The sequence below is a fragment of the Diabrotica undecimpunctata genome, chromosome 6 (genome assembly GCF_040954645.1).
Source record: "Diabrotica undecimpunctata isolate CICGRU chromosome 6, icDiaUnde3, whole genome shotgun sequence".
NCBI classification, from domain to species: domain Eukaryota; kingdom Metazoa; phylum Arthropoda; class Insecta; order Coleoptera; family Chrysomelidae; genus Diabrotica; species Diabrotica undecimpunctata.
In genome coordinates, this window is record NC_092808.1 from 124199281 (window position 1) to 124310074 (window position 110794).

At 33.1% G+C, this 110794-nt stretch overlaps 3 protein-coding genes across 6 annotated transcripts; 1 reads left to right on the forward strand and 2 right to left on the reverse strand.

Moving 5' to 3' along the window:
• Positions 1 to 28161: 28161 nt before the first annotated feature.
• Positions 28162 to 52587, reverse strand: LOC140443819 (retinol dehydrogenase 11-like). 3 transcript variants are annotated; one of them, XM_072535283.1, is made up of 5 exons: positions 52457 to 52587; positions 44911 to 45050; positions 39620 to 39982; positions 36311 to 36436; positions 28162 to 28700 (listed from the first exon to the last, which is right to left on the reverse strand). In XM_072535283.1, the coding sequence occupies exons 2-5, from the start codon at positions 45029 to 45031 to the stop codon at positions 28360 to 28362; spliced, it is 951 nt and encodes a 316-aa protein (XP_072391384.1). In that variant the 5' UTR covers positions 45032 to 45050; positions 52457 to 52587; the 3' UTR covers positions 28162 to 28359. The 3 variants fall into 3 exon arrangements, with proteins under 3 accessions (XP_072391384.1, XP_072391383.1, XP_072391385.1); XM_072535282.1 differs by lacking the exon at positions 52457 to 52587 and adding an exon at positions 51922 to 52050; XM_072535284.1 differs by lacking the exon at positions 52457 to 52587 and adding an exon at positions 45133 to 45198.
• Positions 52588 to 52665: 78 nt separating this feature from the next.
• Positions 52666 to 53894, forward strand: Bub3 (mitotic checkpoint protein Bub3). The gene has a single exon (XM_072535281.1). The coding sequence runs from the start codon at positions 52780 to 52782 to the stop codon at positions 53776 to 53778; it is 999 nt and encodes a 332-aa protein (XP_072391382.1). The 5' UTR covers positions 52666 to 52779; the 3' UTR covers positions 53779 to 53894.
• An 8502-nt stretch (positions 53895 to 62396) lies between these two features.
• Positions 62397 to 109243, reverse strand: LOC140443820 (major facilitator superfamily domain-containing protein 12-like). 2 transcript variants are annotated; one of them, XM_072535285.1, is made up of 10 exons: positions 108856 to 109243; positions 104127 to 104324; positions 96041 to 96124; positions 87722 to 87920; positions 85465 to 85576; positions 78576 to 78766; positions 74502 to 74697; positions 66922 to 67030; positions 66719 to 66869; positions 62397 to 62558 (listed from the first exon to the last, which is right to left on the reverse strand). In XM_072535285.1, exons 2-10 carry the CDS (start codon positions 104299 to 104301, stop codon positions 62432 to 62434), a joined length of 1344 nt encoding a protein of 447 aa, XP_072391386.1. In that variant the 5' UTR covers positions 104302 to 104324; positions 108856 to 109243; the 3' UTR covers positions 62397 to 62431. The 2 variants fall into 2 exon arrangements, with proteins under 2 accessions (XP_072391386.1, XP_072391387.1); XM_072535286.1 differs by lacking the exons at positions 96041 to 96124; positions 104127 to 104324; positions 108856 to 109243 and adding an exon at positions 88037 to 88106.
• Positions 109244 to 110794: the final 1551 nt, after the last annotated feature.

Consider the following 110794-nt stretch of genomic DNA (forward strand, 5'->3'; position numbering starts at 1 on the left):
CTGCAAATTAAGTGGTAAAATATGTATATGCCTTGTTGGGATCTGGATTTGAGTTTTATCCACCCGTGGATGTTTGATGATAGGAATTAACCCTAAAATCTCCTTAAAATGTTGGTGTTTACGAATTTAAATAGAAAGACTACCAAATCTGTGTGCTCCTGAGACATAGACGATCTTATTTACACACACATGTATAAATTATATAAATATATATACATATATATATATATATATATATATATATATATATATATATATATATATATATATATATACAGATATATATATATATATATATATATATATATATACATATATATATATATATATATATATATATATATATATATATATATATATATATATATATATATATATTCTTGTTTACGGGTATATAGCTATCAGTTTATTCGAATGATTATATTTACATTATACTTTTCTGTCTCGTAACAGTCTTTCTGGTTATTCATTGTTTAATAGACGCCTTAATACCAGTTAACCATTTAAATATACAGACCAATCGTCGGTAACGTAAAAGCATTTAGTTAACGTTAACATTGATGTACACGTACAGTAACATTTTCACAGTGGTACACATCAAACAAAAAGAAATAAATATTTGCACTGAAGAGTGAACTAGCTTTGTGTTGTCGGTCGTAATATTGTACTAATTTCAAAATTGTAGTTGAGGCAAAGTCATTCGCAGATCCTTATAGTTCAGTGAACAGTGTAGTGCTGCGGAGTCAAATTACGGTTACCCTGTAATTTGATGTTATTTTAGAAATTATTATTCCTTTTTAACTATTTTCGATTGTAAGTTTACTCATGGATTGCTTGAAACAAATTCCTATTTCCTAAAAATCATTATCAGCATAGTTTTTGTTTCTGTGCTTTTAACGGCAATTATAAATTATTTTTGTAGTGTTGTCACTGTCCTTGAATTGCAATTAACATAAGTTCTGTTGTGGCGGCAATAATTGTGTCGTCGTTATAAGATGTCCACGGTCAGCGTGAAACTGTGAGAAACGTTGGTGTAAGTCTCTCGAGTGTGCAACGAATGTGCCGACGTTAGGTAGAGACCGGTCTGCTTACTCGACGACCTGGTTCAGGTCGAGGCAGAATTAGAACAACTAGAGATGACAGCTTTGTCGTTTATAGTGCTTTGAGAAATCGAACGGTCACGGCAGTTTTCCTTCAAAATCATCTACAAGAAGTGAGAAATGTAAACGTAAGTGATTGGACAGTTAGGAAGCGACTTCATGCTGGTTTATCTTTTCGAACTAGAGTAACTGTACCGTTGCTTTCCCGTGAACACCGAATTCCCAGATTAAATTTTGCACTAGAAGACTTAGCATCGACAATATAAGATTGGAGTCGTGTATTGTTTTCCGATGAATCAAGATTCTGTCTTACAGGCTCAAACAAACGTGTAAGAGTGTGGTAACTTCCAGGCGAGAGATATGCTCAAGCATGTATTGCCGAGCGACTTCCATTTGGTGGTGGGTTAGGTATGGCATGGAGAGGCATGTTGTTTGATGCTTGCAAGGAGTTAGTCTTTATCAAGAATGGGACATTGACTATATAAGTACCCGACAGAGGTTCTAGAAGACCCATGTTTTACCGTTTATAAAGATTCTTGAAGACGATGTAATATTTATGCATGATAATGTACGGCCCCATACTGCTCGGATAGTTACTGAGTATCTTAAAAAGGTTCAAATCAAATGATTTGTTTGGACTACTAGCAGACAAGATATCAAACCCATAGAACATGTCTGAATGAGATGAAGAGACGTATTGGTATAGGAAAGGAACAATCTTTCGCAGAATATGATCCAAAACATGCCTCGTCGTTTGCTCGCCATTATCACTGCCAGAGGAGGGAATATTCGCTACGGAAGTTCTTAAAATTTGTTTTGATTCGACAAAAAGGACATCAAATTAAAAGTGTTCCTTTTCAATATATCAAAGTAGTATATCAAAGGAAAATTGTTCATTTTCATTATTTTCAATAAACCTTAAGCGACAAAAACGTTATGTTACAACCGATAAAATAAATTCAAATTACGGGGTGACCCTAATTTTATGCTCGTCAGTGTATAAATGAATAATAGTATCATGATCATAGATGTAGTTACTAAGTAGTGTAGTAATTTGACTGAAGTGTTAATGAAAAGTGTTCACAGAATAAAAAAGCGTGTGAGAAAAAAATGAAAGCAAATAGATAATGTATCCATTGAAAATAAGAAAAGCTATTTACTTTTAATTTATCAATTTAATTACCTACCTACAGCTATTTGGAGGAAATTCCACGATCTCTTTGTCAGAAATGAAATCAGAATCAGAATAAAATCACAGCCGAAATAGTTTTCGATAAATCGATACCCAAAATATTAGGAAGTATTTTATTGTAAATAAGGCGAATAAATTGACATTCTGTAATAGTAGTACTATCGGTGCATTATTTTTTCAATGACACACCATATATTATTTTATATTTTTGAAAGTTCTTTAAGGCTGTGGCTTAAAAGAACTATAACATTTATAGTGAATATGAATAATAATTGGTGAACTTTTGGAAATATTTATCATTTTATTGAAATAAATAAATGCTGAAAATATGCTCCACTTAATTGTTAAAAATAACTCGCTATTATAGAACTTTTTAATTGAAAAAATCAACCGGTGGAATATCTGGTGATGTAGCTGACCACTAAATAGTACATCTTCCTCCAATCTACCTATTCCGAAATATTTAATTTAAATAATCTCTTACAGTTACAGCATAATAAGGTTGTAACAGTCCCGTTCTATTTATACTCATTAATATAATCATACTCAAACATTTTTCAGTCAAATTTCCTTCAATAAAAATCGGACCAATTATATGGTCACCATGGGTATGGTACCAGCGATAATGTGTTGAGGATATTGAATGTTTCACGCATCCCCGTTCATTATGAAAATTTTTTCGTCCTATAAGAGACTGGTTCCCAAAGTTATCTCATTTCTGTCTAGCTTATTCGTCATTATTTCACAGAACTCCAATCTGTTCGTTAAGACCGAGATCGTCTTCTGTTAGATCCCGAGTAAAAGTTATTATACATATATGCATTAATTTTGTCTTTATGAAGATACCTTAGAACGGTTGTATGATATGACATACGGTATTTTCACGGACAACCTGACGTGAACTTTATGTGGGATCCTCTTGAATTTACATTTCCAAGTTATATGAATTGTGCATTTTAAAAACAGCTTTCAAATATATAAAATTATACAGGGTGTCACATTGAAACGGCTTGCACACCCTCTTCGAAGTTTACTTGATTCATAGTTCGAATTACACTATAAAGAGAAATATCCCAAACTAGCAGTAGAAAATACAAAGGATCTTCGACATTGAATTGGAATTCGCAAGTGAACCAAGTCGGCCTAGAAATGAGTAGCTTGGTGAGCGATACATTTATCCATTCTGGAAGGCGTTTAGGTACTACAAAAGTGGAACATACCTACATAGAATGACTTCTCCAGTTTTTCATTTCATTTTCACTTGCCCCTATCAATACCACTGTAACACTTACCAGCAAGATTCTTTAGTTTATTTTACATATTAATTGAGATTTACGACTCACTCTATCAGTGTTATCGCTACTGCAAATATTTAGCATTATAAACGATGAATAAAAGAAAACAGTATTCATTTTATACTAGTCTGTTAAAAATATACACATATATATGTATATGAGTATATATAAGTTAAATAATTGCAAAATGCGAATGCAGTTTTTAAGATTGTTATATTACACCCAGCTTTTGATAGACGGAAATACAACGGCAGTTTTCTTTAAAATTAAAGTAAATCAAAATAAAGCTGACCATTAATGTGTACTTAGTAGCACAATGCTAGTAAAGTCTTTCTTGTATCTTCAAACATATATAAAGGCCACCAAAAAAGACTAAAGATAGTCCTACATGACAAATCAAAACAATTTTATTTCCTGACCTACTAGTTAAAATAAGTAAAAATTATTGCCGTGGTATACATTAATTAACTTTGGTAGACAGTTTTTTTATTAATAAGAATGTATATTCGAATCAAATAGCAATCAATGACAGATCTTTAATATACTGGGTTCTAGATCCAAGAAATAAACTTACTGTATGTCGATAGATACATTTTCAAATGTTGGATACTAATTTAAGACTTAAACTTAACTTTTTAACTAATTTAAAATGAACTAAATTTTTCTTCAAAATTTAATTACCATTAATTTAATTAAAACTAATTGTGGCCACTTGTTGACTGGCAACCCGTTATCAATGTGTTCTATCAACTCCTATTCTTAAATTATGTAAAAGTGTGAGTTTAATTAACTACTCTATGAACGTAGTGAATTTTCAGTGAGATTTCGTACTAGTAGCCTCTTCTCTTGTCCACGGAGGGAAAACGCAAGAAGAAAGAAATTGTGGAGCTGACTTATAGATGGTGTAAATAAAAACATTTTTCTCTAGTAAACAACGGTACCAAATCTTAGACGTCATTCTAGATCTTCCACTTAATTTGACAATGTTATTTTAAATGGCGAATGGACTGGCTGTGATAAGACAAGGGGGTCGCCAACTAATTTTTTGTCAAAAGGGGTCCCCGATCAAAGAAAGTTTGGGAAACGCTGGTTTAAAATATAATAAAATTACCTTACCCCATTATGTGAACTAAAAATATTATTACGTAACATATTACAATAGTTTTCTATAGCCGTACGCAAGTCATGTGATCTTAAGATAGAGAGAAATAGAGAAATCATATTTTCTTTTTGTTACAGTTCTGCCTACCCGAAGTAGGTAGAAGTGTAAGACGGCTAGGCAAGCAAGCAAGCGATTTAATTAAACCCAGTCTGTGAGACATGTTCACCCTTAAGAATTACGTTCGGGTGTAACAATTCATTGGAGCGAGGTTTATTAGCTCGAGTTAAAACATGAGTCACTCCACCGCGCTCCAATGCTCCAGACCATCTTTTCCTCCCTATAGCACTCTGATGCGCGATAGTGGCGCATCAGAGTGCTATAGGGGGGAAAGGACGGCTAAGAAACAGTGTAAGTCTTTTTTATACTGCTCCCTGGCCTACGTATAATGTGCCTTCATTTTTGAAAATGTGTATTTTTAACGAAATTAATAAAATTGAATACTAAATTGCAAAATATTAAAATTTTAAAGACTATTTAACGTTGTATACAAACAAGTTCTTCCTCCATCTATTTACGGAACCTAATCAACAAATGCCTGCTTTTGCTTTCTCTCGAATGGTATAAAAACGTGGGAAAATCGAAGAAGCACAATAAACGAAACGAAATTAACCAACGAATAAAAGTACATATTAAATGTTCCAGGCTCGTACCAGTTGAACCACTCCGAATTTGTATATATATATATATATATATATATATATATATATATATATATATATATATATATATATATATATATATATATATATGTATGTGTGTGTATTAAAAATGGCCGTCGTTGTTTCCGTCTACAAATATATTCTTTCTTAATTATTTAAAGCAGTGTTAGTTTGTTTTTGTTTATTTGGTGAAATAATAGAACTTGAGAACCTTAAAGCAGTCTGCTACTAAAGATAATTAAACAATGAAAATATTTATTGGATATAATGATAAACAGCAGAATTGAAAAAAATACTTTTAAAATATATATATATATATATATATATATATATATATATATATATATATATATAAATTACACTTAAGCAAGGAGTAACTAACTTTGTAGATAGGTAATAGAATGAACGCTGAGCTTCCAATCATTTTGCCAGTGGAAGTGCGGTGATTCGAGGTGCGAATACTTCGCGCAATCGCGCAAACTGTATATTCATTGCGGGAGATCAAGTAATCAGATAGCTGTTCATGAGATTCATGGAGTGAATATTTGAAAAGTTTTAAGCAATAGTATTCATAATTTATTTAATGAAACCTCTTCATGAAATAATATAAAGATATACATAAGGTATGTATATACAGCGTTAACGGGCCTTTTAGGCCCATTGCTGGATGGATAATTTTCATTTTTTTCTGTTCTTAGCTATCAGCTTCCAATCTCTGATTCCCATCTCTCTGACATCTTCCATCATTACATCTCTCCATTTCTTTCTTGGTCTTCCACTTTTTTTTTGCTCTTGGGTAGATCATCATCATCATTTTGGCTTTACAACCCTGTGTGGGTCCTAGCCTCCCCAAGAATTTTTTCCAGTCGTCCCTATCCATCGCCTTCCTCCGCCAAGCACGTATTTCCATATTTCTCATATCTTGATCTAGGTTATCTAGGAATCTTGTTCTGGGTCTTCCTCTTCTTCTTTGACCAATAGGTCTATCAAGGAGCGTTTTTCTAGCTGGGTCGGTTTGCTCCATCCGCATTACATGGCCTACCCACCTCAGACGTCCTATCTTAATGTGTTTTACGATATCTGGTTCCTGGTATATTCTATAGAGTTCAAAGTTGTATCGTCTTCTCCAGACACCATTTTCATTTACCGCTCCATAGATTCGCCTTAGTATTTTTCTTTCGAAACATCCTAACATGTTTCGAAAGGCCCTCGGGTACTCTCCAAGCAATATTCTTGACTAGTCTATTACCTTGCATTCTTTCTAGATGTCCGAGCCACTCTAGTCTACGTTTTTTCACCACTTTTGTTATTGGAGGGTTAGCATACAAATGGTATACTTCTGCATTAGTTCGTCTTTTCCATTCTCCCTCTACTACTTTTCCACCAAACATTCTGCGAAGTATCTTTCTTTCCCATGCTTTCAATCTGTTCATGTCTCGGCAGCGTATAGCATTGTGGATCTAATTATAGTTTTGTATACTCTTATTTTTCTATTACGAGATATATCTTTGGCCTTAAATATTTTGCTCATGGCTCCAGCACACCTGTTGCTCTTGGTCAGTCTCAGGTTGATTTTAGTTTCTTCCTTACATGTCTGATCAATACATATATTCATCCACCTTCTCGAATTATACAACTGATCCATACTCCACCTCCAATTTTAAGGATCCCCTGGTGTTTATTCATTTTAGGCTCGAGATTTCCATGTACTTCGATTTATTAATATTAACTTTCAGTCCCGTTTTAGAGCTTTCCCGAATCAGTCTTTTTGCTATATTTGCCAGTTCTTTTCCATTTCTTGCAATGAGAACCACAACGTCAGCGTATGCTAAGCATTGGTGCTCCCTGTATAAAGTAGTGCCGGACCTATTTATCCCACTAACTCTTTCTACGGCGTACAGATTTCTGGTAAATCGATGTTGTCCTTATCCCCCTACCAGGGGGGTTTTGGGAGGGAGCCCGGTGGTAGGAGTGGCAAACTTTCTTGCATCTTTTTTAAGGTCTTAAAATTGACATTCTCAGCCAAATTCAGCTTGTTCGTATGATTTTTAGAGGTTTAGCGGTATTTTCGTCTCTGACGACTGGAGTATTCAGAAACATGCTAGAAGGAGTAGAGACTTTACTCGTCCATCGTATGTATATCGAACGAAACAATCTACGTCTAAAATAAAAAAAAAGTTAAAAACGTTGAGTAACACTAAAAATTTAAAAAGATTTGCAAAATGGAAATTAAAATAAAAAACGAAGATGATAAAAGCAGTTGACTAAAGAATATGTCCGAGATAGTATTTATACCCATTTAGACTCTAAATATACATCCTAAATTCCACTGTCTTCGTATATGCATATACAGTACGTTAAGTTTTGGATTAGATATTGCAAACTACATAAAGCGCTAAAATCGGCAACATTGCCTCGTACGAGGTAATTGTAATTGTCCTACACCTTAGATTTTTAGAGTCCTAGACAGAAAACGAAAACCGTTTAGTAACACATAACAACGCAAAGGATATGCATCTCCGTCCGTCGATTTTTGTTGTGCTTACGTATACCCGGTTCATTTCTTATAACGTAAACTTGTTAAAAATACACTGACCATCATAAGACGGTGCATTTGTATTGGTTTTTAATAATGTGAATAATTTTTTGTGGTTGAATTAAAAATAAAAGCGCATTTCTTTAAAAGATAAAACAAAAAATATACTCTTATTGAAAATAAAAAATAATTCCTAATAAAATAAGAAATAATTCTTCATACCCTACAGAAATGATTCAAATATTTGATCTTCTAAGGCTGAACAGTATCCCAATCTGTCATAAAAACTTCTTCGGACAGATGTAAAAGTTTCTGCTGTAACAGAATTGGAGACTTCTGTTATTCGGTTTTTTAATTCATCCAAATTTTGGGTCTAGCCTAGGATGATCGTAGATGATGCGTTTTAAATGTCCTTAAAAAAAGAAGTTCGTGGGTGTAAGATCTGGAGATCGCACAGGGCACTTAATATCGCCTGTTCCACTGATAACTCGATTAGGGAAAGTATTGTTTAAGTACTCCCTAATTATTCGAGCGTTGTGAACTGAATAACCGTCTTAATGGAACCAAACATTCTCCAGATTTGCATCAAGAAGATTGAGAATAGCGGGAAGAACATGATTCTGTAACAAATCGAAGTTTACTCTACTATTCAAGTTGCCCTCAATAAAAAATAGACCTATTATGTGGACTCCTAAACTGCCAGTATAGACGTTAACTTTTTGAGGACGTTGAGTTCGGTAAACAACACTTCTGTACTGGTTTTCTCACGACCAATACACGTAATGGAAGGATTGTGTCTCCCTACTAATGAAACAGAAGATTCAAGAGTAAATAAAATGTTTTTAATAAAATTGGGTTCATCATTAGTCTTTGTTATTAGAGTTTCACAGAACTCCAGTCTTCGAAAGTAGTCGTCTGGATAAAGCTACTGCGTTTTAGAATATTTAAAATTCTTGTAACTGTGCTTTTTCCTTACTTTTCTTTACAGTAAGATTGCTAACATCTAACTCTCTAGCAACGCTTCTACTTGAACATGTTGAATCTACCTCAATTGTTGCACAAATTTATGTATCCCGGTATTCTATTTCCCCAACTGTTTCTGGTGACACTTGTTGAGCGTGATATTTTCTGCAATTTTTGAGGCAATAACAACTCTAAAATTTTTTAACAATATTGACTGTACGCAAGGAATTGATCTTTCATAAAAAAACACAAAAAATAAATCTAGACGCTGTTGTCCAGAATTACCACCATAAAACCATTTTATTATTTGAACCTTTTCTGCAGACATATAAACAGATATGTTGTTTACAAAAGTAAATTAAAAATCTACGCTCTTATTGCTTTAAACAACCACTGTATAATGACAAAGTATTGGCGACGGGTCAACGGAGGTTCGTGAAAAGTCACGGCGCACAGTCTTGCTCTTTATAGTGTGTATATGTAATTTAAAACTTGCCATACTTCAAAATAAAGGAGATACCACTAAGGTAGTATTTACACAAAATATCGTCTGGGAATAACTTAATACAAATTTCTATCTAATATTTATCAAACCAATCAATAATACACATACAAAATTATACGTATTAAATATTAGAAATTAAAAAAGTTAACAAAATTTAAAAATATATAATTGTATACAGTGTGTATTACACCTAGTACATTCGGTAAATAAATAAATGAACTCATCAGTCTATGTATTTCTTTTAAATTAAGTCGCTAAGTTATACTGATATATATATATATATATATATATATATATATATATATATATATATATATATATATATATATATATATATATATATATATATATATATATATTCAGGACGGTAATATTTTACCCTTGCGTCATTAGATAATTTCTGATGAGATTTAAAGAGACCCTTGTAAATTTAAACGACTTCTTCCCTTTTTGGGAATGTACGGTTATATATGTAACAACCTGGACGTGATGACGCACAGTTAAAGTTATATTCCCCCGAGTTTATTGCCAATATATCATTATTCCAATAAAAGGTCATACATTCTATTACACCACATAATTTATAAATAAAACTGCTTATGTATATACTTGTGTAGTCCGTATTGTCTGCTTTAAGTAGAAATACATAATCTGTTGTAAAGAAAAGCACCTCGTGTCGTTGTAGATCACGTTAATCTCTTAAAATGAGTTTTTAACATACATTTTTTCCAACAGATGTGAAGCCCTGTCCCCAAAAAGTGCTTAAGTGTTGCAAAATAACATAAAGTACATATTGTGTTAATCATTGTGTTCTTTGTTTTTATTATAAGGATATCTGTGATAATTTTACTAAAGTTCTAATTGCGGTGTTATCGTTTTCTGTAGAAAAATATTCGAAGTTAACAGTTTAAGTTTATGTCGACCAAATTGTAAATTCTAAATTTCATTATATACATTTGTTGTAGGCGTTGTAGTGATTGCTTACTATACTAGCGATTTAGTTAAATAGAAGACACATGCTTCAATGTTTTGTAACTGATAGAATGGTACTAAGAAAATTAAAGATTTTTTTTTAAATCTTGTAAGAAATTAAGAAACTACTAGAAATTGTAATATATTTATAGGTAAAATAAAGATAAGTGTCACTAAAGAAATTCTCAATGAAAGCCTTCAATTAGTGGATAAATGTATGCATATCTTTCAATTTTGCTGGTGAGTGGTTCCCGAAAAGAACCACCGAGGTCACCAACCTAAGAGAATAATATAATGCTTATATATTTCCATACATTTACTTTTTAATTCCATGATAGGGGAATTATTTTAGAAACAATATTTAACAAGGCAAGAAAAGAAACGTCAAAATATCGCTTTGGTGAAAAGTTGACCAGAGTTCTTTCAATTTTTGATAGGGTATATATAGTTTGAGTGCCTTCTTCTCTATGGACAATGGAAAAATTTATTGGTAGCTCAAATAAGTACACTTTAACAAAATTTTAGACAGAGATGACTAACGTCTTAACTAAGGTATAAATTTTAAAAGACTAGGCTCCAAATTGGGCTCTTGGTAGCAATAGTTTTCCAAGCAAGTCCGGATCTATATTGGTCTGCTTGTTCTGCATAGAGTAAAATGGTTTGGCAATTCCTTTCTCTGGACATCCATGTCCCCCCTGGGCTGTCGATTATTTTAATTGGTCTCCGAGTAAGTTTTCGACGGAGATTACAGGAGCCTTCAGATAACTTCCAATTACTGTTTTCAACCCAAAACTGGACGTGAGCAGTGTTAAATTATGAATCTTAGCAAAGTATCATGGTGATAGTTTTATAAAACTCGTTTGATTTATCATATGTTCAGTTAGAGCACCGTCGCACCTGATGATTAAATGCACCTCTCAAAACGGAATAGAAACAAGTTCGTTGTGCCCAGTTTCAACGAACTGATTTCTCATTTCTTATATTCTATTATCTTTGGTGTTATTAGTTCCATCATATAGCTCATTTAGGATACAAATTCGCTTGGGATTTATATTAATGATTGCTGTGAGTGAGCATGCCAACCATCTCCTGTTGAATTCTATACAACTTTCTTTGTCTTCGGTTGTTACTTCAAAATATTGTAAATTATTGCAATCTGCTGCAAGTAGATTTATTGGGACCGATATCGAGCGAAAAATGACACCTTTTGCTGACAACAGAGCTGTCACTTTTAATAGGTTATATCTTGATTTGTCAGTTATTACGAAATAGCCAATAATTACTGTGTGTAATTATTCGTGTTGTACAATTGTGTCTATTATTGGCTGATTTTTTATTTCCACTCATTTTGGAAGCACCTTGAAGCATTTGTTATTATCAACTCTTGGTTATCCTGGTTTTATAATGTTTAAAGTGTTCATGGTTATAGTGCAAATTTAATATTTTTTCGTATTCGCTCGTATGTATTCTTCTTCTACTGTATCAGATCTGTTCGATACATCGGTTAACACTTTTTATCAATGCAGTTTGTAACCTATTGCCTATTGTTGCTCTGTAGCCTTTATTAAAGCTATCGTTTTAACGTTAACTTTTTTATCTGATCATTTGAATTTATACTTACCCAAATAATGATGCGAGAACTGTTCCTCAGATTCCACTTTCCGGCCGTTTCTTACCTTTTAGTTTTAATGCCTTGATTATCATATTTGCTCGTTCTTATTCCTCTTTAAGTTGGTTTGATAGGGTTTCACAAATTATTATGTTTTACACATCTCTTCCAAACTTGGTATCATTGACCTTTCGGTCACCGTCTAACATTTGTTGTTTTCTAGATGTGTTTTTATTCAAAATATTCTTCGATCTATATTGTTTTAAAAAATTCTAGATATAGTATTCCAAAAATATATTCTTTTAATATATTACGTGTTACTCATTTCGTATCTGGAGTTCCTTCAAGTGGTATTAGCTAATCTATTGGACGCGTAGTTATTTTTCCGATTGCCTTTTGGGAATGTTACGACTTTGGTAACCCTTCGGTTCAATCATAGAAAATGAGTTTCTATTACCTTTGTCGGCGACGTTTCATTTTCCTTTATTCTGACCAGCTCTCCTTTCTCTAGATTTATCAGGATTATGCCACTTATACCTGTGTTGAAGTTGTGACCAGTAGTCATGTCTTATTGTTCTTGGAGTAACAGGTTTGCTATCTCTACAAAGTTTGATCCATGGTATATATTGTGTACTCACTGAGACAAAACTCTGTCAGTCGCCAGTTCGAATCTGGCCAGGCATAAACTTTTTCCCTGACTTTTTGGCAGAAATTCTCGTGTTACCACGGACCGTTACTGGTTCGAGGTGTTCTAACAATCGTTAGAATGCAATAAGCGACTCTGTTTAAAGACAATGACGTCTACTTTGTTGAATCCACTCTGTTCATACAATACAACATCGCTCCCCTAGTAACCTTGCATGATTAATGTGGGTAATTAAAGAAAGATAATTTTTTTTTAATATATTAGATGAAAGAAATGACCTTGCTTATTATTCTATTTACCTAAATTTCTACGCATTTGATGAAAACTCTTCTTATCTCAACGCCTGCAACATATACATTATCAAATAGAATGTGGTTTATCATTTCTTATTCTTATCACTTATTTGATTAATATACTCTTGAAACAACTGAAATACAGAACGGTTACCTATATATTAAAAAAATAAATTGTGTACTGACAATTTTTTATATAATTTTTAAATTTTGATTATTTTATTTAAATTTGCGATATCAGTAATCTTAACCTTGTTTCTTAACACGTTGCTGGACAGTTAAATATTTTGAGAGGTTCGAAACTGATCATTTGAAATTTTTGCAAAAATGTGTTTACAACTTGTAAATAATAATTTGCAGTAGTTTGAAATATTTTATAATCCAGTTTTTTTACGAAAAAGACCGACGATCATAGCCGCTCTTGTCGTCCTGGACCTATCTGTATGCCTAGAAGGACACGACGGTTGACACCGTCCAAACAAATATACAAGTTTATTTCTGAAAAATCTCTTATTTAAACAAAAGTCAAAATTCCATCATTAGACAATTAAAGTGGTTTATGCTGATGTGTGCCACAATACAAAGCAAAGAACTGGTTTCTCAACACAAGTTTTGTATCTGTAGCTGGTTTCCCTTATCCTTTGTAGGTTTGAGCATTATTTTAATCACAAAAACTTTACATTGCCTTTTACAAACATTTTTGCTAATGTACAAAAGCCACTTTTGGCTTTTGTTGCTGCAATCGAATTTCCTTTTCGGTCCTTTCCCTAGTACCTGTTATATGAGTTTGATAAGTCGTAGAAGTCGGTTAGCAAAGGATACACTATTGTAGTAGTTGACCATATAAATATTATATCTTTTCTTTAAATATGATTCAATGAATCGTAGAACAACCGCCTCTTTTTTAGACTTTTATTATTCTTCAACTAGTTTCTCTCTATGTTCTTTATATATTTCTGTTTATCCATCTTGGCTACAAAGTTCGTAAAATTTAATACATATTTGTTTTTTCATTTATCAAAGCTATCATTCTCTTAATAATAGTAAAGATTACTCTTAATTTAATCTCTAAGTCTCTTAATCTAATCTCTAAGTCTCTTAATAATAGTAAAGAATCACACGAAGACAGAATCAGATTCCATAGCAAGAAAATTCCCAAACCAAATATGTCAAACCATCAAACCAAGATGTAAATAGAGCAGTACTACAACGAATTCAAGGAAAGACAAGAACTATTTTTTAGCGAGTGTGACAACATCACTAGAAATCTCGCGTCTGGTAAAATACTACAAAGACTAAAAGGTTCCAAAAAAATCAGAAGTTCATGTTTATGTTCCTCTTCAGAGATTGGATATCATCAGGATTTTCCTAATATTGTTTACTAAAGTTACTTTAAACCGATTTTTTTTTTGTAAAACCAAACCACTTTCTTAAGTCTCTTATCTAGGATATGCTCCTATATTGTATATAAGTATGTATTTTTGTCCCTCATTAGATTGTCTAAATATTTCAATGTTTTTTTTTGTATTGTTCTGCTTGAGAGTCCACGCTTTTACGCCGTGCAGTAAGGGACTAAGCAGGTAGCATCGTAGCATGTAATTCGAAGATGGAGACATATCACGGTTATTAAATAATTTCTATATTTCTTCATTGTTATGAAGAAACCGCTTATTTTATTTGTTATAGCTCCAAGGTAGTTGTAAATATTCACTTTTTCTTCGGGGGTATAATTTATTGTAATGTTTGTATGATAAATTTTAATATTATCGAAGATCGTATACTTAGCTTCCTTGACATTAAACTGTATACCGTAATTATTGCTTACTATTTTCTAGTAAAAGTTCTTGTCAATAGCACAGTACCGTCTGCATATCGAATTTTATTTTCAATTTTTCCATTGACGATTATTCCTTCATTTGTATTTAACAGAACTTCCTGGTACACTGTCAAATTCAAATATGGATTACTATAGACGTCAAACAGCAGTGAATACAATATATATTCCTGTCTCACTTGAGACATGCTCAGAAGGATTAGAAAAGACTCGATAGTGACTGACTTATATCCCTAATCATTTAAGAGAAACACTTCACTTCAGGAAAACAGGAAATCAGTCATAGGCCACACTAAAATCAGATTTAACAATCAACAACACAGAGATCTCTGCTCGACATAGCAACGTGTAGTGCACGGAAAAGAAAATGAACGAAAGACCACATTTGTAAAATAAGTGTTGCAGACCTTCTTCTGTGTCTGGTAAATATGACAGATTCGTTCCTGTCTAAAAACGTTTTGAATTGTAAAAGGAGCTTCTTCTTTAAGTTCCATCTTCTATCGAAGGTTGGAAATCATCATGGCTATGCGGACCCTGTTGACTGCCGCTCTAAATAGTTTTGCAGTACTGAATTCAAACCATTCCCTCAAGTTCTTAAGCCACGACATTCTTCGTCTTCACACATTTTGCTTTCTTCGAATTTTGCCTTGCATAATAAGCTGCAAAAATGAGTATCTTCGTTTTTTCTTCTTTTGATAGTCAATATTATTTCAGCTTCATTTCCTATTCTTCTAGTAAGTTCTGCGTTTGATATTCTGAATCCATGATATTCGTAGGATTCTTCTGTAACACCAAAATTCAAATGCGGCCAACTTATTCAGATGCACTTGTTTTAATGTCTATGCCTCTCTTGTGGCGATACCATTTCTAAAGCCAAATTGTGTGTCACTAATTTCACATTCAAGAGTTTTAACAATTCAGCTGTGTATTATTTTCAAAAATGTTTTAAGTGTGTGACTCATTAAAGCTATTGTTCTGTGATTTGAGCAGGCTACTGCACTTGACTTTTTGGGTATTGCCACAAAGGTCGATTGCAGCCGTTGTCTGGGGATTGTGGCAGCCTGATATATTAGATTAAATAGTTCAACCATTACGTCAATAACATCTTCATCAATGAGTTTTAATAATTCGATGGGCACATCATCTGGTCCGGTAGCTTTGCCCTCTTTTGTTTTTTCCATGGCATAGATGACTTCTTCCCGTAATATTAGTGGTCCGGTATCCTCTGTTGTTTCTACTGATAGTTCTTCTCTTTCATCATTAAATAGCTTTTGGATGTAACTGGTCCAGTGATCTTTCCTTCATATCAGTAGTAATATCTCCTTTATCATTTTTAAGGATATTCCTTCTTGTACTTTTTCTAGAACCTGTCATTTCTTTGTTTTTTTTTGTAAATTAAAGCTATCATACTTTGTATCAAGATCTTCTACTTCCTTGCATCCGTTGGAGAGCCACCTATCTTTTGCCTCTCGAATTTTCTTTCTGATGTTTGTTTTTGTAAAAGGAGCGTACGTGTCAAAAAAATATCGGATACAGAAAGTAATAACACAAGGTAGTACACTTTCACTAATACTATTCAGTCTTACGATATATGCGTCCTACCCAAGGGTGACAACAGAGACATAATCCCGTATTCTTATGACGCCGCTGACATGACATAAAGATGGCAAGAAGATCAAGGTTAACATTCAAAAATATTAAGAGAAAACTGCTGAATTTGCCGACTAGCGGAAACAATTTCTTGTGTTGTGCCATATTATATATCATTCGTAAATAAGAAATTATTTTAATTCTTTAGTACTAAAAGTAATTTAAAAAATTAAGATCCCTAGGGGCCGTGTTTGTTCTGATATAGTAAGCGACTATTTGTAGTAAAGATGAAGAAGCCGACTTTACTTAATAACAAGGCATTAGCTCATATTTATAGTTACAAATAAAATAATTGTTTTTTTAAGCTTGATTATATAGCGTATAAATTATTTTTATAGGAAAATGTAGAAATCACATTTTATTTGATAAATGTCATAATCGCATATCAAAAAATTTTGACTAAAGACATTTGTAGAATGTCAACTGTAATAGATTCGTTATTTGTTTACAAATAACGAATAAATAGGATAATAAAATATCCTTTTTTATTTTGTACATTGGTATAATATTGTATTATTAAATTTTGTTTTTCCCAAATAGTACTGCTTAGAAAGCACAGTAATCATATTTTACTGCCAATATTCAAATAAAGGCGGAATTCATTCTTGCACATGCATACATTAGGAGTAATATTGAATATAATGCAGTCTATAGGTATAAAATTAACCATTTAATTTAAATTATAACTTGTTTTTTTGTGTGCAGTTCGCGTAAATGTGAATCAACTAAAAATTTAACTTAAAGAATATTGTGTTTTTAAAAGCAGTTTCCTATCTATATAATTACCTACTGGAAAATTTATATAAGATATTTTTTAAAATGCTTGGTAAACAAACTAACATGAACATAATAATTTCACTCTAACTAGTGACAATGTTTAGTTCAGATGAATCGAAATATTTTTTTTTAAGTCGATCATTTAGAGTCTATCCGGAAATGATTGTAATCAAAACTGCATTATAAGTTATGTGAGGGAAAAATTTTTATTATAATTTTTATACATGGTGACAAAACAGACATCAGAAACTATGACATTTTTGAAAAACCCCGCGACAGCTAAATTTTTGATTAGAGGAGGACACATTTTTCCGGTATTTTCGATTATCTACTTTCACCTCTTAAGCCAGGGTAAGAATCACCCAAACATTTTTTAGTGGCAATGGGGGTCAGATATCGTTTGAAAGCTCTTGCAATTCCCTACACATTAGTCTTTAAATTTTTAATTCGATTCAGTACTTTATTTGATTTATTAAAAACATACATTTTAAAATTAATATTTTTAGCTTTGGTTACTTATTTCTTAGTTGACCAAATGATGAAATTGATGAGCTCGGCGTACAATGAGAAAAGTTTGTTCGAAACGTTCTTTTACATTCCTAAGCATTTGTGGAGTAATTCGTAGGCATTCGTTGACAATTCGTTGACTTAAATCTTCTAAAGATACGGGTGGTGTCTCAACAAAAAAATCCAGGGGAGACAAATCTGGTGACGTATGAGACCATTCGATGCTGCCTCTCCTCCCAACAACCGAACAAGTAAAGCATAATGCGGAGAAGCATCGTCCTGTTGAAAAATTAAATGATCTTTATCGTATTTAAGATCATTTTCAATTTTATTAGTCAAGGCAGCATTAATTCGCCAAGCAAATTGGCAAGTAAAAAAATGGTTCTACCAGTCGATGGCAAAAAATACTTGCCCATATATTTCATTTTTGAGGTTGCTGTATGCACCTCGTGGAAAATCCTGGGATTTTAATAAGACCTACAATGGCAATTGGGACGATTTACAATTCCTTTTATAAAAAAGTGCATTCATTGGGAAAAAAATATTAAACCGAAACTGTGGATCGGTCACTGCTCGCTCACTGATTATTTTACAAAACAGTCAACGGTGGTCATAATCGTCCTCATTAAGTTCCTACACTAAGTGTATTTTATATGGATAGAATTTGTTCTTCTTTCAAATGGCTTGGACGCTAGTTCGATTGATTCCAGATACAGCTGCTACTTTCCTCGTACTTAACATGGAATATATGTAAATATGTCCTAATACTGCAACTTCAATAGGTTCATTTACCTACACTCCCAGCTTCCTGAAATTTTTTTACCAATTCCCAAAACATACTTCCTACTGTCGTGATGTCGTTCATTATTTTTTTTTTTTTTTTTTTAGTTACACTCTTTAGCAATCAAAACACAAATAATGTTCTATAAGCTAATTTGCTGGCTGCAGAGCAAAGGGCTCCTATTGGCTTGGTAACGTCTTCTCCAGTAACAAGACCACTTTAACCGTTTCTCAGGTCAGCTGGCCAGTTCCTTTTGAGTCTCCTATTGGTATTATGTTCTATTAGAGGTTGAAGTAAGGGGTTAATGTGTCATTCCAGTCCTTCATGGTGCTATATTTAGTGATCACATCCTGTATGTGCTATATTTAGTGATCATTCACTCTTATTCGGAATTCTCTCCCACTTAGATAGTCTAGAAAGGCAGCTGTGCTGTTTCCTTTCCATTGCAGAATTTATGGAGTGTATTATTCTGTGAACTTGCTGGATCGTTGAGTGTTCTTTTCGAAAGCTAAATTGGTGGATGGGTATGCATTGCTTCGTATTGGAGTTAATATTTTGTAACGGTAACCTATTTTTATTATTTATTTCTGCTTTTGGAATTAATATTATTTCAGCGGTTTTAATGAGTTTTAAATTGTTGAGCTATTATATTGGCACATTTATTAGTCATAAAATACAAGGAAACGATATCTAAATTTTTCGAAATGAAATAAACCATGGTAATAAATTTTCAAAGACTAAAAATGAAGGCTTACAAATGATATTCACCAAATAATCATCAATGTCATACTCTTTATGTGTTAATATCATACCATTTACTTAGTGTGACAAATAAAACAAAAGTTGTGCAAAGAAAGAAATTAAAATCCAAACTATTGGCGTACTAAATCAACTAATTAAGCCGGTAAATACAATTTAAACGTTAAAAGTCTTCTTGATTAAATAAAATAAAGTATTGGACCGAATTTAAAAATTAATGTACAGGGAATTGCATTTAATTGCATATGTTATTTAATCCCCATTGCCATTAAAAATGTTATGGTGATTCTTACCATGGTGTTACGTTAGGAATGTCCCACGGTTACTTTTCGCAAGAGATTCCTGGTTCGAAAAATTGCAAAATTAAATTTCTAGTACAAAAAAAATTCTTTTGTATTAAAATACACAAATGTGACTTTAAAATTTTATTTAATACAGTTTGCTTCGGTGGTAAAAAATTTGACTGACTATATCTACGCGTTTATTAACATTAAATCAATATGATATTCGATACTCCCTACATTCCCGACGAAAAAGTCGTAAAATTTAATTGCCTCCCACCAGCACTCAGCTGGAGACACATGTGCTGATTAAGCAATTTTTTAAATAAACATATTAAATAGTTACTCGACACGTGGCATAGTGGTGAAAGTAAAATAATCGAAAATACAGGAAAAATGTGTCGAAGTTCCTGATAATGCCTCTGTTTCGTTTTCGTCCGGCCACGTTGTATCCTATTAATCATATCGGTCTTTAACTATTTTCTTTTGAAGAGGGTCTACGGTAGGAAGCACATTGGAGAAAATAATAAGAGACTCGGCAGTCAATTCGTGGAATGACAATCAACAAAAATCTACAAATACTAACATTTGCAGATAATGTTGCCTTAATCACAAGATCAAGAAGAGGAATTATAGAGATATTTAATCAGACAGGACGATCTACACAAATTACCAAATTAATGGCCGGAAAATCAATTAAGCTAAAACAAAATGCTTGCGTGTAAGTAACACAGCAGGAAATAACTTTATACATTTATGATCTCTAGTTACATCTGATAGGGTTTGACAAAATTGAGGAGACGCATATTCATCACGAATAAAAGCTATCATAGTTTACATAAGCAACTAAGATCAAACATCACAAGAAAAACGAAATACCAAATATACAAAACCTTAATAATAAGACCGATACTCAAATATTACTCTGAAACCTGGACACTTACTAAAAAAGTGAAGAAAGCCAAATCGCTACCTTTGAAGAAGGGCTGAATAGAAAAAGGCAGCAGGCGAAGAAGATATATTGAATTATACACAAAATACTAAACCAAAATAAGCGAATAAATGTCAGTAGGAAATAGAACAAGAGGAAGACCAAAGCTTAAAATAAACAACATTTTAAAAATAAAAAAATTGAAATAAGGGAGCGCGAAATAGATCAGAATTGATAAGAATTCTTGAACCGATCCAGACCCAAAAGGGATTGTCAAGCCCATTATATGATATATTAAATAAAATTATCTGTAAAGTTACAATAAACTAAAACTACTACTAAATATTTAGAATTAATTAATGCAAATAATAACATTAACTTTATTATGGCTATTTTCTTTTGACTGAAATGTTAGTTACTCGTAAACAAAATATAAATTTTCCAGTAAAATCATATTTTATACTCTAGCATATTATGTTTTTTTCATATTAAAAAGTTATTGATATTATTCAAACACAACGATCTATTGTCATATCTTTTTGAAATTCAAATTGCCTTAATATTTAAATCACTATTAAACTCTACAAGATCATCTTATTTAGCAAGATATTTGTAAGAAATTGTTCCAAAAATATACATTATTTTTAAGCAATATATATTAGGTACAATATTCTATTTATGTATATATATATATATATATATATATATATATATATATATATATATATATATATATATATATATATATATATAAATCAGTGGATGCTTTTAATAAGTCAGTAAACTAGTAGCAGTAGTAAAGTAATATATACGTATCATAATTCTCTTTACCTTCTCTTCTTAGATTTTCATTGTTCTTCCTCTCCTACTCCTCTCATGAACTTGCAATAAGCAATTCTTCCTATTGGGGACTAATGTCTCAACGTGGAACATGCCCGAAGCGTATGAACCTATGCTCTCTCATGTTGGCATCAATTGGCGCCGCCTCCAGTCTTCTAATATACTAATTCTTAATTTTATTCTTTTTTGAGACTCCTCCCATTTACCTAGGATTCTCATTTCCGCCACATACAGTGGTTGTTCTTATTTCTTTTTAACTGCTCAATATGCAATTCCTTACATGATAGCTGGTCTTATGGTAATTTTATATAATTTTCCCTTCACTTTCGTAGGAATCTTTCTGTCATACTACACACAACTCGCTTTTTTCCACGTAAGCTTTTTCAATATCTCCTCATTTCACTGAAATACAGATATTTACTTAAAACTATTCTTTTGTAACGTAACTTGGCCTGGAAGGATATTTAGATAAAAAATTGAGAATTGAAATGTAACTGAAATGGAAATAGACAGAATTTGGTACAAAAAGAAAGGGAAAAATAAACTAAAAAAGATACTAAAAAAATGACAAATATGCTAGAACCAAACTGCATACATAGTTAAAAAGAACAAGAAACAAACGCACTTACCTTATATGGTCTCTCTACATTCCTGTCAGAATTATCTGATTATTTGCCAAAAGAAAAGAGAAATTAAACAGTACAAATTTGTTATTACACACTGTAATATACATTTAACTGGAAATAATCGTTTATATCTCACAAACAAATGACCATTTCAAATTAATGTGTGTTTACATCTTTAAAACTAGTAAAAATATTTTATCAAGGAAAAACTCATAAAAAAACTAAAAAAAGTTAAAAATATATTAAAACTTACCTAGGTCAACAGCCATGACCTCACCTTAGAAACAAAAATAAGGCTCCCTAAATGTTTCGTGTACTCAGTGCTTCTGTACGGAGTAGAAACGTGGATATTGAAGGCGAAAACTCTATCAGAACTTCATGCTTTTGAGCTATGGTTATACAGAAGAATCCTGAAGATACCATGGACAGGCAAAATCACGAATGAAGAAGTTCTACATAGGATGAACACAACCGCGGATTTGGTTAACATCGTGAAGAGCCGTAAGCTGCAGTATTTGGGACATATAATGAGAAATTAAGGCAGATATGAACTACTCAATGCATTTTGCAAGGTAAAATTGAAGGAAAAAGGGCCCCAGGAAGAAGAAGAATATCTTGGCTTGCTAACCTGAGAGCATGGTGTAGAAAGACCTCAACACAGCTATTCCGTATAGCAGCCAAAAAGGTCATCATAGCCAGAATGATCGCCCAACGTTCGGAACGGACAGGCACCCTAAGAAGAAGACCTTGGTCATCATCATATCATAATATACAGTGATGAGAATTTACGCTTCTTATAAACTATATACAAGTTTTATGTTGTATATAAAAAATACATATGAAAAAAATTAAAAATAACACCAGGTATATTTCGTTCGTTCACCATTAGAAAATATTCAGCATTGTATTTCAATCTATTTTGACAGGTTACAAATTAATTTAAAAAAACTTACGAAGTATTCTGCTTAGTCTGTTCATTCTATCCAGTCGGCACTAACTTTAAACACTTAATTCCATTTCTGTTTAGCTGCTAAATTGCATCTCTTTAAGTGAAACTACTTAACTGTGTGAAGCTTAAAAGTGAAGCTCAAAAAAGTCCAAGAAAGCCCCAAAACACCAAAATTAAATATCTCAATATCCAACAAAACGTTAATAGAAAATGACTTTAACAATGAGCTAAAGAAACCAATCAATGAAAACAACACAGAAACATGGAACACATTTAAAGATCTTACCTTGAAAGTAATAGAAAAATATTCAACAACGTTACACAGACACAAAAAACAACAATGGATGACTGATGAAATTCTGGAATTAATGGAGCAAAGAAGGAAACTGAAAGGTAACAAGACAGAATATAAGGAAAAACAGAAACTAATTAAACAAAAAATAAAGGTGGCTAAAGAAAAATGGATGGAGGATAATTGCAAGGAAGTAGAAAAGTTGAATGAAAAACATGATACGTTTAATATGTTTAAAACAGTTAGAGAAGTAGCTGGTCTTTATCATAAGAAAACTCCACATACTATAACCGATTCGTCGGGAAAAATGATAATAGACGAACATGAAATTCGAACAACCTGGTGTAATTATATAAATGAACTGTATAATGATGATAGACCCGAAGAACTGGAGACTTTAGTTGAAGGTGAAGGATCAGAAATACTAAAATCAGAAATACTGCATGCTATAAAGTTAGCAAAGAACAAGAAAGCCGTTGGCCCTGATAACATACCGACAGAGATGTTAAAGCTTATAAATGAGGAAAACATTGGAATACTGGTCAAGCTTTTCAATGATGTTTATTCGACTGGTGATATCCCTGAAGATTGGTTAAAGTCCGAATTCATAACACTACCAAAAAAACAACGTCCGAAAAACTGTAGCGATTATAGAATGATAAGCCTTATGAGCCACACTTTGAAAATATTTCTACGCATCATCCACAGTAGAATCAGAGGTAAATGTGAAGAAGACCAGGATGAAACACAATTTGGCTTCAGAAATGGACTGGGAACTCGGGACGCCCTCTTTGCACTAAATGTAGTACTGCAGAAATGTCGAGATCAAAGGAAAGACGTCTTTGCTGTATTTATTGACTATGAAAAGGCCTTTGATCGAGTACAGCATCACAAATTAATTACAATATTAAAAGATAAAGCAGTTGATAGTCAAGACATACGATTCATAGAAAAGTTATACTGGCGTCAAACAGTGACAGCTCGCATAAACGGAAAATCAACAGAAATATGTAAAATACAAAGAGGTGTCAGACAGGGTTGTATACTATCCCCACTGTTATTTAATTTATATTCAGATAGAATATTTAAAGAAGCGCTGCATAATTTGGAATGGGGCGTGAAAGTTAATGGAATTCTGATAAATACAATCAGATATGCAGACGATACAGTTATTTTAAGTGACGACATGAATATATTACAATGCCTTTTAAATGCCATTGATACAGTGGGAAGAGAGTTTGGCCTAAACATAAACTGTTCAAAAACAAAACACATGGTGTTTAGCCGTTTAGCACATCAATTATATGTTGATGGTCATATAATTCAAAGAGTGTCCAGTTTTAATTATCTTGGTTGCCATATTACTGAACAACTAGATCCAGATCAAGAGATAAAACGTAGAATCGAGATAGCCCGCACGACATTTTTAAAAATGAAGTCATTCTTCTGTAATGATAACTTGCAACTTCAACTTCGAAAGCGCATGGTTAAATGCTACATTTGGTCAGTCCTCTTATACGGTGTCGAAGCATGGACATTAAAAATATCCACCATTAATCGTCTGGAGGCCTTTGAAATGTGGCTGCACAGACATATACTAAAAATTCCATGAACGGCTATGCTGACAAATGTGGCAGTCCTTGAGAGAGCAAATGCTGCTCGCGAGCTGCTTGATAACATCAAATGTAGAAAGATGGCCTATTTTGGACACGTAGTAAGGGGAGACCGATATAATATTCTTCAACTTATTATGATGGGTAAAATCGAAGGACGCAGAGGAATTGGTAGAAACAGGCCTCTTGGTTGAAGAATATCAGGGAGTGGACAGGAATGAGGAAAGCTAAGCAACTCTTTAGAATAGCTCAAGACAGAGACAGTTTCGCCATGTTAATCGCCAACGTCAAGGGGACTTGATAGGACACGTTAAGAAGAAGAAGACTTAACTGTGCACTGAAATGATTGTATTTGTCAGGACTCTGATATCTACGAAACCCCTTTTCGACTCCCCTTTCTCCGTGTTGGAGTCCCTACCTTTTCGGTCGCTTAAAAAAAAAAGTCAAGTGATGTAAAAATTCATTCTCCCACGAGAATGAGTCAAAATTTCCTAAGTGGATTTTTATTTATTCTCTGCGTAGATCGCCTGTTTGAAAATTCTTGAGTTACCTGTTTTGAGTTTTTTTTTAACTATAGACGAAACAGAGAAAAGACTAATTAAACAGCAAGGCCGTTAGACTCTTGAAGTTGTTTAGTCTTATATTTGTAAAACGCAAAAAGGAATTAACTATTTTCGATGTTTATGATTTACCAGGGTGAAAAGGAAATGCTACACTTTTTATAATCATTTTACCATCCGAAGTTATCATTTTATTTGCAGTAACTCCATCTTTATATCAACATTCCAAATACTCTGTTTTGTCCTTCCTTCCTACTGGTAAACTTATTCCTCGAATTCTTGTCTTTATTGTTTCAGTTTTTGTTCTAAATCACTTTCAGTATTACCTACTAACACTACAGCATCAGGATACATTAAGAACCAGGAAATATTACTACTGTATACTGAGTGATTTTGACCACTTTTTAGGTAATTTGTCTTTCCCTCTTTGTTTAATAAGCAAATAAAAAGCAATAAGAATGTTTAATAATCGCCATATCTAATGGTGTTGCTAATTCCAGCATATCAGCTTCACTTCTAGTTTAAAAGCCTAGTCCTTCGTGTATTGCTTCATATCTTGTCTTGGTTTGAGTCACACTCTACTTTGGAGGTCTACTCCAAACATCAAGAAGTAACATATTTACTTGATGACAAGCGTGATTTTATCTCACGATATGCAAGGCACGTTGTCTCTCATATAACCTCAACGAGTAGACTCAGTACTCTTTGAGGTTATACGATCAATTTGTTGGTACTAAATTTTAGTTAACAATGTCTATGCTAGTATGTTTAAAGTGGTTGAGTAATTCGGGGACAGAATATTTAACAAAAAAAAACAAAACGTGATATAATAGAGGTAAAGTTTTGTTGATATAATTAAATAGTAATACATTTTTCTTTACACACAATAAATTTTCTCTTACTGACTTATTACATGCTCCCTATATAACGTATTCGTTGTAATGTTGAAATATACACTGAATGTTATCTTTTAGAACTCTAGGATACATCAAAACTTTAAATCTTTAACGAGACTGTATATATTCAAAATGTTTTAAGCATGAACTATTTTTGGCCAATGTTGTTGTATTAAACTATGAAGCAAATCAAATAAATGTATATCAAAAGAATGATTTGATGAATTTGTTACCTAATTCCAACATTCAAAACTCTAAATACATCAGTGGTTTGAAAATGGTCTTCATTTCTTACCTTGTCATTACTTAAACATAGTAAGTGTTAGTATCCTCATTTTTATTTTGAGTTGTGTTCAAGTACTACAATTATGAGAACTAATTATTTTTGCGTTTTCTTTTTTAATGTAGACATCGTTTATACTAATTGTATCTAAACCATTCATTTTGGTTATGAACATTCATTCTGTGTAATTGGTATTATTTGTTGTTCGTAAATGTGTAAGAATATCAAAGTATTAAGATATTTACTATGAATGTTTATATTTTAAAGTTATGTCATTGTTTGATTAAAACTTTAATTATTTTGTTACTGTATTTCAAGCTATTTTGTTGTTCAAATGATGAAATGGTTGCCGATGTGAGTCCATAATACTAGTATATGGGAAATGAGTCAGTACTCATAATCTTAAATAGTTTTTATTTAATAAAGTTGGTGAATTTTGGGCTACCGGTTTCAAGGTTTACAATATTTGCATATATCATCGGGACCCAGTACGTTATTATTATATGTACCTCCATATACTAGTATTTTTTGTTGTTTTTATCAGCGTTATTTTAAAATAAATCAATTAATCAATGAATTTATTTACGAAGTTGAAAAATATTTAAATTAATGTTTTATTCTTTTTTCGTTGCCAGTGATTTTATCCTGTAAAAGATTAAAGATATTTGTTTTCTCGTAGTTTACGTTGTAATATAGCATTCCGTGGAAACCTTTCTATCAAATTGCCGTAAAGAGTGTTTAAAAATGTTTTTTTGAATGTTGTAAAATGTTTATTTTTTAGATCTGGCTATTAGAGATGTGTTGAAGATATCCAGTATACTGAATTTTTCAGTAATGACAACAAAACTACTATTAACTATTTCAACTAGGAGAAATCGAATATATTTAGTCTTTTAGGGGATAAAATCTTTAGTTATCAAAAAAGAGTAAAGCAATAATTTAAATATTTTTTAACTTCGTAAATAAACTCAATGATTTATTGGTTAATTTTGAAATAACCCCGATAAAAACAACAACAAAATAACTTAAAATGCAGTAAAAAATAATTAAAGTTTTAATCAAATAATAGCATAACCTTAAAATGTAAACATTCGTAGTAAATACCTTAATACTTTGATATTCTTACCTCACAAATTCACGAATAACAAATAGTGCCAATCGCACAGAATGAATGTTCAAAACCAAAAATCCTTGTTTATTCTTCAAACAATTAAAGAAAGCAATAGTTCCAACTTCTTATGGGACAAATACACACAAATTAGAAATGTTTGGAAAGGTTTCTAAAATCCTCGTCCATTGTGACGTCAGAGCTTAGGTAGTCCATAGGCGCCAACTATGACTGAATTTGTTATTATTGTTAGAACATCGCTGTCACTTTTTGTGACATACAAGTGTTAGACGCATCTAATAATGTAGACTTTTAAGTATCTGAAGAAAGAATGTGTTATTCATTATTTTTATAATGTGCTTTGAAAACAGTGGTACTCAGACGTACCGTCGGGACACAAAGGGTAAAACGATTTCCAGAGTGGAATTGAAACGTCAAACGTTATTTGAAAATGTAATTTTCCTAACAAAAAATTGTTGCTTAACCCCATATAAACATAATATTTAACAATGTAGGTACCTATCTGTGAATAAAAATAAAAATTTTAGTTTGCAAGAATATATTTAAACTTATAAAAACTTATATGCATAAACTATTAAAAACAATGAAAATGAGTCAAATAGGTAATACAAATGTAAACTATAATACTAAGATAAAGGAATTGCAAGGAAAACTTATGTTTATTTTTCAGAAAAAATTTATAACACCTACTAAACTTAATAAGTATACTTAAATCCCATTCATAATTTTCTAAAAGGATTCAAGTCTTCTTTTAAACCAACTAATTTCCAACTGACCTCCCATAACTCTTTCGCTGCTGCTTCATTTCTGGCAGCTTGCGATGGGGATACTGGTTTACATTCTGCATAATAAAGTCCTGTTTCGTTTGCACATTTTTCATCTAATGAGCAATATATTGATGTTTGTGCACCTTGTTTAGTGCTTTTTCCAAACAATCCAAGTACATTCGACCAAATCCAATAACTTCCTCGAAACCATGAGTCATCTAAATACCTACCCGCTTCTGATCTTACTGTGCCTGGATGTAACGAGTAGACATTTACATTATTTATATTCTTTTCTGAAACAATAACAATGCATATAATTAATTTAGTGACTTACACTAATTTTGAAAAAAAAAACAATTGAGTGATCTCTAAGTGGTTCCGAAACTATTTTCTTGTGGCATTTCTATATTATCTACTTTGTTTAATGGGAATTACAAATTACAAATATTGTATAAATCGGCAAAAATCATTTCTAGATCTCGCCCAAAATTAGGAGAAATAAGATTTCAAGAAAATGAATAAATCATAACTACAGATAACCAACAACCTATTGTTACGAAAGATTTATCCCACATAGGAAAAGTCCATTGACGAAAAAGAAGAAGTAGTTCGAGAACATTCAAGATGACATCGAAAATTCCTAAAATGTCTAGTGAAGTTTGGAACGTCAGAAAATATATAATTATATAGTTGTCAGTTAGTTAAAAAGTATTGTAATATTGCTGGTGTTGAATAAACTTAATTTTCAAGAAGTGTAACATTGGTGACAGCGGTGGGATAAAGAAATATTTAGTTTAGCAGTTGTTAATGCAAGATCCACTCAGTTTGACAAAGAAATGGATACGTCCGGACCCCCTGCATGGTTTTTAAAAATGAAAGAAGATGAAGAGAAGCGTAGACAAGAAGAGAAAGCGGAAAATGAGAAGCGTAGGCAAGAAGAGGAAAAGGAAAAGGAGAGGCGTAAAAAAATAGAGATAGAAATCATAGATGGTTTATCCCAAATTCACGAAAATTTTCAGTTAGAGATAAGTCAAATCACTAGTAAAATAGATAAATTAGAAGAAAAACAAAACAATTTTGAAAATAAAATAGAACAACAACAAAATGATTTGAAATCTAATTTACAAATACAAATAGTTGAGTTAGAAAAAAAATTAATACCCAAGCTTGTTTATCTAATGTTTCAGTAACTAACGTCGAATCTAAACAAACAGCTGCATCACCTTCCATAATTGAACCAGGTACAATTAGAACTAATAAATTTTTAAAACCACCCTCATTCGATCGTCAGATAGCATGGGAAACTTATCGTTTTCAATTTGAAGCTGCAGCTAGAGCAAATGGCTGGAATAAAAAAGAAATGACAGCTTCTTTGGTGGTGTCGCTTCGAGGACAGGCATCAACCGTTTTGCAATTCCTTCCCCAAGATGCACCCAGTTATACCTCTCTCGTTGAAGCTTTAGAGACAAGATATGGCCAGCAGCATCTAAAGCAGGTTTTCCAAAGTCAGCTAAAAATTCGATATCAAAAACATAACGAAAGCCTGCAAGAATTTGAAGCCGACATTAAAAGACAATTGCACTTGGCATACCCTCAGGCACCTAAAGATTTTTTGGAACAAATTGGAATACAGGCATTCATAGATGGACTACAGGATGTTGAAATGCAACAAGCTCTCCGATTACAACATCACAAATCGCTAAATGGAGCACTAGTCTCAGCCCAGGAGTATGAAGCGGCAAAAAGCATTTCCAGATCTCGCCCAAAATTAAGAGAAATAAGATTTCAAGAAAATGAAAAAATCACAACCGCAGATAACCAACAACCTATTTTATCCCAAATTTTAAACATACTTCAAAATCTTCAACAAAAACCTCGAAATGAAAACAGAAGATGTTTTAATTGCGGGAGAATAGGACATTTTCAAAACAATTGCAGAAGCCGATCCCAAACAAGGAGAGAACATCCAAAGAATGAGGCTAGAAGGTCGCCTAGATCGACATCCAGAAGCCCATCACATAGTCCTATTAGAAATACTAGTAGAGATAGGTCTCTAAGAAATCGATCTCCCACAACTGACCACAGATACGCAAACAATAGCCAGGGAAACGAATAAAAGTCGACACTAAGGGGCGGGCGTCGGCTGTATCTAATAAAAGTCCCACTTACACTTTACATAAAAATGAACAGAATTTATTACTTAAGGGCTACGTTGAGAATCAAAAATGCACCTTTATTATTGATACCGGTGCAACCAGATCCTTTATTCGAACCGGATTTCTGAATGAGAAACTACAACCCACTAAAACAAACTTAGTTCTTGAAACAGCTGCAGGCCACACTATTCCAATTCATGGAGAGATAACGGCAACCATACAGATTGGTAACACCTTGATAAAACACATTTTCCTTGTAGCCGATATTAAAGACGAATGCGTTCTTGGGATGGATATTATGCAGAACAAATTTATCATAGATCTTCAAAATAAAATTTTATTAATTGAAAATGAAGAAATTGTCCTAAATTTGGAAGAATCAGTACCTCAAGTAAGAGTTATAGTGAGCAAGGATACCGAAATTCCTCAAAATTCTGAAAGTATCATCCTGGCGAGACTGAGTCAAAAACCTACATTTCGGCGTTGTGGAAAGCGATGAACTAGTTAGTGATGGAATTTTGATAGCCAGATGCCTTATTAATGTAGATGAGATGATTCCAGTAAGGGTTGCTAATTTGTCTAAAAAGCATTTTAAATTGAAGAAAGAACAACAAATAGCATTCTGTGCACCAATAGAAAAAATAAGCAAGTGCGAAAAATATTTAAAAAAAGAATACAGCTTCCAGTAACCCAGTTGACGCTAGCCTAGTGAAACAACTAATCAAAAATGTTGACCACTTAACAACTAAAGAATTAAACAAAATTAACGAATTTATTAATGAAAACTACGACATTTTTGAATCCGAGAAATCTACAGGGCGTACTAGTTCAACATAGAATTTATACTGGAGATGCAAGACCAATTCGTCAAGCGCCACTTTGGTTTGAAATGGTTTTAAGAGGACTTACCTGGAAAACATTGTTTAGTATATCTTGATGATATAATGATTATGTCTAAAACTTTTAATGCATATCTGAAAAACTTAAGCGAGGTATTTGACAGATTGAGAAACGCCAATTTAAAGTTAAATTATAAGAAATGTTTACTATTTCGAAGAGAGGCATATTTAGGACACATCATTTCAGTAGAAGGAACTAAAAGTGATCCAGAGAAGATTTCAATTATTAAAGATTGGCCTAAACCAGGAAATAAAAAAGAAATGTATTAAAGATTTTGACCGCATTGCTAAGCCTCTTTATCGACTAACCGAAAGCAGCATTGAATTTGACTGGACACCAGATTGTCAAAATGCCTTCATAGATAAAAAAACGACTTACAACAGCACCTATCCTAGCCTATACACGAGAAGATGGCAAATTTCCGTTGGATTGTGATGCATCTCAGTATGGTATTGGTGCCGTATTATCACAAGAACAGGAAGGCGAAGAAAAAGTTATTGCATGTTTTAGTAAAACAATGGGAAAGGCTTAAAAGAATTATTGCGTTACCATAAAGGAGCTCATAGCTGTTATAAAAGCCCTAGAACATTTTCATACTTTCCTTTATAACAGAAATTTTATAATTAGAACTGACCATAGCGCTTTGCAGTGGCTAACGAATTTTAAAAAGCCAGAAGGACAAGTGGTTTGGTGGATAGAGAGACTCTAACAATATAACTTTGGCGTACATCGGAAAAGGGCGTCTCCATAACAATGCCGATATTCTTTCTAGGCGACACTGTTTGGAACGAAAATGCTAGTACTGTAAAAGACTTGAAGATAAAGAGAAAATACCAGAAGAAGTAAGTCTCCGTATAACCACAGTTAAACAGGAAGAAGATAATGATCAGACTTCCCTAGAAAATCTTAAAAAAAATCAAAAGAAAGATAATGACTTAAAAGTCATACGAAAATGGCTTAAAAATGGAGTGAGACGTATTTGGTAGAAAATAACCAAATACAGTAGAACTATAAAGGCGTACTGGGCTCAATGGGAATCTCTGTATCTTTCCAATGGTCTATTATATCGGAAATGGGAGAGTCCTGATGGAGTACGTACAGTTCAGCAAGTGGTACTGCCAAAATCACACATTAAGAGTGTATTACAAGAACATCTATCGGGAGGACATTTCGGAGTTAAAAGAACACTTTTCAGAGTTCGAGACAGATTTTACTGGATCAATTTCCGGCGAGATGTAGAAGATTGCTGTAAGAAATCCGATTTATGTAATTGTAGAAAAGGCCCTAGAACAAAAAGTCGTGGTAAATGGCACAATATCTTTCCGGAGATCCTTTTGAACAACTTGCAGTGGATATTCTCGGTCCACTCCTGATGACAGAGAGAGGAAACAAGTACTTAATGGTCGCAATGGATTATTTTTCAAAATGGCTTGAAATTGTACCCGTTACTAATCAAGAAGCGACTTCAGTATTAGAAGCATTCTTAACACATGTCGTATCAAGACATGGAGTTTCTTTAGAGTTGCATTCTGATCAAGGACGAAATTTTGAATCAGAATTATGGCAAGAATTAATGAAAATCTTGGGTATTAAGAAAACTCGCACTATGCCTCTCCATCCACAATCAGACGAAATGATCGAAAGACATGATAGAACTATTTGGCTAACTAACTCAAAAGGCTTTATTCTTTTGAGCCTTCTCACTTTATCCGTGTTGTCCATCAGCCGGATTGCCTCGATTTTCACTTGTTGAAGTAGCGGCTGTTCGTAACCACTTGCAATTTTATAAGTGTTTTGGTTAACAGTGTCCATTTGGAGGTCTCGATGGATATCACTGCTTTGACAATAAAAGGGTGCATCAACGATTTTCCGCAGTACCTTGTTTTGGAATCGCTGTATAACTAAAGTGTTGCTTTTACTGGCACATCCCCAAAGTTGTATGCCATAGATCCAGATAGGCTTTAGTATTTGATTACATATAAGCAGCTTATTGTACGTAGTTAACTTTCGGCCTAGCAACAAATACATATTTTTGTACTTAATTCCAAGCTTTGCTCGTTTCTTTTTTATGAGAGAGGTTTCCAGCGGAGCCTCACGTAGATGGTCATACCCAGGTATTTTGCTGTGTTAGCATTATTTGGAATCTTAGCATTGTTTATTCTAGCAGGTATATGGAATATATGGTATATATGGTATATGGTATATAATTATCTTTCTTGTTTGTAAAGTTAATATGCGCGGAGAACATCAGGGATATCGCTAGTGTACAATAGTACAGCACAAGTACGCTACCGCTTTGATTTGTTTTAGATCGGAGTAAGATTCCTCTTGTTTCATTCTAAAGTACCTGTCTATCAAATAAGACTCCAAAATTTCAAAATATTGATGAGGCAGTAACATTTCCAATTTGTGGAATAGTCACCTATGCCAAACTTTATCGAAGGCCTGTGCCACACCCAGGAAGACATTGGAACAAACTTTTCTTCCTTCTACACATTTTTCAAAGATATCAGTAATTCGATGAACTTGGTCTATTGTCGAATGACTCCATAAAACCAAACTGATGGGAATTAAATTCCTATCTTTCATAATTGGTTTCAACCTCTTAAGCAACAGCTTCTCATAAAGTTTCAAAATGATCTCTCTCTTCAATCCTGATCCCCCGGAGGAAGTGTAGTGGTCATCGTGATGTCGTGTATTGTCATCGAAAGATCTCTGTCTCTGGTCATTTCTTTTAACTCATGCATAGGTCTTTTGCATATGCCTGTAATTTGATCGATCCATTTTGTTGGAGATCTTCCTCTTAATCTTCGGCCTTCTACCTTTCCTTGGATAATAAGTTTTTCCATGTTTTCTGTGACCTGCTCTCATAACATGTCCAAATTATTTTAATTATTGGAGATGGACTTTGCTGGATAGCCGTTTGTTGACTTTTAAAATTGAAATGCTCATTGAAATATTTGTCCTGTGATCGGTCCACGGAATTCGTAATATTCTTCTCCAACAGAACATTTCAGTGGCATTTATCTTTCTTCTTTCGGCTTGTCGTAGGGTCCAAGATTCATATATTGGAAGCACTGGGAATATTATGCAGTCGATTAACCTCATTTTCAGAGTTCATGAAATTTGAGAGTCCTTCCCAGAATGATCCCATATATAAATATGAGCTCACAACCTTAAACCGGTCTATCGTGGTTATGTGTGGATGATTGTTATGTAGTTTACCCACTATCATGATCATTTTTTTTGCTATGTTTAACTGCAGACCAAATATTAGACTTTCGTTTTTAATAAACTTTATAAGATCAATTAATTCTTCTTGACTATTTGCAAGAAGGGCTGTGTCGTCTGCAAAAAGTACATTGTTTATTTTTGGACATTTATTGAGATACCCTTTTCCCATCCTTCAAGCGCTCTTCTCATAGTATGCTCCCTATATATATATGAAATAATTGTGGAGACAGTATACATCCTTGTATGACACCTTGTTCTGGGTGAAATTCGTTTGAGAGTGTGTCAAGCACGTTAGCTGTTCCAGTAGTGTGTTCGTATAGTTCAGTTATAAGCGAAATTAAGTGCTGTGGTACGCTTACATCTTTTAGTATCTGCCATAAGTGTTCCCATTTGACCCTGTCGTACGCTTTGCAATAATCTATAAAACAAATGTATGGTGGGATATTGAATTCCCTAGATTTTTCTATTATTTGTCTATGTTTTGAAGATGTTCTCGAGTACTTCATTCAAAATGATAAGAAGTAATAAATTGGGTCTATAGGATAAAGCTTCGTGTGGTGGTACTTTAATCGAAATGATGCATTGATAAGATTAGTAAGTTTTAGTACCGATACGCGTTTTTGGTAGTTGTTTTAGTTCTTCTCCGTGATAAGGTCAAAGCCAGGTGCTTTCATTGGATTTATGTTTGTTTTAATTTCGTTAGAAACTGATTTTGGTGAAGTGGGTATAATTGTAACATTTTCTGGTTCTGGTTTATTCCAGTCTTCAGAATCTTTTCCTTTATTCGACTGGAAGGTCGCCTGTAAATTTTCTTCAAATCTTTTTGCTTTTTGAATGTTGTTTCGAGTTGAGGTCCTATCTGCATTTCTGATTGGTGCATTTTGAGAATAGGCTTGTTCAGTCGCTTTGTGAATTTACAAAGCGAATAGCCTGTTCTGATATTTTTAATGCGCTAAATTTCACGTTTAAGATGCTATGTTGGGTTATTTAAGGTTGTTTTATCTATTGGGGCTCTACTCTGTTGCCGTTTCTTTCAAGTTTTCATTTATCACAAATAAGGTCTCTAATTTCTTTTGGGTAATTATTATCTTTCCCAACTATTCTAGGAATAGTTTGAGGAGTATTATCTCATACTGAGTGTTGGATACTTTTTACAAAGCGTTTAATTTCTTCATCTAGTTGATCTTCTGTTTGTAAAGGAATTGCTAGATCAAAACTTTTTTTATTTTAATTTTGAAACTTTGCCAGTCAGTAATTTTATTACCTAGTCTTAGAAAATTCTGTTTCTGAATTATAGTATCATTTCTTGTGAATCATATATAATTATCTCTCCTACAATGTATTGCAGCTTTAAAATATGGATTAATAGAAATAGATTTTTCAAAGTAATCTGTACCCGTCGATGTAAGATAGCACAAGAAGTTGTTGCGGTGTGATTTTTAGATCCCTTTTTTCATTAAAGCATTTGATTATAGGGCTAATCGATAAACATCTTAATCAAAGAAATAAAAATATCAGTTAATATCACAATCGAAAATAACATAGTTTCGACGAGTAGTGTAAATTGCAAAGAGGTGTAGTGATTTTCATTTAAAGCATGTTATTATATTTACCTTTAAATTGCTGCGCCAATTCATTCATGAATAAAATATTCGCCAATTTTGATTCAGAGTACGCTTTTATAGCACCGTATGTTCTTCTTTCATAATGTAAGTCACTAAAGTCCAGACTGGATACCGCTAAAAAATTTTGGAATAATTGTCTAAATTAATAAAAAAAAAACTATAATAAAAATTTATATATGCCCCGACTGCAGATAGGAAATATGACGATGAAGTCGAAAAGCTCTATGATCAAATCCTAGACATTTTACAGAAGTTTAATAAACACGAAATTTTATATATTATAGGCCACTTCAATGCAAAAATTGGGAAACAAAAAATTGGGTAGACGAAGTCAAACTATAGGTCCTTATGGTCTTGGACAACCTAACAATCGAGGATAGAAATTGTATGAATTCTGTAAAGATAACGACATGATCATTGCAAAAATGTCGTTAGACATTTTAGATTTAGAAAATTTTATTTTCCATTGAATTATTGTAATGAAAGATGGTATGAAAACTCAAGTATTTTAAAATATCATAACAAAAAATGAGTAGGTTCTCAGTAACGATTAAAATCGACTTAATTAAATGCAGTGGAGAAAAAACCTGTTTTAAAATTAAATTTAAGTGCGGAAAAATGCATCATTATTCTCTTTGCCGTTATCTCTAGGTGGGATTGGCTATACTAAGGTCCAGCGCCCACGGCGCAACTGTTTTAAAACTATTGCACTTCCAACTGTTTTGTGTTCTCGGCAGCATCAAAGCGCGCAGATTCGCCCCATAGACGAATCGCCCATGAGGCGATCCGACTAACTGGTTTCCAATAAATCTAAAACCGATTTTTGTTTGACCTTCCTCCCGTGGTCGCAGTTGCTCAGCATTTATTTGTAGCACGTTATTATAAATATTTGGTAAACATTTTAGATTATAAATTTGAAATTACATATACGGAACTTAAAGACTGTCAAAAAATCTTTAGATTATTTAGTAAAGGATAAATAATTTATATTAACTGAATAATTAAAAACATTAAAATTTATTTTTGTGTGCACATTAAAATTGGCAGTTAAACTTAATAAAAATGAAGAGACTATTACCAAAAATATTAATCTATTTATTTTTCAGAATAACGAATAATTTTTCACATTGGAAATTTAACGAAAAATCTGATTTGTTCAAATGTGTATGATAGATGAGAAATATATTTGTCAACAAAAGCATTGTTTTTTTTTTGGTTCAGAACAACTGAATAACTGTTTTAAAATCTAATTTTTTAAATTAGTCTTTCCTATACCCACCATTTTGCCCCGTTTAACATTGTATTATAAGCTGACAACATTGTATTATAACTCAACTGATCCAAAACTTGCGGCTTCGTGGGCAAACACACGTTTTATTTAGGTTGTAAACTGCAAGCAGATGAAACTAGTTTTCAACCATTGTTTTAAAACAGTTGTGTCGGGGGCACTAGACCTAATTATCTTTATATATAAAGATCTCATGCCATGATGTTCGTTTACGCTAATTTCCGAAATGACTGAACTGGTTTCAATGAAATGTTGTGAAAGTATATTGTTTGGTCCAACTTAAAAGATAGGATATTTTTATCTCGATAAATGATCGTTGTTACTTTTAATTGTAAATTTAAGATTTTTGTAAGACTCCACCTCTAAACTTGTATGTAGTAAAAGTTGTTTAAAAATCATTTTGTAGAATTTTCAAATGTTGGATTTCCACAAAATTTTTTCAGACTAAAAGTGGCCTAAGATTGATCAGTAGACTAGGGGGATTTTGCATATTTACACAGAAAATTGCACAAAATTCATAAATGCCAATTTATATCGAATTTAATGATTGGTGTTCTGTGGAATAAGATCTTACCAAAATCCTATTTAATTTCATACAAGCAATAAAAAAAAACGTTTTTCTTCCTGCAGCTATTCCTAGTCAAAAATTATGGCTTTTTTATTCGATGCTGCATCATATATGGTCAAGGTAAGACAAAATTTAAAAATATTTTATACCAACTCAATACACGTTATTTGTTTAGCACATGGAATGAACAGAGTTTACAGAAGCATAAAAAGTATTCCTCAAATCTTCTATAAGAATTTAACTTTATAAAGAAACGCTTCCAAATATTCCACTTCCATCAGAACCTGTTCTAACACGATGAGGAACATGGTTGGAAGTCGCTTTTTTCTATTCAGACTATTTCGCATACTTAAAAAATATAATTGGCGCTTTAACAGAGATGTAAGTTCCCAATCTCTGCTAGATGCTAAACAAATTTTTAAAAACAACGTTCTTCAGTAGCAACTTTCATTCATTAAATCAAATTTTAGCGTAGAATCGTAGAATAATCGATAATAAGAACTGGTGAATACTCGATGTTACCATCGATAACTATTTGGCGTTATCATTGTTCAAACTAGTCTCTTGTTTTCTGCTATTTGTTTTTTGGATTGCGAAATTAGTTTTCCTTCGGCATATGTTTGAGAGATAAACACTGATCAGTATCAATGAGTGTTTCCACAATCAGTCCATATAAGTAGTTTTCTTTTGAGATAATAGTATCCACTACCAATCATTATTAATAGCTTAATTTTGACAGAATAGTTCGTTTAAGATATGGAGATATAATCTCTACAAACGAAGGCTTCATAAGTGCATACATATACATCCAAAATCGCATAAATCAATCTATTTTCTCCTTCCTGTGTCCAAGTACTGATTCCCTACCGCCTGTGTGTATTAACGCACCGAAATTGCTATTTAGATTTTAAGTCATTAATTGTATTTTATTTTTCGCAGATATTACACTGTAGGTCATATCGCCGTCGATGCCGTCGTCGCCAGGATTAACGTTTTAATTTTTATTCTACATATTACCTAGGATCTAATTTTATTTTGTTATTTATTTATTTCAAATATATTTTTATATAATCAAAACCTGTGTTTTACTAAGTCTGCTGTCTAAAAGAGCTACCCATCACAACACAAATACCAGAACAAAAATTATCGACTAAAAGAACTAGGAAGAAGATAAAATTATAATTATTTTTTCCAAAATTATTCTGGCTTGTTTTGAAGGTCAATTTAAGATGTTACAAAAATAAACATACTTACGTTTACTAATAGAATCCTAGTTCTAAATAAGAAATTTGAGTTCGGCGAATTTAATGATTGTTTCAATTATTTCCAATTAAAAATATATTTCGCCACTCTTCAATATTTTGATCTTTTGTCTTTACCTCTGTCAAGTTCAACAAATTTAACAAATTATAACATTATAATATTTATAAAAATAACTTACATATATGCAATCTTGAAGAAACAGTAACTATTCTGGCAGAACCACTTTTTATTATTATTGGCATCAGTAACAAAGTAAATAAAAAATGCCCCAAATGATTTGTTGCAAAATTCAGTTCATAGTTTTCTTTACTTTTCCCATATGGAATTCCAAATAGTCCAGCATTATTGACCAATATATCTATTTGTTTTTCAGTTTTGAGTAATTCTGCAGCACATGATCTAACAGACGTTAAACTCGAGAGGTCGAGACATACAGCTAGTAGTTCTCCTAAGTTTTGTTGACCTATACACTCTCTCTTGATTTCTTCGATGGCTTCATTTGCTTTTTTTATATTTCTGCATGCCAAAATTACTTTACCACCTATAATTTAAAACAACCAGTAAATGTTTAATAAATATTATTATGACAATTACTATTTTCATTGGGAATAAGCCACAATTTAAATTTAAAATAAATTTATTGGTGTTTCAATTTCCACTTCGGAAATAGTTTTCAAAATACAAAGCATTAATAAATTAAACAAATTTTGTTTTTTGTTACTTGGTGAAAAATTCTCCTAATAATTTAATTTTATTTGACTAATTCATATTGACAATTCAGACATATATTATGCATTTAAAAGTAGACGACTTTAAAATGATATTGCCAATATATTGCTGAGTTGCGTTCCTGGTACGACTGAATTGTAAGATAGTTCATTCAATTACATGAAATCAACTTTAACTTGAGAATATCCGTCAAAAAAATCATAGCATGTGATTCATCTTTAAAAAGACAACCACATACGATGATGACAGTAAAATTCTCCTGTTAGCGATCCCATAGTAAATCATGAGGAAAACACCAGGAAAAAAACCTCATACTACTATCCCGACATGGTAAGTATTTGGTCTTACATTTAGTTTATTCTCAATAAACACCAAACTCTTATTTTATATGTATGTTATTTAAAAACATAAATGATGTATCCTCGATATGTTACTGACTTACTAAGAGTGATATTTTCTTTCTATTGACTTCCCCTTTTAGTATGGGTAATCATACCCTACAGCAATTGCCCAGGGAATTTGCGACGCAATTGGTCTCATTTAGCATAATTAGAGCCGTTTCTTTGATTTTTCTCTTTTTACCATTTGTTTCTTTTAGGACTATACTTTAATCGGAACTCTATGTTCGTTTTCCCATGCGTGTTTACATATTTGAGTTCTATCAAATTCTTTATTTTTAATATGAGATTGATGTTCACTTATTCTAACATTTAATGGCCTTGATGTTTCACCTAAATAAAACTGATCGCATTCATAAGGTATTTTATAAATGCAAATAACCAGTGATCAAGTGAACAAGCGAATCAGTGAACAAGATTTGGAATGATGAAAAGATCCCTAATAATTGGAAAACCGGGATTATATGCCCAATCTATAAAAAATGGGATAAACTGAAATGCGAAAATTATCGCGACATAACCCTCTTGTGCACGGCGTACAAAATTTTTGCTTACATACTAAACAAACGACTCCAACAACTAACTGAAAATATTGTCGAGGAATATCAAAGCGGTTTCCCACAAGGAAGATCTACAACTGACCAACTATTCACAGTGAAACAAATCTTAAACAAATCGTGGGAATACGACATTGACGTCCACAACATATTCATAGATTTCAAACAAGCCTACGACTCAATTAATAGTAACAAGTTATATCAAATATTGCAGAGCTTTAATATCCCCCAAAAATACATCCGACTGGTAAAAACAACAATGGATTCGTCAATAGCAACTGTCAGAGTCCAAAATGAGCTCACTGAAAACTTAACGATAGCCCAAGGATTAAAGCAAGGAGACGGGCTGGCACCGACCCTATTCAACCTGACCTTGGAATATGTGATAAGACAGCTGAATATAGGAAAAGGTAATCTCCTAATAAATAAATCAATACAGATTGCCGCCTATGCCGATGATATCAGCATCATCTCGCAGAACAGAAGAGGCGGCAGAAATATATTCACAATTAAAATCAAAGGCAAAAGAGACCAGACTAGAAATAAATATTCAAAAGACAAAAAAGTTTACACAGGCAAGAGCTAGGGGAAACAGACGCACAGTTGAATTGGCGGACGATATTGAAACGGTAGAAAGTTTCACATATTTAGGAGTTACATTAAACACGGATGGAACAGAAGAACCAGAAATCCAAAGAAGAATAGTAAAGGGAAACAAAGCTTATTTTTCACACGATCATGTGTTTCGCTCCAAAAACACACACACTGGAGATCGAAAATCAGGATCTACAAAACTATTATCAGACCAATAGTATGTTATGGATGCGAGACATGGGTGATGACAGAAGAGACAAAAAGAAAACTGGAAGTCTTCGAAAGAAAAGTCCTAAGAAAGATATTTGGACCTATTAACGAAAACGGAATATGGAGATCCCGGTATAACTGTCATCCTGGTGCAACATACACGCACCCTGATGCGCATCGCCCTTCCTTCTGGAACTTTTTATTAAATTCTATTGGACGAGAGATCCAAAAATCTCATATAAAAGTTAAACACCTTTTAAATATGGGACATTTTCGGATCTCGAGTCAGTAGTTGCCTAGTCGAGGTCAGCCCCTCACGGGCGCTCCTAGAGCACTTTGCTCTAAGGGCTCTGCGATATTTTCTTAAGACTCTGTGGCTGAGTTTTTTTTACCACATATTTGTTGTTTTATTTCTTCGCCCTATAAGAGTAAACAACAGATCTCGTCTTATTCAAGACGAGATCTAAACAAAGAGCGTTCGGACTAACATTGCGCCATATTGCGTAATATTGTGCAATGTTAGATTACAACTAGTAACTATATAAATTCCACGTAGTTACTAGTTCCGATACGACATGGCGCCCAACAAAATTCGAATCCACGACCCGCCTGCACAGAAGACATTCATGAAGACAGCGAGGAGATGCATCGGATGTTAGCACATCAGCTAACATGCCGATATCCGAGCCTTCTGCAGACCTGAGACCGCCGGTGTGCGGATACCTTCGACGAACCAGCCCTCTTCGACGTTAGACGCCCCAGCTGCCAACGTAGATCGCGGAGTAGGACCAGTCAGGCCCCCTACAGTTAGGTGGTCGTTGCCACGTAGGTTTGGGCCCCTGGCCTACGAGACACCGTTTGATATGGTTAGATGGGATCCGGATAGCCTAGAGGAGGACGAACCAGCCGAAGGAGTGAGTACATCGACCGAGGATGGACCTGCAGATGCTGTCACCACCACCGACCTCCTCCTGTGTAGTGTTTCTGTGCAGTGTAGTGTTTCAGTGCAGTGCAGTGCAGTGTAGTTGTTAGAAACTGTAAGTAATGTTAAATTTAAACAATTTTTGCTTTTATGTTTCAATTAGTATATATATGTTTTTGTAAAATTTTTTAATAAAATCAGTTCTTTTTATCAGCCTCCGAGTATCCAAAGCGGGGGGGGGATGTCATCCTGGTGCAACATACACGCACCCTGATGCGCATCGCCCTTCCTTCTGGAACTTTTTATTAAATTCTATTGGACGAGAGATCCAAAAATCTCATATAAAAGTTAAACCCCTTTTAAATATGGGACATTTTCGGATCTCGAGTCAGTAGTTGCCTAGTCGAGGTTAGCCCCTCACGAGCGCTCCTAGAGCACTTTGCTCTAAGGGCTCTGCGATATTTTCTTAAGACTCTGTGGCTGAGTTTTTTTTACTACATATTTGTTGTTTTATTTCTTCGCCCTATAAGAGTAAACAACAGATCTCGTCTTTTTCAAGACGAGATCCAAACAAAGAGCGTTCGGACTAACATTGCGCCATATTGCGTAATATTGTGCAATGTTAGATTACAACTAGTAACTATATAAATTCCACGTAGTTACTAGTTCCGATACGACATAACCATGAACTCTACCAACTGTTCAAAGAGACACCGATCTCAGAATTCGTTAAACTTCGGAGACTTCGCTGGGCTGGACATGTAGTAAGAATGGAGACAGAAATATTGCCGAAAAGAGCCCTAGATAGTAAAATGCAGGGCGCAAGACCAAAAGGAAGGCCACGGAAAAGATAGGAGGATGAAGTGGCAGCGGACGCGCAAAATTTGCTAGACGTGAGAACCTGGAGAAGGCATAGTTTGGAGGAGGCGAAGGCCCGATTTGGGCTGTAGCGCTATTGGAGAGAGAAGAACGAATTTTCGTTAGAACAAGTACCTAATTTTGGCTCTATCGTATAAGGATTTATTCATCACCTTTTTAATATTGATGGTGGGATTTGATTTGTAATTTAGATATTTGTTGGTGTGTGTTGGTTTTCTATACACCTGAGTCTCATATTAGTATTGTTATTAGAGATTAAAACATGCGGGAAAGGTAGTGTGGTATTTTATTCCTTTTTCATGGTAAATGTTATTGTTTCTTCTTTATCGTTTACATCATTCAAGAATGCGTCCAACAACTCTAATCCATAAGGCCATATTGAGAATACATCATCTACATATCTCCATCATACTGTGGGTTTTAAATTTTGTTTGGAAATAAAATTTGTTTTAAAATCTTTAATAAATATATCGCCTAATAATGGAGAAAAACTAAAGCCAAAATTTTTTTATAGGATTTATTATTTAGTTGAAAATAGGTATTATCAGTACATAATGTCAATAACTCAATTATACCTGATATAATTACTCTTTTTCTAGTTGCCAATTCTCTAATTTTGTTTTGATTATATTTTAAAGTCTTATCTAATGGCACATTTCTAAATAAACTATTTATGCCAAAACTTACCAAAATATTATTTGAATTAAATTCAATATTCGATCATTTATTTAAAAATGTTGTGTATTTTTTATAAATGTGTCATTTTTGTTTGCAAATGGTTGTATAATATTTAATAAAAGTTTTGACAGTTCACTACAAGGAGAATTCATGGTACTACAAATAGGTCTAAGTGGTGTATTCGTTTTATGAACTTTCGGTACTCCAAAAAAATTAGGTATCTTACTGTAATGAGATGTAACACATGATAAAATACACTTTACACAAAAATACATTATAATGTAATACATATTAACGCGACGTATGTATTTCAGAAACTAGCTTTTCCAACCTGGGCTCAGTATTCGATACTTACTTTCGTTGTAATAGCAATTATTGATGAGAAACTCAACTCGCGTAAAGATGTTGCAAACGAAATCAAACATTTGAGTTCTTCATATTACCGCATGATCAGTAAGTAGTTAGACAATTAAAGTGAATAACTTTATTTGATAATGCTTACCTCTTATATAAAAATCCTTAGCCGTCTCTCTGCCAATTCCAGTGTTAGCACCAGTGATCACTGCAGTTTTACCATCTAATCTAGCTTCAGAATTACAGGAGGCAGAAAACATAGAACCCATTTTTTATTTCACACGAAAACTAAACAAGCGAAACATATATAATTGGATAAAAAATAAAAAAAAATGTAATGTTTGTTTTGTTATTTAAGAAGTGTAGATACCTTCACTTTTTTAATCAGTGTAGAATCAAACTGACGCGAAGCCACAACTATTTATTATTTGTTCTAAAATACCGGTTTCTGTGTGATGACCTTTATTAAAATTATAATTACGGCGATCAAAAAGATTCAGTGACTAAGAATTTGACTGTTTCGTAATACCTAGGTAATTTAAAATAACCAGAATCATGGTATTCTTTTCAATTGTGATCGTTTAATTTGAGATTATATATAACATATTTATACAGTCGACTCTCGATAACTCGAAAGTTTTTTTTATTTACTTCAGTGCTTCAACCACTTAGGGTTATTAGCATAAGGAAAATACAAAAAGTGATAAAGACATACATAGGCATATACAAAATATCAATTACATAATAATGTATACAATATATATTTTAATTATTGATGTATTGTATTAAATTGTATTAAAAAAGTTTATAGATTTCAAGAATTCTATCAAGTCAGCAGTATTTAGATTTCCCTTCTTCTTCTTCAGGTTCCTTCTCCTATTGGAGGTTGGAAATCGTCATCTCTATTTTAATTTTATTGGCCGCGCTTTAGAATAATTCTAATAAGCTGCAACCGAACCACTCTCTCAAATTTCTTAGCCAGGATATTTTGCGTCGTCCTGGGTTTCTCCTCCCTTGCATCTTCCCTTGCATAATTAACCTAAGTAATACGTACTTATCGCCCCTCATTATATGACCCAGATATTGAATCTTTCTAATTTTAACAGTTTTTATGACTTCACATTCTTTCTTCATTCTTTGTAACACCTCCTAGATTCTCCTAGAAGTTCTTTTAATGTTTTTGGAATGTGGTGATATAGTCTTTCAACTGAGTATATTGAACAGTCAATCAAAATGTTCTTCACTGTCACTTTACATTCACAAACAAAACACACTGGTTTCTCTTCTGTCTTCAACAAGTATTCATGTGTTGTAGAAGTGTGTCCTAATCTGAGACGTGTTATTAGGACTTGATGTTGTCGCTTTGAAGGACAGAAATTCCATGGAAGGAAGGAATATTTTATTTCTATCAATTTAGTGGTGCTTCTATTCCATTGGTTTTGCCAAACATCGTGCAATTTTGCTTTTAAGTAAGGTTTTAAATCTAAATGCACCGTTAGATTTTCCACTGATGTGGCTGTATTGGTTACTGCGGGCGTAGCTAGACTATCTGCCTTTTCGTTACCATCTATTCCAACGTGTGACAGTACCCAGAGGAACTCTACTGTCAAATTATTTTGGTATATACGGTATAAAATTTAACTTAATCTGCTATCTCCAAAGGCACTACAAATCGGCTGATATATTCTTGAATCAACTTATCTGCAACGGTGGCGGCCTTCTGGTCTGGAAGTGCGTAAATCTCCCGACTTAGAACTTAAGCGACCCACTTAGTGAAGTAATCCATTACTACCAACATGTACTTAGTGAAGTAATCCATTACTACCAACATGTACTTGCCTCCATTTTCACTTTCTGGAAATGGCCCAGCGATGTCCAAAGCTATTCTTTCAAACGGGCTTCCAACATTATATTGTCTCATAGGAGCTCTCCTTTTTCGGTAAGGCCTGTTACTTGTAGCACAAATAGTACATTTCTTACAACAGTCTTTTACGTCGTCGGAACTGTTCATCCAATAAAACCGTTTCCGAATTCGCTGAAAGGTTTTCTTTACACCAAAATGCCCTCCTGATGGAGTGTCGTGTAACTGACGAAGTACTTCGGCTATTCTGCTCTTTGGGATCACCAACTGTCTTCTCTTCTCTGAACCGTCATCATTTTCCAGTACTCGTTTGAGCAAGCCATCTTTTATGATAAATGAGTCCCACTGGGCCCAATACGTCTTAACTACTGAGCATAGGTTTGATATTTCTTGGCAAGGTGGTCGACGGTTTTCCTCTTTCCATTTTCGAATTTTCTGTATAACTGGATCTCGTTCTTGTTTTCCCTGATCTTAGTAGGCGTCCAGTCGTCATTGACCATCGTTGTTCTTAGCACTGCTGCTTCCTTGGATTCCGTTTTGTTGCAGTGGGAACACTCTGCTGGGCATGGTCGTCTGGAAAGAGAATCAGCGTTTCTATGGCTAACTCCGGCCCGGTGCTCAATCTTGAAATCGTATTCTTGGAGTCGTTCGATCCATCTGACTATCTGACCCTCTGGATTCTTAAACTGCATCAACCATTTAAGGGCGGCATGGTCGGTTCAGATTAGAAACTTCCTTCCGTAGAGGTATTGATAAAAGTGCTTTACTGATTTCACTACTGCTAGAAGATCTCTTCTCGTGACGCAATAATTCCGCTCAGGTTTTGAGAGAACTTTACTAAAATATCCGAGGACTCGTTCCTCTCCTCCTTGAATCTGAGACAGCACTCCTCCAATTCCCACATTACTTGCACCTGTATCTAAGATGAACTCTCCTTCTGGCAGCGGATTCTCTAAAATTGATGCTGTGATTAACTGCTTTTTTAAGGTCTCAAAAGCATTTTGGCAGTCTGTATCCCAGCGGTAGTCTCTTGCTTCCTCTGTAAGTCGCGTTAATGGCTTAGCGATATCTGCAAACTTCTTAATAAACCTCCGGTAGTAAGTACATAGTCCAAGAAAACTTCTCACTTGATGTTTGTCCGTTGGTACTGGCCATTCCTTAATGGAATCGATTTTTCCCTTATCCACGGCCACTCCTTCTTTACTGACTATATGGCCCAGATAATTGACTTTACCTTGAAATAGCTGGCACTTCTTGAGGTTTAACATCAACTGGCCAGCTTTAAGTCGATTAAAAATGATTCCTAAATTCTTCAGATGGTCTTCAAATGTCTCACCCAAGACGATTATGTCATCCAGGTAAACCAGGCATGTTTTCCAAGATAATCCTATCAACACATTTTCCATAAGCCTCTCAAATGTTGCAGGAGCATTACAGAGTCCAAATGGCATAACGTTGAATTGCCACAATCCAGATCCTGTGGTGAAGGCTGTCTTCTCTTTATCTACTGGGTCCATTTCTACCTGCCAGTATCCAGACTTCAAATCCAAACTAGAAAACAATTTACTTCCAGCCAATGTGTCTAATGTATCGTCGATCCGAGGCAGAGGATAAATATCTTTCTTGGTAAAGTTGTTCAGCAAACGGTAATCCACACAGAACCTTGTCGTTCCGTCTTTCTTCTTAACCAGGACCACCGAAGAGACCCATGGGCTCGTAGAAGGTTCTATTACCCCATCTTTCTTCATTTCCTGAACAATTGTTTCAGCTTCCTCTCTTTTCGTCTGTGGTAATCGTCGAGCTGTTTGACGAATTGGCTTAGCATTACCAGTATCAATTTTATGCTTTACAACGGTAGTTCTTTTGTCTTTCCTCCTTTCGGTACGAAAATATCACGATACTGCCGAAGAAATTCCCTTAATTTCCTTTTCTCAATCTGATTCAGAGACTGTCCTGCAACTGCAACCATTTGGTCGAATTTGTCGTTGGAATTATCAGATGTTGTCGTCTGATGGATGATGGATGTCACAGGTACACAAGTTCCTACTTTTGTCTCTTTCGTGATGGTCACTGGGTAGTCATTGACATTGATAAGTCTCACAGGAATTTCTTTAGCCGAAGTCACCAATTCCTTTCCAATTATGATTCCACGCCCAACCTCGTCGTCATGGTTCCAAGGCTCCATCATAACAGGTGTTCCTTCGTCCACAATTCCCTGTAGCCGCGCTACTGATTGTTTCGCTTCTCGCAGGCACGACTGTATCTTCTTTAATGGCTGCTTGCACAGTGTTTTCATCATGTGGATGAAGAAATACCTCCTCGTTGCCAACTTTGTTTACCTTATTCTTAAAATCCAATTGGAATCCATGCATATTCATTACGTCCATTCCTAATATAACATCCTCTTTACCATTTATTTCTCCATCTACATATACACTATCTTCACGACATTTCAAAAAAGCTATTAGTATGAGAGGGTCTTTGGAAAAGTTCCGGGTCGAAGCTGCCCCCCTAAGGCCGACCCGTTCTAGTTTTCCTGATGCTGAGTTTCTTAATTTGCGTCGTACCTAGGGTGCTTACATGAATTTCGTACGTGTCCTATTTCACCACAATTCCAGCATTTTATGGTCTTCGTTTTCTTGTATGTCATATTTTTCATCATATTAACGAGCTGGTCAAGTTTATCTTCATCTCCTTCCTCTTTTACAGTCCTAACTTTACTGTAACCGCCAGAGGCCTGCGTAGCTGACTCGTATTCGAGGGCGGCGGATAAGACATTAACCAGCGTCTTGTGACGAGCTAATCGCAGTGTTTTCTGCATTTCATGATCACGAAGACCATCAATAAACGTTTGAACGGCCAATTTTTCCATCATGTCTTCGGGAGCTGTTGGATAAGCATATCGTACTAATTTGACAATATCTACCTCATATTCTTGAAGAGCCTCATCTTTCTTCTGTTTTCGATTTTTAAGCTGCGACTGATATACATGCTACAAATGTTCGTGGCCATATCGCATATTTAACCTCTTCTTAAGTTGTTCGAAATCATCCGTCTCCTCTACGGCTATAGTCTGAAGCACATCTAAGGCATCTCCTCGAAGAGTGATAGTCAGGTTTACAGCCTTTTCTTTTTCAGACCATCCATTCGCTCTTGCGGCTCATTTGAACTGTTTTATGTAGTTGTTCTATGATGATTTTCCGTCGAAAGTTGGGACTTTAACATGAACAGAACCTCCACTTCCTAATTGGCTTGTATCCTCTCTCTGATGTCCCTGTTTCCTCCATCTTTCGTTCCAACTCTTCCATCTTTTCTTCGAAGGCCAACATATCGGCAGCAACTTGGTTTTTTAGCGTAGACATTCTATCGTCGAGGGCAGACATCTCAGAAGTGACTTTAGAGATGTTAGCAGAAACTTTGCTTTCCACAGAAGAAATCTCGTTAGAAACTTTGTTTTCTAAAGAAGCGATGTCACCAGAAACTTTGTTCTCTAATGATGCGATGTCACCAGAAACTTTGGCCACATCAGAAGAAACTTTCGAAATATTACCAGAAACTTTGTTCTCTAATGATGCGATGTCTCCAGAAACTTTGTTCTCTAATTTCGAAATCGACGAGATGACAGCATCATGTTTATCTTCAAATATATAAGTTTCTGGATTTAAACCATCTTCCTCTAAAGCGTTCTTTAGTCGTTGGAATAACTCAGCCTTTTTTCCGGTAAATTCTCTATCCTCGAGATGTCTTCTTAAATTCGTAACTGTGAGCTCATAAATCGTAGTCATTTTCACTATTTATTTTACATATTCCACTTTCTGACACCACTTGTAGTATTATTATTAATCTAATTTATTGTTTTTATTTATTATTAAAGGTTCTATTTATAACACTTACAAATTTATTAAAGTCTTTATTACCAATTTATTTTACACCAATAATTATTTAATTTATCTACATTTATTATAATAAGTGCGTTACATTTTAAAACTCGACGCGATGTTCAAAAACTAACTAACTATTTTCAGCAGAGTTCCTTCTTTAAATATAAAATGCCGTTAGTTCTGGAATTCCGCCGATGAATCGATGACCTTCCATTCAAAGCAGTTCCATCAATGTAAACAGGTTTTTTTTATATCGTAGAGGGACCCATGGCTCTAGAGGTTTCTGCCGGCAGGTATATTTACGATCTAGAAAATACTTGAATAGAGAAGATATTAGTAATAAATATGTTTACAGTTTTGAGTCATATGACACGTCATTATCTATCGTAACAATATTTAATGGAAAAGAACTATTTTGACATTCTTTCTGATCCTAGCAGAGTTTACAACGGAGATGAAACTTATTTTACCCTTTGTCTCAAAGAAGATAGGGTTCTTGCACCAAAAGGTGCCAAAAATGTTTATCAGATAGAGCAAGGCCCATCAAAAACAAATATTACCGTCATGTTCACATTTTCTAGTAACAACGCCACCGATGATCGTTTATGCGTATAAAAGATTACCCAAAAGCATCGCAGAAGATGTTCCAGATGGGTGGGGTATTGCTACTAGTGAAAAAGGTTGGACGCAAGCAGATGTTTTTCATGATTATATGTATATCAAAGATATTATATCCTTATTTAGTAAAACAACATATTACATTCCCAACTATAATGTTTGTAGACGGGCACAAAACACATTTAACATACTAAGTCAACTATATACAGAACTAGAAATAATTTTAGTGGTATTATATCCAAATGCCAGTAAAATTCTTCAACCCGCCGATGTCTTTAGTTTCAAGCCACTTAAAAATTCTTGACAAAGAGCTTTGTTGAATTGGAAGAGACAAAATCCATTTGAACAACTAAGTAAGAATAACTTTGCTCCAATTTTAAAAGAAGCTGTAGATACTCTTAAACCATCGGCTATCTTAAGTGGTTTTAGAGTGTGTGGTCTCTGTAGCGGATAATATTGACTACAGCAAATGCCTAGGTAAAAAATATACCGTGCATAAATTTGGCGAAACCACAACAGAATAAATCAATTTGATAGATTTTTGAAAACTATGCGATGAAGATACTTTACAGCTCTTAAAAGAATCGAGAAAAAATGAAAACTCTGATAACACTAGCAAAAGTTTCAAAAAAGTTTTTCAATCAATTCAAAAATCTATTTAACATTTTACATCCAAATTATCCAAATAATGAAGAAGGCGATAATTCACAAATTGTAATAAATGAAATGTTTTTGGAAGATATGTCTGTAGTAGAAGAGAGAGCAGCGATGACTTTAACTTACGATATAGAATCTGTACCTGTTATTCTTTTGGAAGAAGTTCCTGAACAAAATACAAAAGTGGCACAAAGTTTAACACTTTACTCAGAAAACACTCAAAAAACAATCACAGGATCCGCTGCCATGTCAACTTTTAATTCAGTTCCCACCACTAGTCAAAACTCTATAAATAAGAGCAGAAACATGGAAGATTGTTTGCCTTTGCCTTGGGCAAAAACTCCCGAACGTAAGGGAATACGTAATACCCAAAGATCTAGTTTTGTAATTTCTTCTTCAATTTATAAAAGAGAACTAGAGGAAAGGGAACGCGAAAAAAAAAATGAAAAGGAGCGAACAAAGTTAGAAAATAAAGCAAAACGATTTCTGAAAAGTACCTAAAGAAAATTCCTTGCAAGGAAGTCAAACGTAAGTCTTTTCTAGATTCATGAAATAATTAGGAAATGTTTAATATCCCGTTAAACGTATTTATAGTGATTGTTTTTGTTTATTTATTGTACTGAATGTTAAAATGTACGTTAGTAGAAGTAGATATTACAAATATAATATATACATACCTACATTTCAAGTACTAAATTATCTCGAAACAATTAAACCCTATAATCAAATGAGCCATAATCACCTGAATATCACAACGACTAATCATTTATGATTTATTATTTATTATTAGAATCCGTTTCTGTATTCCACAACCGTATTTTTGTGGAATATTTTAATATTTTTAATCGAATGATCAGGATATATCGGAAATCGGATCTGTACCGTTCGTTAGTTCGTTCATATTCATCGTTCATTGCCGTCATTGCCGATCCAGTGCTGTGGATTTTGTATGATTGTATGTTTTAGGTTATGTTTATGATATTTTAAGAAAAAAACAAAGATGAAATCTCAAACTGAATATAAATTAAAGTCAGCCCCAGAAGATGCCATTTCAGCTGTAAAGTTTGGGCCAAATACAAATCAATTTTTACTTGTGAGTTCTTGGGATGGATATGTAAGATTATACGATGTAATCGCTAATAACATGAGACATAAATATGCTCACGACGATGCAGCAGTATTGGATTGTTGCTTCACCGATGCAGTCCACTCATATAGTGGAGGATTAGATGCAGTATTAAAATCTTTTGACTTCAATTCGACTAAGGAAAGTTCTATTGGAAACCATGCAGCCCCTATCAAGTGTGTGGAATATTGTAATGAAATTAATGCTATTATTACTGGAAGTTGGGATCATCATGTTAAATTATGGGATCCACGTCAACTTGCATGCAGTGGCAGTTATAATCAAGGTGAAAGAGTATATACTATGAGTGTTTGTGGTGAAAAATTAGTTGTTGGAACAGCAGGCCGCAAAATTCTGGTGTGGGATATAAGAAATATGTCATACACTTTACAGAAGCGTGAATCAAATTTAAAATATCAAACTAGAGCCATAAGATGTTTTCCTAATAAACAGGGTTATGTTCTAAGTAGCATTGAGGGTAGAGTTGCAGTAGAATATTTGGATACAAACCCAGAAGTACAAAAGAAAAAATATGCTTTTAAATGTCATAGAATTAAAGAGGATGGTTTAGAAAAAATTTATCCTGTTAATGCTATTAGTTTTCATCCTATACATAATACTTTTGCAACTGGTGGATCAGATGGTTATGTCAATATTTGGGATGGCTTCAACAAGAAACGTTTATGCCAATTCCATCAGTACCATACTTCAGTCACTTCATTAAGCTTCAGTCACAATGGATCAGTGTTAGCAATTGCTTGCTCATACTTTCTTGAAGAAGATCCCTTACCTGATCATCTTCCAGAAGATGTAATTTATATTAGAGCTGTTACAGATCAAGAGACAAAACCTAAATATGTTGCCTCTAATTAAATTAAAGACTTTTATATATTTAAGTAAGTAATGTAAAGTTAATGTTTATCCCAACATTGTCTGTATTTTCTAATTTTTAATCTAACTATAAATAAATAAATTCTAAAAACAAAATTAGTCTAAATGTTTATTGTTAAAAATATTTATATCTTGAAAATTAATGATTATTGACCACTCTAGAGAGAAAAGGAGATACTGAGGCTAGAATGTGACCTATCTTCAGGGACAAGGGTCAGATTTTCTCTATTGGCCTCACATTCAAAATTAACAACCACAAGATTCAGTATATTATTATTTTGTATTCAAGCCTCTAACATTTTGATAAGTAATGCATATATTCTTGTTAGACAATGTAGCTAGTTTAAATTTTTATTAGTAATTTTAGGCTTGTCATTTCGATAGACAATCTTTAAATTAGTTTCTCCAGAGTTTATGTGATCAGTCATTACCTGCTTAATGTTTAGGTATTCTAGTAGTTGCTGTAAAGTCCTGTCATAGCTATCTAACAAATGTTTAAGAATGAGGCTATGTTTCAGTTCTTTGGAGTTACGCAGTAGGCTCCTCCTAGCAAGCTGATTAGAAGATCACATTGATCGATCTTAGTTTCCTTAAGTAAAATTTTAGTAGTTTATTTTTAGCTTGTATTTCTGTATTAAGCAGTTTTAAATATGAAATCACTTCATTAGCCTTAATAATTGTATCTTTTGATGACTTGCAAGCATCATGCAGCTTTGAAATATTATCTCTCTGAATTAATGCCAGGTTTTTAATCTTGCAATCAGGGACTTAAAATGTTAGAACTGTGAATAGACCCAGAGCATTGAGCGCCCTGCTCAGTGAATTGAAAAGATACAAGATTGTTTGACAGCAATTCAAGAAACAAGATGGCTAGGGAGGGGTATCGGAAACACAAAAACATGCACAGGTTTTGATGCAGGAAATAAGGAATCTGGGTTAGCATTTATAGTCGATAATACACTTAAACACATCATAGCAGATTTTCAAGCAGTTAATGAACAAAGTTGTATGATATGAATAAGAACTCGCTTCAACTTATCCATAATAGACGTTCACTGCCCAACGAATGAACAAGATGACGACACCAAAGTAACTTTTTACCAATTTGCTAGAGCAAAGATATGATCTAACACCAAAAAACGACATCAAAATAGTTATTGGTGACGCAAACGCAAAGTTAGGAACTGAAAAAGAATACATCGGATAATGGCCACAGCAATCTTCTTGGTGTGTCATAGATATAAAATATTTACCAGTATACTTAAGCATAGACTGCAACCCCTCGCAGAGAATATCATGCAGGCAACTATTCATGATTAAGTAGGTTAGGTTAGGTAAGCCTAGGAAACATGACATAAATGGGGACGCTTATACAGAATATTAGGTGAATTTGAAATACCATCTAAATTAGTTAGGCTTATCTGAATGACGATGACGGACACAGATAAAACATGAGATGGCAGACACATTTCAAATAACACAAGGATTATAAAACAACAGGGTGATGGGCTGGCTCCAACATTGTTTAATTTATCACTGGAATACGTAGTTAGAGTTAGAAGCGGTAGCGGGTAGGTACCCCTTTATGGTCCCGATAGAGGGTAGACTTACTTCAGGGAGGTAGTGTCCCTGCCCACGCGAGCTCCTGGTTTTTCCTCCATTCCCTATTTAGGTGAAACCAGGCCCAAATCCCAGTATTATCCTACCTAAACTCCAAATTCCTTCCCTATATTCGCCAACCCGTCTGCCAGCGTGGTGAGTTATTTATCGGCTAAGAGAATAAACCCTGACAGAAAATTCTGGTCCCCCTAGCAATGGGCCAGAAACTCATTATTGGAAAAAAATGGTAATGCTAAAAATACCGAAACCAAGCCTCGGGATATGGATGGAACTAAAGGACGGCGACAATGGCAAAGAAAACGAACACTGATTTGTGGTACATGGAATACACAAGGAATTATAAATAAAATCGAAGAAGTGAAAAAACACAAAATGGACTTCGCTGTACTCTTAGAAACAAAGAAAAAAGAACAAGGAACCCAAAATCTTGATAGATATATACATATACACACGGGAGTTAATAAGGAAGAACATGCCAAAAGAGGAGTATCAATACTTATACTGAAGAAATACAAAAAGAATATATCGAACTGGTAAGCAATAAACGAAAGAATCATAAAGATCAACCTCAACCTGAAAAGATCAAAAATAACAATAATAGGCACATATGGTCCGAATTATGATGCACGCCTAGAAGAAAAAACAAAATACTATGAAGTCCTAGATGAAACTATTTCTCAAATAGGTCAAACAAGGGAAACTATTATACTAGGTGACCTCAATGCAAGAACTGGTAGAAGAATAAACGATAAAACAATAAGACCATATGGAGAAAACACTACAAACGACAATGGCAATGACTTAATAGAAATGTGGAGACACAACTCACTAAGGATCATGAATGGGTATTTCAAACATAAGGAAATACATACATATACATGGACTCAGCCTACAAGAAACTTAAGAGTAGTAATTGATTACCTAATAATGAAACAAAAATCTAAAATAAAAGTGCATGACGTAAGAGTGTTTCGAGGAGCCGAATGTGGAAGTGACCACCATCTAGTAAAAGCCAAAATGATACTACCTCTAAGCGGAAATGGTAAACACCAACAAAATAAAAATCTAAATGAAAATCACTCAGTAGAAGTTGAACAACTGCAGTACAATCTAACAAGTTTAGACAACGATACCTAGTACTAGAGAATTATATAAAAAAAGATTGGAGCAACAACTACCACAGGAATTCAAACATAAAACAACAGAAGATTTACATAGAATAATAAGAAAAAGACTGCATTAAGCGGCCAAAGAAGCATTAGGTATAAGAGTAAACAAACTCAGAGACAAATAATTGGTGGAATGATGAACTACAGGAAATGAAAGAACAAAAGCAAAAATTATATCACAGATGGCTGGGAACAAAGGATCAAGAACTGTAGCAAAATACTGGGGTGTGTAGGAGAAGAGATGTATAAGAAGAGTGGTCTATATATATATATGGGATAAAATAGATAACAATTAAATAAAGAAGTATGAAAAAAAAATATTGAACGGAATGTGGCTAGGCTAGCAATGTAGGCAAGAGAATGACCACTAGAAACTCAAGGATGGATACGGCCAATTTGCATGCCTTTTAAAGACAGTAAATCAGGAAAATATGTATGATGGATACAAAAGAAGATATGAAAAATGAATAGATATAATGAAAATTAACAAAGAAAACAAATTGAGGGCGCCAGAAGAGGGATACTACTCTAAAAAGAGTAACGGTCACTCTTCCAGGTATCGTATACTGCTAATATTAATTAAAGTTGATTTAATAAACAAAAATGCTGTAAATGTAAAAAGGTAAGGAAATATTAATAAAAAATTATATGCAAAACAAATTCAAGTTTATTAAATATAACTTCTTAGATTTTGACAATCTCTAAGTTACCAAAAAGTATATGAAAATTTCACAATATAATATTTTAATAGAAATGTTGAAAACAACTAACAAAAAGTTGAAAACTACACAGAATAACTCTGATATAGAGTGTACAACCTACATCTAGGTTAAAAACAACCCTAAACAAAATAATGCTAACGTTGGAAGAACGTATAGCCAAGTAAATATATTAAACTAACCTACAATATGACCAACAATATTGTTAAACAACTCTAAATTCAAATATAAACAAAATAATACATAAATGGGAACAAGCCAAGTTAAACAATTGAAACGGTCTATTATCCTGAAGGGATAATAACCAGAGTTAATAACGCAAGATGGAATATAAAAAAATTAGTTAAGTAAACAAATAATGAAATAATTAAAGTTAATAATGAAATAAATGGTTAATACAAAAAAACAATGGAAGATAATCTCTGGGTAGAATTTTAGCTCAAACTTACCGATACCTTACACCAAGGGGAGTTATATTAATTAATATATACATATATATATATATATATATATATATATATATATATATATATATATATATATATATATATATATATATATATATATATATATATATATATATATATATATATATATATATATATATATGTTATAAAAAAAAACCTATAACTGGTGAAACAAGATATATATATATATATATATATATAGTTCTGCAGCAAAAACCAACTGTCCTCCTAGGTGAAACAGTTGTCTGGAAGGATACTCCCGAATGGCTTCGGTGTCCCAGCGAAGTCCTCCTTGAGGTTCGAAATTAGCACGGAGCTGGTGCTAATTGGCTCAGTTCCGATGATTACGGTCCTGCCCTACCTCTAGGTGCAGGCTGGAAAAAAAAATGAGGGTGGAGTAGACAATACCCCCTGGCTTGTCCCAATGACCCTGATTCTTATAGAGTTGAAGTGGTACTCTCCCTCGGATGTTCTGAGGGAAGTTTATAATTCCATGGGAGGTGGCTGAAAACAATTCCCCGTTACTTCTAGTCTCAACATTGATAAAAAGAAATCAAAGAAGAAGTGAGGAAAGTTTCTTTCAGCATAAGAAACCGGAGCAAAAAGATAATTATAGTAGATAAAAAAAAACCCATCCAATCGGATGTAGCGTGACCTTGCTTCACATAGAGTAAAAATATAATGGCCTTGAACAAAATACTATATTAAAATATGAAATAATGAATCTGAATAATAGGATATAGATAAAATACTCTATGTTCATTAAAATATCTGTGGAAATTGTAATAGATGAATTTTTGGGAAAAATCCGAATTTTAATCAGATTCATGCCAGAATGATTGTAAGCGGCCATACTATGCTTGAATTCGTGACCCAAGGTCATTCTGAATACCTTAAGGATGTGGGATGTGGGAACAAAAAGTTAGTTTTTATAATATAAAAAAAAATTACCAGATAGCTAATCAATTCCGTGTTAGAAATTTCCCTTCAGCCTCCCGAGTTTCCGAAAACACCGTCAATTAAATGGTTACGATTATACTTAAAACATTTAACTTCTTGAAGTGAAGGAAATTCTATGCATTAATTGGATTTTCTTTCGCTAACTACCACCTTTGTACCACTTCAAACTCTCGATCAAAAGTGAATTGTAATTCACAGTTTGTTAACTAAGTTAACCAAGAGCCAGTTTCCACTCCCCCTAATCTACTGTCATCTCTCTGGTTCGCAATGGTACCAAATTAGATCAGAGTGACAACTTAAATTATTAAAAATACACACTTAATGGGCAAATGAACACTTAAAGTTAGGCAACCCATACTACATCTCTGAAATTATTGTAATATAAATACAGTATAAGTAACGACTGTTACAGAACACAAAAGGGAATATAGAGAAATGGTAAATAGATTTAAATCCACGATAATAGAGTCAAAAAATCAAAGCTGGGAGAGAAAATGTCAGGAATTAGATACGTACATTGGCGGCCGCAAATCAAGAGAATCCTGGAGGTTTATAAAAAACATCAGATCTAACAAAACAAATAGCCATACACTCCATAGAGCCCGAAAAATGGGAAAAGCACTATAAAACACTGTTAGTAGAAGAAAGACCGGAATACAAAAACGTAGAACAACATGAAGTCCTGATTCAAGGAGAACCACCAATAATTAACATCGAAGAAACTAAAAAAGCTGTATCATTGTTGAAAAATGGACATGCTCCGGGTCCAGAGGGGATATATGCATAGTTAATAAAAAATGGAACCAACACTCTATTCGAGATACTAACAGAAGTTTTCAATAGGCACTTGCACGGAGAACCAGTGCCACAAAGTTGGAAAGAAGGATGGATTACATATATCCATAAAAAAGGAAATAAGGAAGATTGCAATACCTATCGGGGTATAACTGTTACGAGCAAGCTTAGCAGATTATATGGGAGAATTATAAAATAACGTATATTATGCGAGGAATACCGTCCCTTTGAATTAGAAGAACAAAACGGATTCAGAGCAGGACGATCCACAATAGATAGTATTTTCTGCTTATCCCAAATACTCGGGAAAAGAACACTGAGATCTCGAGAAGTGCATTTACTTTTAGTAGATTTAACAAAAGCATATGATACCGTGTCTGCTGCGAAATTGTGGGAAGTATTGGAGAAAACCAGCGTTCCACTAACCGACGCTATTAAAGATCTATATAACAACACAATATCAAAAGTTAAAATAGGAAATAAGGTTTCTAATGGGTTTCGGGTAACAAAAGGACTGAAAAAAGGTTGTTGTTTATCTCCCATACTATTCAATATATATATATATATATATATATATATATATATATATATATATATATATATATATATATATATATATATATATATATATATATATATATATATATATCGACGAAACATTCAGGCACTGAAAAAAGAAGTGTAAAGGGATGGGGCTGTCTATATTGGGGATGAAACGTTATACACGTTGCACTATGCAGATGACCAGGTATTTATTGCCCAAGACAAGGAAGACCTGGAGTATATGGCTAGAAAACTAATGATAGGGTACAAAAAATGGGGCCTCGAAGTAAATTTACAAAAAACGCAATATCTTTGCATAGGAGGAGAAAATAGAGAAAATCTTTGCATAGATGACCTCGACTTAGAAGACGGGAAAATTAAGAAATGCGATCAATGTATATATTTGGGGGTAAAACTAACAAAGACAGGAAGAACTGATAAAGCCATAAAAGACAGAATAACCAAAGGGAAACGAATTATAGGTGCATTGAATTCAGTACTACGGCAGAAAAATATAAGACCGGAAACGAAAAAAAGAATATATAATACCATATTGAAACCAGTAATCGTCTATGGCTCAGAAGTATGGCAGTTATCACAAAAACTTAAAGGTAACATATTGGCAGTTGAAATGGATTTTTGGAGGAGAGCAGCGGGAAAGTATAGATTAGAACATATGAGAAATGAGGACATGAGGAATCAAATGAATGTACAAAGATCAATTATAGAAGACATCGAAAAACAACAATTAACATGGTACGGACATGTTAGACGTATGGGGGAAGAAAGACTACCAAAAAAATATTAGAATGGATACCACCAGAGAAAAGAAAACGAGGACGATCACCAACAACATGGATGCAAGGAATTTCAAAAGCAATGTCAGCAAGAAATCTATCTGAAGAAGACTGGTACAGTAGACAGGCTTGGCGAACGGGAACCCAAATGCGAATGTAATTAGAAAAAAATCAGAAGGTAGAAACAACATACTTATCAATAAATCAGTCTAACTGGCCGCATATACAGCAAAATTGTTTTTGTCTTTCTTAAATACACATGTTACCTTACACTTATAACACTTACGTAGCTCTGATTGAAACAAAATTTGAGGTATATCAGCACAGCCAGATAATTTATTTCAAACTATTATTGAAAGGACAGTAAAAATGGTTGAGTTTCGCCTTTCACTGCCTTAAATAACTAATTTGCATTGCATATTATTTTAAATTCAAGGCAAAATGTTCAATCACTGGCCTAAAGTTCTAATTAGCGAAATGAGAACTTTTTGTAGTAGGTAGGGGAAAGGAGGGTAAGTTGGCGACCATAATATTTAAAATTAAATTTTGAACAAAATAAAAATATTTTTTTGCAAACTTATTAAGTTTGTAGAACCTTAAAAATAATTAGGTACCAAAATAATTAGAAATGAAAAGAAACAACCAATTTTACCAGCCAGAAATAGGTAAGGAAAAAATAAGAAAAGCAGGTCTTGACAACACTATTGTAGGACAAATTAAATGTCTTGGTGTAAAAACCAAAGAATTACTAGTGGAACTGTTTAATAACTGTCTAGTAACTGGCCACCTTCCTAACATCTGGAGAGCTATATAAAACTGGGAATGCCACCAAATAATCCAAAAACCTTCAGTCCCATATCTCTCATCTTTAAAACATATTATAAATCTTACATACTTAAACTGTAAACTAATTCAACATTGTTTATCAGCTCCAATTGAGCCACTTTTGATTCCATTTTAGTACAAAATGTATACCCCGTCACGAAAGACTATAAACTCACCATGGCCATCGTTATTGGATGTTTTCAATTTGCATGTCTGTAAAAAATCGAACCAGCTAAACTTTTGTTTACTTGATACAAATTATAAGGAATTCAGGGTGAATATTGTTGAATACTGGAACTTTCTCTGGCTTAACTTCCTTAAAAGTCTCTGATTTATCTTTGTTGGAGAATTTTGTTCTTCTTGTTCAAGTGTCATATCCCACTAGAACGTTAACAACAAATTGCATGATCTTCATTCTGTTTAATACTGTCCGGAATATTGATGTGCTAACTGCATATCATTAGTTTAGATTCTTGAGCCAAAAGCTTCTTATTCTATCTCGACCACGTTTGTCTTAAATTTTGCCTTCGGATATTAACTTCTTTAGACTCCAATTTTGAATGTTACACGATCTATTTAATAAACATGTATTTTAGAATAGACAGTTATGCTAGTATACATTAGATATGAATTAATGCTTACCTATTCCAAATCTTAAAAATTTAATATATTGTATTCATAAACAAAATTGAGAAGGAATGGGAGATAAATTAAACCATAATATTAACTCTTTGTTTAATCTAAATTAAATTTCTTTTACTGTACAATAATATTAGAGCTAATAGGGCAAAAATAGACACTAAAGCACAAATATAGGTCAGTACATTGTTGTAAAAGTATGGACAGGAGCTTTTTGGAGTGCACTGGCTGAAAAGAAAATTCAATTAGTATACTTAATTGAATCAGTCATTTTGAAAAGGGGTCACCTCCACTTTTTAAATTTTGTGTGTGTTTTTTTTTAGTTTTAAAATTTACCGTACAAACTGATGGATTTTAAAAATGTCTTTTTTTAATTTTAAAAGACGTAGAAATAGCAGTTTTTTGAAAAAGAGATGACCCGTTTTCACAATGAACAGGTATTAAAAGTAACAATAATCATTCTAATACGAATAGTATTGTTTATTACAAACAGTAAATTACTACACTAAATTTAGAGGAAAAAAACCAGAACATTTAAAATAAATAAAGATAATTTAACTTTCTTCTTGTTCCGTTTTTTCGAAACTAGTAGTAGGCCAGTTCCATAAAATGCTGTAGAATGCCTTGTAATTATTTGTTTTATATTTTAGATGGTTCTTAATGTCTTCATTTTTCTTTATGTTTATTGGAATTTTCCCCTGATAGGCAGAAAGACTTTAAGAATCGGTCACGGTCACAAACATAGATGGACTGCTTTTTTAACTGAAAATGATCTTCAAGAATGCCGTCAATGTATGGTTTAGCTAATACCATATCCAAATTATCTGAGTAAAAGCTAAATTCATACTAGGAATTTTTACTGAAACTAACCTTTCCGTTTTTTAGAACTTCCTTACCAAGGCTCCGTATCAACAAAAGCTTCTTTTTAAAGAAATGTGGACATCATTTTTTAAAAGCAGCTACATCTACGTGAATATAAAAAAACATGTCTGACATCAAATTTATTATGAGTAGGTGAAGAGACGATTAAGTCTTCATATTCCTCTATAGAAAAAATCCTGTCGTGATGACGAATTTTTCTTTTAACGGTGACGAAATCTGTCACAGTCATTATATGAGTGACCTCGTTGTAGAAAGTAAATACATAGTAATTTTTTTTTAACTTCTTATGCTAGAAATAATACAAAGTACCAATATGCATGGCGTCGGGTAAATAGTTTTCAACAACTACTAAATTATAATATTTTAAATCATCGTGCACTTCATAGGCGTCACAATCGTAGGGGATACAGTTTGTTACATTCATTATTTTATTCTTTACTCTATTTAGTTTTCTGTTTCTCTTTTAGATAGTTTAAAATTTGTTCGTGGTTTTTACAAATTCTTGAAATTAATGAGTTAGGCTGGATCACATAAAGTAAATGTACCTATTATCGGCACCTTTAGCACGTTAAGTACAATGGAGCTTCATTTTAATTAGTTTAGTAACCAAATTACATGAACAACGTATATTTAGATTATGGTTTGGGCTAATAAAATCTATCACAATTACACATAAAATATTTATTCTATCCTAAAACCAACTTATAATGTTTAAAATTTAATAATAAAAATTTTTTTATTAAATTTTTTTCAAAATTTTTTTTGAAAAGAGTTGGAATAGATTTATTCTAAAACAAACTTATAATATTATAATATTTAAAATTTAATAATAAAAATATTTATTTTATCCTAAAACAAATTTATAATATTTAAAATATTAATAAAATGAAAAGTGTCCTAAGTCCTCATTATCGGCATTCTAAATTAAATGCATGGTCTAATTTTTGGCACATCAAAGATCCTTTTTTCGGCATGAGTTAGATACCCAAGATTTAAATAATTATATAGGGTACCTAAATATTTAGTTAGATGGGTACTATTGAAGTAAATAAATTATTGTAGGTATGTAAATACACTAAATTGAAAAGTCAAATAAAGTAACGTATTTTTCAAAATATAAATATGTGTGTGTGTGTGTGTGTGTGTGTGTGTGTGTGTGTGTGTGTGTGTGTGTGTGTGTGTGTGTGTGTGTGTGTGTGTGTGTGTTTGAGCATTATTGGCTTCGGAGTCTCTGTCCATTCGCCATCTTACCTTTATGGGATTATTTTGTATTTTTTATTCGGAAGCTCTAAAGGAGTGCTCCTTGCTTTCTTCTCGTTTGCTATACAATCATAGTCCTGCTCTAATTTTACAAAGAAATATTTCCTATATATCTAATTTTACAATTATACCTTAGATTTTTATTTCTCTTATAACATATTCAGCTTGTTTTGAATTATTTCGTTTTGTTGTGTGTGTTTTTTTTTATTTTTTCTTTTTTTATATATACATATATATACAAAGATAAATATAAAATCTTTAATATATCTATGAAAACTGAATTAATAAACACACATTATTTTAGTAGTCATTGACACAAGGGGCATTTCTTGTATCTTTTGACAGTTTTGTGCTGCCATGTCTTCTTTAAAGTATTTAGAAAATTTAATATTTTCAACATTAAAGGGCAAAAGTCCGCAACCCTTGAAACCACTCTTAATTATATCGGGAATATTTACCATTTTTTGAAAAGTGCTTTTCAAAATAGGTGCAAATGAATCTGTGGTTATCTTTTTACCTTGGTTTTCCATTCTCCACCGATGCACGCTCTTTTTCCATTCACGTTTAAATGGTCGAACGACTGCAACATCTAGGGGCTGTAAAATATGTGTTGCGTTTGGACACAGAGCTATTAGAATAATATTGTTATTAGTACAAAATTCACTTAGGGCCATCGTTAAGTGTGATCCGTGTCCGTCCAAAAACAGTATAACCGGAAACTACACTTTTTAAGCAACTAACCAAGGAATGTATGTGGAATATATTAGCGATATACTCAAAAAAGTTTTCGCCAGTCATTCAAACATTTTCAGACTTTCCTATCCCCCAGTGAGCCGGTATTTTCTCGATAACTGATTTGGGAATTCTTGTATATTTAAAAACGATCATGGGTGGTAAAATTTGACGGGAGGTGCTACAGGTAACCAAAGTTGTTAAACCTTCCTTCTTGTCGTTGCTAACAAACGAATAAACTGTTCTATCCCCCTTTCTAACCAACACTTTCTCTCTATTAGGAGTCAGGAAAAAAGCCGATACATCACAATTGAATACACGACTAGGATCAAAAGTTATGTTGCGATTGTTTTTACTTTCTAAAAAGGTCCCTACTTCAATAAACCATTGACGAATTCGATTTTCTGTTATAGTGTTTCCAGCACAAGTTAGGTTTTGGGAAATTCTTGTAGGCAGTTCGGGATGCCTATTAAGTTCTTTAAGCAGTAGCTGAACACTATCCAACAACTGCGTTTTTGTTGTAGGAAATCCACAGGCTTCAATCCGAAATAGCCATGCTACCAGTAGGTCTTATTCTTCTTCTGTTAGTGTGGTCCCTGGTCCAGATTTCTTCTCTAAAGAAGTTCTACCCTTTACTTTATCCTGTAAAGTCGATCTGGTTACCTTATACAACTTGCTAGCTGTTTTAAATGGCATTCCTGACTGAACAGCTACAAGAGCTTTGTTTATATCTTCTGCAGAATATTGAATTCGTTTCCTCTTTTCCATTGCTAATTTCTCAATTGTAGTCTAAAACAAATTATCAGCACGTATAGGCATGTATTATCGGCAGTGTTATACTCGGTCAAATTATGGCTATTTCTACTATTAGATATACGGAATGCCGAAAATTGGTACAAGGAAACATCGTTTTTTATTGCATATAATGACCAAACATTTGTCCTAGTAAGTTAAAAGATTACGCTAAAATCAGTTTATATACAGTCTAATGCATATAACCAATTATCGGCACTCCAGCCGATGATTGGATCATCTGCTAATATTTACGTACCTATTATCGGCACCCTCAAAATACTGCAAAAAAGCTCTAGAAAAACAGTTTTTGGTCAACAAATAATCAAAATAAACTATTTCTCAACATATAAAACATAATAAAACGGTTATTCGATATTTTAATCAGGAATTATAGCATCCTGTAGCTTACCTGTTTCTTAACACATACAACAAGAAACACTTCCCACAAGAGTTTGGCGCCAACTGACCAATATATTTTTAAATGTTGTGATTGCAGTTTTCGTCTGACAATTGGCATATTGTTCATAGGCGTAGATAAAGGTCCTTATAAATTATTGAAATACTTTCGTCGAACAATCACGCGCAAGAATTCTTATTTTTGTCGATTATGTAGAATTACTGCCAATAATTGGGGCAGCGTCGAAAATAGGAGCGTTTACCTTAAGTATAAAACCAAATATTGTTGTTTGTAAAATTGAGATATTTAACAATCTACTTACAGGTGCTGGACAATAAAGACAACTGATCCTGATATAAGCTTATCCGTAAATGTTACAAAACTATAGATCATACCCCCTCCAGATCCATTACTTTTTACAAAATTTGCTGTTAAGCAGAGACTGGATACCATAGTAGTAGATCCAGTTATTCCTATAACAATAAAATGAATGTATTGGTGACAATTAAAATTCAAAAAATGTACCTAATAGAGCAGCAATACTATAGAGCTCAGTGTCAGTTTCTGGGGAAACTCCCACTCCAATCCAAACAGATGTGACTAGTCCAATTAAAACTCCAATTAGATATATAACCTGTAACATATATGTGCAAAAAATTAGTACACAGCAATGATAAAAAATACGTAAGCATATTATATGAGACTGTCTACATTTCCATCCGCAAGTTCTGACTGAATATAATAAGAAATATTGAACGGCAAAAAAAAGAATCATGGAGATAGCATGTACTGCAGAAATATCGAGGCTCTATAAAGTGCTATCTATATTTCTAAGACAGTTAGAGTTACAGTCTTAGACAGTTTTCTGTTCGCACATAATTCGGTTTCTAAGCGCTATTATTAAAAAAAAACAGAGTTTTACATTTCTAAAAATATTATCAGGCTTCGTGTCTCAGGTACGTCGTTCTCTGTCTGCCCATTCTTAAAGGCGCAAGTTATACGAATATTTCCTTTTACAGTCGCAATAAGATGACAATATTATTTTAAAATATAAACATCGAGTCTGATGACGTCAAATTTTCAAAAAGGTGCTTGTAGTACCTAAACATACTACTCACTATGGCTCTAACCAAAATTAATAAGTTACTGCGCAAGCATGACCTAAAGATTTCTAGTTCTTCAGTGTATACGGTGCAACTAAACACTAAAGAAATAAGTTATCTCTAAAACAAGCTTAAGAGATAGAGATTGCTAGAAAATGGCAAGAAAACTCTTGGACAATTTACTGTTTCTTTGATCTTCTGGAAGAAACTTTTGTAAGCCTGAAGTTACAGAATCGACCCGAATAAATATTTAACGGCGATGAGGCATCCTTCTATAGTGACCCTTCAAAAATAAAAATTCTTGGAGTAGTGGGTACGAAAGCTACAAAGACTATATCAACGTGTGGCAGAAAAACTATCACTCTATTAGTATGTTGCTCACCATCAGGCCAAAAATTGTCTGTGTTAAAGATTTAAAAAAAAAATGTTATCGAGTGGATGATGTCTGAAAAACAGTAATCGCTCGATAAAATTGCTATAGCCGCTTCGTATAAGGGATGAATGACAACCTCAATATGTGCAAATTGGTTCAGAAAATGTTTTTTGCCACACATACCAAATAAACGCCCGATCCTTTTAATTATTGTATATGGACATACAATCCATATTTCGTGTGACCAGGAAGCTCTAGATAATGCTATATGTATTTTAAAATTAGCATGAAAGGAACATAAGATAAAAATCTTTTCAAATGGCAAACAAAAATTCCTAAACTTGAATTTACACATCTCCTTAATAAGGAATTTTCGGAAATGCCTAAAAATAACATTATAAATGGATTTCAAGCAACAGGTAACTATAATTTAGATACAGGTAAACTAGATCCATCAAAAGTCTCCAAAACTATATCTTCACAACAAGATCTTGACACATACAACAACCACATTAGAGAAAAAAAAAATGAGGTGGTTATTGAAACTACAGGGCAAGACACTAATGAAAACGATGAAAATGGGACAATTCTCCAAACGAAAGATTTCGATAGTAAAGAACAGCAAACACATACAGTGGAAACAGCAAGCAGCAATGAGTTAATGCCTGAAAACAAATATCTGCAAAATGCAAGTCAAGTTTTACTTGTAGATAGTAAACCTGTACCTTCAAACACTCTACAAATACTGACACTTAGACAAATATTGTTCACAGAGCAATATTTGTCTAAATACTTTTGAAAATCTGTTGATTGACTTACTAAAAAGGAAAAAGAAATTCGTAATCTCCGACACCTCCAAAGAGAAAAAAAAAAGAAACTAGAAGAGGAAAATAAAAAACTTAAAAATAAAAAAAAAAGAAGATAAGAAGAAAGTCTGAGCAGAAAGAAGGCTAAGAAAAAAGCAGAATTATTGAACTCTAACGAAAATACAGATTCTGCGAAAGAGAAAAAACTCAAAATGAATATAAACAAAATAATAAAATCGACGAAAGGTAAAAGTCAAATCAATAAGAAGATTCTATAGAACTGATGTCAGATGAGAGTGCAGAAAATATCATGACTGTCGTGGAGGAAGGACGATTTTGTACTTGTGATCTACAATACGAAACTGTATTCTGAAAAAGTATGGGAAGTAAAAAATATCTCCCATGACAAAAAGTGGGATGTTTGCTTGGCGTTAGCCAGAAAAACCCGATATTTTAGCATATGACGAAGCAGATATAGGTAATACAAGTGATCTATGAGCCTGAACAAAATAATAAAATGGGATCATGTATGGTAAGGTAATGTATTTACCTATTTTGAATAAAGCGTTGTTTTTTTTTTGTTCTATTTAGGAGCGTTTTTTATTCTACTCGGGACTAGGAACATCTTTAGTTTATCCCCTTTTTTTTAAAGATATTTTAATGAAAATTTAACGAGTATATCTGATACTTTACAAAACGTTCCAGTTACCTCAAAGCTTTCTACATTGTTAAAAATATAAAAATACACTACCCAGTTTCAGTTACCTCAAATTTCTGGGTAGCTGGAATTTACTGACATAAGAAAATAAAAAATTCTCTTCAAGCTTTTTTTGAAGCCATTTTGTTGTTAACCGGTTATTGTAGTTGATTTACAAAGATCTAAGTTGCATATTCATATAATATGCTATTTGAATAAAGTCTGTCGACCAAGTATTGGTGATATAAACCTAACGTCAAATGTTAGCAAATAACAGATAAATACTGACATGCCTACAGGCCACAGATGGCAACTTCCGCCGTTAAGCCAGGCCAGTAGCTTTGGATTAAGACAGTCTACATAATGATGACCCATGTTAAGAAAAAAACCACGAAAAGAAAGAAGGTACATAACGTGGAAATTAAATCATTTAATACTAGATACGATAAGAAGAGCGCATATGTGTATATACAATACAAGAGACTACAAAGAAAGGGAATGGAAAAAATACATCAATTTGGAATTTATCGTTTAGTATACTGAAAAAGGGAACAGCAAAAGTTGGTAAAATATACTAATCCAACGAAAATATCAAGATAAAATAGAAGTCTGCAAAAATGTTTCAGAAAGGATTATCATCGTGAGAATAAAAACCGACACCCTTAGATTATACATTGTGGCGCTATAGATTCCAGAAGATTTTAAACAAAAAACAAAGTGAAACTCTCCATGATCAACTTCAGGAAATTATTGAGAACCTCTCATCAGACAATCAAATAATTATGTAACGAGACCTTATGGCCGGTTTGAATGAGGATTACCTGGATGATAATGAAGACCTTATGCTGAATTTATGTTTATTAAATCGTCTAAGAACTAAAAAAACTAAATTCTTCAATCCCAAGCCAATGCACATATCCATTTAAAAAGGGCAAAGGAAAAAAATAAAAAATATATTATATTGTTAATAGAAAACTACTACCATAATAAATAATTAAAGTGCCCGATGTCAGAATTTCCCTTGATCAAACAAAAGCCCAGCAAGAGTATTTCAAGAAAATCAAATTACAATTAGATGATATGGTTAAGAAAGGTGATAATTCTAAAACAATCAAATTCATTAATAATAAGCCTACAATAGTGAAAAAAGACGTAATTTTGTCTCAAAAAAACTAGTAAGTAGCCCTAGTATATTATTTAATATTGATGTTTTATATTTAAATGCACAGAGCTTGTTAAACAAAATGGATCAAATCAAGTTAAGTCTGCTGTGTTATTGTCCTAAAATTAAAATAATAGTGGTTAGCGAAGCTCGAGTTACAAGTGAAATTGAAGATTCTGAAATTGCTTTGTGTGGGTATAAGGTGATACGCTGCAATTCATCTAAACGATCTACAGGGGGTGTTGTGCTATATGTTCAGGATAACCTTAAGTGTACTGCCGCTAAAACTTTTGTTAAAGAAGATAATTTTTGGTGTAAATTTATTAAAGTAGATATTGGTTCTTACAAGATTGTTTTGGGTGGCATGTATCATTCACCTTCTAGTTCTGATGCAGTATTTTTAGATAACTTAGAGCATATTTTTGATGAATTATTTAAGAGTAATGTCAATTGTATTTTAGTTGGTGATTTTAATTTGGATTTTTTAAGTACTAGCTTCTACACTCAGAAAATTAAAGCAATGTTTTTACAATGTGGCATTAAGCAGTTAGTAACAGAACCTACTAGAATTACGAATTTTAGTGAAACCTTAATTGATTATGTTCTTGTTAATAATGATCTGGTTAGTTGTTTTGTTCATTCAACTCCCAAGTTGAGTGATCATTTAATAATATCGGTCAGTTTTAGTAATAGCTTTCAAAATTTTAATGTATCTAGTAAACGTTACAGATGTCTGAACGAGGAAAAAATATATCAAATCCAAATGAATTTACTTTCTTGTGAGTGGGATTTAGATTGTACTGATGTCAATACTATTTACAATGAAATTTTATCAAACAGTCAGTCTGTCATAAATAAAATAGCACCTATTCAAACATGTCAGATCAAAAGTAACATACCATGGTTTGATAACGAAGTTAATAGTAAAATTAAAATTAGGGACAAATTATACAAAGCTTTTAAAACTGCTAACATAAATGATAGAAATGCCAAATGGGAGGATTTTAAAAGAGCAAGAAATGTAGTAGTTAATATGTTAAAAGCAAAAAAAGAACAATATTATTTTGATAAAATCGATAGGTATAAAAATAACTCTAGACTTATGTGGAAAATGCTAAAAACACTAATTAACAATAATTGTCAAAAATTCCCTTATCGCATTGAATTTAAGGTTCAGAATCAGTTATGCATTCTGAGTGACAAAGTTGAAATGGTGCGTCAGTTTGGTGAGTATTTCGTCTCTAGTATTCAGCAAATTGTTGAAACTATCGACTCTGAAGAACTATGGAGTTATGATAATCAGAATTTGTATCCTAGTATACATGAATTTCGGTTACTGTCACTGAGCGACTTGGCAGTCATGGTTAAGTCGTCAGATAATAGAAGTAACATTAATGAAATACTGAACTCCAAAATATTAAAAGAGTTTTTTGTAACTTGTGGTCACGTTATCTTAAATTTTATAAATACTTCTCTTAGATCATCAAAAATTCCAGATTTATTAAAAATCAGTACAGTTGTTCCAATACCAAAAGTTAATAATACTATTAAGGCGGATGAATTAAGACCTATAAATATACTTCCGCCCATTGAGAAATTATTAGAATTGGTAGTATATGATCAAGTCATGGATCACATTGATAAAAATGAAATCTTAATGAATACTCAGTCAGGTTTTCGTAAAAGGTATTCATGTGAAACTGCACTGCAACTTTCACTTTGTAAATTCAGGTCTGAATTGGACAATAATAATTGTGTAGTAGTAGTATTCCTTGATTTAAAAAGAGCGTTTGAAACTATTGATCGTAATATACTTCTCACTAAATTAGAAGGCTATGGTATTGGAGGAAATGTTCTTGAATGGTTTAAAGATTACTTATTGAATAGAAAGCAACAAGTGAGGATTGATGATATTACTTCTTCTGCAATTAGTGTTAATATTGGGGTACCTCAAGGTAGTGTCTTAGGACCCCTTTTATTTATATTGTATTTAAATGATATAAACTTGTTTGTTAAATGTGATTTCTTTAATTTGTATGCAGATGACACCCTACTTGCATGTTTTGATTCAAACTTAGAAAATGCTGTATCTAAAATGAACTCAGCATTGCAGTCTGTTAATAAATATTTAAAGATTAACAAACTAAAGTTAAATGTGTTAAAGACAAAGGCTATGATAATAACAACGAAATACAAATACTCAAATATTGATATTAATACTATTAATCTTTAAATTGACAATGACAAAATAGAAATCATTACAACAATTAAGTACCTTGGTTTTAAATTGGATAATTTATTGTCTTTTAATGATCATTTTAATTACCTATTAAAAAAGATTTCTAAAAAATTATACTTTTTTTCAAGAATATCTAAAAATTTGTCAACTGCAACTAAAATTACAGTTTTTAATGCGATTATTCAACCTCACTTCGATTTTTGCTCGTCAGTTATTTTTCTCTTGCAAAAATTACAAAATCGTGGAATGAGAATCATTATTGGTGGAAACAGATATACACCTATAGCAACAATGCTTAGCATGCTGCAGTAGGTTTTAGTTCAACAAAGGGTCTTTTACCTTACAATGTTGTTCATTTATAAAATTTTAAATAATTTGGCCCCTGCTTACTTTTGTGAGTTTATTACACGGAATTGTGATATTCACAATTACCCTACTGGAGGTAACTGCAATTTACACATTGTGAAAACAAAAAGGACGGCTTCAAGAACCTCTTTGTTGTTTAAGGGTTTTGATCTTTTTAATAAGCTTCCTCAAACAGTTAAAAGTTGCTCATCTATACAAATGTTTAAAAGCAAATTAATGGACCATATTAAAAGCACCAATAGTTAGGTAGTTGTTTTGTTGTCATGTTTTATGTTATATATTATTGTTTTGTATTTTTTAATAAGTGTAGATACTATATTTTAAGTGTAATTGTTATTTTTATCATATATGAATGTTATAAATTGATTAATTTTGTATGTATTAGGGCTTTCCCTATTTGAATCAATAAACTTCTTCTTCTTCTTCATTGACATCAGATCTTTAAACTCAATAAACGTAGATGTTCAATTTTTCACATGTGAAAAACCATGTCATATTTTTCGCTGTATTATTTCCTGTCATTCTCTACCTCAATTTGAAAATCATTACCCTACTTCAACCCTTCCTACTCTCACTTCAACCCCACTCCTTTAGAAATACAGACAGTTTTAAAATAGCAAACGAAAACGACTCTCTCTCGACTGTTGACTGCCACTAGCAACAGAAGTGCTCTTTTGACTGTTGACTTTCGGTAGCAACAGACGCACTCTCTCTCTCGAATGTTAACTGCCGCTAGCAACAGACGTACTTGACTGTTGACTGCCGATAGTAACAGACATTCTCTCTCTCTCTCTCTCTCTCTCTCTCTCTCCCCCGCCCCGATAGTTATGCGAAAAATATCCGCGAATCCTCTTTTGAATCTTAGAGACAACAAACCCAAATGTGCTCTATCTCTTGATCTTAGTGTTAGCACCGCGAGACACGTGTTTAGAAACTGGTAAAGACAGCTCCCTCGTACAAGGAACAACCGCAAGTGAAAGCTTGTAAATACCGCGAGTGTGTGTGTAACAGCAGTATTGGTAAGACTTTTTATAAACTTGATTTGGCTATTATCTGTATAACCCTTTACTACCTCTGATAATTATTTTGAACTAGCACTATTTGATACAGTTCTCATACTTCACATATATGAACCCCCTTTTTGTACAGTAGGAAATAGTCATCATTTTCTATTGAGCAAATGAATACAGTACCAAAAAAAGATCAACAGAACAATAGCACAGATGTAAAATATGAAATAGAATCTTTATCAAATTGGTCGACAAAAACACTCTCTAGCAGTAAAGGTTGGAAAGGAAAATAAGAAAATATTCGACATTTTATCTGGAGACATAAGTGTTAAATAACAATAGTGTTTACCTTATCTCCAACAACACCAACACGAAATTTGAGAAATAGAGATGTTAGAAACGACGCTATATAAGACGTTAAAGGAATACTGGCAATGCTCTGCCTCATTCTTTCCTTTTCCATATCATTTAACATACCTCGTTCTTCTATGTAAAGAGGCATATAAATCAAATTTAAAGTTGTAAATAATCTGGAACACATGTACCTAAAAGAAAAAAGAATTACTTCTTTAAAATTTACTTAAATTTAAAAAATTTAATTTTAAAAAATTTAAATTTAAAATTACTTAATGTGCATGAGCAATTATTTAATTACTTTCTAATGCAATTATTTAATTACTTTTAAAGTGGAGAACTTCCAAATGTTGTAAACACCGTACATATATATATATATATATATATATATATATATATATATATATATATATATATATATATATATATATATATATATATATTGAATCTTCGGAAATCTCAAATACTCGTTGGTAGATTTTCGTAACGGCATCATGGCGGATTTTCTCCAGCAAAATGGCTAAAGCTCATTGCGTTCTCGGTCAACGAAAAGATCAGCATATTAAATGTTTTCAAAACATTACAACACGATAATCGTACGTGCTCTGTATACAGTATTGTGGAAATGGGTGCAAAGTACACAGGATGTTCCAAAGAAAGGTTCATTCTTTTTATTTTGCCAAGAAAATTCCAACAATTTCAAAAATTCATGCCGCATTGCAAGATGATGTTGTACTGGGCATCAGTAGAACTCGATTGCGGAATCGAATCGCTTCACGAATTGAATTTTTCGTGGGAAACCATTAACAGAAACTTTCATTGGTCAAGCTGGTAGAACCTTTAACAAACATAGCACCATCACTTCACCTACCTAGCATCGAATTGAATGGAATTCTTTGCATGAGCCAATTTCTTGTAAAGCGAGTCTAACTTCCTAAAATCTTTATTAACACTGGGCCCATACCTGTTGTTTAAAAAGGTTCTGAAACTATTTTGTTGTGGTCAAATAATAAATAAGTTAAATATTATGTTCATATGGGGGACAGAATTTTACACATAGCCTTTCTTCTTCTTCTTTGATTTCCTCTCCTATCGGAGATTGGATATCATTAGGGCGATTCTAATTTTATTTACTGCTGTTTTGAATAATTCGTTAGTGGTACAGCCAAACCACTCTCTTAAATTTCTCATCCAGGACATTCTTCTACGGCCTGCATTTTTTTTGCATTATATTTTGTAGGAATGTGTACTTTTGTCCTCTCATTAGGTAGCCTAAGTATTCAAGTTTTCTCTTTTTTATATTCAGTATAACTTCAGGATCGTTATTTATTCTGCATATTACCTATTCATTTGTAATTTTATCCACCCAACTTATTTTTAGTATACGGCGGTAGCACCACATCTCAAAGCTTTCAAGATTTTTAACATTCCTCTGTTTAAGAGTCCATGCCTCAACACCGTAAAGCAAAGTACTGAATACATAGCATTTTATCATTCTAGTTCGTAGCTGAATACTAATATCATGATTACAAAATAATTTTTTCATTTTTATAAAGGTAGACCTGGCAATTTCAACACATCTTTTTATCTCGTGATTTTGGTCACCTGTTTCATTGATGAGGGTTCCCAAGTATTTGTATTCGCTTACTTTTTCTAGATGGGTACCGTTTATTGCGATACTAGTGTCATGTATTGGATTCTTACTGAAGGTCATATATTTGGTTTTTTTGAAGTTCATCCTTATGCCGTAGTTATTACATATCTCATTCATACTTTCAACTAGATGATGTAGATCTTCCGCTGTTCTTGCCATTATCACAGTATCGTCAGCATATCGAATGTTATTGATAACTTCTCCATTGACTATTATCCCTTCGTTTGCATGTGAGAGAGCTTCTTGGCATATTTGTTCGCTGTAGATATTAAACAAGAGCGGTGACACTATACAACCCTGTCGTACTCCTCTACGTATTTCTATTTCGTCCGATGTTTGGTCTTCTATTTTTATATTAGCTCGCTGATTCCAGTACAGATTTAATATTATTTGTATGTCTCTGGTGTCGATGTTCTTACCCTCCATGATTTCTTTGAGTTTATTGTAGCGTACTTTGTTAAAGGCCTTTTCAAAGTTTATAAAGCAGGCATGTACCTCTTGGTTAACATCTAGACATCTCTGTGTTAGGACGTTTAAGGCAAAGAGAGCTTCTCTTGTACCTAATCCTTTTCTGAATCCCATCTGTGTATCGTTAATATCGATATCTAACTTTTGATAGATTCGGTTGTGGATGACTCTAAGAAATATTTTAATCAGATGACTCATGAAGGAGATTGTTCAATGATCTGAACATTGCATTGCCTTAGTTTTCTTCGGTATGGTGACAAACGTAGACAGCAACCATTCTTGAGGTATTATACCAGTACTGTATATTGTATTGAATAGATGTAATATTATGGTTACGGATTTATCATTAATAAGCTTCAACAGTTCTGTAGGAATTTCATCAGGTCCATTTGCTTTTCCATTTTTAGCGTTTCTTATTGCATATTCTACTTCTTCTTTCAATATGTCTGGCCCAGTTGCATTGATTATCTGAGTTAAGTTGTTTCTATCGTCTTCAAATAATTCATTCAGGTATTCTGTCCATCTTTTTATTTTATTCTCTAGATCTACAATAAGATTTCCATCTTTGTCTTTAAGTTTACCTATTTGGCATTTCTTTATGCTTCCTGTTATCTCTTTTACTTTTTTGTGCATATCGAACGCATTGTACTTTTTCTCCTAGATTTCCATTTCTTCACACTGTTCTTTAATCCACGCCTCTTTGGCTTCTTTTATTCTCTTTTTTATGTGTTTGTTTATTTCTTTGTATTTTTCAAGGTAATTCTTCATCTTTCTTCTTTGTTCCATCAAGTCTAGTATATCTTGTGTCATCCACCGCTTATTATTTGATGTTGTTTTTGTAAGATGTTTCTTTCCTGTTGTTTGTATAGCTGTATTTATGTACTTTAATTATTGGTTAACGTTATTTGTATCGTTAATTTGTTGATGCACTGAACGGAGGTTTTCATTTATTTCTTCTCCTGTTTCTTGACGTATATTTTTGTTTCTAAGTTTATTTAAATCTAGTGCCTTTCTGTGTGGTCTTCTAATCTTTTTTGGTCTCGCCTCTATCACAGTAACTACCGGATTGTGATCTGAGTCTATATCAGCTCCTGGGTACGTCTTAGTACATTTAACAGCATTACGATACCTCCTGGCTATCATAATGTAGTCTATTTGATTTCTCACTATTTTTTCTTTGGTATGTTGTGGAGATGTCCATGTATATAACCGTTGAGGAGATAATTTGAAAAGGGTGTTTGTTATTACGAAGTCTTCGCTTTGGCAAAATTGAATCAATCGATCTCCTCTGTCATTTCTGTTTCCAAGTCCATAGTTTCCTACTTGTTCTCCTACCTTACCTTGACCCACCTTGGCATTAAGATCGCCCATTTTTATGTTAATGTGTTGCTTTTTTATTGTTTTCAGCATTTCTTCTAAATCGTTGTAGAATTGTTCTATTTCATTGTCATCTTTATCTGCTGTTGGCGCATAGACTTGAATAAGACTTATTAAGGTATGTCGTTCTTTAATTTGTATTAATATTAAGCGCTCTGAATAAGGAGTATAGGTAATCAGAGAGTTTTTCCATTTCTTTGAAATGATGATTCCAACTCAGGTTTAAAACAGAAAATTGTAAGTATTGAAAACTCTCCATATTATAAAATAAGAAATTCTGATTTTGATAGAATAACACATTGCACATACATAGTCTACACGAACACATACAACAGACAAAGAGCCAAACACATTAACAAATTTAACAACTTTTTCGAAAACATCAGAAAGAACAAATACAATAACCTGACAAGACATAATGCAAACAACACATCAGTTACCAATCTATCTAGAAGACAGTTGAACGCAACAGAGAACCTGATGCCCTCGAAAGTTATAACCCCGTATTTGTATTAAGAATTTATTAAAATCATTAGTCATTTATTTTTTTGCTGCATTTTAAATACTTACATAACAGAAACACAATATATAAGAGTTTGTTTTAAAAAATGTTTTGTCGGTTTGTCCAGCTCAGTCATCTCCATTTGAACAGTTTCATCTCTTAATAATGGCTCATATTCTTCTTCATAGCTACCCAATAATCCACAGTAGAACAACATCGATGATAGTAACCCGAGGAAGATAATTAGAAGAGCTATTTCCTAAAAATTAATTATCTCATTTAACTATCAAAAAACATAAGAAGGTAAAGACAGATAAGGTAATTGCCTTTCAAATTCAGATTAAACTTCCATGTTAAACCTAATACGAATTAGGTTGTCCTTAGGACTCCAATATGAATTACGAAAGATTTAGAATATATAAAACAGAAACAGTAACAACTATTTCAGATAATAACTATTCTATTATTATTCTATAGATCATATTCTATTCATTGTAACCATAAGCCTCCGCTTTTCTCTTCCACTGGTTCTAACCAGTACTTTCTCATCCGTCGTGAGAATAAGTGAGAATATCAAAGAATATCAAAGATATTCTCACTTATTCCCAATAGTAAGTTCAATAACAACTTATTTCCAAATCAGTTCAATATGGTTTAGTCGGCAGTGGAAGACGCACAACATCAATAACATTGTGTTTTTGCAAGTTCATCTACTGCATAACATACTGGAGGCTTATTTAATTTAACAATTTGTAGCAATTCAATTTTTACAGATATTTCTGGAAAACTAATGTTTCTGTCTGTTAGCCATTTCATAATATCCTGTTTCTACCGGAAGTATTTGGCAGACGTTCAATTTGACGGGAATAATAACTAGCGTTATCCATTACTGCAACCGAACCTTTTGGTAACAGTTCTATCATCTGACGAAAATATTCTTTAAAAACATCACTGTTTATATCTTCATGATAGTCTTCTGTTTTTTTAAAACTCTTATAAAAACCCGTTATCACTTCCAATATGTGGTATATTCCGGTAAGGGACGCTCGTCCCTTACCGTAAGGAACTTTTAATCCTGTGGATCAGAGCTGTCCAATTTCAAATAGTTTTTGGGCCACCATATAAGAAAATAAGAATGTGAAGGCCGTATCATATGCGACTTGGTAAATAATTTATAATGAATAAAACTGGTGTAGATTTAGATATCCATTTTTATTTATCCAAGAAGCTAAGTTACATTATAAGGTTAATTGCACATATAAAAAAGCACATGTATATTCATAAATTTAGTTAGAAGTTTGTGGATGCCGATTTTTACCAATAAGAGTCATTCATCAGCGGCATTACAGCTCGTTATGAGCCAAAGCCTTCTTCAGAACAATCTTCCATTCGCCCCTGTCTCTGGCAACTCTTCTCCATGCTTTAACTCCGATGAATTTTAGATCATCCCCTATGTTATCTTGATACCTAAGTTTTGGTCTTCCCCTGGCTCGTCTTCCCACTGGTCCTCTTCGGTCGAAAATTTTTCTGATCGTTACATCTTCATCGCGCCTAATTACATGTCCTATCCATCGAAGGCGTGCTAATTTAATACATTTTACAACGTCAGATTCCCCAAAACTAATAAGAGTATCAATATTAATTTCAATATTCGTTGTTGGCAAACAAAGCAACTGAGAAATCTGTATTTGGATTTTATAAATTTCATGTTTGGAAAGCTGCTTTCACAAAGGTACGTGCTTCCAAGCATGGAATCCATTCTTCTTCTTCTTTAGGTACCGTCTCCTCTAAGGAGGTTGGTAATCATCACAGCTATTTTCACGTTTGAGATTGCCGCTTTGAACAAGTCGACGGAACTGCGATTATACCACTTTCTCAGATTGTTGAGCCAGGAGATGGAATCCATTATAAGACCAAATTTTCTTAAATTGAAATAATGTTCCTCCGGTAGTAATTTGAAAAAGTCCAATCCTCTTTCAGGTCTTCCCTGGTAAAAAGGATCTAACTGCAAATCACATACTTCCACTTGATGGTCAGGTCTTACATTTTTAACACAGATAGTGAACGGCTGACTAAACAGTGAAATGTCTTCTTCAATTTTTCTTAAGTCACCAAATGGATTGTCAAATTCTTCTATCAATGTTTCAATCCATTCCAAATGGGTTGAAAATGAAATTTCTTCAAAATACTCTTTACAGTTTGGGAAGAATGTGGAATCTTGCTTCTCTAATAGGAATCTTGCTTCTAAATAGTCGACTTAAAGAGTTTTATTTTATTTTTAAATCCTTGTATATGGCTACACAAGTTGGCAATATTCTGCTGTTTTCCTTGAAGCTTCAAGTTTAATTCATTCAGATGAGAGGCCATGTCGGTTAGAAGTGCCAAGGTCTGACAAGAAGTTTGCTTCTTCCATTTGATTTTCGAATTCCGTAATGTTGGACATTTTTTAGGAAAAGGACAATTTCCTTACGTAGTGCAAAGAAACGTTGCAAACAGTTTCCTGCGCTTAACCAAAGAATCTCTGTGTGTAATAATAAGTCTCCATATGCAGCATCCACTTCAGCCAAAAAATCACGAAACTTCCTATGAGTGAGTGCTCGATTGCCGCCTCTGATAATATTTGTTATTTTAACGGTAACTTTCATGGCATCTGTTTGATGTAAGGATTTTCCACATAAGGCCTCTTGATGAACAATGCAGTGTATAAGAGGACAGTTGATATTATCTCCTCTGCTACAGTGAAGTCGTCGTGAATAGTTCAAAGAAAAAGTTGACTAATATCGGATTGGTCAGTACTTTCGTCCAGACACAAAGAAAAAACCTGCATTTTTTGGTATGTCATACAGGTATGTCATACAACTTTTCAGAAACGTATTCATCAATATGTTGTACACGTCTTGCAATTGTTTGATGAGATACTGCAACTGTTTTGAACTTCTAGGCGATTTTTGGTTTATTAAATTGTTCTGCCATTTTGATTGCACAATTCTTTATAAGGAGTTCATCACTAAATGGTTTTTTTTGCTTTGAAAATTTCCATCGCTACTTCATAAGAAGAATGACGTTTTATATTATATTCTTTGGAAACTGATATAATTTGCATAGTCACAAGGCACTGTAGTTTATTATTATTGTTTGTGATCAAATAGTCTGTTTCCCATCGGTCATGATACGCTCGCTATTCTTCTTGTTTGAGAAGACATAGTTGGTTCCATGCAACTATTTATTTCAAACTAAATTAATTACAATTAGCAGTTTGGCCTTATTACTGGTCACTTACCTCTCATAAAAACTAATCACATCTACAAATTTAATATCAGTAGATATCAAGTGTCTGACCACTCCAATACCATTCGCATTGATGATGATACTGACAAGTTTGTTACGATGGGCAAGCGATCCGTAAAAGGGGAGGGACGGTTTACATAGAGCGTTGCCAGTTAAAGTAAAAATTCTCTAACTAGTGATATTTTTCTGCCTACTGTGTTTATTTTTTTTTATAACATAGAAATTTACATATATTTCGGATTCATGCGTTCATATTTCCTAAACGTAGAATATCCATCCGCCGGCCGCAAAACATATCATCGCGGGCATCACGTTGGCCCTACTATCCTTCCAAAAAAGTCTGTCGTGAAGATTGAACGTCTGTGTCCTGCCACATTTTACGTACTGTGTAATCGTCAATCCTCGTGAAAACATTTAAAACTCGTCTTGGCCACAGTATATTGCTTAAAAAGAATCAGTAGGTTCACTCTCGCATTTTCACGGTTCCAATTTTGAATCCACTCCTGGCTGATTGCGCAATAGATTTGGCGAAAAATGCCGCTGTTGCAAGATTTAAAATATTCCATCAGTTTCATAGAATATTCCAAATTTATAATAAAATAATTATTATAGAAGTTCTTCAAAAAGAGGAAAATAAATTTCATAAATGGTAAAATTCTTCACATAACCACTATACACACTTCTAAAGTTTTAAAAATCATATTGCCTGATTGACTTAATCTATTCTCAAATAATTAATCATAAGTATCTATCCATTGATTGAAACTACAGTTATTTCAGTAAGTTATATATAAATTTTATTTATTTGTTGGTATATAGTTGGTTCTATAAGTTTATTTCGTTTTTAATACATATTAATGTGATATTTCTCCAGTTTTCTAAGTGGTTTTATTATTTTAAACGACGGATTATGATGAATTCAGCCAAAGCAAGAGTTTATTATTGCTGTGTATGTAGAAAAAACTCCAGGGACCATAACAACTTAAACTTGAGTTTCTTCAGGTTTCCCAAGGATGAAAATCGGTAAGAACTAAATTCTCTATTTAATATAATTGACCTCATCGTTGTCTGAAAGTGGAATCTGATTTTGTCTTTCAAAATTAAGATTCGACTGTTACTGTTCCTGTCTGTGAGTAGGTATCTTAGCTGGGTGTAACATATGTTCTACTATTTTATTTTCTGCAAGAATTTGAGTATTACTTTATTTGCAGAAACTATATAACAGGCCTTGTAAAATCCAGCTTTGGTTTTATTCTTCATGCTTTATTCTTAAAAACAAAAATTAAATTTTAAACTTTAAAAACTTAAGCTATGTAAAAAACATAATTTTCTTGAACCTTTTAAAACAGAATATTAAATAGCTGAGAAGATTTATATTGCATGTTAGCATTCGATCAATTAATTTTGTACTCAGCCTGAGGCCTTCTTCTTCGTCAATAAAGCAAAATTTGTCTTAAAGAAAATCTATTTTTATATATCATAGTGCCCTATCATATCTTGTATGTCGCTATACGTTCATTAATATTGAAGATACTGCGTAGTGCCCTTTTAGTCGTCGCCTTGTTAATTTTTTCTATCTGAATATATTCGTTATATCCTCCCCTTATATTTGCCATGTCGCATGTTAGGATTTAATCAGTTTTTTATTTTGTACTGAACCCGAGGCCTTCTTTAAGTCAAAAAATCAAAATTAGTCTTATGGTAAATCTATTTTTATTCATAGTACCCTATCATATCTCTTATGTTGTTATACGTTTATTAATATTGAAGATACTGCGTAGTGCCCTTTTAGTAGTCGCCTTGTTTATTTTTTCTATCTGAATATATTCGCTATATCCTCCCTTTTCATTTGCCATATTGCATGTTAAGATTCAATCAGTTGTTTATTTTGTACTGAACCTGAGGCCTTCTTTAAGTCAAAAAATCAAAATTTGTCTTATGGTAAATCTATTTTTAGTCATAGTACCCTATCATATCTCGTATGTCGCGATACGTTCATTAATATTGAAGATACTGTGTAGTGCCCTTTCAGTTAACGTATCACACGCTCCAATGCCGAAATGTGTATTTTTTCTGTCTCAACAGCGTTTTTACAGCTTTTACTTAATTACATTTAATTTTGATAGATGTTGGTAGTTCAGATTTCTTTCCTAGGTGGCGTAGTTACCTTACTGAATAAACAGTGTGACTTGTCATCCTAGTCTTTTATATAGATAGATTCTCCCAATTTTAAATGTACGTAAAAATATAAGTTTGACTAACAACGTTATGAACGTAGTGTTCCTACAGTGGGATCTTTAGGCTATATGACTTTTTTCATTTCATTATTTTGTTACTAATAAGTTGTGATTGTGAAAATATATATTCTATTCTAACTCGTATTCATAGTTCGCTACTTGTGTTTTTATAATCCTATTTTTATTATAACTGGTATTGTAAAATTCAAATCCTCGAAATATAATTTATAATTCGAATTTATTATTATTTTTTGATCTATAGAAATTAGTTTCCTCATTAGCTCTTCGTTTTATGAGATTTCTCACCAGTAACAGTGAATACAGTGTGATTTTCTAATGAATACAAAAAATTTAATATTCGATTAATCAAAACTAATGGATTCAACATAATACATTTTGAAGGACAAACAGTAATAATTATTTTGGGAAACTATTGATAATTGTCGAAAACGCTAAATTTATCAAAGTATTCATTATTCCGAAAATCTAATTAAATTTTAGGTCGCCACAAGTCACTTTTTTCCTATTAATTTTCGAGCAGTGTATTAAAAATTATATTGAGCAGTGTATAAAAAACTGGAATTTATCTACGCGTGGAAGTAATGCGCGTGAAAAAAATGGAACATGAAGAACAAAGGACTGGCGGCAGAGTGAACCTACTGATTCTTTTTAAGCAATATACTGTGTCTTGGCATAAAACGAATGAGAATGCCAATTATTAAAGTGAAGCTTATATACTGGCGTATAAAGCTTATATACTTTTTCTTTATAGTAAAATAGCGCCACGAGATGGCGTCACGAAATAGCCTTGCTAAAGCGCTGCAAACAGCTAGAAGAGTCCAATTATTCGACGAGGAGAGTCCTTTATACAATATTTCAACTTTTTTGATTTTATTTAAATCTATAACAAGGACATTAACTAACAGCTGTTTTATGTAATTCTTAAATATTACTTTTTTTTGTTTATTTCAATCATCTGTTTATTTGAATAATCTATACATTCACGTGTTTATTAAAATTACACGTGTAATTAAAGTAATAAGCAAATAATAAAATTACTTTATTCAATTTTAAAAATATTATTTAAAATTGAAAAATACAGAAAATATGTATAGGTACCAGTAGTATGAAGCTTCGCGTTTATCTACAGTACCGCCTACTGTACCACTTTTTTATGTTGAGACACATTTTCTCAGTCCTCTTTAATAGTGACAATTCGGTATTAAAACTGCACAATGAGTTTTCTTGAATAAATATTATTCCGGAAAGATCTTACTGTGGTCTTCGTGAATGGAAGAAATTGTTTTTGTTTTAATTTCTTTAATTTTAGTTATTGGATTAATAAAACACTTTATTATTTTTTAAACGTTTCCGCGAATTACCATAATCGATAAAGGCTTTAGGGATACTTAATTTGCACTCAAATACTTACCTTAAATTTGTAAAAGTCATTAGGTCCTATATTATCTGCAACTCCGTCACTTTTAAGTACAATAAGTGTTATTATATATACACATATATTACAACAAACAGAAGCGATGTACCTAAAATTAAAGATGATTAAAATACTTATACAGAATAAATCATATTCTACAAGTATTCGTTTCATTTCTGATTCATTTATAGTGATTATATGTCTGTTGTGTTTGTTGTGTTCGGTATTGTAAAAAGGCTTTCTTCTTTTCTTCACCTTTTGTCTTCATTTCCTCTCTAAACTATGGGGTTTTATTTTTTGATATGTTAGTGTTCGTTACTTTCATCTCTCCATATGATTCTGTTGCTGCGTTAATTATGTTATTTTTGAGTTTTTCCCAGCTTTCCTCGATGTTATCGTTTTCTAATATTTTATTCCCAGCGATCTTCTCTGATATTCTTTTTCTGTACAAGTATTCCGTGGATTCCGTATTTAGTCCTTCTACTTTGATTTTTGTTTGTGTTGGCGCTGCTCTCTTGGGTGTGAAGTATTTCAGGATTATTCTTATTTTACATAATACTAGGCTATGGTCGCTACCTACATCTGCTGAGTTGAGGCGTCTTACGTCAATTATTTTAACATAATGTATCATAGATCTTTCTCCACGAGTGTTTTAAATGTATATTTGTGTTGGTCTTTGTGGTCAAAGAATGTGTTGTTTATTTTAAGTTCGTTATTGGTGCAGAAGTAAATCATCAGTTCTCCATTTTCGTTTTTAACATTCTCGTTATGTTTTTGCTTAATTCCGGGTATTACTTGATTCCGGGTATTAAAATCCTCCAATATTATCATCTTTCCTCTGACTTGATCTACTACTTTTTGTAATTGGTCATAAAACGTTTCCCTTGTTGTTTGAGGTTTGTTATTTTTTGGACCATTTACTTCGATGATGTTCAGGTCTTCCTTCTTCATTCTTATCTTTGCTGTTACAATCCCTTTTGATATGTATTGACACTCTTTGTGTGTTGCATACCTACTGTGTATAATTATAGGTGATATGTCCCCAACTTCCTATAATTCCGTTAATATTGGTGTATTCTTGTACTTCTTCTTAGTATTGGCAACCAAAGCCTGCTGCATTCTGCTGAGTGGTTTGCTATATATTTTTCATTAAGTAAGATGAGAGCTGCTTCAATGACTTTTTATGTTTCTTTCATAATTATTGATGCATCTATTTATTGTACTCCGTGCTTGTTGTCCCAGGCATGTTTGCATTTCTGGGATTTGTCAAAGACTTTGTTATTGATGTATGCTTCATTCTCCTTTATCCTGACACTTAGTGGTCTTGCAGTTTTTCCCACGTAGCAATTGTTGCATTCAGATGGTATTTTATAGATAAGATGTTTTTATCTTTCTTGTGTTGTTGGGTTTGAGTTTGGATATTGTAGATCTCAATGTGCTGGTTATTTTGAATGTTGTATTTGTTTCCTAGCTTTTTTAATATTTCTGATAAGCCCTTTACATATGATATTGCTGTCATCTTTGAATCCCATCTTGTAAGTGTTTCTGGATTACTTGTGGTGTTTTGTTGTTTCCTTTCTTCAATCTTGTGGAATTACTTGTTTATAAATGACAATGGGTAGTTATTTTTTGTAAAAACCTTCGTAAGCAGGTTTTTTCTTCCTGAAATGTATTTTCATTAGAGCAGTTGATTCGGGTTCGTATTATGATTTGATATTTCCTTTTTTAATTTTTACGTTGTTGAAGTGGTAATTGAGATATTTGTTGGTGTAGGTTGGTTTACTGTAAACTTTGGTTGCATATCCTGTGTCTTCTTTTGTGATTAGCACATCCAGAAAAGGAAGTGAATTGTTTTCTTTTTCCATGTTGAATTTGATTGATTGTTTTTTATTGTTGATATCCATCAGAAATTTATTCAATGCTTGTGGTTCGTAAGGCCAAATGGAGAACACATCATCTAAATATCTCCACCATACTACTAACTACTAATAGCTAGTAACATTTTACACACAAGTTGTAAAGAATTGTTCTAAGTAGATTTCATGTTATCAGAAATTATCCTTAGAAAAAAAACTTAATGTTCTTTTAATAATATTAACAATTCCGGAACAAAGCATATAAATCCTGATAACAACATACAAACTTTACATACAAACAATAGTTTTAAGTTAGTTATATCTCAATACAACTATAATGTACATTTTTTAAAACTAATTTGAATTTGTTTCATAAAAACCAAAAAATGTCAATTTACCTTATTGCCGTTAAGTCGGAGCTATGTCTGTTGCTTCTTGAGATTTCTGGTATGATAGATAAATGTGATATTTGAACAGTTGCCCATCCAATTTGAAACAAACTTATACTGATTATATAATAGACAATTATAGCAGTTGAAAATGTAGCTGGTTTTATGGAAAATATTAGAGCAAACCCCAAAGCTACTGCACCAGTTCCTAAAATGAGATATTTAATAAAGTGCTGCCTAAAAAATTACGTTAATTTGAATATTTTGTAATTTTTAAACTAAATAATATATCTCTAGATATATTTTCCAAATTATTAAAGTCACCTAATAATAATACCATTTCTACTAATACAGTGCTTTTCAGAGAAAACTATACACCTTAAATACCTTTTAAACTTCTAATTTTTAGGAAAAGCGCAAAAACACGTCAATTATTATTTGAAGGTGGAGACATTATGTCATATTTAAGCTTGTTGGGAAAGGCACCCTCTCACCTCTAGTATCATCCCTTAATTTTTTTTAAGTTACTTCCACCTTTTTTTATTTGATATTTGGATTCTCCTCTTTGTACTGATTTCAAAAATGGATAACAAATGATGCTTACAGTAATTAGTTTATGAGAAAAATAAATACAAAATCAAGAAAACTCGACTGAAAAAAAATGATTTTTTTTACAATTTTATTACAAACATTTAGAATGAACATTTTACTACAAAAATGTTTACAATAATTGTTTAAAATGATTGCCAATCAGTTTCATAGAATAGTATAATCTATTTTAAAATTCTTCTCCGACTTTGCTTACTTCTGCATTTAATTGTTGTTGGGAATTTATATTTATTGTACAGCCAGCAATTGACGGATTTGTAGTTTACTGTTTTTATTTGCGAAAAACCAAACTTAAATTCCTACAATATATAAAATTAACAATATAAAAAATTAATTAATTCCCATTACTTACTGTTCTCTTGCTGTCTGCTAAATTTATTTAAATTTTTCCCTAATCGGTGACAGTTTATTTTCTGACGTTTTTTTTCTATTTGACATAGTCTATAGAACAGTTAGCAACAGGAAATTTTGGGTAACATGATAGAACTTAAAATTAACTAAATACATTGTATAAAAATAACAAATATTCGTAACACTCCCACCCGGTACAGTTCTATGCAAAAGAGAAACTGTACCACTCATTTTTCATCATCTTTTTAGTCTCCATTTATTGGTATTACTGCTAATTTTATAACAGGACGTTCATATATTCCATTTTTTGTTTGAACTATTGCTCGTCGCACTTGCCCATCAGATGATTTTTTAACTTCAATTACCTTACCCTTTGGCCAATTGCATCTTGGTAAATCTTTATCACATATAATTACAATATCGCCCTGTTTAATTGGTACAACTTGTTTATGCCATTTTGCCGAAGTAGTAGTTCAGGTATGTATTCAGAAATAAAGCGTCGCCAACATTTATTTGCAAATTGCTCTCTGTACAAATAATTAAATTTAAATACTTTAACATCTTCGTTTAAAAATGCAATTGGTTTATCTCCGTTTGAAGATCCAATTAGAAAATGATTTGGGGTTAGAGATTCAGATTCTTCAGATTCTATTGGAAGATAAGTAAGTGGTCTTGAGTTTACTATGTTTTCTGCAGCTATGAGACAACTATAAAGTAATTGGTCAGTAGGGTTCCTGCTTGGTAAAGAATCATATAACGAAATTTTAACCGCTTTCACTAGGCGCTCCCAGGCCCCACCCATATGTGGGGAAAGGGGTGCGTTGAAGTGAAATTTTAGCTCTGGGCTAATCAGTGAATTGGCTATTAATTTACTGTCAACCTTTTGCAGTTCTTCTCTCAATACTCGTTCAGCTGCAATGAAATTCGTACCTCGATCACAATATATATGCCTTGGTCGTCCTCTTCTGTTAATAAAATTTGTCAAACATAGTATAAAACTGTCCACATCTAGTTTGTAAGCTACTTCGAGATGGACTGCTCTAGTCGTGAGACACGTAAATAAAGCTCCCCATCTTTTCTCCGTCCGTCTTCCAACAGTTACATTTATTGGACCAAAATAATCCATGCCAGTATGTGTAAACGGAGCAGTAAATGTTGCAAGTCTACATGGCGGTAGAGGTGACATTTCTGGTGGTTTTGGGTTAGCAAATTTGACCTTGCAATTTTGACAATTCGTCCTAATCTTTTTAACTAGTTGTCTGAGTTTTGGTATATAAAATTTTTGTCTTATCTCATTTACTACAATTTCATGATTTCTATGGTGATATCTTTTGTGATAGTCTTCAATAATTAGTAAAGTTAAACGACTTCCTCTTGGTAAAATTATTGGCCTTTTTGTTTCTGAAATAACATCTCTAGCTTCATCTAATCTTCCTCTTATACGAAGTAAACCATCTTCATCCAGATATGGCGATAATTTATATAAACTGTTTGATTTATTAACTGTTTTCTGTAAGCTACCAGAATTATTAGTTTTTAATTGTTTTATTTCATTTTTGAAATATTCACATTGAGTTTGCTTTATTAAAATATTTCTAGCACCTAAAAGTTCTTCCGAAGTTAATATTCCTTTAGACTCTTCAGATTTCATCAATTTTGCATAAACAATTCTTAAAAATCGAAACATATATGCAGTTGCTCTTAAAATTCTATTAAATTGACTGAATCTTTCAAAATCTATTAAACGTGGACTATTAAATTTTACTTCATGAGTGGTTAAAATTTCATCAGCTTTTTCCTTTTTAAGGGTGGTGTCTGGAGGCCAACTGTTTTCTAATTGATACAGAAAATCAGGACCTTTAAACCAACACCTGGTGTTTTTCAAATTGGGACGTTTCGTCCATTTAGTAGCTTCGTCGGCTATGTTATTCTTAGTAGGTACATATCTCCAATGTGATATCATTGAGTTTTGTTGAATTTCGGCCACTCTGTAAGCAACATACTTTGGTAATTTTCTTGGGTCTTCATTTCTTAACCAGCTTAAAACTGTTGAAGAATCTGTCCAATAAACAATGTTGTGCACAGTTATGGAAAGATGTTGACAAAGGCTTTTAGCAAACCTTGAACCCATTACCGCACCATTAAGTTCCAATCGAGGAATAGTTTGTGGTTTTAATGGTGCTACATGTGTTTTCGCTCCAATCAAAGTACACTCTATGACATCTTTTTTCATTATTCTTAGATATGCCACACAAGCACTTGCGTGTTCGCTGGCATCTACAAAAATGTGCATTTGCGAATTGGTATCCTTCCAGTTTTCGAGTTTATTAAGAAAATATCTTGGAATTGAAACTTTCTCTATTTCTGGAAGCTGTTTTAACCAAACAAGCCATTTTTGAAACTGTTCATTGGTTATTGGTTGATCCCAAGAAATGTTACTCCTCCATATTTCCTGTAAAAGAATCTTCACATAAATCAAAAAGTTTGCTAACAAACCTAAAGGGTCATATACAGACATTAAGATTTGTAAAATTTCTCGCTTTGTTGGCTTTCTTAATCTACTTAAAACATCTTTGTTTCCTTTATTACATTTTAAATTGAAAATAAAATTATCTCCCTTTAAATCCCACCACATTCCTAGAACCTTTTCCATGCTCTTATTGTTTCCTATATCTAGGTTGACTTCCTCGTTATTTCCGTGGGTGGTGTTCATGATTTTTATTAATTTTTCAGAGTTTGATCTCCAGTTTCTTATTTCAAAATTTCCGCTGGCGTGAATTAAGGCAATTTCTTTTGCTAATTGGATGGCTTCATCCTCAGTGTCTGTTGATTCTAAGAGATCATCGACATAATGATTCTTTACTATGGAATCAACAGCGCTAGGATATTCTACGCTAAATTTCTTCGCATTAGTGTTTTTAACAAACTGTGCACAACTGGGTGAGCAGGTAGCCCCAAAGGTCATCACAGTCATGACATAAACTTCCAAAGGATTATCAGAGCTACCATTGCGCCACAAGAATCGTTGTGCATGTTGATCTTCTTCTATTATACCTACACGAAGAAACATTTCCTTGATGTCTCCAGAAAAGCCAATCTTTCTTTCACGAAATCGTAGGAGGACGCCTAATAAAGAAGCAAGTTGGTCATCTCCTTTTAATAACATAGAATTTAAGGATATTCCCTGTACGGTTGCTGCTGCATCCCACACTAATCTGAATTTGTCAGGTTTATTAGGATTAAAGGCCGGAAATATGGGAAGATACCATGTTTTTTCTTGATGCTCTAAGAGTTCTTGTTCTGACAGTTTTCTAATATATTTCTTTTCTAGAAAATCTTGAATTTGTTGATTAATTTTGGTACCTAGTTCTGGATTTTTCTTAATTTTTCTCTCTATACACTCCAGTCTTTGAATAGCCATAGGTTTACTATTAGGGAGTTTCAAGTTGTCGTATTTCCAGAGTAATCCAATTTTATATTGGTTACCAATTTGAACTAGGGTACTTTCTTGTATACGAATAGCCCTATCTAATTCTTTGGAAACAGACGGTTTAATATTTTGAACTCCAAGGCTTTCAACTGAAAAGAAATCTTTTACAGTATTGAAGAGTTCTTGGTTAGTAATGCTTTCAGAACTACATTTGCAAATGTGGTATGAGTAGTTTAATTCCACATCGTTATTTGAAAACATTGCAAAAATGGTCCAACCTAACCTGGACTTTGCAGCTATCGGTTGAAGTTCTAGACCTTCCTTCACTCGAAGTGGTAACGCCAAGTCCCAGTTATCTAAGCCTATCAAGATCTGAGGAACAGCGTTCTTATATGATTTGAAAGGCAAGTTTTTTAGATAGGGAAAGCTTTCTTTAATTGCCTTTGCATCGAGAGTTTGTTTTGGAAGGCCTAATTTTCTTACCGTTCTGGCTGGTCGGTGGTCAAATTCTTTGGCCCCATTATAATCACCAGCAATAGAAAAAAATACTTTTTCTGACGCATCTTCTAAGCGTTGTTGATTTCCTGTCCATTTTAAGCAAAGTTGTTCTGGGTTTCCCATTATATTTAGCTTTTTAGCAATACTTTCTTCTAACAAAGTAACGGAAGACCCTTCATCTAGAAAGGCAAAAAATGTAGTGACCTCCCTACTTCCATTTCTTAAAACAACGGGAAGTATTCGAAAGCGTGTTCCTTGATGTGCATTACTTTCTTCATCTGCAGATAAGAGGTGTGATTCTACTGTTTGCATACCGCTTTCCTTTTTGATAAGCTTTGTACTTTTATTGGATACTTGTTCTGAAAATTCATGAAGAAGAGGATGATGCTTCTTTTGGCATTCTTCTTTGTTGCATTTTACAGGATACTTACAGGGAAATCTGTGTGTCTTTAAGCAAAGCCTACATAAATTTAAGGCTTTAACAGCCTCCCATCTTTGAGATAATGAATATCTCTGAAATTTTGAACAACCTGCAATCTTTTTACAATCTCTCTGATTACACAGTTTACAATTATGTGTTTCACTGGAGGCATTTGGTTCATGTATATTAGCATGCACATTATTATTAAATTGCCTTTTTTTATTACTTTGGTCATTAAGGGCTAGTGTAGGTAGAGCAGAACAAACATTTGTTGCCAGATTATACAACCAATCAGCAAGTTCCCTTAATCCCTGAAAATTTTGAAAAGCATTGCGATATATCGCCCAATTAACTTTAATTTGTGAAGGTAGTTTCTCTAATAGTTCATGCATAAGGGTAGGGTTATTAAGATAGTCTTTTAAATTAGATGCTTCCAATAAAACACATAAATTTTTAACTGCTAAAGCAAATTCTACCAGAGTTTCAAGTTTTTCCGGTTTATGAGGTGGTAATCTACGAATAGAATTTATATGAGCTTCAATAATTTGCTCTGGCCTTCCAAAAAGAATTTTTAATGTAGCTATAATTTGGGGCACACATTGAGGTAATATTAAAAAACTTGAAACACTGACTCTTGCTGGACCTTTTAAACATTTTTGTAATCTTAATATATTCTCATGATTATCTACTTGACATAGCTCAGTAGATCTTTCAAAACTACTAATAAAAACGGGCCAGTCATATGGATTACCATTAAAAATAGGGAGATCTCCAGGATCCCTTCTTTTATATAATATACCTGAACTTTTATCGTTATAAGTTGGCAGAGGCTTACCAAGTGTTGGTGTTAAAGGGGCAATATTGTCGATAACGGGCTTATCTATATTTAGAGAAAGGAATTTATTGACCAAAGGGTTAGTTTCAATTATTTCTTCTTCATCGATGTCTTGACTAGCATTCGAGCACTCATCTTCTTCTATAATTCTCCTAGACTCCTTGGTTAACTCTCGTTCTTGACGTAATAGATCTCGTTCTTCCTGCAGAAGTTGAAGCTTCATTTTTGTTTTGCTGCTTGTTGATGAGGAGCTTTTTAAGGAGGTTGCAGAACAAGATTTCTTGATTTTGGAACCTTGTGGGTGAGACTTCTTAGTGGCTGCGTCTATACAAAGAGGGCACTTCCAGCTGTCATCACCAATTACTTCGGAATCATCCTGTACAATTACGCATTCAAAACAGCACCATTTTTTACATTCTGTACATTCTACCATCCGTTCTTCACGATATGGTTTGCCGCACACAGGACATAGATCAATTTTGGTTCGTCCAACAACTGATGGACCCATATTCGTAGATCTTGTAAGATTGTGTGATTCAGCAATCGCGTGTGATGAATAGAATTTGAGCTTGTTGGGAATTTATATTTATTGTACAGCCAGCAATTGACGGATTTGTAGTTTACTGTTTTTATTTGCGAAAAACCAAACTTAAATTCCTACAATATATAAAATTAACAATATAAAAAATTAATTAATTCCCATTACTTACTGTTCTCTTGCTGTCTGCTAAATTTATTTAAATTTTTCACTAATCGGTGACAGTTTATTTTCTGACGTTTTTTTTCTATTTGACATAGTCTATAGAACAGTAGCAACGGGAAATTTTGGGTAACATGATAGAACTTAAAATTAACTAAATACATTGTATAAAAATAACAAATATTCGTAACAATTGTCGATATTCATCCTCTATTCTTTGTTGTAAATCTTCGAGAGATTCTGGTTAAGTAGCCTAAATTTTTGTTTTTAAAAACCCCCATAAGCAAAAGTCTAAGGGTGTTAAATCCGGTGCCCTAGGTGGCCAATCCATTATCTATCTTCTTCTACCTATCTAATGTGCGGAAAAAGTTTCGTTTAAAAATTGTCGCCCAGGTATAGCAAAGTCTGAAGAAGCTTGATGTTGAAATACAATCAAATCTTCGGAAAGGATATTTTCATTTTCTACTATTTTTCTAATACGATCAATCACTTGCCTAAGTAACTCAAGACACGATACACCACTTAAGTTTCCAGTGATAAAAAATGGTTCGATAATGTGATCCCCTAAGATACCACACCATAAGTTTAACCTTTGAGGATGCTGTGTGTGAAATTCACGCACAATACGTGGATCACTCTCAGCCCAGTAGCCCAGTATCGGCAATTATGTCTGTTCACCAAGGCATTTAATTAAAATGAGCATTCATCGAAAAAGCAATTATCGCTTAACAATTGTGGATTATTAATGATGCATTGTGTCATGAATTCGCAAAAAAAACATCAAGCTGACTCTTGATTTGTTAGTCAGCCACGATGCGGTCTTATTTTTCACGAATGTTCCTATAGATGAATCATTAGAAATAATAAGCAGAAAGTATCCATTACCACAGAGTACTCTAAATCTAACAAAGCACTGCTTAAATAACACATATTTCATCTATAAGGAGCAAAGGTATAAACAAGTTGAAGGAGCAACAATGGGTTAACCACTGTCACGAAAAAGGGATCTTAGACCCTAAGTAGTAATGACCAACTCTTGCAGAATACTCGGGCGATACTTCGTCCAACTCGAATGCAAATCTATAGGGCAATTATTAGATACTGTTGTACTTTTAGCTACCCTCTTTTGGTTTTATTTTTTAGTTCGATTTAAGACTAAGATCGTTATATAACTATATTTCCTGAAGAACACCTCAAATAACCCGTCCTCGTTATATCCTTTGTTAACTAGTATCCTTTTATATAACATAGAAACCGTTAAAAATGCAAATAGCATATCAAAATTACTCTAATTCGCTAATCTGAGTTGTTTGTTTGAAAATAATTTTAGGTTTCTAATTAACTCTTAGATAAAGCTTTATTCATGGCGTCATTAAGAATCCTACAAACACAAACCCTTCAGTTTTATGTGTTTTATTTGTTTTGTATTATTGTACCAGACAAGATTGTTCTATTTATACTTAATAATTTAAAATAATATTTACCTGCTAAATGCCACAACCTTCGATATTCGATATAGTCAATACAGTAACCGACAATTGGTGTTGCCAGGGAATCCACAATTTGACCTAGAAGAAAATAATTAATCTGAATCCAGTAAGAATGCAAACCACGTCAAACGATATATCAAAAATATTTCTGGCATTGAATTATGTCCATATTTTTTAAAGATGTTTATGTGATTAATCAAAATACAGATTTCCCAAAAAGCTCTGCCGATTGTCTTAGGATAAATGTAATAAAAAAAACAAAAGAATATGCATTAAGAGTACATTTAAATTAAAAAAAAAGTAGTAAAAAGCGTATGAAACGGTATCTGAAGTTTAAAACTATTCATATTGGATTTATAACAGATGGTGGTAAATTCAATGATTGCATATCCATAAGTGATATGCCCAAAGGTGAAGCATAAAAGTCGTTCACTTTGGTTTCTACAATAATGTGACCTATATTTTGGAAATTTACTAATGTGATCAGTGATCAATACTCCTTTGTATTTGTGCTTCAGGCGCATTTCAATTGGAACTAACTTCTTTTTAAATACCTGTCAATTCTTGCGGAACATATTCTCAAAGTTTGAATAAATAAACATATTTGAATATACTGCTTTACCATCTAGGTGGTATGTTCGTGTGCTGGTTCTTTTAATCCGTGTTTTAGTTCTTTTTTCTTTTTATAGGCACAAACATGACTGAAAATGATACATAGATGCACTTAGCTTGATAGTTATTAAGTTTCCAAAATAGACTACCGTAAACATGGCATACTTTGCCCAGTGTGTTCAACTTTGCCCACTGTAAAGGTAAAGGTTAAAGGTGAAGCACTGCTGGATGTACACTAGTAGGAATATTGTCTAAATTGTTGTTTGTACATCTTATTTAGTATTGCCTTAACTAAATTTACGATGGAACGTTTATCAGGGATTACATGTTCTGTCTTTATAAAACAAAATCCAAGTGGGCAATGTTATCCCGCCTTTTTTTGTTTTTTTTTATATAAAATGTTTTAGAGGCATATAAAAGGAAACTTAAGTGCACTTTTGGCGTTAACACCATAAAGTATTGATTTTTACGTAAAACAGCATGTCAGTATTTAATTCTTTTTTTTTCCTTTCAAGGACCAATCAAAATGCCAAGAAAAAGTAGAAAAAAATTGGGAGCAAGGCAGTATGTAAACTACTATTGCGTCATGCCGAACTGATAGGGATTTAGAAGAAGAAATAGAGTTGGAGACGAATGACGATGAAACTTTAGCAGAAGAAATGGAGATGGAGATGAATAACAGTGACGATGACAATGGTGAGAAGGCAGATGCATTTCATAAAGAAGAGCAGGGTGAAATGGTTTAAAATATCGAGTTTGATAAAAATATCGAAGTAGATGTAAATAACAACAGATGGCAATCAGATAGATCACATACTAACATCCAAAAAATGGAAAGCAATAATGCACGATGTCAGATCATATAGAGGAGCAAACGCGGAGACAGACCATTTTCTAGTAATAGGAGAAATCAAAATGAAGACAATTAAGCAGAGAACAAGACAAAACAAAAGAAGATGGAATCTGGAGAAGTTAAAAGTACAGGAACTACGAGAACAATATGAGACAGCCCTAAAGGAAAATCTAACAGAAGCAAATAACACAGAGGACATATGGAAAATTATAAAAAAATCCATTTTGAATTCAGCTGAAGAGGTGCTAGGACAGAGGGAAATAAAAAGAAGGAAAGAGTGGTTTGATGCAGAATGCGAAATCAAAATCAAACCGAAAAACTAAACAAGAAATTAATGGATATCAACTAAAGAAGAACATCATCGAAACGAATATAAAGAAAAAAAGAAAGCAGAGGATAATTGTTGCAAGAACAAAAAAAAACTGTGAATGGAAGATGTTAAAGGATCTAGAAAAGAATAGTAAAGACAGCGCCAAACTATTTGGATACCTAAAAGCTCAACAGAGAAAAGGCAGACCAGTAGTTAAAATTGACAATAGATTGTTTAGTGAGATAGTGGGAAACACACTTCACAGAACTATATAGATGCAAAGAAAGCCCGGAAGAGGAGGTAGGCGCAATGGAAGACATAAGAGATAATGAAATAGGGATACAAACATATGATGAATCAGACATCATTCAAAAAATGAAACAGAAAAGAACACCCGGCCCAGATGAAATTTCCAATAAGCTGATTAAAAACGGAGGGGAAAAGTTATTAACAAGCATCTATAACCTAATAGTTGGAATATGGGAAGCAGAAGAAATCCCCGAGGATTGGAAAGAAGGCAGAATTATACCAATATTTAAGAAAGGAGAAGTAACAAACTGAAACAACTATAGAGCAATATCTCTACTGAGCACAACATATAAAATTCTAACAGCCCTCATCAAGCAAAAACTCACTCAATTCACAGAGAAAAAAATTGGGGACTACCAGCAAGGACCCAGAGAAAGCAGATCCACTACAGATGCGATCCACATAGTTACACAAACAATCGAAAAATACCACGAACACAACATAGAACTCCACATCCTCTTCGTAGACTTCAGACAAGCCTTTGACTGTATTTGAAGAAATAAATTATTTATTGAAATGAAAAATCAAGATATTACAGCAAAATTAATCAGATTAACAAAAATGGCCATGGATGGAGCTCGAGCTAAAGTAACAACAGAAGAATGTAGTACAAAATCAATTACAATAGAAACAGGAGTACGGCAAAGCGATTCTCTGTCAACCACATTATTCAACATAGCAGTAGAACAAACAGTCAAGGCCTGAAAATTAAAGGAACCATAGCCCACTCCTCAACACAAACAGTTGCATATGCAGATGATTTAATTCTTATGGGAAGAGACAAGGAAAAATTAAAAGAAGCAGTAACAATCCTGGAAAAAGAAGCACGGAAAAGGTCTAGATATTAATGAAGGAAAAACAAAATATCTACTCTCCTCTAGAAGAGAAGATAACAGGGCGAGAGAAATCAAAATAGAAAACTACACTTTTGAAAGAGTCCAACAATTTAAATATTTATACGAGAAATGAAGAAGTAACGGAACGAATACTAGCAAGCAACAAAACATACTGGAGATATCATAGGCTCATGAAGGACAAGAACTTATCCAGAAATACAAAACTGAAAATATACAGAGTTGCAATCAGACCAGCAGTTACGTACGCAGCATAATCCTCAGACGGATTATGGGCCCGATAAGAATGGACCACGAGAAATGAGAAGAAGAATGAACCATGAACTAAGAGACATAATGAAGGAAGAAGATATAGTTAGATTTATTAACGCACAGAGACTGAGATGGCTGGGACACATAGAGAGAAAGAAAAACGACCTACTGATTAAGAAGATCAACAGATGGAAACCAGCAACTGAAAGACCAAGGAGAAGACCCAGAAAGAGATGGGAGGATCAGGTCAATATCAAAATTCTGGAAGTAAGAAACTAGAGGAACTATGCACATATCGAAATGAGTGGAAGAAAATTGTAACGAAAGCCAAGTCATACAACAAACTTTGACAACATATAGGTGGAATGCGGAGTGATTCACCGCAATAAGCGAATCAGAGAGCTCTAAGTAAGAGCGGCCAAACATCCCACCTGGAATGAAAAGCCCTGATGATGATGATCCACATTCATACAGCAGTTTCTATCAAGATTCTTTCTTCCAAACCCAGTGCCAGAAGAAAAGTTGTTGGTGCTTCTATCTGATGCCGCACCATATATGGTAAAAGTAGGACAGAACTTTAAAGTATTTTACCCCAATTTGGTGCATGTTACATGTCTTCTGCACGGGATAAACCGAGTAGCAGAAACCATCAGAACAGAATTTCCGTTAGTAAATAAGCTAATTTCTAATGTAAAAAAAAGTATTCATCCAAGCCCCTCTAAGAGTGCAGATGTATAGGGAGAGACTACCTGGAGTTTTTGTTTTAGATGTAAATAATCTAAAAATTAGTACTTTTGTGGTGGTCCAATTTCTTACAAAAAAGAAACCGTTAAACATTTCATCGGGATCATAGTAAAAATAAACGACGACAATACATACTATACCGTAAACTTTTTAAGAAAAAATATAAATAAAAACATGAAAATACAAAAAAATATAAAAAAACATATCCCACATACCGAACGTCAATTTTGAACACATTAGAAAAACATTAAAGGAACCTTCCAAAAGTAAAAGAGAATATTTTTCTTTTAAAGAAAATGTAAGTTGATTTTAGTTATAATTTTTCTTGTATTTTTTTTAATAAAAGTTTTTTAATAAAAAACTGAAAAATAGATAGATCTTTTTGGTTCTAGTTTTTATTAAACAATCAAATTCAAACCGTATATTGTGGGCAAAGTAATCCTTCTTCTTCTTCTCGTGCCACTCCTAGCGGAGATTGGAAATCATCATGGCCACTGCGACTTTGTTAGCAGCGCGCCTAAAAAGTTCAATCGAACTACACCCGAACCATTCACGTAGATTACGAAGCCACGATATTTTTCTTCTTCCCACACTTCTTTTGCCCTTAATTTTGCCCTGCATGATATTTCTTAAAAGTTCGTACTTTTCACCTCTCACAATGTGCCCCAAGTATTCCATCTTTCTAGTTTTTATCTCATTTAGAATTTCGCATCTTTGGTCTAAAGTTTGGAGTACTTGCGTGTTAGTGACGCGGTCCATCCATGATATTCTGAGAATGCGCCTATAGCACCACATCTCGAAAGCTTCGATGTTTTTTGTGGTCAACTGTTTTAGTGTCCAAGCCTCTACTCCATACAACAGGGTAGAAAAGACATAACACCGCAGCATTCGTATTCGTAACTTTATGTTGATATCACGATTGCAAAAGAGTTTGCGCATTCTATTAAAGACTGATCTAGCGATTTCTATTCTACATCTAATCTCTTTTGTTTGATCAGTATCGTCTGTGATCCAAGCACCTAGATATTTATAACAGGACACACGCTCAATCGTTGTATTGTCTATTACAAGATTAGCTCTGATGTTCTTGAATTTCGTGATTACCATAAATTTAGTTTTTTTCAAATTAATTTTCAAGCCGTAACTGTTACAATATATATTGAGACTTTGAACGAGATGTTGTAGTTCTACTAGCGTTCCCGTTAGGAGAACCGTATCGTCAGCATACCTTATATTGTTGATCGTCTCACCATTTATTATCAGACCAAGATCTTCTTCCTCGAGTGCTTGTTCACAAATAGCTTCACTATACAGATTAAACAAAAGTGGCGACAAGATGCATCCCTGCCGGACTCCTCGACGGATTTGAATTTCTTCTGTTAGCCTACCCTCAACCTTCACATTTGCTGTTTGATTCCAATATAGGTTGCATATAATTCGAATATCTCGGCTGTCTATATTTTTCTTTATTAGAATTTGTCTTAGTGGTTCATGTTGTACTTTGTCAAAGGCCTTTTCGAAATCAATAAAGCAGGTGTAAATTTCTTGGTTCATGTCTAAGCATCTCTGTGAGAGAACGTTCATTGCAAACAGAACCTCCCTTGTACCCAGCCCTTTTCTGAATCCCATCTGAGTGTTACTGATGTCTGCGTCTAATTTCCTATAGATCCTATTATGGATTATTTTCAGGAACAGTTTTAGAGCATGACTCATCAAAGCTATCGTACGATATTCGCTGCATTCCCTTGTATTTGCCTTTTTTGGCAGTAGTATAAAGGTCGAACGGAGCCATTCCCTAGGTATTATTCCAGTTCTATATATTGTGTTAAATAGATCTAGGAGTATTTTAATAGATTCATCGTCCATAAGTTTGAGCAGTTCTACGGGAATTTCATCAGGACCGGGGGCCTTACCACTTTTCGCTTGTTTGATTGCATAATCTATTTCTTCTCTGATTATATCAGGCCCTGTATCATCTGTATATTCGTTTGAGATTTCTTGTCTATCTTTGTCATCAAAAAGTTGTGATATATATTCTGTCCATCGATTCATTTTTTGTTGTAAATCTGTTATGAGTATACCATCTGTATCTTTGATCTGTCCTATCTGTGTTGTTCTTCTCCTTCCTGTCATTTCTTTAATCTTTTTGTGTACATTAAAAAAGTCATATTTTCGCTCCAGTTGTTCCAACTCCTGGCATTGCTCACTTAGCCATCTTTCTCTAGCTTCTCTTATTTTCTTTTTTATCAGTTTATCTGTTTCTTTGTATCTTATCGGGTTATTTGTTTTGTGTACCCTTCTTTCACACATCAACTGTAGTATTTCCTCATTCATCCATTCTTTATGTTTCCTCTCTTTCGGTGTTAAATTTTCTCTCCCTGCCAGCATTACGGCATGTTTAATATTTTCCCATTTTTGGTCTATGTTATCAGTATTTCTATTCAGTTTCTCTATATTTTGTAAATTTTCTTTGATGTTCACTATTGTTTTCTCTTTTATATGTTGTTCACTCAGTCTTCTCACGTCAATTTGTTTCTGTATGTGTTTTTGAATGATCTTTAGTTTTATTCTTAATGTGACTACTACAGGATTGTGATCCGAGCCTATATCTGCTCCTGGGTAGGTTTTAGCTGAGAGTATAGAGTTGCGGAATCTTTGTCTAATAAGGACAAAGTCTATTTGATTTCTGACTACTCTGCCTTTGGTGTCACTCGGAGATTTCCATGTGTACAGTCTTCTGTTAGGTAACTTGAAAAGAGTGTTAGCAACTACTAACTCCTCCGCTTGACAAAATTGTACCATACGGTCTCCTCGTTCGTTTCGTTCTCCTAATCCATAGTCACCCACATAACCGTCCACACATCCATGTCCAATTTTGGCATTAAAATCGCCCATCACTACTGTAGTGTGATGTTTCTTCATTGATTTTAGAATTTGTTCCAGATCGTAGTAGAAACTTTCAATTTCATCATCATCTTTATCAGCCGTAGGAGCATATACTTGTATAATATTTATAATTTGTTTATTTGACTGAAGTTGTAGTGCCATTATTCTATCAGAGAAGGGAGTAAAGCTTGTTACACAGTTACTGATTTTCTTTGATACCAAGACACCGACACCGTAACGATGAGTTGAACTGATGGTGCCTGAATAATAAAGTGTTCCACTATTATTCGTGCATTTTCCTGATCCTGGCCACTGTACATCACTTATACCTAGGACATCAATTTTAAGGTTTTCCATTTCAAGGGCTACATTAGTTAATTTACCTGCTGCAAAGAGGCTTCTTACATTCCACGTCGCTATTCTTAACATCTTAAGGTGATTGACATTACTTACACAGGGATTTCGCTGGTTCACGACCTGAGAGGCCCTATGGTCTGTCTGTGGTTTTCCTCTCCTAGTAATCCTATTAAGTTTCAATTTTGCTCTACAGAAGTTAAAATAGGTGAGTATCCGGGGCAACTTTGCTCACCTTGTATCCTTTTTTCTCGATTGTTTTAAAGATTGTAATAAAAAATAATAAGTACATTCTCTGTTAATTTCTCGCTAGTTTTAAAATAATTTTTGTATTTCTTTATATATGTGTGCGCCAAGAAAAAAATATTTAAACAAAACTGAAATTTGCTTGGCAAAGTAGGCCAGGTATACTGTATACGATACTTATTTTATCAACACTGATCGCATTGTTCGTTGATGTCTGATACACAATGATCCATTAAGGCTCGAAATGTGTTTTAAAATAACAAAATGGCTAACAACTACAGCTTAATTCCATCTCTTAACCTAGACAATATATTCTTTTTTTGTGATACAAAATTTGTGATACAAAAGCTATCATTTGTGGTGTAGGATTCGTTATACAATTTTTGTTGTAAAGGTTTTTAATTCTTTAAAATCAACGTGACTCTTAATTGGATATAACAAATCTTAACGTGAGAGTTTTGTTAATAAAATAAAAAATGTCTCTTAATACAGTTAAGTATCTAAAAACCGCTGATTTTATACTTTTTCACAAAAAATATATTTCTATAGATAGATTTCATAACGCGGTTCAAATATCCTTCATAATTTAAAGAAAATGAGAAAAAATGGTAAAAGAGGACAATACAATAATATAATAGTTATAGAATTTATCGTAATTACCAATCATAAGGAGAAATCCAGCTGTTGTAGATTTCATTTCTAACACCACTTGAAGAAAAAACAAAGTGTAACTGAACCACATAGCGGCACATAGGTCGTTAAAAATATGTCCCAAACCATAGCTAAGCTTCTGGAGCGGCAAACATAGAGGATTTGGTCTAAATTCGGTGTCCATATTTTTAAAATAGTAGCTAAAAACTTAAGAAAACATTATATTATCATGTTAATAAAAAGTGTTAACCTTACAAGTATAAGAAAAAAAAACATACTCCCCCCCCCCTATACTTTTCTTTATTGTCCATCACTGATATTTTCATATATGAAAAAAAGTTTACAATTTTTTAAAATAATTTTTTAAATTCAAAATATAGAAATACATTCAAATTTGTTAGAACAGTAAATTTTTGAAACGAGTTACAAGTTTTCCAAACGGTCTTGCAGCATTATCGATTAAAGTTTCGATTTTATTATGCTCAGCTTTTATGGGTATGGTTATGGTGGATCAGTGCAGGGCTCATTGATGAGCCCTTCAGACACCTAAAACTTCTAAGGGGAATCCATTGTATCACTCGTATCATACGGACTAGTCCCTTAAGGACCTGGCCTTTGGCGTGTTTGAAGCCTATTTTACTCCGGACTCCCGTATCTACTAAAATTAACAGGGGCTCCAAATCTGAGCTCTTTCTGCCGTTTCGAACGTCTAATCCTTTAGTAATATTGTGGTCTCAAAGAAATCCACAAGTCTCTTTAGGGATACTCTCATTTAGCTTGGATGCATAAAGGTCGAACCCAGGATCTGCCACCTCTGATAGGCCAGAGCCGGGCACTTCCAGAGGATATGTAAGGACGTTCCCTTCTCCTTACATAGGCGGCACCGTGGGCCACTCGCTAATACAAGCAGATGTAGGTGCCGTCTGAGTGTACAGTGTCCGGTAAGCATACAGATATGCTCAACTTAGAAAAAGTTCTCCCACAAATGCAACTAGTTACAGGAATTGTGACAAATTTTACCATTAGCTGGTTAAACACTGAAAACATCTATTTTCTATTATGCTGAGACATCCGATCAATTCTTGTTTTTAAAAGTCTTACTTTAGGTTTTAATTCTGAAAAATTCAAATCAAAATTGTTTTGAGGTATATTTTAAATCTTAATTGGCGACTCTAAACCAAATGAAACCGACTAATATCTCCTATATCATGAATGAAAGCAGGAGGTTCATGTGGTGAGTATCCGTATATTCTAAGTCTCAGGCGCTAAGTGTGAACACATGTAATCTATTCTTTTCCATATATTATATAGTGTCTCTTTTAGAAATAGTCTGGTCAAAATACAAACACATTAATTATCATTTTGCCACAATCAAATCAATGTTTATCAACTTTGCTAACAACTCTGGAATCTGATACACAACCTGAGCAATCATAAATATCTACACCACTACCAGCAGTTGGTTACAAAAGACCACAAACGTCAACTAATGACACAGATTCTCTCGAAAACCAAGCTTCTAATTTATCCGGTATTTATGTAATAAAACCTTTACAGCATCCCGCCAGCACTCAGAAACCCAAATTAGCTAAAAAAAATCTAGAATAAAGTCAACAAACGAAGTAAACCTAATTAACAACACGAAGAAAGTCGACAGTTATCCAAAATCTCTGTGTCATATAAATGAGAATAACTATACCTTTATAGTTGAAGAAATTAATGCCTTCCTTGAGCAATCAAATAAAGGAAGTCTGCAGTTTATTAGTGATATGCAAGGTTTTGTTAAACAATATTTATAAGTTATATTCATCTTTAGTAGTAAAATGGGTTAAGAATAGATTTATTAGAACAATAAAAAGACTAAAGAAAATAGTTCTTAACCACAGAAAAAAATCTAAAAACTCCCGAAATATGAAAAAAATCAACATGTAATCACAGAAACAGAAGCAGATTTCATATACTTACAGGAACAAAACTTTAAAGATTGTTGTCGCAACATGCGACAACTTACAAATTACTAAGGTAACAGCCACTGAAGAAAAGACTACCTAAGAGTCACTGCAAAACTACAGTATGTAACATTTACATATCAACTAATAACAATCTCATATAAAAGGAACTGTCTGGCCTAATGTACCAACTCCCTGCTAATTTTCTCCTTGTGGCGAATTAAATACTTATCTTCTTTTTCTTCTTCTAATGGCGCTACAACCCTTTGTGAGTCTTGGCCTGCTTAACAATGTTCTTCCATTCTGCCCTGTCGGATACTTTCCTTCGCCACTGCCTGATATTCATGGTTTTAAGATCCCTCTCTACGTGGTCTATCCATCTTTTACGGGGCCTTCCTCTTGTTCTGTTTCCTTGGGGCTTCCATCTCTGGACTACTTTTACAGCTCGATTATCTGGCATTCTTTCTAGGCGAACAAGCCAGTTTAGTCTTTGTGACTTTACAAATCTTACAATATCTGCGCTCTGCATTAGTTCATTCAGCGCGTGGTTCATTTTAATTCTCCACGAACCATCGCTGCATTGGGTTGGTCTAAATATCTTCCTTAGTATTTTGCGCTCAAATATTCTCAGTTGATTTTCATCAGTGGTTGAGAGGGTCCACGTTTCACATCCATATGTGACCACTGGTATAATTACTGCTTTGTAGATTCTAAGCTTAGACTCACGATTCAGTAACTTACTTTTCAGTAAGTCTTTGTATGAATAAAAACACTTATTACCTCTAAGAATCCGTGCTTATATTTCTTGACTGATGTTGTTAAATATATGTTAATACTTATACAGATTATTATTTGGGTGTTCAAAAAAAAATATTTTGAAGGGGAAAAGTTGCTGAAAAAGTCTTAAATTTTTCTAATACATGCTTATTAAACATTAGAATTTAACATTAAAACCCATCACCTATTCGTCGACTTTAAGACCGCATATAACAGTGTCAACAGAACAGTACTATACCCAGCAATTTGTGAGTTTGGTATACCAGAAAAACTTATCCGATTAATGAGAATGACAATATCTAACTTAAAAACCAGTGTTAGGATTTGACATAAAGAATGGACTTAGACAAGAGAATGCCCTGGCTTGCCTTCTATTTAACATTGCCTTGGAAAAGGCAGTGCGAGATACGCGAATTAGAGATAGCAGTACTATTTACAATAAATCGATACAAATCTTAGCTTACGCTGATGAGTTAATATGCTGATACGCTGATACAAATCTTAAAGCAGGCCAGGATCCACAGAGGATTGTCGAGACAAAGATGATAATGATGATGCTTATTAAACATGCACAAATGCACTTTAAAATATCTATCTGGCACATTTTATGCAATCGATCTGAGTTTTCCTGGTCCCAGATCTATCCGCACTTAAATGAAATATCAACTATAGTATTTTCAGTACTTTCCAATTATCATTTTTAATAACCAAATAATCTAATAAACCAACAGTATATCTAAATGGCGAATCGTCAATAAAGATTGGAATGACCTTTGTTCTTATCTGGAAAGGTAACTTCCCCTTCTTCGTCTCTCTGATAACACGAATAAATTATCCATCAATATAAAGAAAAAATCAGAGAAGCAAAAGATCAAGAACTCAAAGATAAATGCAGAAGCATCGAAATATCATAAACAAAACACGACAAATTTGTTGCTTACAAGAATATCAAGGAAATAACAGGAAAATTAACGAAATTAAGAAATCGATAGGAAAAATCAAAAATGACCAAGGAAAAATAACAGACCCGGACATCCTTTTAGAGAAAGTAGAAGCAGTAATAAGATCCCTTAAGGATGGAAAAGCTTGGGATCCAGATGAATTTCAGTTTGAACTCATCAAACTTTTCGATAAGAACTTCAGGAAAGACCTAACTATCATTTTCAATGTATAATACTGGAAAAGTACCCAGAGAACGGTTGAGACCAAAATTTATAGTACTGTCAAAAAAGCAAGGGGTCGAAAAAAGCAGTGATTACAAAACAATGAGTCTCATGAGTCAATTATTGAAACTTTTTTTAATAATCATACATCGGAGATTATACAAAACCTGTGAAGAACAAGTATCACTAACACAATTTGGTTTTATGACAGGTCTGGGAACAAGAGATGCTCGATTCAGTAATCAAGTGATATATCAGATGTTAAGATATAAACTGTAATGTATATGCCTGCTTTATTGATTATCAAAAGGTATGTGACAAATTTCAACACAACAAAATGATGGAAGTCCTCCAAGATAGTGATATCACTATCAGTAGCAAAGATAGCAATTTAGACTATAATCAATAGCTTCTGTTAAAATCAACAACGAGACGACAGAGGAAGTGAAAATTCTGCGAGGTATTCGACAAGGATGTATATTGTCATCTCTCAATGGTGGAAGGAGTGTCAACATGCATATATCTGGATACAGTATTAAATGAACAGTGGACCCATTCCCAGAAAATAAAATCAAGAATTGAACAAGCCAGAGAAGTTTTTATTCAAATATCAAATCATTTACAACACATAATTTGAATTTGAAATTGAAACCCAGATACTACGATACTACATATTCTCCATCTTGTTATACAGAGTAGAGTCTTGGACTTTAACTGAGGCGTCAATAAAGAGACTGGAAATATTCGACATATGGATTTATAGAAGAATTCTTAAAAATACTTTAAAATAATATTTTTAAAAATACAGTTAACAAGAAATTATCTATAAAATAATATACATATACTTACGTTATATCAATTGTTACTCGCATTGAAATTTTTTTTTTTTTTTGAAATTAGAAGAGGCAACTATTGTCTGTTGAAAAAGATAAAAAAGAAGAATCCTTTTAGTTATTTAAGTCTCTATGTACACCGTCCACCAGCTTATAAGCTTAGGATATACCTAAGCATAGCAAAACATTGCACTTACTTTTTGGGATCAATATTCCTATTAGCTGTTATAATGTATATCACTTAATCAAAATCCTTGAAAAATATAAACACAATTAGTTAATTTAATTTAAAAACAATTCGAAAAATAATTATTTATTTCAGCACACTACTTGGCATACTCGCCGTTTATTCATTTTATTATTTGTAATTATACTTATTAAATATTTAATAATTATCGTCAAGTCTAACAAAAATTCTTTGACTACAGTTGTTACCCACTTCTAGAGCTCATGTTTCTTTTGTGAATTAAAAAGTATGGCTCCTGTAATGTTCTTCTATGGTTTCGACAGTTCGTTTACCTCGCTCTGAAACTTAATACTCAGACTTTTATCCGATATGTGAAAATAATTGATACTAGGTTTACTTAATTAGGTATATAGGGCAATCAGTCGACTGAAAGCTACAGAGTGACTGAAAAAAAGGAAAGTCTCTACCTTCCGAGGTGTGTGCCACAAAAGCGGAATGGTTCATTCCTAAAATCCTGAATAGAACAAGGTATTGTGATATACAATTTTAAAGGTCATTTATATAACTTTTCAAAAATTTTAATTTTTTAAAAATCCCAACAACTTGCAAAAATGTGACTGAAAATTGCAGGTAGATTTAAAAAATAAATACTTATTTTAGAGCTTTATTTGTTTCTGTACACGTTATCGTTGATCATCAAAATTATATACAATATTTAACAAAAAGTTAAATTTATTTTAACTGCAACTTAAATTTCAATCTATTCAAAAATTAAAAATAATAAGTAATTTGTTTGTTTACATAGCGTGTAGGAACCTCTTTCAGTGGAGACTTCTTTTTCTTTATTTAGCAACTATAAAAGTTACTAATTTATTATGAGTAGGTAGTTCAATTAAAAAGTATCTTTAAAAATAAAATAATAAAACATAATCACAATTACATATTACATAATTAAAGTAGTATTTAAAATACAGTTGGTGTTGCTTAAGCATTAAACCTGTTTGGTAGATCATTTGGTTTAAAACGTTTTATCCTACGCACTTTATTATTAGAGTTATTGAAGAGGTGTTTTATGTCGGTCTGTAATAAAAGCACCATTATTTTGTCAGGACGCCTGTATTTAAATTAAATACAGGTCAGAGAAGTTTTTTTCTGAAATACATTTTAGAATATTCTCTATTTCTTCATCGTTTACGCCAGCTAAACTATCTAATGGTTCTTCCACATTGCAGGATGAGTATTATGGATTATATAATAATTCTTGAAATAACAATTTAATTAAATTGAACGTTTTACTCTTTTCAATGATCTTTTTTTAATCTAGGATTAGGTATATAAGTATCAAAGAGGATTTTATAGGCATTTAGAGGTTATTTATATTATACACAAATATTTAATGCCCTTTATCAAAATAAAAGATTTCTTTAACATGTAAGCAATAACTTTCTTTTAGAAATGAAGTATTTCTAGGCGGTAACATAAAGGCGGATCTTATAATAACTCTCTTTTGTCGTCGAATAGCCGCTTCGCGATTGTATTGGGATGCACTTTTATCCGTTTACCATATTTGACACTGTAACTTGTTATAACTTCTTTTACCGAAGGTACTTCCAGATCTTTTTCTATAGAGGAGGATGTAACATACCATGGGACATTTACTATAGACTTTAACACTTATTCTGAAAGCGTTGGAGGATTACAAGATTAGAATTGCTAGCTATGTCCCATAGCTGAATACCATATGTCCACATGGGCTTGAGGATCGCAT

Excerpts from the sequence above, each read along its gene's own strand:
- LOC140443819 (XM_072535283.1), bottom strand. The coding sequence starts at position 45,031 with ATGGGTTCTATGTTTTCTGCCTCCTGTAATTCTGAAGCTAGATTAGAT. Across the intron at positions 36,437-39,619 it reads TTCTTCAAGATTGCATATAT|CGGTATCCAGTCTGGACTTT; the intron begins GTAAGTTATTTT and ends AAAATTTTTTAG. Across the intron at positions 28,701-36,310 it reads ATTGGCGCAGCAATTTAAAG|AAAAGAATATAAATAATGTA; the intron begins GTAAATATAATA and ends TTATTGTTTCAG.
- Bub3 (XM_072535281.1), top strand. The coding sequence starts at position 52,780 with ATGAAATCTCAAACTGAATATAAATTAAAGTCAGCCCCAGAAGATGCC.
- LOC140443820 (XM_072535285.1), bottom strand. The coding sequence starts at position 104,301 with ATGGACACCGAATTTAGACCAAATCCTCTATGTTTGCCGCTCCAGAAG. Across the intron at positions 96,125-104,126 it reads TGGATTTCTCCTTATGATTG|GTCAAATTGTGGATTCCCTG; the intron begins GTAATTACGATA and ends ATTTTCTTCTAG. Across the intron at positions 78,767-85,464 it reads ATGACTTTTACAAATTTAAG|GAAATAGCTCTTCTAATTAT; the intron begins GTAAGTATTTGA and ends ATTAATTTTTAG.